This window comes from Macaca thibetana, chromosome 14 (genome assembly GCF_024542745.1).
Source record: "Macaca thibetana thibetana isolate TM-01 chromosome 14, ASM2454274v1, whole genome shotgun sequence".
Lineage (NCBI taxonomy): Eukaryota > Metazoa > Chordata > Mammalia > Primates > Cercopithecidae > Macaca > Macaca thibetana.
Window position 1 is genome coordinate 85694244 of NC_065591.1, and position 144179 is coordinate 85838422.

The following is a 144179-nucleotide window of genomic DNA, read 5'->3' on the forward strand; positions in this document are numbered from 1 at the left end:
ATGTCTAAGGTGTTTCCCTGATTTTCAAAAACAAACTATGAAAATGGAATATTATAACTTGGGGGTCCCACCCTGGGGCATCTCTAAGGCCCTTTTTAATCCCTTTCAATGTTAACTGATTTTCTTTAGTCCAATGCAGGGTGTCTGGCTTGTTTTGTTTTAAAAGAATACATATGCTAGCTGTGGTGGCGTATGCCTGTAATCTCAGAACCTTGGGAGGCCTAGATGGGAGGATCCCTTGAGGCCAGGAGTTTGAGACCAGCTGCAGTAAGTTGTAACTGTGCCACTCTACTCCAGTCTGGACAACAGAGAATGACCCTGTCTCTTAAAAAAAAAAAGTTAAAATCAGGAACCCATTGGATAGACCAGAAAACAAAGTGGGGAACATACTCTATCAAAGATGAGGTATGGCATGGGCCAAACAATTTGCCTATATTCTCTGTTGAATTACAGTAATCTTTTTTTTTTTTTTTTTGGAGACAGAGTCTCGCTCTGCCACCCAGAATGCAGCGGTGCATTCTCAGCTCACTGCAAACTCTGCCTCCTGGGCTCATGTCATCCTCCCACCTCAGCCTCCTGCATAGTTGGGACCACAGGAGCATGCCACCATGCCCAGCTAATTTTTGTATTTTTTGTAGAGATGGGGTTTCACCATGTTGCCCAGGTTGGTCTTGAACTCCTGGGCTCAAGTGATCCATCCACCTTAGCCTCCAAAAGTGCTAGGATTACAGGCAGGAGCCACCGCACCCACCCTCACAGTAATCATTTTTAACCTACGTACATGATCTAATTCATTGGAGCCCTGATAAAATAGTTGCTTGGGGAAAACAATATTTTTGGAACTCTTTCTGACTATAACTCATAAGGTATACAATTTCTGCCCTATCTGCCCAAAATGTAATCCAGGGAAACCTTTTACACAGTTCCCAAGGATATTTTCCTTTACTCAAAGACCACTTGGAAGTATAGCAATTAGATTTTGTTCAGCTGACAGAGTCACAAGGATACAAGTTTTAGTGATTTGCACATTTCTCATTGAGTAGAAGCATTTCCATGCCAAAGAGCGACCTCCTTAGCAGTAAGTAAAATTCTTTTTTTTTTTTTTTTGAGGGAGTCTCGCTGTGTCGCCCAGGCTGGGGTGCAGTGGCGCGATCTCGGCTTACTGCAAGCTCTGCTTCCTGGGTTCACGCCATTCTCCTGCCTCAGCCTCCGAGTAGCTGGGACTACAGGCGCCCGCCACCACGCCCAGCTAGTTTTTTGTATTTTTGGTAGAGACGGGGTTTCACCATGTTAGCCAGGGATGGTCTCGATCTCCTGACCTCATGATCCACCCCCCTCAGCCTCCCAAAGTGCTGGGATTACAGGCTTGAGCCACCGTGCCCAGCCAGCAGTAAGTAAAATTCTTACAGAAAAGATTATTCCAACTCAGGGAGTTCCTCTAGAACTCAATAGAGACTGAGGTACTCATTTTATTGGACAGAATTCAGTCAGTATGTAGAATTTGGTCCATCCTCCAGCACTTTAATTGTGTTTATCATTCCCAATTATCTGGATTGGTGGGGCATACATATGGAATAATTAAGACTCAGCTGGGCTGGGCGCAGCGGCTCATATCTGTAATCCCAGCACTTTGGGAGGGCGAGGGCAGGAAGATGGCTTGAGCCCAGGAGCACCAGACCTTGCGCCTGGGAGCTCCAGACCAGCCTGGGCAACATAGTGAGATCCTGTCCTTACAAAAAGAAAACACTAAATTGACAAAAAATAACACAAGTCTTTTTTTTTTTTTTTTTTTTTTTTTTTTGAGATGGAGTCTCTCTCTGTCACCAGGCTAGAATACAGTGGTGCGATCTTGGCTCACTGCAACCTCCGCCTCTCGGGTTCAAGCGATTCTCCTGCCTCAGCCTCCCGAGTAGCTGGGACTATAGGTGCCCAGTATTACACCCGGCTACTTTTTGTATTTTTAGTAGAGAAGGGGTTTCACCACATTGGCCAGGCTGGTCTCAAACTCCTGACCTTGTGATCCACCCACCTCGGCCTCCCAGAGTGCTGGGATTACAGGCTTGGGCCACTGTGCCCGGCCAATAACAAATTTTTAAGATCCCAAGGCCAGTTGGCTTTGTTTAACCCAAGATCAACCCCTTTAGAAAACATCAGTTGTACCCATTTGAAATAATAACTCACATACCTATGAATCTGTCCCAGGAAATGGTAACTCCTTAACTGTAAGGGGAGACATACTCCTTTGTCATTCTAACTTCATGAGACAATTAACTAAAATTATTACCTAGTGAAAGATTATTTCCTAGTGGGCTCCAGGGATATGAAAAATTCAAGACCCACAATTTTCATCCAGGAGATTGTATCTACTGGAAACAACATCCTTTAAAGGACTCTCTCCAACCAAGTGGAAGGGCTCTTACCAAGTGCTTCTTAGTAACCCTTTTGCTATTATATTAGAAGGAATAGACTCCTGGCTGGGTGTGGTGGCTCACGACTGTAATTCCAGCACTTTGGGAGGCCAAGGCGGATGGATTGCCTGAGCTCAGGAGTTCACCATCCTGGGCAGCATGGCATGACCCCATCTCTACTAAAAATACAAAAATTAGCCGGGTGTGGTGGTGGGCACCTGCCTGTAATCCCAGCTACTGGGGATGCTGAAGCAGGAGAATTACTTGAACTCAGGAGGCACAGGCTGCAGTGAGCTGAGATTGCATCACTGCACTCCAGCCTGGATGACAGAATGAGACTCCATCTCAAAAAAACAAAAAACAAAAACTGGAATAGACTCCTGGATCCACATTTCTCATCTGAAGAAGGCTCCATCTCCTGAGGGACTGTTTCCCCAGAAGGTGATCTCTGTTTCAAAATAAGTCAATGACAGGTCTAGAACAAGATAACATCTGATGTAGGTGGCTAAAACCCAAGTCTCCAAACCAGGGCTGTATCTAAACAAATGCTTAATATTAGCAAATGTTAATACATGGGGAAGACTTTCCTTTACAAGCTCCCATTAAACTTCTTTCTTTTTGTCCTTAGTTTTCATGTATTGGCACTACTATCATTAACTATTGCCCATAAAGCAAATCTCTTTTTGCAATGGGCTTAGGACTATGCTAATAGATTATTTTTTAAAATGCTGGTTGAATATGTGGTCTCGTGCCCCTTTCCAGTAGTTTTGGCTTTCCTGGTGGGTATCTTCTCTCCAAGGAGAGAAATATATTGCTCCAAGAAGAGAAGATATTGCATAGAATATCAGAAATATATTTGTGTTAAACAGTCATGGTGCTTGACACTAGAATGATGAAGGATAAAGTACGTCACTATCTTATTAATAATACTTCACAGGCTAGGCACAGTATCTCACGCCTATAATCCCTGCACTTTGGGAAGCCAAGGCAGGCGGATCGACTGAGCTCAGGAGTTTGAGATCAGCTTGGCCAGCAAGGTGAGACCCTGTCTCGACTAAAAATACAAAAATTAATCAGTTGTGGTGGTGTGCACCTGTAGTCCCAGCTACTCAGGAGGCTAAGGCAGGAGAATCACTTGAACCTAGGAGGTGGAGGTTTCAGTGAGCCAAGATCACACCACTGCACTCCAGCCTGGATGACAGAGCAAGACTCCGTCTCAACAAAACAAAACAAAACAAAAAAAACCTTTACAGAGTAAAAGGCATGGAAGGAGCTTCTTAGTAAAAGAAACTAGTTGTTAACTTTAATGCTGGCACTGCTCCAACTAAGTAATGAAACAATGACACTGCCCCAATTAAGAGATAAGACACCTTGATTTCAGAATGGTATAACACAAATTTGGGATGGTTTTATCTGGCTTACCCCTCCTTCTGTCAGCTCAGTCACCTTGCCCTTGCCTCCTCAACCCCCGATCTTTTTTTTTTTTTTGAGACAGAGTCTCACTCTGTTGCCCAGGCTGGAGTGCAGTGGTGAGATCTTGGCTCACTGTAATCTCTGCCTCCTGAGTTCAAGTGATTCTCCTGCCTCAGCCTTCTGAGTACCTGAGATTACAGGCATGCACCACCACGACCAGCTAGTTTTTGTATTTTTAGTAGAGACAGGGTTTCACCCTGTTGGCAACACTGGTCTCGAATTCCTGACCTCAGGTGATCCACCTACCTCATTCTCCCAAAGTGGAGGATTATAGGCATGAACCACTGTGCCCAGCCACTTTGCCCCTTTATGTTGGGAACAGAGAAATCATACCAAAGATATCTGGCCCAAAAGCATTGGAGATATGGGATGGATACCCAAAGAACTATGTATTCACACCATTATATTACAAAGTACTGACTGGCATGCCATTGAATGTATTTATTGATTAGCTCCAAATGGAACATTTTGGCTATGTGGCACTAACCTATGGCCATGGTTACTTCCAGGATAGTTAGGATGATGTTCTTCAGGTTATGCTTAACCATATGGTCGAGTAGTTCGTACTTTGCCAAAACCTGCACATTTTCCTTATTTATGATCTCATTGGGTTCATTCTGTGTTCCATTGGTATGATCATTTAGCTTCCATCTTCATACCACAACTGAGTGTTGAAGATGTTATTTGGCATATAGAGGTCCTAACCAATTATACCCAAACTATAGCTACATGGGTATTCCATTATTAAACAATAAAGTTACTCTTATGGAAAAGGCTATATTACAAAACCATATGACTTTTGACATACTCACTGAAGCCCAGGGACGAACCTGCACTATCATAAAAACTGTGTGTTATGTCTGTATCCCAGATGAATCAGATAATGTGACTATGTTAATGGATAATATGAAAACCTCAACAACTAAACTTTCAGATTCAAAACATCTTTAAACAACTGGCTAAGCAGCTAGTTTTGATCTTGAAGACTTGGTGGCAAAAGCTGTTACTTATTCTGGGAATCATGTTCATTTGTTGTTGTCTTGTTTTTGTCTGCACGGCTGTTAGACTGCCACTGTGCCTGGCTATTAATCAGATTTTAAAATAAAGTTAAAAAAAATTTTTTTTTAAATTTACACGAAAAGCAAGTACTGTTCTCAAACATGATTGTGCGACAGACAGTGCAGCTTGCCAGAAATAGGTTTCTCTCATGAAAATTCAAACCCCTCCGCACACGGCCATCTGCTTTCTTCTTCAGCAGGGACTAACACCAGGGCAACTGTATTTCCCTAAATACCTTAGGAAAGTAGTTCAAAACCTAGATATATCTTGGTCAGAACAAAACCTGGTCAACACTCACGATAAACAGTATATATAATTCCTTAAATGAAATATAGAGGTTTGTAATATAAGATAATCCATCTTTTTCTGTGGATTTCCTACTAATGAAATACATTCTTGGAGACCCAAAGACTGAAGTTATACCACTTCTTCTTAATCTTTTAAATATTATTTGTAGGCCAGGCATGGTGACACACTCCTATAGTCCCAGCTACTCAGGAGGCTAAGGCAGGAGCCCAGGAGCTCCAGCCTGTAGTGTGCTGCTAGCACTTGTGAATAACCACTGCACTCAGCCTGGGCAACACAGCGGGACCCCATCACTAATAAAAAAGTGAGATCAACATTATTTATTGTTACTCGGGCATAAAATAAATATTCGGTACTTATTACATGCCAGAGCCTATTATGTCTGCTGCAAATATTGGCTGTCATAGAGTTATAACATGAAACCAAATAATTAGTATAATTTTAAGTGGTGATAAGCACAATTGTTTCCCCCAAGCCATGCCGTTAATTTCTAACTCTTCAGATAGTCTTTAAAAAGTTTCTTACTAATGAAAAAAAACTTTCCTTTTGAGAAGAGATCCCACTCTGTTGCCTAGGCAGTGGTGAGATCTCGGCTCACTGCAGCTTCCATCTCCTGGGCTCAAGCGATCCTCCCGCCTCAGCCACCCGCGTAGCTGGGACCACAGGCGCGCGCCATCAGATCTCAGTTCTCTCAACAGGACTCTCATTGCTAAGATACAAGCATCCATTAATTTCTTTTTCCTTGACTCTTTTCGCCTCTGTAGGCTTTCTTTCCTCATCCGCTTTTTAAACAAAGGCAGGCTTAAAAACAGAGACCCAGTCTCGGCTCCTGAACCGGTCTTTGCCTCCCGCTGCCGGCCACGCCTCTTATGGGCCGGGAAGTTTACCCCACCCTGCACGGTGATTCACCGGAAGCGCTCTCGGGAGTCCAGGAGCTTCCGCGCCTGCCCAGTTTTGCTCCGAAAGTCGCCGGGAGGGGAGCTTGCAGTGCGTTCTGGGAAAGTTGCTGGGCCAGCTCTATTGTTTCCAGCCTGAGCGTTGCTTTCGGTTTCCCGAGGGTCTTCTGAGGCACCGCGGCTCTGGGGTGCTGGGTTCCCGGCTCTTCGCTGGGAGGCCTCCTCTCCGTACCTCGTTTTTTGGCTTGTGTGGGGGTCCTCCCACCGCTGGCCGACGCCGCCAGCATGTCCGGGGTGCGCGCAGTGCGCATCAGCATCGAATCGGCCTGCGAGAAGCAGGTCCATGAGGTGGGCCTCGATGGCACCGAGACGTACCTGCCGCCGCTGTCCATGTCGCAGAATCTGGCGCGTCTAGCCCAGCGGATCGACTTCAGCCAGGGTTCGGGCTCCGAGGAGGAGGAGGCGGCGGGGACCGAGGGCGACGCGCAGGACTGGCCGGGCGCCGGGTCCAGCGCAGACCAGGACGACGAGGAAGGTAAAGCCTGCATCCGCTGCCCGAGTCCTCCGGTCTGGGTCCCAGCACCCGCCCGGGTGGCTGCCCTCCTCCTCTTCCTCGGTGGGGGAGATCCTGTGCGTGCGAGAACTTTTGAGTGTCCCACGAGTGGAAGCGTAAGGATACTGGTCGTCATCTTTTTGTTGCTGCCGGACAAGTTAGGACACGACTTTACGCAGTACTCCTGCGGGTCTCCTTGAGTGGGAGCGTTTGAGACACTGTCAAACGGTGAAATGTTTAAATGAATGCTTCTCTGTAGAAGGCCTTTAATGTGGCCCACTTAGTGGCTAAGAGTCTTAGATCGGGGCTCTGCCCCTTGCCTGCTGCGTGACCTTTGGCGAGTTACTTTGCATCCTTGTTGGGTGTGGATGATGATAGTAGCACCTACAGAAAAGAAGTCAGTGTTGACTGGAATGTGTGACGAGGTCCAAGAGGTAGGCGGGTCCAGATCCTGTAGAGCCCAGTAGGCCATGATAAACGTTTGACTAATGTTGAGACCACTGCAAACTTTCGCAGGATAAGTAGAGACATGATTTTGTTAAAGGTTACTCTAGATGCTTTCCAGTAAATGAATTATAGGGAAAGCAAAACTGGAAGGAAGGGGGCTGGTTAGGAGGGAAGTGAAGAAACAATGAGTGGGTTTCAGATTCTCATTATTGTCAAGGATTTTTGAAAAAAAAAAATCACAATTCTTTAATTATGCAGCAGACTCGGTGTAAATGGGAATTTAAAGATGTTTTTTCAGGGCAGTGCTGTTAGGATTATTAGGAGTCCATTTGCAGAAAAACGTAAATACTACTTTATACCTCACACAAAAATTATTTCCACAATAATTTTTGAGGATTGAGGTGCCAAATGAAGAAAGCAAAACAAAGTGTTAAAAGAAATAATGAAAGAATAGTTGTATTATTCTGGGAGTAGGATAGATCTTCTTAATTTAGGAAATAACGAGACAGGCATGGTAGCTCACACCTGTAGTCCCAACATTTTGGGAGTCCAAGATGGAAGGATCGCTGGAGCCCAGGAGTTCAAGACCAGCCTGAGCAACATAGGGAGCTCCTGTCTCTACAAATTAAAAAACATTTGCTGGGCGTGGTGGTGCACGTCTGTGGTCCCAGCTACTGGGGAGGCTGAAGGAGGAGAATGGATTGAGCCAGTGAGATCAAGGCTGCAGTGAGCTATGATTGTGCCACCGCACTCCAGCCTGGGTAATAGAACAAGACCCTAACAGCCACACACACAACCACACACTCACCCACCTACTTTACAAACGATAGATATATTACTTACATAAAATTTAAAAACAATGGGAAAAGATGCCATAAGCAAAGTAAAAAGATAAATGACAGACTGGGAGAAGTTCTACCCATATAACACAGATTTAGTTGATATCTTCTGTATTCAAAAAGTCCCTTCAAACTGAAAAGAAAATGATGACCCTGGAAAAATGGGCCAAAGATATAAATAGCTCATAGAGGAGAGACTTCAGATACCAATAAACAAAACATAGACTCAATCTCATTAGTAGGGGCTGGGAAATTAAAACATGATGAAGATACTCTTTCCATGCACAAAATTGGCAGAAATTGAGAAGATTTTTAATATTCACGGTTAGGAATGTGAACTGATAGTGATTTTGAAAGACAATCTGGCAGTTTAGTATGTGCCAAAATTTAATTTTAACTTTTGTTTGTTTGTTTGTTTGTTTTGTTTTTTTTGAGACGGAGTCTTGCTCTGCCGCGGACTGGATTGCAGTGGTGCGATCTCCGCTCATTGCAACCCCTGCATCCTGGATTCCAAGGATTCTTCCACCTCAGCTTCCCTAGTATCTGGGACTATAGACATGCGGCACCCTGCCCGGCTAATTTTTGTATTTTTGGTAGAGATAGGGTTTCACCATGTTGGCCAGGCTGGTCTTAAAGACATGATCTCAGGTGATCCACCCTGCCTCAGCCTCCCAGAGCGCTGGGATTACAGGCCTGAGCCACTGTGCCCAGCCGAAACTTTTAAATGTGTATCTTCTTTGATTCACTATTACCACATCTAAAAATTGAACCTGCAAAAAAGGTGCACGTATACAGGGTATATATTCAAGGTGTTTACCACTGCTAGCATTGTTGGAAGCAATCTACCTGTTGGAAGCAATCTACGTGTCCATTAAATACAAATGGTTAAACATACCGTACATCCATGTTCCAGAATATCATACAGTGTTAAAAGAATTAGGTAGACTTATAAGTGCTAACATGGAAGTGTCTCTAGGAAATATTAAGTGAGGGCGGGGCAAAAAGCAAGTAATAGAAAATTGGAAATAGATGTATGTAAGTGCATAGAAAAACTTTTGAAAGAGTATACTCTGTCTGTTAATAGTGGTTACCTCTCAGGAGGGGAGAGAATCAGGGGTGGGGAATGAAGGAAAACTTTCACTTTCTACCCTCTAATTCTTTATCTTGTGAACTCTTTATGGTGAATGTTCATGTATTTAATAACAATATGTTTTTTTAATGGTTAAAAGGAAGATATGCTAATAGTGGCTGGCATTACAGGTCATTTTCGTTTTGTACCTTTCTGTATTTTGGAAAATGTATACAATTGTAAATTCAAGTTCTAAAAACTGTAAGAAGATTATTAAAAAGGCTTACATAAATTTGGAAAGATACTTGAGTCTATAATGTTGTAATGATAAATTTAACCTGTGAAAATAGATGTCATTCATTTTGCAATTGTAGGAATGCTAATGTGAATGTTAACAAAGATATAAGAAAGGGTGGAGGGGATGGGATAAGTAAGAGAAAATTTGAAATTAAATTTATTATTTCTCCTTTTAGTACTTTTTAAAACTAAGTGAGCTGTCTGCCATTCAATGTAATGAATACTTCTGTATTTCTTTTTTTCTCTCTCTCTCTTTTTAGGAGTGGTAAAATTTCAACCTTCCCTTTGGCCTTGGGACTCAGTGAGGAACAATTTGAGAAGTGCCCTGACAGAAATGTGTGTTCTCTATGACGTTCTCAGTATTGTTAGGGATAAAAAATTTATGACTCTTGATCCTGTCTCTCAGGATGCACTTCCTCCAAAACAGGTATTTGTGGACTTTAATTGAATAATAAAATTTTATTTATTAAATCCCAGGACCCTTTTTTGGCTTTGTGCATATTGTTCCATTTTCCTTCCTTGCAAAATTAAGTCCAGATGAAGATTTAAAGACTAACTGGTCTAAAACAAAACCATACAACTGCATTTCCTTTATTTTTGTGTTATATACCTATGATTCTTGGAAGAGTTAAGGTTCGTTAAGAATGTAATACTTTTAAGGCCAGGCGTGGTGACTCACGCCTGTAATCCCAGCACTTTGGGAGGCTGAGGTGGGCACATCATGAGGTCAGGAGATCGAGACCATCCTGGCTAAAACCGTGAAACCCTGTCTCTACTAAAAATAACAAAATTTAGCCAGACATGGTGGCGGGCACCTGTAGCCCCAGATACTCAGGAGGTGGAGGCAGGAGAATTGCTTGAACCCAGGAGGCGGAGGTTGCAGTGAGCCGAGATTGCGCCACGGCGCTCCAGCCTGGGTGACGGAGACTCCGTTTAAAAAAAAAAAAAAAAGAAGTAATACTTTAAAGGTTACCAAATCTTAAATTCTTATAGCCTGGATCCTTGGTCTTTTTAAAACTAAGTGAGCTGTCTGCCATTCAATGTAATAAATACTTCTGTATTTCTTTTTTTTTTCTCTCTCTCAAGGATATTGTAATATATCCTTGGTCTGTGATATATTACACAAAAATGTGATGATATAATGGCTTTGGAATCAGGTAGACCTGGATTCAAGTCCTGCCTCTGCCTTCATTAACTGTGTGACCTTGGCCGGGCGCGGTGGCTCAAGCCTGTAATCCCAGCACTTTGGGAGGCCGAGGCGGGCGGATCACAAGGTCAGGAGATCGAGACCATCCTGGCTAACACGGTGAAACCCCGTCTCTACTAAAAACACACACAAAAAAACTAGCTGGGCGAGGTGGCGGGCGCCTGTAGTCCCAGCTACTCGGGAGGCTGAGGCAGGAGAATGGCGTAAACCCAGGAGGCGGAGCTTGCAGTGAGCTGAGATCCGGCCACAGCACTACAGCCTGGGGGACAGAGCAAGACTCCGTCTCAAAAAAAAAAAAAAAAAAAAAAAAAAAAAAAACTGTGTGACCTTAAATTAAGAAGTTATTTTCTCTAAGTCCCTGTTTTTCCATCTAATCCTTCCTTCCTTTTTTTTAGGGGATGGATTAGAAAGGTTAGGCCAAATTATGGAGCATATTGAGAGCTGGGTAGAATTGCTGATATTTCATAAACAATATATTCCATTTTTGAACGTTTGAAGATGAAAGAGAAGCAGCAGAAAGAGGAGTTGGTGAATAGTCTGAAATCATTGAGGCTGCTTGGGTCCTTAAGGAAAACAAGTGTCAGGACCATAACCAAATTAGTCATGGAGAGGAAGTAATGACTGTTAGAACCCGTTTGTAAATACAATTAATTGAATAGAATTACTCACATAGTAATAGTTTCAGAATCTAGAAACATTGTGCTAAGGGACTAATAGAGTTCCCTAAATCGGCTTTCTTCATTTTACAGAGAGAAAACTAAAGCTTAAAGAGATTTGTAATATGTGCAAGTTGCTGTCAAGCCAGTAGTTAGAGAGCCAAGACTAGAACTCCAGCACCTAACTCATAGCCCCACTGCCTTTTCTACTATTCTGTGCTTTTCCCAGAAAGGAGACTCCAGGAATTTCTTAAGATCTCCAGGAACTCTTTTATTTACGTTCCTCAATATGATCAAAAGATTATTTTGATATTTTTATGAAGCTTTTTATGTGATTTTTGACTCTCATACAGCCAGAAAACTTTATTAAACTGGTTAGTAAAATACACAAATATGGTAATGGTGGGTATTTATGTATGTATATATGATATGTAGATTTTGATTTCTGATCAGTTTTCCAAAAAATTAGGATTCAGTGAAGTACATTTAATATTAACAATGGCAGGGCGCAGTGGCTAATGCCTGTAATTCCAACACTTTGGGGAGCCAAAACAGGAGGCCAAGAGTTTGAGACTATCCCAGGCAACATAGGGAGACCCTGTCTCTACCAAAACAAAAAACAAAACAAGCCAGGCTTGGTGTTGCGCATCTGGAGTCCCAGCTTCTCAGGAAGCTGAAGCGGGAGGGTCGCTTGAGCCAGTAGGTCAAGGCTATATGGTGAGCCAAGATGGGGCTACTACATTCTAGCCTGGGCGACGGAACAAGACTCCATCTCAAAAGAAAAAAAGTTAATGCCTCATGATTTTAGTCTTAATTCCAAAAGCACTTTAATAGGTTATGGTAAGATACAAACTATGGTAAGCTACAAAATACAAGATAATTTTACAGTTACACCCATTGCAGTCATTCATTCATTCATTAAATCAAATATTATGTGCCAGGCATTGTTCTAGGGTTTGTGGATATAGCGGTTTCTGCCAATGCAGGTTACATTGAAGCAGAGATTATAGATGTTAATCAGAAGTATAATGAGTGCCAAAAAGGTTATATATAACTCTATATGTGTATGTGCAGGATAGGGGGGCGGCAATATATAAGGAGAGGAATGGCAGTACATTAGGAGGGGACCTAACAGGCTGGACAAAGTTGATGCAATGGTAAATTCTCACTAGAGGCCATTGTAATGTTTTTGATTTAACATAAGTAAAGCTTTGGGTGAGTTGAACAAATAAATAGGTTAAGGTTATTTTATAAAAACCACCGTTATGTGTACTTGCCCCTCTTTTTTGCTCTTCTTTCACTTCATTTTATTATTGATGAAATATGTAATTTTAGAGGCATTTAAAAATCCTGCAGAACTGCATGTTTGTGTTGTTTTCGATAGAATCCTCAGACGTTGCAGTTGATATCTAAAAAGAAGTCACTTGCTGGAGCAGCACAAATCCTATTGAAGGGGGCAGAAAGACTGACTAAATCAGTTACCGAAAACCAAGAAAACAAGCTACAAAGAGACTTCAATTCGGAGCTTTTGCGATTACGGCAACACTGGAAACTTCGAAAAGTTGGAGATAAAATTCTTGGAGATCTGAGCTACAGAAGTGCAGGTATGAATATTATTAAAAACTATACTTTTTGGCCAGGCGCGGTGGCTCATGCCTATAATCCTAGCACTTTGGAAGGCCAAGGCGTCGGGATCACTTGAGGCCAGGAGTTCAAGACGAGCCCAGGCAATATGGCAAAACTCCGTCTCTACCAAAAATGCAAAAAATTAGCCAGGCGTGGTAACATGCACCTGTAATCCTAGCTACTTGGGAGGCTGAGGCACGAGAATTGCTTGAACCCAGGAGGTGGAGGTTGCAGTGAGCCAAGATCGCACCATTGCACTCCAGCCTGGGGGACAGAGCGAGACTCCATCTCAAAAACAAACAAACAAAAAACTATGCTTTCTGTGTAAGTATAATGTTAAACATCCTTCTATAATATTTTATTTCTCAGCTATGTGTTATGTTTCAAAATTTTAATTTCTGTTCATTTAAGCCAAAACCACTCTTATTAGAGCCTTATAATAAACAGCCTAGTTTCTATTTCAAAACCCTGGAGGTACACGTAACAAAGTTCAAAGATGGGGTTTATGTGCTGGCACACCTTGAAGCATAATTGACTTTTTTGTTAGAAATGAGGTAGAACTACACTCCTCAATCGAGGCCTTACCTGTAACCCTTAAAAACTGAACATGGCCGGGTGCAGTGGCTCACACCTGTAATCCTAGCACTTTGGGAGGCTAAAGTGGGCAGATTGCTTGAGCTCAGGAATTCAATACCAGCCTGGGCAACATGGCAAAACTTCGTCTCTACAAAAAATACAAAAATTAGCTGGGCGTGGTATTGCATGCTTGTTAGTCCCAGCTACTCAGGAGGCTGAGGCAGGATGATCCCTTGAGCCCAGGAGGTCGAGGCTGCAGTGAGCCGAGATTGCAGCACTGCATTCCAGCCTGACCGTGTCTCAAAAAACAAGCAAACAAAAAAACTGGACCTGATGCAAGTGTTCTTCTGAGAATTATACAAAAAAAAACTGGACATGAAAGGAGGAAAGAAACTTTCTATTCTTTACTGTTTCTTTTCCCATTAATCTGCTAAGCTGTTTTTATGTCCTGAGTGAAGAGAAAGGGTGGCAGAAACGTTTGCTTTCCTTTTTCCCATCAAACTAGGGCTACAACACTAACTTAGGGCATGCAACTTTTGGGGGCATACTAAAGTTTGATGATGTTGACTTCATATTTTTTGATATAAATTCTTAGTTGTTGAGCTATAACAAATAGTAGGTTTTACAGGGTAATAATGGCAATGTTTTATAAGCTGCTGAGGCAATCAGAGGGACTGGCTATATGGAAAAACTTCATAGCTCAATGGGGTAAAAGCTGTGAATATCAGGGGAGGAGGCAAGGAGTCTTGGCTTGGATAGTTGAGATAATGGTAGAGTGATACCTGAAAGATTCATTTACCAGAGTAAGCTATCATTATCCTAAAATTAAAAAAAGATAAGTTAAGGTGGTTAAGTCAAATACTGGAGGAATGACATGCTTCAACACTATTATTAATAGGGGTATTTTGAATCCTGAAGGTTAAATCTTATTATAAAGACGAATTAAAGATGACCAGACCATTTAAAAATTTTAATAGGTGGTCTGTAGAAGCAGTGCTTTCTTGTTTTGGATATTTTCTTTTCCACAAATAATTTGTGTATAGGAACTTTAATTCTTTCTTTGGGGTAGTCACTCATGATTATGAAAGGATTTGATCACATTGTTTTTAATTGCAAGAAAATCTTTAGCATCTTCCCTTGTTATAAAACCAGTTACATTGAACCATCTATTTCTTACATAATTCAGTGGCCCAGAGCAACTCACCCAAATTTTCTTTTTTTTTTTTTTTTTTTTTTTTTGAGATGGAGTCTCGCTCTCTCGCCCAGGCTGGAGTGCAGTGGCGCGATCTCGGCTCATTGCAAGCTCCGCCTCCCGGGTTCACGCCATTCTCCTGCCTCAGCCTCCCGAGTAGCTGGGACTACAGGCGCCCACAACCGCGCCCGGCTAATTTTTTGTATTTTTAGTAGAGACGGGGTTTCACCGTGGTCTCGATCTTCTGACCTTGTGATCCGCCCGCCTCGGCCTCCCAAAGTGCTGGGATTACAGGCGTGAGCCACCGCGCCCGGCCCACTCACCCAAATTTCTGAACTACACAAAAACACATCACATAAGATCTAGGAACTGGGCTGGGCACAGTGGCTCACGCCCGTAATCTCAGCACTTGGGGAGGCCAAGGTGGGAGGATTGCTTGAGCCCAGGAGTTCAAGACCAGACTAGACAACATAGACCCTATATCTAAAAAAAAAAATAAAAATAAAAATTAGCTGGGTGCGATGGGCATGTACCTGCAGTCCTAGTTACTTCGGAGGCTGAAGTGGTAGGATTGTTAAATCCTAGGAGTTTGAGGCTACAGTGAGCTGTCATTGTACCACCACACTGCAGCCTGGGAGACAGAGGGAGACCCTGTCTCTAAAAAGATAATAAAAAATAAAGTAAAAAATCTAGGAGACTGGTTGAAAAAAAGTTGCTATGTGCACTATCCTCTGTCTTTCTGTTTGTTGGATGCAGAGCACTTAGTTGAAACCTTAGTAGAGAGGCTAAGCTCCAGAAGTATTTCATCTCCAAGGTTTCAATCTGAGGGATTGTTTTCTAGGAGTACACCCTTTTTTTTTTTTTTTTTTTTTTTTTTTTTTTTTTTTTTTTGAGAGAGAGTTTCGCTGTTGTTGCCCAGGCTGGAGTGCAATGGTGCAATCTCAGCTCACCGCAACCTCCGTCTCCTGGGTTCAAGCGATTCTCCTGCCTTAGCCTCCCGAGTAGCTGGGATTACAGGCATGCGCCACCATACCTGGCTAATTTTGTATTTTTAGTAGAGACGGGGGTTTCTCCATGTTGGTCATGGCTGGTCTTGAACTCCTGACCTCAGGTGATCCGCCCACCTCGGCCTCCCAAAGTGCTGGGATTACAGGCATGAGCCACTGCACTCGCCCTGTGAGTACACCCATTTTTATCAATACTCCATTAGAATAAAACAATTTGGATTTTCTGTGGAATTCTTATTATAATGATGTCATTAGACTAAGAAGTGTTATTTTTTTAAGGTAAATAACTTACCCCCCAACACTGTTATCTTTCTTTCCTTTGCTCACCACTCCTCACCCTTTCCCCCAAAACATGTTTTTTAGTGGGAACTTTGTGATTCAGTGATGTGGATGTCAAGTATTATATAGTTAATAATGTGTGTCAGAATAATATGTTAACTGTTTTTTATTTTCCTATTTTTCATACAACATTAGGATCTCTCTTTCCTCATCACGGTACATTTGAAGTAATAAAGAATACAGATCTTGATCTGGATAAAAAGATACCTGAAGATTACTGTCCTCTTGATGTCCAAATTCCAAGTGATTTAGAGGGGTCTGCATATATCAAGGTATTTGTCAAAATATTTTTCAAGTAATTTCTTATGAATAGCCTGAAGTTAATTTGTTAACCCTTTTTGTTTTTGTTGTCATGTAGGTTTCAATACAAAAACAGGCTCCAGATATAGGCGACCTCGGCACCGTTAACCTCTTCAAACGACCTTTGCCCAAATCCAAACCAGGTATGGTTATGTTCTATCCTCTAATTTCTGGTCTTATTTGAGCTGACGTTTTAAAATAAACTGAAGATAAATATAGGTAGGAAAAACAGATATTTTGAAGTAAGAACAATTCAAAATATACTTCTAAAATTTGTCAGTAAACCATTAGTGAATAGCTGTGCAGTTTTTTTTTTTTTTTTTTGAGACTGAGTTTCTCTCCTGTTGCCCAGGCTAGAGAGCAGTAGCACGATCTCGGCTCATTGCAACCTCCACCTCCCAGGTTCAAGCGATTCTCCTGTCTCAGCCTCCCAAGTAGTTGGAATTACAGGCATGCGCCACATGCCTGGCTAATTTTGTATTTTTAGTAGAGATGGGGTTTCTCCATGTTGGTCAGGCTGGTCTTGAACACCCAGCCTCAGCTGATCCACCCACCTCAGCCTCCCAAAGTGCTAGGATTAAGGGCGTGAGCCACCGGCAACTTTTTTTTAAAGATTGGACTTATTTACTGGTTTTCTCTGTTAAAGAAGTGAGATTTTTATAATTTGGAAAGAATATAGCTTTGCACAGTGGTAGTATTATATCCAATGAGGTTTATCTGTGGCATGATTATTGCTAATTGATGCTTCCCTCTTCAGGAATTGAAACAACTTCTTCAGGAATGAAAGCTTGGGGTGGCAGGGAACTTCTCAATACCCTGCTGGGATGATTTGTAACAGTTGGCATTGGCAATTTTTGACAGTCTCTATAGAGACTGAATAGAAAAAAAAGAATATACTGTAATGTAGTGTTTTTCTAAACTTTTGTCGTCATATGTATTCAGATCACCATTTAAACTAGTTAATGCATAATATGGTTAGATAATTGATACATATATTTCTTGTCTTTCAGGTTCCCCACATTGGCAGACAAAATTAGAAGCGGCACAGAATGTTCTCTTATGTAAAGAAATTTTTGCACAGCTCTCTCGGGAAGCTGTTCAAATTAAATCACAAATCCCTCACATTGTGGTGAAAAACCAGATTATCTCTCAGCCCTTTCCGAGTAAGAGCAGCCCTTTTTCGACTTTATGAACAGGACTTTGTGTTTTGGGGAATAGGACAGAGAAGGTAGCTCTTAGGGTGTGTTGGGAGAATAAGGAGAGCAAAGAAATAGTGTGCTATCCATAGTGACAGCCAGTAAAGCATGTAACACAAACTACACTGTGGAATCTGTTCTGTCCTAAATAGTGTGACCCTTGGATTTTTAAGCTACATATTTAAAATTTGCACTTATGTAGTCATTATTGTGGTCAAGAGAAAAGAAAATTTGCGCTAGCATAGCTACAGTTATTTAGCAGCAGTTGCTTTGAAGGGAGATTTTTCAGGGATCCTGCCTTATTGTCTAAATGAGAGGCCAATTTAAAAATGTTTACTCTTACGCCTGTCATCCCAGCACTATGTGAGGCCGTGGTGGGCATATCACCTGAGGTCAGGAGTTCGAAACCAGCCTGGCCAACATGGTGAAATCCCATCTCTACTAAAACAAAAAAAAGGCCAGGCACGGTGGCTCAAGTCTGTAATCCCAGCACTTTGGGAGGCCGAGACGGGCGGATCACGAGGTCAGGAGATCGAGACCATCCTGGCTAACACGGTGAAACCCCATTTCTACTGAAAAATACAAAAAACTAGCCGGGCGAGGTGGCGGGCACCTGTAGTCCCAGCTACTCGGGAGGCTGAGGCAGGAGAATGGCGTAAACCCGGGAGGCGGAGCTTGCAGTGAGCTGAGATCCGGCCACTGCACCCCAGCCTGGGCGACAGAGCGAGACTCCGTCTCAAAAAAAAAAAAAATATATAAAAAAAAAAAGAAAGAGTTTACTTATAATAGTCTCAAATTTGTAGAAACTGGATTTTCATTGTATTATTCAAAAGCAGGTAGACTTGCCCTGGGATCAGTTTGTATTTAGCTTTGCACTTGTTTTTTACGTGAATTCTAAGGACTGTCGTCTTTAGAAGGAGGTAGGTTTTAGCAGTGAGAAATTCCATCCTACTTCTCATGGGAGCAGGGAAGACTGTCTTTTACGCAGTAAGACTGACTACCAACTCTTATTTTAAAGGAAAAAACGAATTAATATATAGCTTTTTCACCAGTCTTTAGCCACAGTTCAAGGGCAGCAGCCATATTATATGTCAACAGAATTTGAATTGTTAAAATACATGGTAGTTTATTGTATTCATGAATAGTTTTTGTTTTTTTTTTTTTAAGATAAAGTTTCCATTTTATTGTTCAGGCTGGAGTGCAATGGTGTGATCTTGGCTCACTGCATGCTGTCCACCTCCTGATTCAAGCGATTCTCCTGCCGCAGCCTCCCAAGCTGCTGGGAGTATAGGCACACGCCACCATGCCCGGCTAATTTTTTTGTATTTTTAGTAGAGACAGGATTTCACTATGTTGGCCATGATGGTCTTGATCCGCTGACCTTGTGACCCACCCGCCTTGGCCTCCCAACATGCTGGGATTACAGGCGTGAGCCACCGCACCCAGCCGAATAGTAATCTTGATATACAGATGTTAATCATTAGGTCTGATCTTCAAGTTTAGAATATACCTTTTGAAAATGAGCTATGATTATACTTTATGAAGACAGTTTGTACCTTTCCATATTTCAGGTTATTTACATCTGTCCTCCTCCTTTTTATAAATAGACTTGCAGTTATCTATTTCTTTGTGCCATTCCTCAAATGATAAGAAATCCCAAAAATCTACTACTGAGAAGCAATGTCCGGAGGACCACCTTTATGTCCTAGAGCATAATTTGCATCTACTGATTAGAGAGGTAAGGAAATAAATGTTTTTCTTTGCACTGTGGTGAGCATGTCCAGGGCAGTGAGTATGCACAAAGCATCCCGCTCCTTTGCTGAGTCTTGATTATTCACATAGCACCAACATTCATTGTCTGGTATGAAAGATCCTTGCTGTTTCCTAGGGGAATAGAGATAATCAGAATACTGTCCCTGTTCCCAAGCATACCTTCTAGTGGTAGAGATATACAGGTTTTAAAGTAGAGGTGTAAGAAACATGGTGCTAAAGTGCAGAGGGAAGGGTGATTCTGACTGGGGGAGGTAAGGGAAAATGTCTTGCCAGAGTCTGTGAACAGACTAGTTTTATTTTGGGACATGTTCTACTTGTAGATCATCTGCAACTGTTCCAGGGAGCTGGTTCACAGGACAGGGTAATTTCAAAAGAATATCCTGTGAAATTTCATGGAAGTATATATTACAACCTCTCCTGCCCAACCCCAAAACCTGGTTCAGTTGATTGTGATGGTACAAGAGTTGTTTTTAAAAAGCTCCTCAGGAGGTTCAGATAGGCAGCCGGGTTTGAGAACCTTTAATCTAGGGTATAGTGAAAGAACTATTTACTGATTGTATATGTTCTATTTATGAGACTCAATGAAGAGGATTGTTTTATATTTTAAAACTTTTAAAATAAAAAAGCTTGAGATCCTTTTGTGGTTCAAAAGCATGATTGGGCTTTCATGCTCATGCGTGAGTTGTGACTCCCTCAAACCTTATTAGGATGTCGGCGCGTTACCCATCTGACATGAGAAAAGGAAAAAAGTTACAGCTTGAGAGGGACCCTTCTCTCTACAGACTTGCATTAAGTGTGACCTAGTAGATGCTAGCATTTTTCTCCAAGGTTGGATTGTTTTCATATGTGGTTCAAATCCATTCCTTTCAGTGTTTCTAAGATGTCAGCCATGTTTTGATTAAATATTGTGTAGCATTTACTAATGTGGATATTGGTTATTTAAAATGACTGTTTTTGTTAGTTTCATAAACAGACCTTGAGTTCCATCATGATGCCTCATCCAGCAAGTGCACCTTTTGGCCACAAGAGAATGAGACTTTCAGGTCCTCAAGCTTTTGATAAAAATGAAATTAATTCATTACAGTCCAGTGAAGGGCTTCTGGAAAAAATAATTAAACAAGCAAAGCATATTTTTCTAAGGAGTAGGTAAGGTTGAACAAAGTTACTGTTTTCTGTTTTTTCTTTGAAATTGCAGTTTGTTTTCTTCTATTATTTCATACACTTTTTTGGGATGCTTTAATTTTTTAATTTTAGGCAGAGGAAGTGGTAAGAGTTTATTTATGGTCATAGACTGGGTCCTGTCAAGTCTGGGGAAGACTTAGATCCATGTCTGATCTAACAGTATTCTTTCTAACACTGTCACTTTTTTGCAGAGACAACTGACTAGGAATGTGCCTTACAACACTATACTTTCTTCAGTAACCCAGCCATGAGATACTTATTTCTGAACTGATTTAAATGTTTTTCTTGAGTGTTTCTGTATGTTTTGTTTCTTGCACATTTTAGAGTTTGGAGAGCACTTTCCTTCGTGTTAACTTATTTAATCTTTGTTCTTTGGGGCAGGAAGTATTAACCCTGTTTTTACTGATAAGATTGAGGCTTAAAGAAGTTATGCACCTTTCTCAACGTTACACAGCTAAAAAGTTGCGGAACCAGGATTTATGCCCAGGTCTATGTAATGCCAAAGCTCTTTTTTTTCCTTTATATATACTGCTTACAAAATAACGTGGCATGATTACAAATAAATGTATCTTTTTCAATGCTAAAGGGTGCTTTTCTATTTTATTATTGGTACTTAGTGAAAAGGCCTGTTTTTACTTCATTTGTAATTATGCCTTGGTAGTACTCCAGAATTTCAGGCATGGGCATTGTCATTAAATAGATGATATTTTATTTTTGATTTCCAGTCTTTTTCTTGTTAATACAGTTTTTTTTTAGTACATGAGTTTGTAGTCTTAAAGTGGAAATTTAGGTCCTTCAACTTTTAGTAAAAGGAATTAGGGAGACATATTAGAGAAGACAGCATGATGCAGTGAAAGGAGTAGGGGACTAGGGATGAAAGGTGTGTAAGCCAAGGCTCAATCGTTTGCTAAATAACTTCGAGCAAGGGATTTAGTGTCTATGGTCCACCACTTAATCCCCTGTCAATAGGAGGTATAGGAGTGGGGTCTTAGGGTCATATTACGTGATGTATGTAGAAGTTTCTTGTAAGTAATAAAGTATTATATGGTAGGTTACTGTTTCTTACCATTAATACAGTTCAACTTAAAAAGCTGATAATTTGAGTAGTCTTCCAAATTTCTGATTGACCACAAATTTATATATTCCCCAAAATAAATGATCAGCATAAAAATAGCTGTTTTTAGAACCATTATAAATTTCAGAGTAGTAAGTGTAGCCTTCGAAGCAGCAAAGCTTTAAAAATGTTACTTCTTTCTGGTGTGCAAAAAGCTTAGTAAAGAAAAAAAGACCCTGGCTGGGCATGGTGGCTCACCTTGTAGTCCCTATACTTTAGGAGGCCAAGATGGGAAGCTTGCTGGAGCCCAGGAGTTTGAGACCAGCCTGGGCAATGTAGTGAGACCTTGTCTCTACAAGAAACTTTTTTTTTTTTTTGAGACGAAGTCTCACTGTGTCACCCAGGCTGGAGTGCAGTGGCGCAGCTCACTGCAAACTCTGCCTCTTGGGTTCAAGCAATCATCCCGCCTCAACCTCCCGAGTATTTGGGATTACAAGCATGCACCACCATGCCTGGCTAATTTTTGTGTTTTTAGTAGAAATGGGGTTTCACCATGTTGGCCAGGCTGGTCCCGAACTCCTGACCTCAAGTGATCTGCCCACCTCGGCCTCCCAACATGCTGGGATTACAGGCGTGAGCCACTGTGCCTGGCCAGGAAGTCTTTTAAAAAATAGCTGGGCTTGGTGTGGTGGCTCATGCCTGTAAACTCAGCATTCAGGGAGGCCAGGCAGATCCCTTGATTCCAGGAGTTTGAGACCAGCCTGGGCAACATGGCCCATCTCTACAAAAAATAAAAAAAATTAGCCAGCTGTGGTGGTATGCACTTGTAGTCCCAGCTACTTGGGAGGCTGAGGCTGGAGCATCGCTTGAGCATGGGATGTTGAGGCTGCAGTGAGCTGTGATCACTCCAGTACGCTCCAGTTATGGTGACAGAGCGAAGCCATATGTTAAAAAAGGAAAAAAAGACTGATGTGTATGATACCATGCACTGTGAGATCTCTTGACATGCTAATATATTTTTATGTATATATGTCAGAGTGTATGTGTGTCTTTAAAAACGAAATCAGAGATTATAAAATTTTATATCCTTCTGAGTTCATACCTCAGAGGTGACACCAGAACAAATGAAAACTTTATACCTTGCATTCATTTAATATTGTATTATAAAGCTTTTCATCTTTTATTAAAGGTTTTTAAATGTATTTTAATAGCTGTATAATATCCTATTATATAAATACTTCATGATTTCCCAATTTTCCATTGCTAGATAATTTTATTTCCAGTTTAACGGTTCTTGTAATGCTCACACACATACATATCTTCTATAGGAATTTTGAAGCACTGTCAGGGAAACATACCAAGGAAAAAGGAAAATAAATTTCAGAATGTATTGTAAGAAGCCAGTACTGTAGCAGCAGACCAAACCCTAAGTCTGTTAATGTAAAAGCCCCTTGTGCCTACTGGCTCTTCTCATTTCTTCCCGTTTTCTTTTAAAATTAAATTTTTTTTTTTTTAATTTTGAGGTGGGGCATGGCATGGTGGCTCATGCCTGTAATCCTAGCACTTTGGGAGGCCAAGGAGGGCAGATCACTTGAGGTCAGGAGTTCTGCAGCAGCCTGACCAACATGGCAAAACCTCGTTTCTACTAAAAATAGAAAAATTAGCCAGGCGTGGTGACACACGCCTGTAGTCTAAGCTACACTCTGGAGGCTGAGACAGGAGAATCGCTTGAACCTGGGAGGTGGAGGTTGCAGTGAGCTAAGATTTTACCACTGCACTCCAGCCTGGGTGATAGAGTGAGACCGTCTCTTAAAAAAAAAAAAAATTTTCCAGCACTTTAGGAGGCCGAGACGGGCGGATCATGAGGTCAAGAGATCGAGACCATCCTGGCTAACATGGTGAAACCCCGTCTCTACTAAGAAAATACAAAAAACTAGCCGGGCGAGGTGGCTAGTAGTCCCAGGTAACTGTAGTCCCAGCTACTCGGGAGGCTGAGGCAGGAGAATGGCCTAAACCCGGGAGGCGGAGCTTGCAGTGAGCTGAGATCCGGCCACTGCGCTCCAGCCTGGGCGACAGAGCGAGACTCCGTCTCAAAAAAAAAAAAATTTGAGACAGCATCTTACTCTGGCCTAGACTGGAGTGCAGTGCAGTAGTGGGGTCAAAGCTCACTGTAACCTGGAACTGCTGGGCTCAAGTGATATCCTGCCTCAGTCTCCTAAGTATCAGGGACTACTCATGCACACCACTGTGCCAGCTAATTTTCTTTTTATTTATAGAGACTGGTTGTCGATACTTTGCTTGGGTTTGTTTTGAACTCCTGGTATCAAGCGATCCTCCCTCCTTGTCCCCGCAAAGTGTTTTGATTACAGGTGTGAGCCACCTCCATTTTTCTTTTTCCAGTAAAATGTTAAAAATCAGATAATTAGAAACTGAGGGTTGGTTAATTTAAATGATTTATGCTTTGGTTCTAAGTGTTGGCTGTTGATTAGTGTGTATAAGATTATTGGCTTTGGAATTACATTCCCAGGTTTTTGGCTCTGGATTTAGACTCCCAGGTTTTGTATCCCAGTTTACATCTATGTGACCTTGGGCAAATTGCTTAACATTGCTAAAGTTTTTCCTCTTATAAGAATGGAAATAATAGTGCCTACCTAATAAGGTTAAGATTAAATGATATGTTAGTAAGATTAAATGATATAATTCATGAAAGCACTTACTATAATGCTTGCTATATAATGAATACTTGATGAATCTTATTTCTCGTTTGTATTGGTATTTTTCTTTTTTTTTGGAGTATAAGGTTTTGATTGTGCAAAAAATCTCTAGCTTCTCTTGAATATGATTATAATTTCATTACAGTAATGGGTCTAAATGTGGGTATGTCCCAAGTCATTTCTACCAGGGATCAAATACTGACAGTTATGAATGATTTATATTAGGTTTATACCCTAGAATATCGAATATCCTTCTCATTCATTTCCTGATAAGCTTTTCTGAGTGGAAGAAAATGAATAATGGGAATAAATCTATCATGAATCGTGATAATCAGGGGTGTGTGATGAGAGTGTATTGTAGTGTGAAGCTGAGAACCTACACATTCAAGCAGTATGAAAGGGTTCTTAGAACTACCTCTGCCTTCGTTTAAAGTCTGCCTTACACATAGTGGTAGTTTTAAAAAGTAGTTTTAAAATTTTCATAACATTGATGAATCATTTATAGTCCTATCATTTTGTATGTTGACTTAAAAAGTTTTTTAACCTCTTGTGTTTAAAAGAGCTGCTGCAACCATTGACAGCTTAGCAAGCCGAATTGAGGATCCTCAGATACAAGCTCATTGGTCAAATATCAATGATGTTTATGAATCTAGTGTGAAAGTTTTAATCACATCACAAGGCTATGAGCAAATATGCAAGTAAGTGGCCAAAATAAAAGTTTTGTATTTAATATGTTAATGGATGTTGATGTTTGCTGAGTAATTGTATTAAGCATTTGGTTTTTATTTGCTAGGGTGGCATAACATTTCTGTAAATTATATAAACTGTAGAGCGTTTTTTTGTTTGTTTTGTTTTTTGTATTTTTATTAGAGACGGAGTTTCACTGTGTTAGCCAGGATGGTCTCGATTTCCTGACCTCGTGATCCACCCGCCTCGGCCTCCCAAAGAGAGTGTGTTTTTTTGTTTTGTTTTGTTTTGTTTTTTAGGTGGAGTCTCACTCTTTTACCCAGGTTGGAGTGCAGTGATGTTCATAACTGACTGCAGCCTCAAGCTCCTGGGTTCAAGGAATTCTGCCTCAACCTCCTGAGTAGCTGGGACTATAGGTGTGTGCCCCCATGCCCAGCCAATTAAAAAAATTTTTTTTTTTTTTTGAGAAACAGGTCTATGTTCCCCCTGCTGGTCTTGAACTCCTGGACTTCAGCAATCCTCCTGTCTTGGCCTCCCAAAGTGCTGGGATTACAGGCATGAGCCACCACTCCCGGCGACTGTTTTTTTGTTTTTGTTTTGTTTTTGATGGCAATTAGTTATTAGGAGAAAATTCATGAAGTCTGTTTTTAAACATTGTAAGAATGAGAGGTAAGAATGTCTAAAAACTAGTCTCTATTAGGTAAATGTCACATATTTGAGCTGGGGTAAACAATGAATCCCAGCACTGAGCAGAAGGCTGCCTTACCTCTTGAGACTCCAGGTCTGCTTCAGTTCTTGCCTAATGGTTATGGCAGGTCTAGTACATTTGAAGTTAATAAGGCCATTTGTATTCTAGCCTGTACTGCATGTTATGCCTAGAATAGCCTAAGTTTTATAGCTCTCATGACCTGGTGTTGATCCTGGGTCTAATCCAGTTCATGATTATGCCCTAAAAACTGGGTTGATAACTGTGTGTCTGTGAAGGAGGTGAGATGGTTTTTGTCCCCAGCCTTCATAGGAATGCAGTCTACTTGATTTACATTCACAAATCACGACTTAATACAATTGGCCAGTAGCCATTAAAGGACTTTTTAGGCTACCTTTTGAGCCTCTTTGAAATTTAACACCTGACATTTGTCAGGGTCTGTGACTACGTTTTATTTTTAAAGTGTTAGTTGGTTTAATTCCTTTTTGTCTCAGTTTATGTTTTTGAGATGGCGTCTCACAATGCTGTTGTCCAGGCTGATCTCAAACTCCTGGGCTCAAGCAGTCCTCCCGCCTCTGCGTCCTGTGTAGCTGGGACTACAGGTGTGCACTACCATACCCTTCTTAGTTGCTTTATTTCAGACAGACGTAACTAGCCACAGTAAAGCAAAACATACTGTGAAACACAGAATAATGACCCTTGGGAGTAGGGGCAGAAAATACTTTTATAATGCTATTTTTTTCTTTTTTTTTGATATTTTCCTATGTACAGTCATTCCCAATATAATGCTATTTTTAATGTAGAGGTTTTAATTCACTTAAAAAATGAAAAAATAGTAGATAAGTGTGAGAGCAGATGTAGAGTATGAAAGAATACACAATGGGAAGGAAACTAGTCCTGAAACTTCCAGAGAAAGATGGTGGAGTAAAGTGGAGTCATAGAGTTTTCTTCCCCTGTCTAAAGAAATAATAAAATAATTGGGGTGATTTGAGGGTGGGGTGGGAGAAAGTAGGTGTTGAACATAGATGAAACAAGTTTGGATTGCATTTTTAGCTGTTAAGACTGGGTGATGGAATTATAGGCTTTCATTATATTATACTTCTGTTGGTGTTTATTATTTATTTGCCGATAAGCCTTTTGCCCTCCTAATGTTTGTGTTTAAAATTTTCCATAGTAAAAAGTTAAGAGAGACTGAGTGCAATGGGAAGGAAAATAGAAAGTTATCATCATTGAATTGTTTATACTTAGAACTAAGACTAAAACTGTGGGATTATGATTGCAGGTCCCAATGTAAACGTGCTAAACTTCCATGAAGAAAAGTTAGTGATGATGTAGCCTTGACAGAATCAGGAGTGGAGGAGAAGTAGAAGGCAGTAGTAGAATGCCCTTTTCCTCATCTTCTATAGCTGGTGTATTAGGATTCTCTAGAGGGACAGAACTAATTGAAAATATATACACACACACACACACACACACACACACACACGTGGGAGTTTATTTAGTATTAACTCACACGATCACAAGGTCCCACAATAGGCCATCTGCCGGCTGAGGAGCAAGGAGAGCCAGTCCAAGTTCCAAAACTAAGGAACTTGGAGTTGATGTTCAAGGGCAGCAAGCATCCAGCAGAGAGAAAGATGTAGGCTGGGAGGCTAGGCCAGTCTCTCTTTTCACATTTTTCTGCCTATTTATATTCTAGCCATGCTGGCAGCTGATTAGATTGTACCCACCGAGATTAAGGGTGGGTCTGCCTTTCCCAGCCCAGTGACTCAAATGTTAATCTCCTTTGGATGAGGATGTTAACATCCTCACAGACATACCTAGGACTAATACTTTGTATCCTTCAGTCCAATCAAGTTGACAGTATTAACCATCACAGCTGGGCTCAACTTAGGCTGTTGAAAGTTGAAAATAATTCTCAGAATTCCTTTGGATCAGTCATTTAAAACAGTTTCTTCCACATCTTTCTAGGAATGTCTATGTACTTACAAGCATATATATCCTACCTGTTCCTGTACCCCACCTCTCTTTAAAAAGAATTTTTTTTTACATATACATGTAGAAGACATGCAACCCTACCTCTCTTACACAGTTTTGTATGCTTTCTAAAATCGTATTACACATAACAAAATTCACCATTTTAAAGTGGACACAGTTCAGTGGTCTTTAGTGTATTCCCTGTGTTGTATAACCATCATCATCTAATTATTGGACATTTCCATCACCCCCGAAAAGAAACTCTATACGTAGTAGCAGTCATTTGCAATTTACGTGCTTTTTAAACTCAGTAGTATTTTCGTGAAATAGTTCAACTTACGCAGGTAGGTTTAATGATCAGAATATAATGGAATCAATTAGGAAAAACTGTATACAGGAAATGCTTTACAGAGTAGTAAATGTGGACTATTTTATGTGGACTGTTTTAACAAGGTTTAAAATATATGGATTATTCTGCATTATTCTGAGTTAAAATTATTCATGTTGCCATAAGGTCCAGAAATACAGACAGGTACACATAATAAACAATTTATTGCTCAGTAGTAGTATATGAGTCAGTAAACATTATTTTGTTAGCACATAGGTCTACCTCATTTTTTTCTTACAGCCTTTTTGTATTCCATTATATGTCCCAAACTTTTAATCAGTCTTCTGTTGCTGAACATTTTTGTTTGAGTATCAGCCAAATAATTTGTACATATACAGGTATATCCATTTATAGGGTAAAGTCCTATGAGTATAATTGCTGGGTTAAAACAGAAGGACATTTGGCTGGGCACGGTGGCTCACGCCTCTATCCCCCGCATTTTGGGAGGTTGAGGCGGACGGATCACTTGAGGCCAGGAGTTCGAGCCCAGCCTGGCCAACATGGTGAAACCCTGTCCCTCCTAAAAACAGAAAAATTAGCTGGGTACGGTGGTACATGCCTGTAGTTCCAGCAGCTTGGGAGGCTGAAGTGGGAGAATCATTTGAACCCAGGAGACAGAGGTTGCAGTGAGCTGAGATTGCGCCACTGCACTCCTGCCTGGTTGATAGAGATCCCGTCTCAAAGAAAAGATAAGGACATTTAAATTTTTAATTAGTACTACCAAATTGTTCTTCAATTGGTTGCTACAAGTATGCATTCACCAACAGTGAGTGATAAGAATCCCTGTTCCTTCACACCTTGTTTTAAGAAAATAATTGTAAAATGTTTGTTAGATGTATGATGTATATATCTTTAAGCCTTTTGAGTTTTGTTTTTCTTTGAGAAAACAGTGTAAACTTTAGTTCATCAAAATTACAACTTAAACCAGGCATAAGGTTGCACACACCTGAAGTCCCAGCCTCTCAGGAGGCTGAGGCGGGAGGGGATTACTCAACGTCAGGATTTCAAGGATGCAGTGCGCTATGATGGCACCATGGAAAAAACGACTGCACTCCAGCCTGGGCAACATAGCAAGACCTTGTCTATTTTTTTTTTTTTTTTTTTGAGACGGAGTTTTGCTCTGTCATTGGATTGGAGTGTAGTGGTATGATCTTGGCTCACTGCAACCTCCATCTCCTGGGTTCAAGCAATTCTTCTGCCTCAGCCTCCTGAATAGCTGGGACCAAAGGTGTGTGCCACCACGCCCACCTAATTTTTGTATTTTTAGTAGAGGTGGGATTTCACCATGTTGGCCAGGATGGTCTCGATCTCTTGACCTTGTGATCACCTGCCTCGGCCTCCCGGAATGCTGGGATTACAGGCATGAGCCACTGCACCTGGCCTCTATTTTTTTTTTTATTTTAATTTCAACTTTATATAGACAATCACCAAAATGCTTTATTGTGAAATACTTACTTTAAAACAAAGTTAGAAACAAGCGCTATTTTCAAATGTGAGAGGATATAAAGCTGTTTTTTCCTGCATTTTGTTCATCTATGTTATTAGGGGATTTCAGGTTTCTTGGATGTATTACACGCTGAAATTTTAGAAGTTCTTTTGGAAGAGTGCAGTGATCTGCTTATTATTTACTGGCTATTGTATGAGTTTCTTTATTTGGCCTAAGCCAAATTAATGGAGTATATATATTCTGACTTGTTTGCCAGTTTTTTCAGTAGGAGAAGGTAAAGAGTTAACAAAACCGTTTCTCTTTCTGTATGAGAATTTGCTCTTTGTTAACACTGGCTCTAATCCCTTGGAAACCTGTTAAGGAAAGATGTCATCTGTATTACTAGGCAACATTGCTTATAGTAAAAATGATATCAAACTGGTAAAATGCATCTGAACCGGGAGAAATTTTAAATAACTGATGGGAATGCCTTTGGACTTCCCTGGATGGTGGTGACTTTTAAAACTGGGCTTAGCTTGTGGAAACCATGCCTATGGAGTAGTTACAAGACCTTATGGCTCCTGTTAGGGCAGGTCCCACATATACCCAATGTGGATCTCTTCTCCTTGCAGCAAAGGTGTTCTGCTGCTATATAGACAGTTGCATGGCCTGCTGGCAAGCCGTGGTCCCTTCACATCCTTCTGGGTAGACTGGTACTCGGTGTGGTCTATGGTATTCTGGGGTGAGTCTGTTTAGTTGAACCTAAGAAGACCCCTGCATCTCCTCTATGGATGTTGGTGTGGGTTATTAAAACGTTTTCTTTTTGGCCGGGTACGGGGGCTCAGGCCTGTAATCCCAGCACTTCGGGAGGCCAAGGCAGGTAGATCACTTCAGGTCAGGAGTTCGAGACCAGCCTGGCCAACATGGTGAAATACCGTCTCTGCTAAAAATAACAAAAATTAGCTGGGCGTGGTGGCAGGTGCCTGTCATCCCAGCTACTTGGGAGGCTGAGTCAGGAGAATCTCTTGAACTCAGGAGAGGGAGGTTGCAGTGAGCTGAGATCGTGCCACTGCACTCCAGCCTGGGCAACACACTGAGACTTTGTCTAAAAAAATAATAATTTTTAATTTGATATTGAGGTTTATTATTTATGATATTGTATAAGATAATTTTGAACATCTCTGATTTTTAGTATGTGTGTCTATAAAGGTCCATTCAACTGCAATTGAATATTGGAGTTGAGCAGATTCGAGTTGTACATAGAGATGGAAGAGTAATCACACTATCTTATCAGGAGCAGGAGCTACAGGATTTTCTTCTGTCTCAGGTAACAGTTGCAGGTTGTGTTTTAAGCCCTCCTTCTTTGCATAGCTACTTAAAGAACAAATTGGTTAAAAAGTAGTTAAAAATGTAATAAATTATGTAAGAAGAAAATTTTTTTCCAGTAGAAATTAAATTCTGTTTAATTTCTAATGCACATTTTACAACCTGTTGATTAATTGAAAGTACTGATAAGCTGTCCTAGGTTTTCACATAGTTGATCTTAAGATGAAGGACCAGTTCTGAGACTGGCAAGTTTTTTTCCCCTCATGTCATATTTGTGAAGGTTTACAAAATCTATAAGGTTTACAACATCTCCAGAGTTGTTGTAGAAACTGAAGAAAACTAGAGAAAGGGAGATCATATAAAAAATTATAATGACCATTATCCGTAATAAATAAAGTAGTTTAACCTCAAGTCCAAGGGGCAGTATAGAAAGTGATGGGTTTGAGGCTGGGTATGGTGGTTTGTGCCTATAATCCCAGCACTTTAGGAGGCTGAAGTGAGAGGATCACTTCAGGTCAGGAGTTCAATACCAGCCTGGGCAGCATAGAAAGATCCCTGTCTCTACAAAAATAGAAAATTGGGTGGGTGTGTTGGTATGTAACTATAGTCATAGCTGTTAGGGAGGCCGAGGCAGGAGGGTTGCCTGAGCCCGGGTGTTCGAGGTTACAGTGAGCTATGATTGGTCTCACTGTGCTTCAGCCCAGAGTGACAGAGCGAGATACCATCTCTTTAAAAAAAAAAAAAAAAAAAGTGATGTGTTCTAGCCCCAGCATTACGACAAACTTGCTTTGTGACATCAGACAAATTTCTAGCTCTTTCTTTTCATATCTAACAGCATTTTTCCTAATTTCTTCATGGAGTTTTTAATGACCCAGTGAAATACTGAATTATAAGATAAAGGGTAGGTTTTTCAAATGTTAATGCAAGATACTATTTTTTTTTCACATTAAAAAAAAACAGTTTCCACCTCAGAAGCAATGATCTTATATACTGATTTGCTTCTTTGCTGCCAAGTAAATAAAATTCATTTGTTAGGTGTGGCACCTCTTGGCTAATTACATCCAAATTGGTTTGGTCACCTTAAGCACACACACAAAAATATATTAGAACACTATTGAGCAGGTCCCAGCATCAACGGGAGGTCTAGAGAACAAGGCTTACCAATGGATAGGGATCAACGCTCGATATGAGACCCATGGCCAGGGGAATGGCACTAATGCTGTCCCAGCACTGCTGCCTTCAGCACTGGTGACAGAATGCATTCTAAATTGCCTCCATTGTATCAGTCAGAGTCTTAACAAGAAATAGGTGGCAGACTCAGGAGGATAATTTTAGGAGGGCCTAGTTACTAAAAATCTATTTACAAAGGTATGGGTGTAGGAGAGCCACCAGGGATAGTGTGGTAACCTGCTGCTAGTCGTAGTAACCAGGTAACCAGGCCCCAGGGGTTTAGTGGTCACCATTGCTAGGCCAAAGTTAAGAGGAAGGACAGATTACAGGAACCCTAACGGGGAGAGTCATGTAGAACAGTCCATCTTGAGAAGCCTAGCAGCCAGTCAAGAGATACAACCAGCCTAGACAACCTCACAGGGAGGATGCCAGGGGAATAAATACCCTGACCTCACTCTTCCTTGCCATCCTTCTGGCTCCCTTTGGATGGCTGCCATTACCTGAACCCAGCCCAAAGCCAGAGGACGTAAGAAAGTATTAATGTAACCACGTGTGTCAGCCTCCCAGGGCACAAAATAAGGTAGACAGTGAATTTGAAGGGGTAAATGTTGCACTCTATTCAGTGATCTAGACAGGAGCCTTCAGTTGGGCAAATTTATGTCGCATGTCTGTGCTTAAGCTGCCAGTGGGCAGGAGAAGCAAGTATCAGGCAACTTTTGCTTTTGCAGTGGAAGGTGGAGTCTTATTCCCTCCCCTTATGTTACACACAGGAGGATTCCTCAGACCTAAGATAGGGTTGCAGTACTAGTCAGTCAGCACCCCAACAAAAGTTTACTTTGTGGTCGTGATGTTAGGTCACTGCACATATCTCTGCTGGTTGTCAGTTAAGTGTCCTTTTTCGTTCACAGATGTCACAGCACCAGGTACATGCGGTTCAGCAACTCGCCAAGGTTATGGGCTGGCAAGTACTGAGCTTCAGTAATCATGTGGGACTTGGGCCCATAGAGAGCATTGGTAATGCATCTGCCATCACGGTGGCCTCCCCGAGTGGGGACTATGCTATTTCAGGTACTTTCTGCTGCTTTGAATGAGAAGGGACCACTGGGAGTTTGGCTTTAACGTTTAGTTTTAATAATTAAATATTGGTAAGAGTAATTCATCTCTGCAATAAATTAGTTAATGTTGTATTTACACTGAACGTTTATTTGATCATAGCTATTATTCAGAGCAAGAGATTATTATTTCTCTTTCTAGTAATTATAACAAATGTTTAGATTGGCAGCACATTTTCCTGAGATAGTCTGAAAAGTGTCATCAACATTGTTACTCCTGCAGTCCCAAAGTTTAATGGATAAAAACTTTAAAAAAATATACTGCTGTAAACACGGGAAGAAAAATATCTGTTCCTACAAATAGCAAAGGGATGGAAGAGAGAGGAGTATCTAATAGTATCTAATGCAAGATACTATTTTTTTCACATAAAAAAATAGTAACAGCTTTTACAATTTTTTAAATAAAAACATTTTAAATAATGTATTTTGTTTTGTTTTGTTTTATTTTATTTATTTTTGAGACGGAGTCTTGCTCTGTCGCTCAGGCTAGAGTGCAGTGGCGTGATCTCAGCTCACCCCAACCTCTGCCTCCCAATTTCAAGCGATTCTCCTGCTTCAGCCTCCCGAGTAGCTGGGACTGCAGGTGCCCATCATCACACCTGACTAATTTTTGTATTTTTAGTAGAGGCAGCGTTTTGCCATGTTGGCCAGGCTGGTCTCGAACTCCTAACCTCAGATGATCCGCCCACCTCGGCCTCCCAAAGTGCTGGGATTACAGGCATGAGCCACCGCACCTGGCCGAGAAGAAGTATTTTATTAAGCACCTTCTACGCGTAGGCACCGTAATAGGCACTTGCATGAGTATTACATAGCTTAAATTTACATTTGAAGCACTTACGATTTTAGGGTGATCTTCATTTCTAATATCTGCTCTGACTACTTTAAAAATATAGTCATGTGTTGCATAGCGACAGGGACAGGTTCTGAGAAATGTCTTGTTAGAGGATTTCATTGTGTGATAATAGAATGCACTTACACAGCCCTCGATGGTACAGCCTACTACATACACATCTAGGCTTCATGGCATAGCCTGTTGCTCCTAGTCTACAAACCTGTATAGCATGTTACTGTACTGAATACTCTAGACAGTTGTAACACAACAAAAGCAGTTGACTGAAATGTTACGCAGCTCATGACTATATTTGAAAGAGTGGGTAGTTAGAAATATTTCCCCACAGGATCACAGCTTGTGAGTCTGCAAGCTTGGTCATTGCTGGATCTTGATTGCTAGGAATTTAAAAATACCCTTTTCTTCTTTCCCAAGTAATAGTTAAAACCTCATTAAAACCTGAAATTCTTAATTCAGAATAATCTTTCCTTCATCCCTTTCGGTCCTGATTTTAAGTGGTTGAGGTTTCATTACATATTAGGCATGTATTAACAATTCATTGAATGATTACATTATCAAAGGAATGTATTGAAAAAAATAGGTGAATGTCCTACATGTGGTGGCTCACGCCTCTAATCCCAGCACTTTGGGAGGCTGAGGTGGGAGGATTGCTTGAGCCCAGGAGTTTGAGACCAGCCCTGGCAACATAGTGAGACCTTGTTTTTAACCGCCTCCCAAAAAAAGCTTTGTATGTTTTTCAGTGCTGCATGTGGAAATAAACAAAAAGATGATTTCCTGAAATTATAGAGGACATTTGACATTTCTAGGTCAAAACTCATCTTGCTTAATCTTTGTGGTACAAATAATAACTCCTGAATATTTATACTATCCTCTTATATAGAAGTTAGAATTTTTTTTTCTTGCATGTTGAAACTGAAAAAGCACTTTTTAACAAGAATGTTTAAGTTGGCAGACAAAGTTTTTGTATTCACAGTAGAATGAAGTTGTGGGATTTATCCTTGTTATTTCTAGTTTGGTAAACTAGAGTGTATTGATATTTTGGTTTTTCTCCACAGTTCGTAACGGACCTGAAAGTGGCAGCAAGATTATGGTTCAGTTTCCTCGTAACCAATGTAAAGACCTTCCAAAAAGTGATGTTTTACAAGATAACAAATGGAGTCATCTTCGTGGGCCATTCAAAGAAGTTCAGTGGAATAAAATGGAAGGTCGAAACTTTGTTTATAAAATGGAGCTGCTTATGTCTGCACTTAGCCCTTGTCTACTATGATTTTTTCCAGATGTTTCCTAAAGAAGTTTCCAGAAACTTTGACATGAAATGTTTGCAGATCAACTATAAGTACAAAGAAGAGATAACTTGCAAAGGAGTGCTGTTTTTAAAAACAATAATTAGGAAATGTTTATTTAGCACTTTGAAACTTTTCGCTTTATAAATGACAAGTGCTTTGAAATGCAGAAGTTTATGTACAGTTGTATATACAGTATGACAAGATGTAAAATAATATGTTTTTCATGCAGTTTAAAATATTACTAACTTAAGCGTTTCTATTTGCTTTTTAATATTCCTTCTTTGATGTGGACATCACATAAAGTGTGTGGTTTAAAAAATCTCCAAATACTTTTTCTTCCCCCAAATACTTCCTAAACTGTTTTTTTTTTAGATGGATTTCACTCTGTAGCCCAGTCTGGAGTGCAGTGGTGTGATCATGGCTCACTGCAGTCTTGACCTCCCGGGCTTAGGTGATCCTCCTGTCTCAGCCTTCCGAGTAGCTGGGACCACACACATGCACCACCATGCCTGGCTAATTTTTGTATTTTTTGTAGAGACAGGGTTTTTCCATGTTGCCCAGGCTGGTTTCCAACTCGGCTCAAGTGATCCACCTGCCTCTGCCTCCCAAAGTGCTAGGATTACAGGTGTGAGCCACCATGCCCAGCCTACTCTCTAAACTCTCTACTCTCTAACCTCCCGTTGTCTGCTTTAAGCTTGCCTGGGTCTAACCTACATAGGTAATTTAAGAACATCCTCAGAAAGGACAGCTGAAGGCATAGGAGGCAGATTATCTCTTTAGGGCATCAAGATTTTTTGGTCTGTTCTCCCGCTTGAATGACTTCATCACTTGAGACACCTAGTGCATGGCTCATGCCCAGTCTTCCACCTGGGATTCTCCAGCCTCCACCCAGCAGCCCTGGATTGCTTTCTCCAATTAAGGCCTTTCCATTAGCTCTCTGCTTTTTCAAAGGAAAAAAACTAATGCATTAGTGGATTATCTTTTCCAAGGAACAGGTTTGCACTTCTTGGAAATAGTGCCTAAAGTGTGCCCATTAATGTGAGATAGATTTAGGCTTATAAACCTTTTGGTACCACTGAAAGTAATATCATATAGGTGAGGTCTCCTTATAAGTAAGTCTTTCAATTTTTAAAACAGACATCCTGCTTTAACAATTTGTAAGATGACTGTGCAGTAATACAATTCCTTTGTATTTCTCCACCGTGTTTTCATTAAAGAAAAATGGAGCTTGTGGGCCATGATAGAACAACTTTGTGCTTTTTTCCCCTTCTGATCAAGATCTTGCATCTTTTTATCCATGGAAATTAAAATAATTGGTATGAATTTGCGGTTATTTAAAAATCTTGAGTGCTTCAAAAGTTATTGTTGCCCACAAAATTTGCTTTGGCCAATAGGCTAATCTGTACAATTCCGTTCACATGAGGAGTCTTTTATGTGATTTCGAAGGCTCACACTAGTAGAGTGAGTCTGAGATTTTTGCTGAATGACCAGTTTTTGTTTATGTAAACTTCTACCATTGTAGATTGATACTTTGGTAAACTAATAAAAATGAATTCCTAAAATGAAATTTTGAAATGATACAAAATAAAAGCCCCATTTATTTGATTATAACCTAATTAAATTGCATCAAATATTAAAATTTAAAGACAGAGTCTCACTCTGTCACCTAGGCTGGAGTGCAGCGGCACTGTCTTGGCTCACTGCAACCTCTGCCTCCTCAGTTCAAGTGATTCTCATGCCTCAGCCTCCCAAGTAACTGGGATTACAGGTGTGTGCCACCATGCCCGTCTAATTTTTGTATTTTTGATAGAGACAGGGTTTTGCCATGTTGGCCAGGCTGATCTTGAACTCCTGGCCTCAAGTGATCCGCCCTTGACCTCCCAAAGTGCTGGGATTACAGGCATGAGCCACAGCGCCCAGGCCCCGCAAATATAAACATTTCTGAATGCTTTATTTTTTATTTCTCTGCTTGTCATGAATCAGTAACAATTTATGGACCAGGACCACACTTTGAGTAGAATGGCTAAGAATACATGTGCAGATACTACCATCTGTTCTTTTAAACCCCATCTGAGTAGACTGGGATAACTGAAGACTTTACGGTCTTCATATCTTACTTTCCCTGTTTGGTCACATCGCTGTAGTGAATAGCCAGTACCCACCTAAAGAACTGTAGAAACTAAAGCAAATGTGTGGGAAAATGGTAGCTTAGTTGCTGTGGTAGCAATTCTTCTGCCTTATGTTTATTTACATTTTCTAGTTTAATGTTTTAACCTGAATTTCCTGGAGTTTGAAGGATGTGTTGTGGAAACTTGGGAGACAGTTTGAAGAAAACCAGTTAGCCCCTAAACAAGTATTGATAGGTTGGCAAGGAGCTGTGTTTGAATCTTGGCTCTACTACTGGCTTGCTGTATGAACTTGGCGACGTTTCTCTGTGAATCTGTTTCCTTATATATAAATGAAGATAGAGATGCCTCCTCTACTAACCTCAGTGGTGGTTGAGAAGTTTCAATAAGGTTGGTAATAAATGTTAAATTCTAAAGTGCTACGTAAATATAAAGCATTAAGCAAGTGTGCTTCTAAGAGTCAAGCCAATTAGAAAAAATGGTTGAGATACCAGCTGTATTTATTAGGAGAAAGCATTTCAGAATGTCATGTATTCACATTTGCGTGATGTTTTATATATGGTGAAGATATTGAGTGCTTTTCATCAGATTTCTTTGCTGGAATACCATCAAATCAGAGGGATAACCTGATTATCTCATGTTGATCTGGAATTGTAATTGGCCCTTAAATGCTGGGATTACAGGTATGAGACACCACGCCTGGCCTCCTTAGATATTGCTGATGAATAAAAACAGGGGCAACTAAATTATTTAGTAAGTCCACTTTGTTTAGTTGGAAAAAAATCCATTCAGAACATGAGGCACCCGAGGGAAAAATATTTTTACGGACAGAACTACCTGGACAAGCACGAGCCTGTAATATCAAAGGAATTTAACCTAGGTGTGTGTGTGTGAGATGGAGCAGGAACCCCTTCTTAAAGGCCTGTGGGCGCCCTGAGCATGAAAATTAAGGAAAATCTTGAATTCCTTCGAGGGAATTTCCGGGGTAGTCCTGAGATATAAACAAGCAACTTGATAAGCAAGAAGATAATAGTAACTTAAAACAATTGCCAAGGAAGTTAAGAGTCCAGATGCTTGGTTCCCTATAGAAACTAAAGATAACATCTTAAAATATGACCCTGAGTTGTTTTCAGAATCTCAGATCCCCACCAAGTGGATTTGCTGTCATGTGGGCCTCAGATAAGCAAGGACAACTTGCACTGCTGTTCTTTGTTCTGAATTTCTTCCTGAGGGGCCTGGAGGAGGTCAAGCCTGTGAGCTGGAGCTAACATTCTTTTCTTTGACCCAAATTTTAGACAAAGCTTCTTAGCCAATTGCAAATCAGAAAATCTTTGAATCCACCTATGACCTGTTGGGCCCTGCTTTGAGATATCCCACCTTTTAGATCAAACGAATGTACAGCCTCCTCCATGTATTGATTTATGACTTTGCCTGTAACCTCTGCCTCTCCACCTTTGTGGGTTTTTGGGGGGTTTCTTGTTTTTGTTTTTTGAGACAGGGTCTTGCTCTGTTACCCAAGCTAGAGTGCAGTAGTGCAATCAGCTGCTCATTGCATCCTCAACCTCCTGGGTTCAAGTAATCCTCCTGCCTCAGCCTCTCAAGTAGCTGGGACTACAGGTATGCACCAACACATCTGTCTAATTTTAAAAAATATTTTGGAGAGTCAGGGTCTCACTATGTTGGCCAGGCTGGTCTCAAACCAGCTCAAGGGATACTCTCACCTTGGCCTCCCAAAGTGCTAGGATTACAGGTGTGAACCATTGTACCTGGCCTTGCCTCCCCACCTTTAAAACCCTTACCTGTAAGCCATTGAGGAGTTGGAGTTCTTGCTCGGTGCCCTACAATAAATACCTCATTTCTCTTGCTGCAGTCCCAACGTCAGTGCTTGGCTTTGCTGTGCCAGGTGAGCAGACCCCAGTTTGGTTTGATAATGTTACTTTATAAAACCAAATCTAACACTAAAACTTTAGATTTATTTTACATTATCAATACCCTCTCTCCCACCAATACTCAATCTCCAAAAAATCTTCTACCAATTCTCGGTAAAACCCACCGAAATCGTGGAACATTGAATTCCCTAAAAGACCAAGAGATTCACAGGACATAGAATTGAATGCATTACTTAACAGGCAGAAGCCATCTTGGTTGAAGGAACTGGCCTGATACAATAGTAAGTTTGCCTAAGATGATTTTTGTTTATATCATTTGAAATAAAAAGTGATTTTTCAGTGAACAAACAATTACAGTGTGTTCAAAAATACCCAGCCAGGCACGGTGGCTCATGCCTGTAATCCCCACCCTTTGGGAGGCTGAGGCAGGCTGATTACCTGAGGTCAGGAGTTCGAGACCAGCCTGACCAACATAGTGAAACCCTGTCTTTACTAAAATACAAAAATTAGCCAGGCATGGTGGTGCACGCCTGTAATCCTAGCTACTTGGGAGGCTGAGGCAGGAGAATTGCTTGAACCTGGGAGGCGGAGGTTGCAGTGAGCTAAGATGGCACCACTGCACTCCAACCTCAGTGACAAGAGCAAAGCTCTGTAAAAAAAACCAATTAATAGTGTATTCATACTATGGACTGCATTGTGTAGGCAAGAAGAATGAAGTTTTAGAATAGGTAGACATGAAATAATGCCCAAGACACATTAAGGAAAGACTGGTGAGTTGTAGGGTAATATATATGATAGAATCCCATTTGACTATAAAGAAAATAGGTTAAATATGTATATTTGGCATATATATACACAGATATGTTCATATATGCATAAGCAAGTCTAGAAGGATACACACCAAGTTTGACTGTTGTTCCCTCTGGATTGAGGGAAGGAGAGAGATCTTTTACTTTATTTAGTTTTTGTTAATTAACTCTAGCCAAAGATACTTTAATATACATAGACTTTAGTGGCATTTGAATTTTAAAGAAGGATTTATCACCTCTGTAAGCCAAACCAAAAATACCCACTTAATTTTTAAAGGGCAGTGGAAATGTTCTCAAGAATTGGAAAAGCTGACAGCCAGGTTGGGTGGATTCAGAGAGATGCAAACACTGGCAACTCACACCATTAATGGGAATTGAGTTGGGGATAGATGTGCTAACAGTGATCACAAGGATTTGCTCTGCTTTTAGTAAGCTATGGATGTGTCTGATGCTTCCCTGGAAACTGGGCAGAAGAAACTTATGCTGGATATGTAAAAACTGATGCCGGTGAGACAAGTTTCCACTTCCCCCAGTATCCTCTCCAGTGTTGTCAAGGAGGCAGCATGTGAATCACGTCCCTGGGGATTCACCCTATCATATTTGGCTCCTTTGTCCTGGTTACCTCTCCAGCATTCTATTCTGCCATCTCTTCTCAATCCCTTGTTACACTTACCCAACTCTTCGGAATTAGAGGGTTTGTCTCTGCATTCTTGCCTGGGGCAAGATACCCTGATAACCTTCTCTCTCACTGCTTTTGCTTCTCACCTTTGTGAGGTATTGCTTCAAATCAGAGTAAGCACAAAGTGCTCTCAGGTATTTACCATCTTCCGTGGCCTTCAGAGGACATGAGCTCTCCTTGCATACCCGCAACACCATGAAATGAGAAAGTACAATATATACCTTTTGGGGTTCTAAGATCATAACCTCTGAAAGGACAGTCTGTTGATAAAGCATGTGTGTTCTGTAGGGTGTCTTACCCACTGCTGAACAAGTGGTACAATTGTCACTTCCTACTTTTGGCCCATTCCAGAAGCAGGAAGAACGCTATTGAATTGCAGTTAATATTCTGAAAGCATAAATTTCAAATTGGTCTTGTAGCTACAATTGGGGGAGAATGGTGGTGCTGATAAGGTGTAGTTTTTCTGAATTGCTAAATAATGTTTACTGTTAGAACCAGTGTAATTAGTTGCATTGTCACTTAAAATATGTGCCAGACCTGGCTGTGATTAAGGGTTTTGTTTATGCTCAGCTTAACAGGACACAGCACCCAGAGCCTCTGATTTTTCGGCAGGAGCAGGCACACACACAAAGGATGAGGACTTTATTTTCAGGTTTTATTTCATTCATTCTTTAAAACACTTTTTTTTTTCACAGTTTGAAACATAATTTATAGCTTAACATTTACACTAGCTAATCTCTGTGATTTTTATTTATTTAAAAAATAAACAAAAACCTCAGGCTTTGGATTTTAAAACTTTCCACAGGAATGTTCAGGATGGCAGAGCTTTAAAAATTCAAAAGAAACCCTTTCTTCAAAGAAATGGAAAGCCAAGGAAAGAAGCTTTTTTTAAAAAAAAAATTGTAACTTCCCACACTACTGATGTGAATAAACTCATGAGATTTTGTGGGGCAATTTAATTGACATCTGCCGTGGAGGCCTCTCAGTGGTGTTCTTTTCCAACTCCCCTTTGACTATGAAGATTGCCAGCCCTGACTTCGGACAAGTGGAAGAGCAGAGTTCTCAAAGGCAGGTAGTGTGGAAGAGGACATGCTGCCCCCAGCAGCCACCCAGCTCCTACTGCTTTCCTGCTGGTGGCCTCTCTGTGTGAAAGATGAGAAAGAAATCAGCAGATAATCCTTGAGCCCCTTGGATACTCCTCACCTTGTTTCTTCATAGCACTGGAAACAGTCCTGGCCCTGGGCCTGGTTCCTTTGACTGCTGCACGGGGAAAGGGCACAGTGTGTGAGTTTACACGTGTGTCTACAGGAGGCGCCTTGAGGGTATCTTCTACCTGTCAGGTGCTAGAGCTACACATCTGTTGTGTAGACCAACTGCTCTCGCCTTTTGAATCAAGCAGTGCTATGGGAGTCCTGCTCTGGATACTGACAGTTCCTGTCTGAATATTCTGAGAGATCCCTTCCCACAACTCTGGATTCAATATTGAGGGAAAGGGTTGTAACTTATCCAAGCAAATCCTTCTCTGCCACATAGGACATAGAGAAGATACGGACATTGGAGACCTGAAAGGAGGGAGAAGAGAAAGGAATGTTGTAGCACTTCTTAACCTTTGCATGGGTGACTTTGTAGCTGAGCACTAGGAACACATCATCATCGGGTGGTACTTTTGGTCTGTAGCTATGAATATTGGAGAGAGAAGAGAATGGAAGATAAATCCATGCCTCCATTTAGAGCTTGTCAAATGGAAGTTGGGATGGAGAAACAGGTGGACATGGTGACCAACAACCTGAGGGAATAATGGCCACAGCCAGCTGTGGTCCAGTCCTCAATCTCACCTGGAGCCCCAAGACCTTAGGTGATTTTATCAATTTCTAATACTCAGAATAGCATTTTCCAGTATAGCTTTCCAGATCCTTGAAGAAGCCTCATGCTTTTCATAAGTTGCTCAGAGAACTCTGTGCGTACTGTGGGCTTCTCTTGATACCCTGACTGTGAGGTAGGCAAAGGCCAAGCGTTCCTCAGGTAGGAGAGGGCAAGGGCCTGACTTGAGACGTGAAGCGTTAGTGGCTGAGGGGGACAGATCCAAAGCCCGAGATGACTGATTTTCCAGCTGCATCACCCACTGTGCAAGCTCAGCTTTCACACAGGTGGCATCCAGTGCTTCAGGAGGCCAGGTGCTGCCCATAGCAGAGATGAGCTGTTGTTTTACTTCCAATGGCCTAAATTTGAGCCATGGGAGGGAAAATCCAATTAATGTTGGAATGAGGGAGGAAGAGAAAGATAATTTTCTCTCTATTCCTTGTATGCAAAGCTGGCCTCTCAGGAGTCCACTGAGCTCCTCCCCCATAAAACTCCCAGCCACCGGGCCTCACCTCTGAGCAGCTCACTGCAGCACAACAGCACCAACCCCCACCCCCAGTCTCTTCACCTCTGCTCTGAGGCAGCAGATTGTCTGAAAGCCTCAGGTTTTCTCACCATAGCTCCCACAATCATGCTTGCTTGTGGGATACCAGATGGGGGACTGGTAGGCACAGCAGTTGCAGAGCAGATAGGAGCACAGAAAGCATGTTCTAATGCTGGCTGCACACCCATCTGGAAATCCTCTGGCCTCTGATACAGGGACTCTGACAACAGGCCATCCTGCACGCCAGAGTGAGTGTCGTGAACAAGCAGCCAACGCGTGCACTTGCCCATTGGTTATGGGTCAGCATGGCTGTGACGCTGCAGCCAAGCAAAGCTCCTGGTTCAAGGCCTCTTCTCCTTGAACTTGGCGTGAGTCCTAAAACTAGCTTTGTTCATCCACAGTCCTCAACTCCATGCAGTCAATGTTGTTAATCTCCTGCTGTCCTGTCAGGAGCGGGCTGCAACAGGACCACACACAATGGGTATAATAGCTGTGCTTGCTCTTTTTGTTGGAGAATAGTTTCCTCTTGAGGTAGGAATGCAGTTAGGCCCAGCCTTGGCTAACACTCAACATCTTCCAGCTCAATCTCCTCAGTTGTGCTTTCTGTAAAGCAAAGACAAGTCAATGAGTTGGAAATCAAGCCACATAGCGCTTTCTTGGTGAGAACAAGGTAACACATGCCACCTCTGGCCTCAAAACCACTCATGGATTATCACAAGGCCCAGGGAGTTACCTTTGAGTTTGTGTCTTCTCTTCCTCTGAAATTTATATGCACACTTATTACAAACCCACATGAGGCTGATTAACACTGCGGCCACAGCAGCGAGAAAAGCAAGGATGACAGCGACAAAGTGCAGGTCTTCATAGAGGATCTCTATGGAGTGAGGGTGAGGGAAGGGGGAATACAACATTTCTTTTAATATGGTGAAATCGACCTCCCACACACTCACCGTCCAGAGGGGTGCCCGGGGCCCGGGGATGTCTTACCAGAGACGTGCAGCACGATGGTGCCAAACTGGCTGTTCCCCAGGCGTTCCGTCACGGTGATGACATAGTAGCCAGAATCCCTCACTCCCACACTGAAGAGCTGGATGGAGCCGTTGTCGAAGGTGCAGACTCTGTCCTTGTGGCTTTGGGAGATGTTGGCCTGAGTCCCTGGTTTCCACTCCACGATCTTCTGCGTTCCCCAGTTGGACGAATATGTCCATTCGATGGTGGGCACTCCGTGACAGGAGTACTCAACTGAGAGCAGGATGTCTTCTTTGACGGTGGCATTGATGGTGGCCTGAGGAATGTACAGGGACACGCCCTGACCTGCAGGATGATATGCTGGATGTTGGGCACATATATATGGCTTTATACTGAAGTGAACTTACATAATTCGTTAATCTATTTCACAAATATTTATTGTGTGCCTATTATATACCAGGAACTGTTCTAGGTTTTGGTGCTTAAGTGATAATGCTAAATAAGACACAAGGCTCCCTGGAGATAGAGAGCTCTACACACAGAGCAACCTTTTTCTATTTTGAAGAAACTCTGTTTAGAATGCTCCCTTTTATTTCAACCAGGAATCTGACACCTTTGTAGCAAGGTGGACTACAGAGGTTCTCTCCTAGTATATGGGAGCCCTTCTGATGCCCAAGGACTGTTCTCATGACTCTCTGGACCACTCCCTCTCACTCAAGCCCTCAATGTGTGACATAGTTATTCTTTAACACAGAACAAAGTGCAGAGTTTAAGACGACTGGAATAAAGAAGAAAACAGAGGTCAAATTCCAGGCCAGACCTCAGAGGGCAGGAATCGTTTCTTTATCCCTATGGTCCCTGAAACCAGTACAATGCCTGACACATGGTGGTTGGTCAATAAATGTTTGCTGAGTAAATGAATAAGTGAATGACCAAATATTTACAGCAACAAGAAACATGAGCCTTTTCCTAATAGGAATGTCAACGCTTAGGTGTTTTGAAAAATTAAGTACATCTAAAAGCTAACATAGGGAAGAGAACTATATTTAAGACTTTCTGTGCCAGTTACTATGTTATCTACTTTACAATCCTTATCTATTTTATTGTATTTATTTTTTGAGATGGGGTCTTGCTCTTTCGCCTGGGCAGGAGTACAATGGCTTGATCTCAGCTCACTGCAACCTCCACCTCCTGGGTTCAAGCGATTCTCCTGCCTCAGCCTCTCAAGTGGCTGGGACTACAGGCGCCTGCCATCACACCTGGCTAATTTTTTGTATTTTTAGTAGAGACGGGGTTTCACTATGTTGGCCAGGCTGGTCTCAAACTCCTGACCTCATGATCTGCCTGCCTCAGCCTCCCAAAGTTTTGGGATTACAGGCGTGAGCCACTGCACCCAGCCATCTCTTTTATTTTTTACATAGGCACACCAACATGCCCACATAACCAGTAAATGGAAGAGGAGGGATTTCAGCACAGTTTTGATTCCAATCCTGGATCTCTACTTTGTTTTTTGTTTTGTTTTGTTTTTGAGACAGTCTTGCTCTGTTGCCCAGGCTGGGGTGCAGAGTCACGATCTCAGCTCACTCAACTTCCACCTACTGGGTTCAAGTGATTCTTTTTTTTTTTTTTTTTTTTGAGACAGAGTCTCGCTCTGTCGCCCAGGCTGGAGTGCAGTGGCTGGATCTCAGCTCACTGTAAGCTCTGCCTCCCGGGTTCACGCCATTCTCCTGCCTCAGCCTCTGAGTAGCTGGGACTACAGGCGCCCGCCACCTCACCGGGCTAATTTTTTGTATTTTTAGTAGAGATGGGGTTTCACCGTGTTAGCGAGGATGGTCTCGATCTCCTGACCTCATGATCCGCCCGCCTCGGCCTCCCAAAGTGCTGGGATTACAGGCATGAGCCACCGCGCCCGGCCAAGTGATTCTTATGTCTCAGCTACCTGAGTAGCTGGGATTACAGGCGTGTGCCACCACGCCAGGCCAAATTTTTTTTGCATTAATATTTTTAGTAGAAATGGGGTTTTGTCATGTTGGCCAGACTGGCCTCAAGTGATCTGCCTTCTCGGCCTCCCAAAATGTTGGGATTACAGGCGTGAGCCACCATGCCCAGCCCATCTCTCTACTTTGTGACTATCTATCTATCAATCATGTATCTATGTTTCCTGATTTCTCTGACCTCAAATATGAGCAGTTGCAGTAGTGATTACTGCTGTAAGATTTCGAGAACTATATTTAGAACTAGTGAAAAATCTATATTATAACCTCTGTGCATTTCGTGTACATTCTGTTAACCACGTTGGTCAAGGTTACTAACAGGTTGATATCCTGGGAGACTACCAGCCCTTTTCACACCCTCATGGAACTTCACTTTGAGCATTTCGGTTACTTTGGCCCAGGAAACTGCAAAACTAAAAAATAAAATAACAACTCCAATTTTCTGAGATGCTGATACAACTGGAAACTGGCTGATTGGTTCTTGCTGGTTTTTATATTTTCTCTGGACCAGAGAAACCTCTTGCCTTTTTTTTTTTTTTTTTTTTTGGTAGCGATGAGGTCTTTCTGTGTTGCTAGGCACTGGTCTTGGACTTCTGGCCTCAACCTCCCAGTGTTGGGATTACAAGTGTGAGCCACTGTGTCCAGCCTAGAAAAGCTTCTTTAAAATTTTTTTCAAATTTAATTGACAAATAAAGATTGTATACATTCAAGGTATACAGCCTGATGATTTATCTCTGTTGTGTAATGATGATCACAATTAAATTAATGAATATATCCATCACCACTCATGCTGAACATTCAGTCCCCAGAATTTGTTCATCTTATAACTCAAAGTTTGGACCTTTTGATCTACATCTCCCTCTTCCCCACTGGCCCCAGCCTCTGGCAACAATTCTACTGTATTTCTATGAGTTCAATTTTTTTAGATTCCACATATAAGTGAGATCATACAGTATTTGTCTTCCTATGTCTGGCTTATTTCATTTAGCAACTTAGCATAATGGCTTTCAGGTTCATCCATGTTGTCACAAATGGCATGATTTTCTTCTTCATATGGCTGAATAATATTCATATATATCTTTATTTATGTATTCATCTGTCGATGGACACTTAGGTAGTTTCCATGTCTTGGCTATTGTGAATATGGTGCAGTGAACAAGAGCATGCAGATATCTCTTTGTTACACTGATTTCAGTTGTTTTTGATATATAGCCAGTAGGATTGGTGGATTGTATGGCACTTTTCTTTTCTTTTTTCAGACAGGCTCTCACTGTGTTGCCCAGGCTGGAGTGCAGTGGCGCAATCTTGGCTCACTGCAACCTCCGCCTCCCAGGTTCAAGCGATTCTCCTGCCTCAGCCTCCTGAGTAGCTGGGATTACAGGTGCCCGCCACTTTGCCCAGCTAATTTTTGTCTTTTTAGTAGAGATGGGGTTTCACCATGTTGGTCAGGCTGACCTCGAACTCCTGGCATCAGGTGATCCACCCGCCTTGGTCTCCCAAAGTGCTGGGATTACAGGCATGAGCCACCATGCCTGGCTGGTACCTCTATTTTTAATTTTTTTGAGGAATCTCCATACTTTTTTTCATAATAGCTATATCAATTTACATTCCCACTGACATTGTGAAAGGGCTCCCTTTCTCCATATCTTGACCAACATTTGTCATCTTGTCTTTTTGACAATAGCCAGCCTAAGAGGAGTGAGGTGATATCTCATTGTGGTTTTGATTTGCACTTCCCTGATCAGTTCAGCACCGATTTATGTACCTGTTGGCTATTTGTATTGTTTTCTTTGGAGAAATGACTATTGAGGTCCTTGTGCCCATTTTAAAATCATTTGTTTCTTTTTTGTTGTTGTTTGGTTTATGCTATTGAGTTGTATGAGTTCCATTTACATTTTGGATATTAACCCCTTTCCAGGTTTGCAATTATTTTTCTGAATTCTGTAGATTTCCTTTCCATTTTGTTGATTGTTTCCTTTGCTGTACAGAAGGTTTTTAGTTTGATGTTGTCCCACTTACTCATTTTTGGTTTTGTTGCTTGTGTTTTGGGTATCATCCAAAAAGTTATTGCCAAGACCAATGTCAAGAAGTTTTTCCCTATTTTCCCTTCTAGGAGTTTTATGGTTTCACGTCTGACGCTTAAGTGTTTAATCCATTTCAAGTTAATTTTTGTGAATGATGTAAGATAAGGGTTCAATTTCACTCTTTTACATGTGAATATTCAGTTTTGCCAACACCCTTTATGAGGAGAGTCCTTTCTTCATTGTGCATTCTTGGCACTTTAGTCAAATATTAGTTGACCATATATAAATGCCTTTGTTTCTGGGCTATTTTGTTTCATTGATCTGTGTGCCTGTTTTTATGCCAGTGCCATACCATTTCAGTTTACTATAGCTTTGCAATTTGCTTTGAAATCAGGAGGCATGATGCCTTCCGCTTTGTTCTTCTTTCTCAAGATTGCTTTGGCTATTCAGGATCTTTTGTGCTTCTATATGAATTTGATTTTTTGTTGTTGTTTTTTTTTTTTGAGACAGGGTCTCCCTCTGCCACCTAGGCTGGAGTGCAGTGGTACAATCATGGCTCCCTGTAGCCTCGACCTCCCTGGGGTTAAGATGATCCTCCCACCTCAGCCTCCCAAGTAGCTGGTAATATAGGTGTGCACCACCACATCCAGGTAACTTTTGTATTTTTTGTAGACACAGGTTTTCACCATGTTGTGCAGGCTGGTCTCAAATTCCTGGGCTTAAGCGATCCACCTGCTTCAGCCTCCCAAAGTGCTAGGATTACAGGCGTGAGCCACTGCGTCTGGCCTGCTTTTTTGATTTCTGTGAAGAATGCCATTGAAATTTTGATACGGATTGCATTGACTCTGCAGATCGCGTTGGGTAATATGGACATTTTAACAATATTAATTCTTCCCATCCATGAACATAGGGTATCTTTCAATTTATTTGTGTCTTCAGTTTCCTTCGTCACTGTCTTATAGTCTTCAGCATATAGACTTCTCGCCTTCTTTGTTAAATTTATTCCTAAATATTTTATTGTTTTTGATTTATTGTAAATGGGACAGCTTTTTTTTTTCTTTTCTTTTCTTTCTTTTTTTTTTTTTTTTTTGTTGTTGTTGTTGTTGAGATACGGTCTCACTTTGTCACCCAGGCTGGAGTACAGTGGTGCAATCTTGGCTCACTGCAGCCTTGACCACCCGGTCAAGGTCCAAAATAAATGAAATAGAGACTAGAAAAATAATAGAAAAGATGTACAAAACTAAGAGTTGATTTAAAAAAAAAAAAAAGAAAAAGAAATAAGGGCCAGGCTCAGTGACTTATGTCTGTAATCCCAGTGCTTCAAGAGGTCAGTGTGGGAGAGGATCATCTGAGGCCGGGAGTTCAAGAGCAGCCTGGGTATAATTTAGTGAAACCCTATATCTACAGAAAGCAAAAAATTAGCCAGGTGTGGTGGTGCACACCTGTAGTTCTAGCTACTTGGAAGGCCGAAGCAGTTGGATCACCTGAGCCCAGGAGTTCCAGGCTGCAGCGAGCTATGATCATGCCATTGCACTCCAGCCTGGGCAACAGAGCCAGATCCTGTCTCTAAAAAAATTAAAAATAAATAAAAATTCAGAAATAAAATCGACAAACCTTTAGTTTTCTGACCTGATCTTTATTATTTCTTTTCTTCTGCTCTTCTTTTTCTATTGGTTTTCTAATAATTCGTTGAAGTGTCAAGTTAAGTTGATTACTTGACTTTTTTTTTTTTTTTTTTTTTTTTTTTGAGATGGAGTCTTGCTCTGTTGCCTAGGCTGGAGTGCAGTAGCCCGATCTCAGCTTACTGCAAGCTCCACCTCCCGGGTTCATGCCATTCTTCTGCCTCGGCTTCCCAAGTAGCTGGGACTACAGGCGCCTGCCACAACGCCCGGCTAATTTTTTTTTTGTATTTTTAGAAGAGACGGAGTTTCACCATGTTAGCCAGGATGGTCTCAATCTCCTGACCTCGTGATCCACCTGCCTCAGCCTCCCAAAGTGCTGGTATTACAGGCGTGAGCCACTGCGCCTGGGCCGACATATTTTTTCTTAATGTAAGCGTTTATAGTTATAAACTTTCCCCTTAAAACTGCTTTTGGGGCCGGGCGCGGTGGCTCAAGCCTGTAATCCCAGCACTTTGGGAGGCCGAGACGGGCGGATCACGAGGTCAGGAGATCGAGACCATCCTGGCTAACACAGTGAAACCCCGTCTGTACTAAAAAATACAAAAAAACTGGCCGGGCGAGGTGGCGGGCGCCTGTAGTCCCAGCTACTCGGGAGGCTGAGGCAGGAGAATGGCATAAACTCAGGAGGCGGAGCTTGCAGTGAGCTGAGATCGGGCCACTGAACTCCAGCCTGGGCGACAGAGCGAGACTACGTCTCAAAAAAAAAAAACTGCTTTTGCTGCACCCTGTAAATTATGGTATGCTCTATTTCCATTTTTGTTTCAAGATTTTTTTCATTTTTTTCTTTGACACATTGGTTATTTAGGAGTGTGTTGTTTAATTTCTAGGTATGTGAGAATTTTCCAATTTTACTCCTACTGTTGATTTCTAGTTTCATATTACCATGGTCAGGAAAGACACTTGATATAACTTAAATCTTGAATTTGTTAAGACTTGAGAAAAACTTCCTCTTAATTAGACAGACTAAGCAGGCATTTAACTAGGTGTTAGGAAAAAAGTGGTTTCTCCTTCCATCAAAGATTGTCACATATAATTAGGAATAAATAATCTATAACAGGCCAGGTGCGGTGGCTCATGCCTGTAATTCCAGCACTTTGGGAGGCCAAGGCGGGCGGATCACCTGAGGTCAGCAGTTTAAGACCAGCCTGACCAACATGGAGTAATCCCATCTCTACTAAAAATACAAAATTAGCTGGGCGTGGTGGCGCACGCCTGTAATCCCAGCTACTTGGGAGGCTGAGGCAGCAGAATCACTTGAACCCAGGAGACGGAGGTTGCTGTGAGCCGAGATCGCACCACTGCATTCCAGCCTGGCAACAAGAGCGAAACTCCATCTCAAAATAATAATAATAATAATAATCTATAACAAAGATGAAAAATTAACATTCATGGTTTTAAAGCAAACTGCTTGTCAGTTATTTAAAAAGTTGAATTAACGAGTAACCACCTCTGCATCTCATGCTAAAATTAATCCAGAATGAGTCCAGAGAAACTTAGTGACTGGGCGAATATTCAGGCCTGGCTCAAGTGTTCTATTCAAGAAGGTTGGTTCAGTACATCAGATTTCACTTATAAAATGGATGGGCTGGTCTGAAGGTAGTGAGTTATCTCAACTGATTGTTCACAGTCAGTTACAGATGAAACCCCTTATTCTGCTCTTTCTCCCCTTCTCACTACTGCTCTTGAGTAGTCTTAAAAAAAAAAAAAAAAAAAAAGGACAGCAGGCAGCCATTCACAAGAATGAGCTTTATATGGGCAAGGAAAGACATCTGTGATGTTACTAAATTTAAAAAAGTAAATGTACGGCCGGGCGCAGTGGCTCACGCCTGTAATCCCAGCACTTCGGGAGGCCGAGGTGGGGGAATCATGAGGTCAGGAGATCCAGACCATCTTGGCTAACACGGTGAAACTCCGTCTCTACTAAAAATGCAAAAAATTAGCCGGGTGAGGTGGTGGGCGCCTGTAGTCCCAGCTACTCAGGAGGCTGAGGCAGGAGAATGGTGTGAACCCGGGAGGCAGAGCTTGCAGTGAGCCCACATGGCGCCACTGCACTCCAGCCTGGGTGACAGAGCGAGACTCCATCTCAAAAAAAAAAAAAAAGAATAAAAAAAAAAAAGTACAAAACAGCATACCTAATGTGATCTCATTTATAGTTGTGTAAATATGTGCTAGTATATACATATTATGTATGGAAAAATGGAAACGTGTTGGAGTAATATATGCTAAACTGTTAACAGGGATTGCCCCTCAGAGATCAAATGGCAGAATAATTTTATTTTCCATGTAAGCTATTTATATAATTTTGAATTTTTCAGTTATTTAATGAGTTGATAATTTTAAAAAATTGTACTTTAAAAAGTCTTTTTAAGTTCTCCTGATTAGACTACGCAGTCTTGGCCAGCAAAATTTAGTTTATTTTACTTTTTTATTTTTTAGATGGCGTCTCACTCTGTCACCCCCAGGTTGGAATGCAATGGCATGGTCTTGGCTCACTGCCACCTCTACCTCCCGGGTTCAAGCGATTCGCCCACCTCAGCCTCCCAAGTAGCTGGGACTATAGGCACATGCCACTACACCTGGCTAGTTTTTGTATTTTTAGTAGAGACCGGGTTTCACTATGTTGGCCAGGCTGGTCTCGAACTCCTGACCTCGTGATCCACCCGCCTCAGCCTCCCAAAGTGCTGGGATTACAGGCAGAGCCACTGCGCCCAGCCCAAAATTTAAAGTTTAAAAGTTTACCTTTGCATCTTCACTTGGATTATTTGTGAAAAGCAGAGAGGAACTAAATTTCTAGGCATTTCCAAGATAGATGTGGAAGCCTCTCTTAAAGAACAAGTCACAGAGTAGAAGATTTTAGCAGGGCAGAAGTCACTGGAACCTGAACCAAAGGGCTTCCCGAATTCCTGGAGATGGTGAGACCCTCTGGTAACTAATCAGAAAGCTGTCAAGAGGAAATAGTAAAAGTACTAGGAAGCTGAAACCACCTACCGAGCAATGGGCTGGAATATAACACTCAGAAAGGTTACGTACTCCTTTTCTTACAAATAAATTACAAAGGTTGTACTTTTCAGTTTTTAAAAAATTGATTATTCAGAAGGGGGATATATTTCTTGAAATCACAACAAAGGTCAATACTGTTGAGATGACAATTACATCTGTTGAGATGACAAGAATATCAACTAATGATAGGACAAATATCTTGCCAATATAGTCTCTGCATTTAAGGAGTTATAGAAATACATCTTAATTAGGATAACTCATTTTCACCTCATTTATCTGGAAAACAACTTATTCAGCAAATGTGATCATCAGATGCAGCTGAGAACTACAAACTAAGCATCATTGTCATCCTTATCAAGCCTTTAATTAAGCAGCTAGCATATACTGGTTTCAGAACCTAAGGTTCAGGAGTCCTAATTCAGAAAACTGTTACAGTGGGGTAGGTGAGTGACGAGTGACATTACAAAAGGATCATTTCAATTGGCAGGGAGGTGTAGGGGAGACACCTGATGTGGGCAGGACACACCCAGGCTTTACCCTGGGACCTCCTTGCTGGGAGATCTGGAGAAAGTTCTTAACTATGAGAGCCTCAGCTCTCCTGTGAGGATGAGGGTCAATGACACATGTAAGGCTCAGAAACAGGCTGGGCACTGAGCAATGACACAGAGCTTTGTGTTCATCCAGGAGCTGCAGCCCCCACCACTTACCCTTCTCTGATCAGGTCTCTGTCACCTGCCTCAGGGTAACTGACCAACTGCCCCAACTGCCCCAGTTTGTCCCAGGACTGAGGGATTTCCCAGGATGTGGCAGTTCCAGGGCTAAAATCAGGACAGTCACGGGCAAACCAACAGAATTGATCACTTGCGGTGGCTCACACCTGTAATCCCAGCACTTCGGGAGGCCAAGGCAGGCAGATCACCTGAGGTCAGGAGTTTGAGAACAGCCTGACCAACATGGTGAAACCCTGTCTCTACTGAAAAAAACACAAAATTAGCCAGGCATGGTGGCTGGTGCCTATAATCCCAGCTACTCGGGAGGCTGAGGCACGAGAATCGCTTGAACCTGGGAGGCACAGGGTGGCAGTGAGCTGAGATAGCACCACTGCATTCCAGCCTGGGCAACAGAATGAGACTCAGCCTCAGTAAAAAAGAAAAAAAAGAAATATTGAAGAGCAGAGAGAAAACTCCAAGATACACCACTGTGTATTTCTGAGGTGCTCAAAGGGGCTCAATAGGAGAGTTGTGAAGGCAGCCAGCCCTGAGAGGCTGGAGAAGGAAAGCCAGTCTTCCCTAATGCTCCAGCTCCCTAATGCATCTCCGGGGGTCAGCATCCCATGCACCCCCATTTCAGTTGGGATCTCACTCTTGTTCCTGAGCTCAGCACTGCACTTGCCACAGCTTCCTCAACAGCTGGAGACAGGCTCATCGGGTGCTGGCCTGCAGTTCCCTGACGTTAGGTAATTCGCCCAATGTCACAGTAAGTGACTGAGCAGAGATTCAAACCCTGAGTACTTTTTACTGCCCTGGTAATGAGCCAGGGAAGTTTGCAGGAGCCAGGGAAGGGAAAAGACACTCATTTAAGGTGGGGCATAAATAACAAGGTTTTTCAAGTGTGGGAAAGGGAGGAAGCCCAGTCTCAGCTAAGAGAAAAGTAGGACAACCCAGGAAGGCAGGAGGGATCCAAGGCTCCTCAGATTTGGGACTTGGTGATTAAGAAGTGGAGGGTGGCCATGAGATAAGGAAGCTGACAGAGTGTGGGGCAGGGTGGGGTAGAGCAGGGCAGAGGCAGAACAGGACTCAGGAGGATGTTCAAATAGGGCCATGACATGATCTGAACAGGGCTTCTGGAAGGACAGTCTGGCAGAATTCATAATCTTACCATTTACATACATCATATGTACTGCCTGGGCCCCCAACAGGTGCTTGTTCTTTGGGAGAACCTAAGGCTGGAGCCTAAACAGCCGTGAACAGCTAGTGGTACCCTGCTTCCCCTGGCCGCCCTGTGCCAGCCTCTGAGAGAAGGGGTAGTAAGAAGTGGGCAAGCGTAGGCAGGTCTGTCCAAGACTGCAAGATCTTTGTAGACAGAATTCTTGTCCTATTCATTTCCGAACCCCCAGTGCCCAGGACAGGGCCTGACACTTTGTAGATGCTCAAAATATACTTGCATGAATGAACGATTGGTGACGTGTGCCCTGCCTGTCAAACTGTTGCCAACCGGGAGAGAGCAGGAAGGGAGTATCTCCGCTGAGCTCAGGGTTACTGGATCTAGCTGGGGAAGGCATTGGAGGGACCCTTTTCCCAGCTTCAAGTCCGCTGAGAGTCAAACAGTTAGCAGGAGAAACAGCACAGGTTGTTGTTTGGTTGGTTTTTGTTTGTTTGTTTGTTTCTTTGAGATAAGGTCTCACTGCTGAGGCTGAAGTGCAGTGGGTGGGATCTTGGCTCACTGCAACCTCTGCTTCCTGGGCTTAAGCTATACTCTAGCCTCAGCTCCCGAGTAGCTGAGACCACAGGCATATTGGCCATGCCTGCCTATTTATTTATTTATTTATTTATTTATTTAGTAGAGATGGGGTTTTGCCATGTTGCCCAAGCTGGTCTTGAACTCCTGAGCTCAAAGCAATCTGCCCACCCCAGCCTCCCAAAGTGCTGAGATTACAGGTGTGCGCCACCGCACCTGGCAGTTTTTTGTTTTTTGTTTTGAGACACAGTCTTGCTCTGTTGCCCAGGCTACATATAGTATAGTGGCACGATCACGGCTCACAGCAGCCTCCACCTCCCGGGCTCAAGCAGTCCTCCACCTCAGCCTCCCTAGTAGCCAGGACAAAAGGTGTGCACCAGAGACAGGGTTTCACCATGTTGTTCAGGCTGGTCTCGAACTCCTGAGCTGAAGCAAACCTCCCACCTCAACCTCCCCAAGTGCTGGGATTACAGGCGGCACAGTTTTAAGCCACAATTAAAATATCCATGTTGCTGCCCAGCTCATGCCATTCTTGAAATACCTGCCTGCCAGTAATTTGGGAAACACAGCTTTGTGTAGGAGGTCAATACAGCACCCCCAAGTAATAGCTTCCCTGTTTAGTGGTGAAGAACAGCGCTGATGGCTGGCCTGGGCACACAGTTCACAGGTACCCATACCTCCGGTGAGCCCAGGTGGTAATTCCCCCTCTCAGTGCCTGATTGCTCAGAAACCAAAGCTCAGCTTATCTTGGAGGGGGCTCCCCATGATCTTGCTGTTTAATGGTCTTGGGAAGTCACCCAGATGTCAGCCAACCCAAACAATGTAAACAGATGCAGGTTTAGGTGCAGGCTACCAGGCTGTTTCCTTCAGCAGGTTTCAGAATTTGTACCCAAACCAGGAAAATCACTCGAAAATAGCAACAGTCACCATTTCTGTCGGTTAACACCTGTTAGATATCAGATGTTATACACCATTATCACAGCCCAGTGAAACCAAGGCTGGGAAAGTTGACTGACCTGGCCGTTATCAGACTGGCAAAGATGAAGAAGTCTGATAACATTATGTTGTCAGGAGTGCATGGAGGTTACTCTCAAACATTACTGTGGTGATTGTAAATAGGTGGAACCTGCTTGGAGGGCATATGATGCAATCTGTAAAAATATTTAAATAGCACATACCTTTTGACCCAGAAATTCCACTTCTAATAATTTATCCTACAGATAAGATGGGCACATAGATGCAGAGATATATCTGTCAGTGTTGTCATGAAGCACAGCACTGTCAATTGTAGCAGCAAAAGACTGGAGATGCACCTGTGTGTTCACTTGTAAGGAACCAGTAAATAAAATATCAGTATTCATGTTTTGGGATATTACAAAAATGTTCAAAAGAATGAGGCAAATCTATATGTGTTGACATTAGATGATCTCAAAAATAAAAAAAGTACAGGGCAGAACAGTGTATAGAGAATGATTCCGCTTGAATAAAGTAATTATATGTGTATACACACACACTCACACATACACAGATAGACACACAGTTATCCATATAAATACATAGAATATCTCTAAGTTATTCTAAAAACCAGGAGCTGTGGTTGTCTTTGGGGAGGAGAAGGGGTGTCTGGAATGGGAGAAGACTTCACATTTCACTCTATATCCTTTTGAACAATAGTAATATTTTAGCAAGTTTTTTAATTACTTAAAAAATAAATATACTGTGACCGTAAAAATACAAATACTGCATGCCAAGATTGAGTCTGAGCCTTAGATTTTTCACATTTGAAAAGGTTTTTTACATATACACAATGGACAACTCCATGAGCATTACCTTAGTCTGTGAAGGCAGGCAGGAGACTCGGACTAAGGCACTATGCTTTTCCCTTCCAAGGCACTTGCTTATTTGATCACTACTTTACAGATGAGAAAACTGAGGCTCAGAGACGTAAGTGTCCAAGTCTTTGCTAAGTAAAAATTCAGAGCTGAGACTGGAACCCAAGTCTCTCTTCACGGTCCCACAGCTGCCCCTAATAAGGTAAGGCACTTAAGTATAGAGGTGGAGTTTTACATTTCTTTAATGTTTCCCAAAATAGCCCATGGCTCAGTGCTGGTGAAGACTTGGGAGAAAGATATGACAAAAAGCAAAAGTCTAGACCTGGACTGTCTGATATGGTAGCTGCTAGCCATATGTAGCTGTTGAGCACTTGAAACTGACTGGTCCACACTGAGATGTACTCTAAGTATACAACGCACACCAGAATTTGAAGACTTAGTACTTAGTATGTTATACAGAATATAAAACATCTAATTAATAACTTATTTTCCATTGATTACATGTTGAGATGATAATGTTTTTGGATATATCAGGTTAAACCAAATATATATTCAAAGTTAATTTTACCCATTTCTTTTTATATTTTTAATATGGCCACTAGAACATTTAAAATTACATATGTGGCTGGGCGTGGTGGCTCATGCCTGTAATCCCAGCACTTTGGGAGGCCAAAGCAGGCAGATCGCCTGAGCCTAGGAGTTCAAGACCAGCCTAGACAACATGGCAAAACCCATCTCTGCAAAAAATACAAAAATTAGCTGGGCATGGTGGCATGCACCGTGGTCCCAGTTACTTGGGTGGCTGAGGGTGGGAGGATAGCTTCAGCCCAGGAGGCAGAGGTCGCAGTAAGCCGCATTCCAGTCTGGGTGACACAGTGAGACCCTGTCTCAAAAATAAAATAATTTTACACATGTGGCTTGCATGTGAGCCTTGCATATTTCTTTCAGAAAATGTTGGTATAAACTATCACTTCTCCAACCTCTTGCCAAAAAAACAAAACTTGTTCCCTTGAGATTGTTCCACGCTCTCCCCCGTCAACAATGTGAGCTCTCTGTCCCCAGTCCTTTCTCTTCATTCTTTAAACATGTTGACTCCTTTTACTGCAAGTTACAGCATCACCCTGTGTCCCACCAGCATACCCGTGGACAGCCCATCCAGTGATCTCATCTATGGGAACATCCTCCCTCTAGTCAACCTCAGCCTCCAGTAAAGCAGCCTGCTTTAACTACACCTTCTTCTCCTTGTTTACTGTTCAATTCCTCCCCTTGGCCTCGTCAGTCCTTCTACTCTGACTCCCTCTACTTTTCCCAATCCATTCTCCTCACTTCCCTCCCTACCCAGCCTCAGTTCCATCGCCCATCACGATCTAAGCACTTTTTAACACCAGTACTTTCTGCCTTTTCATCATATCTACCTGGAAAGGCCTTAGTCCTGGGACTAACAATGTTCTGCTCTCTCTCTGCCTGTACATGAGTAGCCAACATTGCAGGAGAATGTCCCTTGGCAGACACTCTTCAGCACAACAAAGCACACTGTTTCCAGGGTAGACTCAAGATCACCAAACTCAACACGGCCCCATCCTGCCAGACAATCTTACTACATAAATTGACACTTCCTTTTCCCACAGTTACTATACAGGCTCCCTCCTCTTCCTGGGATGCTGCTGACACTTCCTTCTGCTTTGGTGGTAGCTCTGGCCCCACCACACTCACCAGCCGTTCTTCCCATCTCTCTGGTTGCTGCTTCTCAGTATCTTTTGAGGGCTCATCCTCTTTGCTATGGTTTAAATGTCTGTCCCCCAGAACTCATGTTGAAACTTAAGCCCCTGGACATGTGTGGTGGCTCATGCCTGTAATCCCAGTACTTTGGGAGGCTGGGGCGGACGGATTGCTTGAGGCCAGGAATTCGAGACCAACTTGGCCAACATGGCAAAACCCCAGGTCTACAAAAAAATACAAAAATTAGCCGGATGTGATGATGTACACCTGTAGTCCCGGCTACTCAGGAGGCTGAGGCAGGAGAATTGCTTGAAGCCAGGAGGCGGAGGTTGCAGTAAGCCAAGATCACGCTACTGGGTGACAGAGCAAGACTCTGTCTGAAAAAAAATTAAAAAATAAAAATAAAATAAGAAATTTAATCCCTAGTGTAATAGTATAAAGAGGTGGGGTTTTTAAGAGGTGATTGGGTCATGAAGGCTTTGCCCTCGTGAATGAATTAACCCATTCACAGATTAATAGATTAGTGAGTTAATAGATTAGTGGGTTCTCATGAGAGTGGGTCTGTTATAAAAGGCAGTTTGGCTCTCAGCGAGCCTCCTCACTGCATGATACCCTCTGCTGACTCAGGACTCTATAGAGAGGTCTCACCAGCAAAAAGGTCCTCACCAGATGTGGCCTTCAATCTTGGACTTCCCAGCCTCCAGAACTGTAAGAAATAAATTCTTATGGCCAGGTGCAGTGGCTCATGCTTGTAATCCCAGCACTTTTGAAGGCTAAGGCAGGAGGCTTGCTTGAGGCCAGGAGTTCAAGACCAGCCTGGGCAGCAAAACAACACCATGTATCTAAAAAAAAAAAAAAAAAAAAAAAAGCCAGGTGTGGTGGTGTACACCTGTAGTCACAGGAGACTGAGGGGGAAAATCACTTGAGTCCAAGAGTTTCAGGCTTCAGTGAGCTATGATTGCATCACTACTCTGAAGTCTGGGCAACAGAACAAGACTGTTTCTTAAAAAATTAGAAAAAAATTTTAAAAGAAATTCCTTATAAACTATGCAGTCTTTGGTATTTAGTTACAGCAACCAAAAATAGGCTAAGATACTCTGATCTGCCATTATATCACAGAATTCCTTGAGCTTGGTCCTAGGCCCTCTCCTTTATTCTTTATTCTCTCCCTAGGTAATCCCATCTATGCATGCAGCTCTGAGTCCAGTTACTTCCAAATTCACATCACCAACACAACTGCACCTCTGAGTACCAGACTCATTAATCCAACTATCTGCTTTACATCTGTACCTGACAGTTGACAGGCACTTCAAAATCTACATCTTCAAAGATAAATTAAATGCACACAGAATTGAGTTTACAGCCATGACTATCTGGAAAGATACGGAAGAACTTGGTAATACCTATTGGCTCCAGGGGGTAAGGAGGAGGAACTCGGTGGCTGGAGGATAAGACGGGGAGGCTTTTACAGATACACATTTTGAATTTTGGACTGTGTGCAAATACTACCTATTCAAACATAAGCAAAAACTAAAGAAGCAAATTAATTTTAAAATAAAACAATAAATATATAATCCTGTCTCCCAAATTTGGTTGTCTGGGGTCCCCAACCTCAGTGAAAGGCTCTCCCAGCCAGTTAGCTCCACAGGACACCATCCTGACACCTCCTCCTTCCTCACCCACTACATCACATCTGTCACAGGGTCCTGTCAATTTCGCCTCCAACATGTAACTTGAATCTGATTTGGGTGCTCTTTCTTCCACCATCACCGTAGTTCAAGCCACCAACTCACAAATGGTGACAATGGTCTCTCAATGTGCCTCACTATGCCTGCTTAATCCCCACTAACTTACTGTCTACACAGCATCCTGAGTGATATTTTCAAAACTTCATTGTATTTCGTCACCCTCCTGTTTAAAACCCTTATCTGGCTCTCCGTTGCTCTAGGAATGAAGTCAAACCTCTTCAAAGGCTTGACTGGCCAGGTGTTATTTGGCTCCTGCCCATCACTTAGGCCTCAGCATCCTCAGCACGCCCTCATACCCTGAGCTCTAGGCACACTGCCCTTTCTTCAGCCCCTTGGGTTCATCTTGTTCTCACTCACTGCAGGGACTTAGCATAGGCTACTCCCCCTGCCTGCTCCCTCCCTTGTTTGCCTGTTAACCTTTATTCATCCTTCAGATCTCAGTCATCACCTCTTTTGGGAAGCCTGTCTCAACTCCAGGCTAGGTCAGGTCTCTTCTTGTGTGTTTTCATAGCACTTTTCCATCATAGTAACTATCACAGTTTGTAAGTATACACTTGTGTGGGTATTTGACATCTGTTCTCCCTTTAGACTGTAAGTTTCGTGAGGGCAGGAGTTGCCTATTTGGTTCCCTGTTGCAGCCCCGGAACTCTACAGGGTGCCTGGAACATGGATGGGAATTTCTGTGCAGTGACTCCCCTTATAGGGTTGTACATGTGATCTGGGGGTGTGGGGTACAGAATCCAGTACTATGCCAAGCTGAGCACAGGATCAGAACTTTGGACTCCACAGCTAGTTCTTGTGTGACCCTTGGGACCCAATTTGCCTCCTTCTTTTTGTCTGAAAAAATAAAAATAAAAATAAAATACACACACACACAGACACAGACACAGACACACACACACACATATTTTGAGATGGAGTCTTGCTCTGTCACCCAGGCTGGAGTGCAGTGGCATGATCTCAGCTCACTGCAACCTCTGCCTCCCGGGTTCAAGCGATTCTCCTGCCTCAGCCTCCTGAGTAGCTGGGATTACAGGTGTGTGCCACCATGCCTGGCTAATTTTTGTATTTTTAGTGGAGATGGGGTTTCACCATGTTGGCCAGGCTGGTCTTGAACTCCTGACCTTGAGTGATCTGCCCACCTTGGCCTCCCAAAGTGCTGTGATTACAGGTGTGAGCCACCTTTCCTGGCCTGAAATATATTTTTGATCCTTCTATCTAAACTTCCCTGTATCACACACATGCATGTGCGTGCACCGATGCTTCTACATATGCCCTCAAGCACGCAGAGTCCAGTTTCTGAATTCCTGGCAAATGGGGCCACATAGGGAAGGAATCCCTGGAGATGCACCAGGGAAGCAAGGGCTTCAGAGGAAATCAGTCAAGCAGAAGTGGGTTCCAATATCAATCTGCTCTTTGTTAATATCATGACGTTGGCCAAATTAGCTCAAAGTCACTGACTCTGTTCCTCATGTGTAAAATGAGGATGGACATAGACATCTCACAGATCAGATATGTTAGAAAGAATGAAAGTGAATGCAATATGCTGAATGCCTAGCACAGTGCACTCACCCCACAAATAAACAATAAACGGTAGTCATGGGTATACTGGGGCTATATGCCAGCCACACCAAGAAGAATCTCAGGACTAATCAGAAGATCATTCATAGTGTGCCTCAGGCTGTTGCAAACACACCCATCAAAAAAAGGAATTTTTAAAATAAAACAGGCAATCTGCTTCTCTGACTCTTAAGAGGGAAACTCAGCCGACTGCGTGACACAACTGATTCAGAGCAACGGGGGCCGAGGGATCCGCCGGCGGGTGCAGAGGGTGGCAGAGAAGGGCAAGATGCAGGGGGGTGGGGGGGTGGGTGTGCAGGGAAAGCCAGAAAAGACCCCTCCCAATCCCTACCAGGGAGAGTACATACTGTGGAGCCGAAAGACCCAGGTTCTGTCTGGGCTGCACACGCTATAGCTGGGCGACTCTGCACAAACTCCTTCCCCTTTCTGAGCCACTTGGTGGCTTTTCTGTCAATGATTCAATTTAAAAAACAAAGCTGGGCGTGGTGGCTCACACCTGTGATCCCAGCACTTTGGGAGGCCAAGGCAGGTGGATCACTTGAGACCAGAAGTTCAAGACCAGCCTGGCCAATGTGGTGAAACTCCGTCTCTACTAAAAATACAAAAATCAGGCTGGTGTGGTGGGGGCGCCTGAAGACCTAGCCACTCGGGAGGCTGAGGCAGGAGAATCGCTTCAACCCGGGAGTCGGAGGTTGCAGTGAGCCAAGGTCGGGCCACTGCACTCCAGCCTGGGCGACAGAGCCAGACTCCATCGTAGAGAGAGAGAAAAAAAAAACCAACCAAACAAGGCAGAGCGCAGTGGCTCACACCTGTAATCTCAGCACTTTGGGAGGCCAAGGTGGACAGATCACTTGAGCCCAGGAGTTCAAGACCAGTCTTGCCAATATGGTGAATCCCCATCTCTTAAAAAAAAAAAGTCGGGTGTGGTGGCACGGGCCCCTGTGTTCCCAGCTACTGGGGAGGCTGAGATGGGGAGGATAACTTGAGCCTGGGAGGTCAAGGCTACAGTGAGCTGAGATCGCACCACTGCACTCCAGCCTGGGTGACAGAGCGAGACCCTGTCTCAAAAAAATAAAACAAACAAACGAACAAAACTATACAGGTAAGAAAGACAGCCAGGAGCAATTCCAGGGGCACAAGCTCTGATTCCAGACCAAGAGAATTCAGTCCCTTTCCATTCAAGAAGCATTTGGGGAAGGATGGGGTCGGGAACCAACCTGCTCTTGGGCCCATGCTCCAGCTCCACTCCGGAGTCCCTAATGAGTGAATTCGGCTGCCCAACCAGGGGCGCCAGGCCTTCTTACATCCCAGACCCTGCAGAAAGGGCCTTGCGAACCCACTTGCAGTGATTGGCCCGAGGCTGATACCTGATCTGAACTGGGCCAATCAGATTCTCTGTCTCAAGGGCGTGAACTTAGGATGAGGGGCCTTTTAGGCCCTATGGTGGCCCCAAGAGCAGGGCTGCTTCCCCAAGGCCACAGTAAGTGGAGCAGAGAAAGCTGGTCCTGGCAAGAGGCTGCCGGGCAGCAGGAGAGACTGGGCTCCCGTGGCCCAGGGACTGCTGCGGACAGGAGCTGCTGCCGTGGACCGTTATGGCTTCTGAGGTCCTGGTTCCAGGTCTAGGGAGAGGCCTGGCACCTCTGTCCCTGGCAGATACCCCTACTTCCTTCTGAATACACTTTCCCTCGGCTGTCTCCTGTTCCTTACAAGTTACTTGGCCTACCTGAATCTGTTTCTTCCCGCATCAAGTGGGAACAGCAACGCCTGCTTTGCATGGTTGTGAAAACTCAGAGTATGACACACAGTAAGCACTCTCTATGAGGTGCATTAAAAAGAATATTGTCATAGTCCACCAGTGCCAGCTTGAGGAAGTGGGGCAGTGGTGTGAAAAGGCTGGTAGGGCATGGGTGGGAGCCTCAGGTTACAGATAAGGATGGAATCTAGGTAGTGCTTGGTTCCATCCAGACCTGCGCTCTACCCAAAGCTCCTGCCCCTTTTGCCTGTTATGGTTTGAATTGTGTATCCTCAAAAAGATATGTTGGCGTCCTAACCAGAACTCAGAATGTGGCCTTATTTGGAGATAGGGTTGTTACAGAGGTAATCAAGTTAAAATGAGGTCATTATGGTGAGCCCTAATTGAATATGACCCTTCTAAAAAGGAGACATTTGGATATAGACATATATGCACATGGAGAGAATGCTGTATGAAGATGAAGGCAGAGATCAGAGGATGCATCTACAAGCCAGGGAATGCCAGATTGCCAGCAAACCACCGGAAACCAGGGAGCGACATGGAACAGTCACTCTTACAGGCCTCAGAACTAACCAGCCCTGCTGACACTTTGATCCCAGACCTCCAGCCTTTAGAACTTGGAGACAATGAATTTCTGTTGTTTAAGCCACCCCAGCTGTGGTCATTTGTTATGGTAGCCCTAGCAAATGCCCTTCTGTGGCTTTTATTTCCAGAAATAATTGGCCCCAGTTTTCTGATTGGAAAGGACTGAATCAGCTAATCTGTTGTTATCAAACTTGATTGTGCATTAGATCATCTAGGGAAGGTTTTACAACACTCTCCTGGATCAATGAACTCAGCATCCGAGGGTGCAACCAAGGTTTCGGTGATTTTTTAAAACTTCCCACGTGTTTCCAGCATGCATCAAGATTGATAACCACTGGGCCGGGTGCAGTGGCTCAAGCCTGTAATCCCAGCACTTTGGGAGGCCGAGACGGGCGGATCACGAGGTCAGGAGATCGAGACCATCCTGGCTAACACGGTGAAACCCCGTCTCTACTAAAAAATACAAAAAATTAGCCGGGCGAGGTGGTGGGCGCCTGTAGTCCCAGCTACTCAGGAGGCTGAGACAGGAGAATGGCGTAAAGCCGGGAGGCGGAGCTTGCAGTGAGCTGAGATCCGGCCACTGCACTCCAGCCTGGGCGACAGAGCAAGACTCCGTCTCAAAAAAAAAAAAAATAATAAAAATAAATAAATAAATAAATAAGATTAATAACCACTGAGCTAATCCACACTGAGGTGTTAGCAGCTGAAGACCATTTATTAGAATTCCTTTACAGTGGGCACAAAGCCTGAAGCCAAAGAACTATGTGAAAGAGAGAGCAATGTTGGAGACACTAGGGACAGCTCTTTCAGGAAGATAGTTGGGGGAAGTGGACTATTTCTGGCATCACTGAAATTTTACTGTATCTGGCTAGTCCTATTTCTAGTGATGCTTTGGGGGCTTAGGAGGAAGAACAGGCAGGCAAAGTCATTCCATTGGCTCCCTCCACTCTCTTCAAAACTCTAACACAGTGGTTCTCAGCATTTGGCTCCATTAGAACCACCTGGAGGTGATCACTGAACCGGATTGCAGGGCCCGGTCCCCAGTTTCTCATTCAGTAGGGTGAGGTGAGTCCTAAAAGTGCACTTCTAACAAGTGCCTCTCCGTAGAAGAATAGGTTCTGCAGTCAGGGAACTTAGGGCCCATTCGTGCTGACTTCCTAAAGCTGAATCAAGAGAAAACACCAAGGTCTGGGGCAGGGAATCTGAGGCCAATTCATGATAATTTCCTAAATTAAATAAAAGGGAAAACACCTGGGTGGCGGGGGCAGGCAACCTAAGGCCAAAACTTCCTAAAGCTAAACCAAAAGGAAAAACCTCACCTTCGCAGGCCCAAAGGCTACTCTCTCTACACCCTTCCCCCTCCCTCAGGTCTCAGAGGGAAAGGGAGAGTGCCTTAGATTGGCCTCGGGCCAAGCATGGGCCATCTCTTTAATCTGCATAGGCCACCATTCACTTCAGCCTTTAATTAGCCAAGGACCTAATCCTTCATCCAGATAAGGGGTAACCGATAAGGACTTCAAAAGGAATATTTAAAACCCAGAAAACACTGTAAACTCTGGCTCAGGCTGCCCCCACCCTGCGGAGTGCTTTCTTGCTGTAACAAATCCCTGCTTTTGCTGCTGCATTCCTGTGTTTCATTCCTTTGTTACTTTGTGTGTTTTGTTCAGTTCTTAGTTCAAAACGTCAAGGGCCTGGACAACTCACTCAAGGCTTTCCTTCTGGTAACACCTAGGTGATGCTGCCTCCACCCTCCTCAAAACTCTAACCCAGTGGTTCTAGCATTCAGCTCCATTAGAACCACCTGGAGGTGATCACAGACCCAGATTGCAGGGCGCAGCCCCCAGTTTCTCATTCAGTAGGGTGACGCTGCTGGTGGTCCCGGAACCGTACTTTTAGAACTTTGGCTGAAAGGATTCTGTAAGACCTTAGAGTGAAAAGGACACCAAGGATACCCTCAGGGTCCCAGCAGGCCAGGCCCTCCTCCCCTCTCACACTGCTCTGCTAACACCGTTCCTGCCAGGCAGGGGCTAGTCTGTGATGCAGCACTTCTTATCTTGGGGAAGGGAAGTTTTGGGACATGCAGTCATTACCGGAACCAGGGTCAATGGATCAAGAGTGAAAGGACACAGGTTCTGGTGAACAGAATTGAGGCAGAGTATGTAGAACAGATACATTCATGGACTCTAGAGTCAGACTAACTGGTGTTCAAAATTTAGCTGTGCCAGTAACAACTGTGTGAACTGCGGTAAATGAATTACCTTCTTTCAGCCTGTTATGGTACCTAGGAAATAAGGATGATATAATAGTGCCGTGTCTACCTCCTGCAGCAGAATAAAGTTCAAATGACACAGTATATGTAAAGAGCTTATCACTCTCTAACACTTGGTGGTAGCTCAATAAATAGTAGCTATTATTAATGAGAATTCTTTGAAGATGCACAGGCTTTCTTGGTGAGGTAATGAGCTCCCCATCCTTGGGAGTATATAAGCAGAAGCTGGAGTTAGATCAGGGATTAAAGCAGAAGATCTGAGACCGGGAGTGTTGGAGGAGGAGGCTGGTTCTTCTGCTCCAGATCACATAATATAACTGGAATAAGCATTTGTAAATCCACAATTCACTTCTGAAGTGTGGCAAGAATGGGCAACCTGAAATTCTTCCCTGTGGAATTCCTTCTAGAATCTTCCTACCACACCTTTTCCAGGCACCAACAAGAGCCACCCTTGCTGGAAAGCTGGACTCTTTTCTGAAAGACCACAGGGTATGTAAAAGTCACTGCTGTGATTCTAATCAGATGCCAAGGAAGCAGGGTATGACAGCAGCGACTGCCTCACCCTGCACCAGTGTGCAAGGGGTTGGGGACCTGGCTGGGTTTGCCCTCTGCAAAGCTGGGTGTCAAGACTGAGTCAGGCCTGGGCCAGCGGCCAGCCTGGGGAACTAGAAGGTGCGGTCAGTAAATGTGTGTTGAACAGGAAGATAAAGGAAGAAATGAGGTGTTGTTATCTCCCAACAATTCTTTTGGGGGGACTTTACAGGATGCCTGACAGCACTTGAAGGAGGGGTATAGAGTGATCAAAAGATCATTCAGGGCTGGAGACAGTGGCTTAGGCTTGTAATCCCAGCACTTTGGGAGGCCGAGGCAGGTGTATCACTTGAGGTCAGGAGTTCGAGACCAGCCTGGCCAACATGGCGAAACAAAAAATACAAAAATTAGCCGGGTGTGGTGGTGCACACCTGTAATCTCAGTTACTCAGGAGGCTGAGGCAGGAGAATCACTTGATCCTGGGAGGCGGAGGTTGCAGTGAGCCGAAATCACACCACTGCACTCCAGCCTGGGTGACAGAGTGACACTCTGTCTCAAAAACAAACAAACAAAAAAATTCAGGCACATGCATAACTGGATACCACAGGTTACAGTAAATTCTCCTCCAGAAAAACTAATAGGCCAATTCCTCTTCATCCTTTAAATTTCTGTTTAAACATCATTTCCTCCAGGAAGCCTTCACCAATCCTTAGCACCAAGTTAACGGCCCCATTTCTGTGTTCCCATTGTTCCCTGTTTCTCTCCAGCAACACACTTATCCCCCTCTGTTGTAATTCCTCCTGATGAATGGCTCATCCTCCTCGATCTGCCGTCAGCTATGTGAACATAGGGGTTGGTCCGTCTTGGTGACCATTGAATCCCCAGGGCCTAGCACAGTGCCTGGCACTGTGGGCTTCTCATATGTACCAGAATGAATGAATGTCTTTAGGCAAGTCCCTCAACTTCTCTGAGCCTCAGTTTCTGCACCTATAAAATAAGGACTAATGACATCTCGTTGCAGGCTAACTCTGAAGATGAATCAAAAGCAGCTGTTACAGTGCCTGTCATGAAGTGCTCGGTAAGCAGTCACAGTTATTATTATCTTGTAATTGTTAATTTATTAAGTTATACAAAACTGAGGAGATACTGGCTTTTCATCTCTTCAGTTGGTTGGAGGCTATTATCAGTGATCTTTCTAAACCACACATCTAGCTGTCTTCCCTGGCTCTGACAGACCTCAGTAATCTGGTCCCAACTTTCTTTTCCATTTCCATCTCCCACGACTCCTCACCCCCCAATTCCAGTTGTACCAAACTACGGACCATCCCCCACTGGGCCTTTATTCACTCAACCTCAGCTCAGCTCACCGCTTTCCCATTCTCAGGCTCCTGCTCACTCTTCAAACCCATCTTTAATGTCATCTCCTCTGCCAGGCCCCACTAGGCTCCCATAGCACAGCTCACACCAGCCTTCCACTCATGTTAGATGACTGACTGCCCGTCTCCCCTGCTAGAAGGTGTGGCAGGTATCACATTGTGTTTATGTCTGAATCACCAGCACACAGCAGTATGTGATGTGACTCATGCAAGCACGGGCTGTCGAATTGAATTGACCTGACATAAAGGTTCAAGAACCCCTGAAATCCCATCCCGAAGTGCATGGAAGGCTTGGTGGATGGGGAGAGGAGAGAGGAGCTCTGATGTTCTGCTTTGAGGCATTGGCTTTTAAAAAAGACTGTGATCCAGTCCCAGAGTGAGCCTGAGGCGGGAATCTCTTATTAGTACACAAGGGCAAACTGTCAGAGGAGCTTGACGTTAAGTCCCCTTACCTGTGCCTAGTGCCGCCAAGGACCCACATCTCCCTCCTCCTCTGGCACTAGTGTAGGGGTCTACTGGAGGAATTATTCCAGCACCTTCCACCCAAGATGCAAAGCCTTCCCAAGCTCCAAGACCTTCCCAAGCTCCATTCCCTTAACCATCAGACAACTAGTTAGACTGAATACAAGGAAATTAACACGAGTCGAAAAGCCTGATTAAAGTAAAGAATGATCACCCCTTCTACTGGTGCACAAAGAGAAGGTAGTTGTCCTCACAATTCGCCAGTGCTAAGAACTTTCTCTCTCTCCCTCCTCACCTGACTACCTCCTACTTTGTCATCAAGGCCTCCTCTTCAAGAAGCTCCTCCCATTCCAAACCGAGCTAACTGCCTTTCTCCGTACCCCCAGGGCAACTGACTGCGAATCAGCTGCTTAGGATTTGACTTACAATCCCTCAGTGCAAGGCCCCGCTGCTACCCCAGCTCTTGGCAAGCTGTTCCAAGCACAGTGGGTGTTCAGGAACCATTTATTGAGCCAAACCAAACTTCCCAGCAAGGCAGCCTTGTCTCCTGCCCTCAGCCTGGTGGGAAAGTATTTTTAGGTTTGCCAGGATAAAACCACGAAGACACAGGTGAGACTCTATGACACAATGTTGGGTGTTCTGAGAACAGCAGGCGGGAGATGTGCTGAACCAGCTGTTTCCATAGGATCAGACTAATGGAGGGGAATGGTCTAGTCTAGTGCAGTACTTCTCTGGCCACACATTGGAACCACTGAGGAGCTTAAAAGCAAAACAAAACAGTGTCTGGGTCCTGCCCTCAGAGATACTGATCTAATTGGTCTATAGCAGGATGTGGGCATCTTACAAGGTCTGTATATACTCAGAGAAAGGTGACCCCACATACGGGGCTTACACACAGCACTGGGATTGGCATGGGCACTGTCAGCTGAGGATTCTCTGCAGCAGGGCTCCTCTGGGGTCAGCATGGCACGCGCCTGAGCTGCCCGAGGGTGTGCCTCAGCAGACAGAAAGGCTAGTATGCTCCCTTGACCAGTTGGACGCATGCACAAAGAGTGTCCTGTGCTCCTTTTACTGTCCAGTGTGTCATTTTTCCTTTTCCTATAGGGATGACGGGTGCCTTCCCAGCACAGCAAACCAGTTACAGGAGTGGCGAGTTATTTCCAACTTGAAACTTATCAATCCCTGTCCCTCCCACTCTCATTCCTGCTGGATAAGTAATTACTTTCCAACCCAAAGCCCATTTTGCAGGGAAAATCCAGGTGCAGAGAAGCCAGCACCTTGAGTACACAAGCAATGGGGCTCCAGCGTCAGTGGGGTCTCTGAGTGGGGCAGTGGCTAAGTTCCCATGGGTGCATCTTAGGGCAGCTTCCACTCCCTCTTCCCTTGCCAGGTCCCAGAGGTATTGTGCACCTATTTTTTGAGCACCTGCTGTATGCCTGCAATTCTCTTCTCCACCCTGTCCTGCTGTACACACTCATCTTTCAAGATTCAACCTCACCTTCTCCATGAAGCGTTTTCTGACTCTCCGGGCAGGAGGCCTCCCATGACTGGCAGAAGCAACACACATTCTCTTTGGAAGAACTCAACTTCAATCCAGGCTGACAAAAATTGGAGTAAAGCCTTTTTGTGAGTTTTAGACACACGGTCTCACTATATTGCCCAGGCTGGTCTCAAACTCCTGAGCTCAAGTGATCCTCCCACCTCAGCCTCCCACATAGCTGGGACTGCAGGTGTGTGCCACTGTGCCCAGCTCCAAAGCTATTGATTTATAACATGAATCCTGACTTTAGATATAGTAAAAGTTTTTTGTTTTTTTCCCCCCCCCAAAAAAAGTCTTACATCAGATAAGGGATATAGCTGTCCTTAGGTCCTAGGGATAATGGAGAGGAGAGTCTCCTGGCCCTTGCCCTGCTCCAGACCAGTAGGGAGTATACTCAGGAAGGCTCTTGGAGATCAGGAAGTAAGACATTTGTGTGACTTTCCGGTTGACTCTATCCCCCCAACAGCTTCAATTTTGTCTTTCAGGCATTTTCTGAGGTGGGGAGGAGGTGTGTGTGCAGGGGTGCCCGTCAGCCAGGGAACTGGCACCTCTTCCATACGATGTGCGCCATCACTAGCACTGCACACATCACCCTGTATGAGGAGTCTCTCTCCCCTGAGTGAGGGCTAAAAGCTGAAAGCTTAATTGTCCATCAGTGGGGCCTGGCTAAGTAAAAAGCAGCATATTTATATGATGACATATGTAGAGAAGTTGAAAGGAATGCACTTCCTTTATCAGCATGGATAGAGCTAAAAAAATTGGTGTAGAAACTAAGTTGCTGAGTAAACAGTACAGAATGATTGCATTTTTTTTTTTTTGAGATGGAGTCTCACTATGTTGCCAGGCTGGAGTGCAGTGGCATGATCTCGGCTCACTGCAATCTCTGCTTCCTCGTTCAAGTGATTCTCCTGCCTCAGCCTCCCGAGTAGCTGAGTCTACAGGCGCCTGCCACCACGCCTGGCTAATTTTTGTATTTTTAGTAGAGATGGGGTTGCACCGTGTTGGCCAGGATGGTCTCGATCTCTTGACCTTGTGATCTGCCCGGCTCGGCCTCCCAAATTGCTGGGATTATAGGCATGACCACAGCGCCCGGCCCCATGATTGCATTTTTTTTTAAAGTACATTGGAAACTCACTTTTTTTTCCAGTCGGTACATTTGTATGTATGCAAAAATATTTTTTATAAATCTGAAAGGACAGTGCAGAGTGAGACCATTTGTCTGTTTGATCAGGGATCAGCACACGGCCTACAGCAGCATAGTAGGTGCTTCTAAGATATTTGCCACATGGATGACAGCACTGAGCAGCTGCTGAGGACTTATGGAGTGATGGACCCAGAATCTCATGAAGGGCCTCGAGGGGATTCCTCCTATACTGGCTCCCTCCTCATCCCACACACCTCAACCTTCCACTAAACCCAGAACCCACGGCTCCATTCTGGCTGTGGCATCCCTGGGTCTGTCCACTCCCTCCTCAGCTTTGGATTCAGCCCTAGCCCTGTTCCTCTATTTTCCTGAGGACTGGCCCCACTATGTGTATGTGTGTGTGTTGGGGGAGCTGACTGTTACTTCGAAATTGGGATTGGAACAAAGCAAGCTGATTCTGGCCCAGGCCATTAACTAAACTATCCTACTGTGGTCTCAGATCCAGTGCCTCCAAATGAGAGGGAGCACTGGGTGGGTACTCGTGAGCCTGATGGCTAATGTACTGGGAAAGGACATGAACAAATGTTCTAGAAAGATGCTTGCCTGGTGGGGAGGCCTGCCAGCTTTCCAAGCCCATAAGTGCTTGTCCTAGTCGGCTTGGGCTGCTGTAACAGATGACCATAGACTGATGTGGCTTAAATCACAGTTATTTCTCACAGCTCTGGAGAGGCTGGGAAACTCAAGATCAAGGTGCCAGTTTTTGGTGAGGGCCTTCTTCCTGGCTTGCTGATATCCATTTTCTCTGTGTCCTCACACAGCTGGGAGGGAGAGCTCTGGTCTCTCTTCCTCTTCTTATAAAGACACTAATCCCATTATGGGGTCCCACTTCATGACCTCATCTAAACCAAATCACCTCCCTAAATCCCCTCCTCCAAATACCATCACATTGGAGGTTAGGGCTTGAATATATGAATCTCGGGAGGACCCATACATTTGTAGGGGAAATGTTTCAAAAGCAGGGTGTTTGGCATGCTTTAACTCAGACTTCAGGGTAAATGGTGAATATCAGGGGTTCTGGATGAAGCTTTTGACACAGGCAGAAGAGGTAGAGAATGCAGGGAACTGGTAGGAAGGAGGAGGCCTACTCTTCATCATTATGGCTGGCTCCAAAGCACACGCTTCATTCAGGCAGGCACACATTCATTTAACATCTTTTAAAGGGGCAGGCCCTGGCTAGCACTGGGCAAGTGCTAGGGACCCCGAGTTGAAACAGAGGGCTTGCCCTCCTGGAGCTTACTGCTGTGCATGAGACAGGTCTCAATGGAAAACTGCAAACTTTTACCTGGCCTCCAGGTTTTGCATGTGCTGTTTTGTCTGGGACGCCCTGCATTCCCTTTGTCCTGTCTCCCCAACTGCTCCTACCCATCTGGCAGGTATGAGTAGGTGGGGCTGTTCTGGGGAAGTTTGCTCAAGTCTGGATTTTGAGACACTAGGGATCACAGAACATGGCACCTCTTGCCTCTCAAGGCTTGCCATTGCAAGGCTGCCCCTCTTGTTCACTTGTCTGTCTTCCCCATGACACCTGAGCTTCCTGAGAACAAAACTGTGAACCACCATATCCTAGGTACCTACTGTGGCCTGCTTCTTGCAGGGAGAGGGTGCAGTCAATGAGTGAGTGAATGAATGAATTATACACTATTACGAATGGCTGGTCCCTGAGCATGATGGGTATCTGAACAGATGTGTAAGTATGGTGATTGGAAACAAGTGCTAAAAGGTTTGAGAAATAATAGAAAAAGCCACTGCAATGACGAACACACCCATCCACCTGCTCGAGACTAACAACTAACTATTTCTTGATCCACAGCTGCCAGAGGAACACGCCTCTGTCTTACTGGGTTTCTGAGATTTGCAACCTCCAAAGCTGGGCTCTAGCCAGAGGGGTGTAAAGGTCAAAAGTGTTAGATCGTTCAGTCACCTTGTATAAGTGACATAACATTTCTTTCTTTCTCTCTCTTCTTTTCTTTTTCTTTAGTTTTAGAGAAGGTCTCATTCTGTTACCCAGGCTAGAGTGCAGCGGCACAATCAGGGCTCACCGAAGCCTCAATCTTCTGGGCTCACGTGATCCTCCCACCTCAGCTCCCCTGTCCCCCAACCCCAGTAGCTGGTCCTACAGGCAGAGGCCACCACACCCAGCTAATATTTTCATATTTTTACTACAGACAGTTTTGCCATGTTGCCCAGGCTGGTCTTGAACTCCTGGACTCAAGGAATCCGCCGGCCTCGGCCTCCCAAAATGCTGGGAATACAGGCGTGAGCCACCACGATCGGCTGATAACATTTTTGTGCCTCAGTTTCCTCACTTGTGAAACAGGAATAAGAGTAGTTTATTAGGGTTGCCCTAAGGACTAAATGAGACGGGTCTTGTAAAGTCTGAGGGATGGTAAATGCATAAATGCTTAATAAATGCTGGCTCTTACTAGGAGGCTTCTCACCTCCAGCGGCCCTGCTCTGTCATTCTCTAAACTTCAGTTGGTCCATCTGTAAGATGGGCATGCGAATGGTAATGATTAAATGAGAAAGTAAAACTGTGCTAGGATCTGTTATTTGTGTCCAAGAGAGCCTGTGGGACTATGCTTCACATCCAGGCTCACCAGGCTGGGGATTCCAGGTCCCGGCCATCCAAAGCGAATCTGCTCAGTGCGCTGGTGGAGAGGACCACCTCCAGCCTGGGGACTTCAGGCCACAACGCCCAACCCAAGCCCCAGAACCTTTTTTCTCACGGGAGCAGGCTGCTGTGGGTTCGTCTGACTGATCAGGGAGGCCTGATTATTCTCCCGGGAGATGACCTGGGAAGGCCATGGTGGGTCCCCACAGTAGGGGGCGGCACACGGACTGCAATCTGGTTATTCCAGGAAAAAGAAAAAAATGTTGCAGAGGCGGCGGCCATAGGGTTGGGAGCCGGTTATCTCTGGGCCACCTTCCAGCTCTGATAACTGCAGGCCGGGCTCACCGGGTGGGGCTGGCGCCCCGAAGTGGGCCGGGGCGCCGCGGTCTGTAGCCTCTGCTTTGCCCGGCCCCTCCCGCCACGGTCGGGCGCCGGGTCTCCAGGCCGCGCCCAGCCCCATGAGGAAGCAGCGCGGTGCCTGCCAGCCCGAGCTTACCGCGTGCCCTCAGGCGGACAAGGTGGGCAAGGGCCAGGGGGGTCGCTGCTAGACCCCGGGACCCGCACGCACTCCCCTACCCATCACCGCTCCCCCAGCACCCGGGGCATCCCCCAGAGCTTACTCTGCAGACAGCAGGCTGCGGCCAGGCAGAGGGCGAAGAGTCCTAGGGAGATGCCTCGGGTCTTCCTCCTCCCGCTCGGCAGAGGCCTCATGGGCGAGCCCGGGGCGGCGCGGGCCGGGGTGTGTGCTCGCTGCACCGCGCTGCAGCTCCTATGCAGCCTTCTCTCTTCCTCTGCCTCTGGCTCCCGCAGGTTCTTTAGGGCCAGATGCAGATGAGCTGGTTGTACTCTGGTTGAACCAGTTCCCAAGGATAGAGAAGGGGAGGGGGAGCTGCGGGGGGAGAGAATTAATATGGGAAGGAATGGGAATGCACAGACTCAGAGGTAAATAATGGCAAATAATGAGCAGCCTCCTTCCGTTCACACCCATTTTACTGGTATTGATTCAAGGTTCGGCTGGATGCTAGGTGGCAGGAAGGGAAAGTACTAGCTATTGCTTCAAGACAGCTAGTCATTGGCATCATGGGCAAAGGGAAGGCTTTTAGGAAAGTGAAATGACAGCCTGGAGTGAGAGGGATGAGGGGAGGGGGCGGGGAGACTCAGGCTACCCTGATGGGAACCACTGCACAATGATGATATCCATCCATCTATCCACCCATCTGTCCATCCATCCATCCAGGAAATGTTCACCAATCGCCTGCTTATTTGCACAGGGCCTCGCGCGTGGCAGTCACTCAAAGAAACTGGTGGAACGAAGCTAGGCACTGCTAAGTGCTGGGGATACAAGGATGTGGGCACCTCTTTAGAAATCCTAGCAAGAGCCAGGTGCGGTGGCTCACGCCTGTAATCCCAGCACTTTGGGAGGCCGAGGTGGGCAGATCACAAGGTCAGGAGATCGAGCCCACGGTGAAACCCCGTCTCTATTAAAAAATACAAAAAAAAAAAAAAAAAAAAAAAGCCGGGCGCGGTGGCGGGCGCCTGTAGTCCCAGCTACTCAGGAGGCTGAGGCAGGAGAATGGCGTGAACCCGGGAGGCAGAGCTTGCAGTGAGCCGAGATCGGGCCACTGCACTCCAGCTTGGGGGACAGAGCGAGACCCCGTCTCAAAAAAAAAAAAAAAAAAAAGAAATCCTAGCAAGGGGTGGGGGCTGCAAAAAATGAGCAACTGCTGTACAATTCATACGCCGTTAGGATCAGAGAGGCCCAGCGTGCTCTGGGGGCTCAGAGCAAGTGTAATTAGCCCCCAGGAGAGGTCGATGGAGGGGTGGGACAATCAGTTTTGGTCCAAACTAGTCACGAAATTCTATTTCACTTTGTCAAAACTAGAATTTCTAGCTTTACTTGCCACAAGGGGTAGCAGTGTGACCCGGTGCTGGCCAGTGATATTTAAGGGGAAGTCTTTTTGAGGTGTTTCTGGAAACGTTTTTGCTTTCTTCATAAAAAGGACAGCTAAGGCTGGGACTACCCCCCCCCCTTTCTTTCTGCCTTGAAAACATTTATTCTGTCCAGATCTGTGGCATATGTCTTGCATCTATTAAGTTACATAAATGAATGAAGAAACCATCATGCTAAGTAAGGATGGTGGAGCAGGAAGATAGAAAGACCTAGAAGGGCCGGGCGTGATGGTTCACACCTGTGATCCCAGCACTTTGGGAGGTTGAGGCAGGTGGATTGCATGAGCCCAGGAGTTTGAGGCCAGCCTGGACCAATATACTGAGACCCCATCTCTACAAAAAATACAAAAATTAGCCTGGGCATGGTGGCCCATGTCTGTAGTACTAGCTACTCGGGAGGCTGAGGCAAGAAGATCACTTGAGTCCAGGAGGCAGAGGTTGTAGTGAGCCGTGATTGTGCCACTGTACTCCAGACTGGGTGACAGAATGAGACTCTGTTTTAAAAAAAGAAAGAAACAAAGGAAGACATAGAAGATTATTGTAATCCACTGTACTTTCCAATCTTCTTCTGGTTTCTAAAGGAGATTTCTTACCGATTCCAATGTATTCCTGGTGAGGCTGGTAATAGTGGTACCCTGCTGACTGGCTTGGGGTGGGTTTGTCAACCATGCTGTCCATTTGAAGTACCCTGTCTGCCAACCAAAGTATTTGGTTCAAGGATGGGCAGACAGGGCCATCAGAGTCTTCTCTGGAAATGTATGGCCACTGCTGGGTTGCTAAAAATGGGATATGAACCTGGGGGTACTGGTGGACCATCTTGTCTGTCATGTGGAGAGGTCCTGGGTTGAGAATGAAACCAAGATGAGACAAACTGAGCTGGGAACTAAGGAAAGAGATAAAGGCCTAACTACATGGGTTGAGTTCTGGGATTCTGCACGGTTGGGTTTGCCATTTATCAGCAAATGAATGCCCTCTTTTGCCTCAGCAAATTTAAGTTGCATTTTTATGATATAAAATTGAGAATGTCCTGCTAAAACAAGTGGTCTTCTTGACATTTTTCTGTTTTCTTTATTAGACATAAAGGGCTTCAGGAATCACTTGCATTCATTTGTTTATCCATCAAACATTTATCAAATCTGCCCCCATATCAGGCAATGTGCTAGGCACTGCAGCTCCAAAGATGAATAATAACTCGTAACTCCTAGTCTCAAAATACTCACAAACTAGTGGAGACAAAATGATTCAAGTTGAGAAAGCCTTCCAGACACAGAGGTTTCTCCTGCTAAGGCTAAGTTGAGAGGAAACTGGCTGTTCTGCTTACTGCTATGAACCCTCGAAATCTGAGATAGGTCTTAATTTAGAAAGTTTACTTTGCCGAGGTTGAGGATGCATGTCTGTGATATAGCCTCAGTAGGTCCTGAACACACGTGCTCAAGGTAGTCAGAGCACAGCTTGGTTTTAAACATTTTAGGGAGACATGAGACATCAATCAACATATATAAGATGAACATTGGTTCTGTCTGGAGAGGCAGGTCAACTTGAAGCAAGGTGAGAAGACTCAATGCAGGAAGGGGTGTTCCAGGTCACAGATGGCTAAGAGACAAATGGTGGCTTTTTCTTGAGTTTCTGATTAGCCTCTCCAAAGGAGATAATCAGATATGCATTTATCTCAGTGAGCAGAGAGATGAATTTGAATATAACGGTAGGCAGGTTTGCCCTAAGCAGTTCCCAGTCTGACTTTTTCCTTTAATTTAGTGATTTGGGGGCCCCAAGAATTTTTTTCCTTTCACATTTCCCCCCTTTTCTTTTTAAAATTTTTTTTGAGGCCGGGCGCAGTGGCTCAAGCCTGTAATCCCAGCACTTTGGGAGGCCGAGATGGGCAGATCACGAGGTCAGGAGATCGAGACCATCCTGGCTAACACGGTGAAACCCTCTCTCTACTAAAAAGTACAAAAAACTAGCTGGGCGAGGTGGCGGGCACCTGTAGTCCCAGCTACTCGGGAGGCTGAGGCAGGAGAATGGTGTAAACCCGGGAGGCAGAGCTTGCAGTGAGCTGAGATCCGGCCACTGCACTCCAGCCTGGGTGACAGGGTGAGAGTCCGTCTCAAAAAAAAAAAAATTCTTTTTGAGAAGGCACTTTAGAAGAAAATGAGTCTCTGGGTTCTGGTTTCATTGGATCTCTCATGGCTTAGAATGGTTTATTCCTAGACAGGTAGGTGCTGAGTTATTAGGAAAGCTCATTATTAGCAGGTTGTGAAGTCTCATGTCCTATGACAATAGGGGGAGGAAGGGAGAAAAACAGTAAACTAAAGAATAATCCTGAAAAATTGATATAGGCCACATTATACTGTGTAGACAAGGATGAGGACAGTTTTCCCAAGGGCTTTCATTGGCTCCATAAGTCAAGTTTGATTCCTTAAAGGAAAGTACACCATTCCAGTCAAAGCCTTGGTAAAATAACCAGTTTCTCCAGTTTTGTCCTGTTACAAATGAAAACAGATTCTTGTTGCACTTATGCAAATAAGTGTATTGTCATGAGTTAATAATGCTCACAAATAGTTTCCAAATTCTGTAGAAATCAAGTAGAGAGAAAACAAATGTACTCTACCTTTTGTTCATAGGTACTCAATTGTTAAACGTTGTAAATAACTTAAAAGTTTTCTTGACTCTGAAAAACAAAACAAAGGATCAGCAATGTTTTAGTTAGAAAGATTACTTTAGACTTCTATTAGCTTAGTCCATGTAGATAATTTTTGTTATGTTTGGTATTCATGAACATTTCAGCTCTCCATGAGTTCCGAAAGTTTTCCTCTATTCGGATGTCACAGTCTTCAAAGTTATCCGAAACCTATATTCAAGAGCATCTGTTAGAGTTGTATAGCCAATAATAAAAACACCTTCTAAGAGGACCAACGGAAGACAACAATTGTCTGTGGATGACAAAATGTTTTAGGGCAGCCATAGTCAAAGACACAATTGACAAGTAAATTTGTTACCTCTGTGGCACACAATAATTTAACATAACAATTATAATTATTACTGATAATGTACACTAAGTCATATCAGAATTATAGGAGTTTTCTGTAATTTTGTAATACACACCAATAATATATTTAAACAAATACAACCCAGAGAAAACCAAACACCATGACATATTTGACAATGCTTCCTGTAGCATTTATATGCCAAATAAATAAGCCAAATATGTCATTTTTTGGACTTTAGGGAACCTATTAGTAATATCTTAAAGATTAATTAGGTCAGAAAAAGACAGTTTATAATTTGATTTTGGAAAGTTAGTCAAATATTGAAGGTTTAAAACACTTGATAACACAAAATAGGATTACAGGTCTTGTAAAATAAGTCATTCATTTAACCAAAGTGATAACTCAAGGATTTGTTTAAAAAGGCAAAAACCTTCCTTCTTTGAGAGATAAGACTTAATTTTCCAAATGATAAGCCCTAATGAAAACAGCATGAGGCCAATTCACTTTTTCAAAATTTTATAAACAATTATAAAATTTTAGCCTTGATCATAAGATGTAGCTTCCATAAGCCTTTATAACCTTTGTTAAGGAGTTGGTTAATGCTTCAAGAAAACCTTGTTTATCTGATACAGGGGCCCATATGCTAGTCTTGCATCAGTGTATCTTTGACATTAATGGTTAATTTATAGAGAAACTGAATTGATTTTATCCCTTAAAATTGGTCCTTATAATTTCACACTCTCACCTCTTCTGCAATAGACCCTGGGCCTTGAGGAGTTGAATGGCTTTAATTTCTGGTCCTGTGTGTCTCAGGAATGCAGTTTATTTTGATTGGGATCTTTAGTGTTTTTTTTAGATGGAATCCCCCTCTTTTGCCCAGGCTGGAGTGCAGTGGTGAATCTTGGCTCACTGTAACCTCTGCCTCCCAGGTTCAAGCAATTCTCCTGCCTCAGCCTCCTAAGTAGCTGAGATTACAGGTGCCTGCCACCACACCCAGCTAATTTTTGTATTTTTAGTAGAGACAGGGTTTCGCCATGTTGGCCAGACTGGTCTTGAACTCCTGACCTCAGGTGATCAGCCTTCCTCAGCCTCCCAGAGTGCTGGGATTATGGGCATGAACCACCATGCCAGCCTTAATTGACATCTTCTATGGGGCCTGAAAATGAGGCTTTAATTGCGGTCAGTGTTTAACATTTAGAAGGACTTTGTGTCCTTTTTAGACCCAGAAGTCAAAGTCCTGTAACTTAATGTCACAAGTACTTAAAAGCACATACAGAAAGGTACACAGATGTAATAACCTTAATTAAAATTTTTTTTAAATCTCAGTTTTTCCCTAAGCAAACCAAAACTCAATAATAATGGCATAGGAATTATTTTGATAAAAAAACATAAAGTCTGTTAGGCCAGTTACCAAAAGGCAAAAGAAAAGACCTTCTGTAGTGTACAGAATATTTTGTTAGAAAGAAACATTTCCTTTAGATGTTTAAGAAAATATTGTTAGCATCAACCCACAACAAACAGAACTTGAGGAAAAAAACTTACATGAGTTGAAAATGAGTTGAAGGAGAGCATTATTATTTTGAGCCTTTTAAAAGAAGAAAGAAAACTGAAAATGGAGTGATCCAATAAAAGTTAAGCTTTGGATTAAAAACATTAAAATCGCTTATAATCAAGAGTAAAACAATCCCTTAAGGAAATTTTATTGTTCTAATCAATTCCTTAGTGTATAAGTATTTTTTCACATCAAATCCAATCTCTAGAAAGTCCATTATAATTTCCCTTTAATTATAGATAACTTGATCACATAAAAGTTTTTGATTTTTAAAAATAAATCCTCTTATTGTGACTTACACAGACCATTCATGACATGCTTGGACTTTCCGGTTTGTCCTGAATATCCCTCTTTCTTAAACTACTGTCATCTTGTTCTAGGTCTAAATTTACCATACAGTATTCTTTCTCATATAAAATTATTTCCCTTTAAGCTTTCTTGCAAAAAACAAACAAACAAACAAACAATAAAAACTCTTTATTTCTGTAACTTTCTTTACATCTCTCTTATTTCCTTGTTCCTTTTACCTTGTTTTATACATAACTTTTAAATAAGCTTTGAATTACACAAAAATCATTCACCTTTTTAAAAACGACACTTTTTTTTTTGGAAAGACTGTTTTCCTACAATATATTCTTATTGGAAAATACCCAGATATTGACATATCTATTATTTAATTTAATATAACTTTAGATTCTAAATTATGACAAGTTTGTCTACAAGTATTTATCCCATTACATTTGTCTACTTATTTTATTCATTTACCTAGATTATTTATGAAAACTGTGATAGTCATCACTTAAAGTTATGTGCCATTGCAAAATTTTAACTGAGACAGTGAGAAAGATCTGCCCTAACTGACTCCATCTTGCTTCTAATCTCTAAGCTGTCCTTGTTCATTCCTGGGCTTTGGGAGGAACTTAATTTATAGTTTAGCTTTGAAACAAATGTGATAACAGTACTTTCCCCAAACAAACCTCCTTACTGCCTGTAGGCTAGACTGTCTAAACCCAGAAGATTGGAAGTTATGATAATTTTACTAAATAATTCAAGATTAGCTATTTTCATTAAACCAATATCAATGTCTTATTTATTAAAGAGTACAGAAGCAAAGAGCATTCTGTCTTGGGCTGGGTTTATAGTTTTGTTACCCCTACACCAAATTTTGACACCTTATAGTGTATGGCAGGGATAAATATGAAATTGCCTGATTAATAATTGCAAAGAGAAATATATGCTGGCAATTCTTAAGATATTTCTAATATTACTTTACCAATAAATTTAAAGCTAGCTTATTTATTAAAGATTTTACTTAAGTAAAATCATAAATCAAATGCATTTTTGAAAAGCATTTTGACTAGTCTTTCCTTTTTCTGATAAAGTATTTGATTTAAGCACTTTTATTTTCTTTAAGTCGATTAATTAGAACTCTTTTATATATTTTCAGTAGTGACACATTGTGTACACAACACATAAATACATAGACAGAGGTATGCCAATAGAAGTACACCTTATAAATTCATAAAAACCTTTTCAGATTCTTGATAACCTGTTTCACAACCTGAGGCAGTTGTCAGGTAAATAGCCTTAAATTTTCATGTTAAAAGAAACAATTCAGGTGAAAATCAAATGGCAAAATTTGCAGTATAAGGAACAGAGAGAAAAAGTCTGGTACTGCTAGAGAAAGATTAAAGATGGATGCCAAACCAAACATAAAATTACAAACATTTATCAGAGGATTGTATAAGGAGATAAATTTTATTTAGATAGGGACTACCTATCTTTTAACTGGATCTCTGAGCTCTGGGCAGAGCCCACACTGAACCTGGGTTTCCAAAAAGGGAGAATTATTTTGAGGTTAGACCATGTGATGCTTTTACTGTGCATTAAAAAAATTTGTTTTTAAACAAAGACATTTCTAAGTGTCTAAACTACACTTCTTCTTAACCCCACAGTAGCCTGAGTTGCAATAGCTATTAATGAAGAAAACAAAGTTCAGTCAACTGAGAAAAGAAAAAAAACTTTTGCTCAAAAAAAAGACAAGGGCCTAGGAAAGAAAAAAAACAAAAACAAAAACTTGAAAGCCTTTTAAATACAAATATGCACACATGCACACATACACACACATCTTGGATTTTAGCTTTTAATTAAGCTGACTTAACTATCGAGTACCTTTTTAAAAAAATTTTTAAATCTCATTACTATATTTCAGCTAAGACAAATTGCTGCTATTTCAGAAGTACCAAGTATCAAACCAGAAAGGGCTTGATTTAGGAACCAAACCCAGATGGTCATGACGGAAAAAAAATGCAGAACCATAGCTATCAAACTGCAGTGTGGGGTGATAGCCATTGCTTTCAGTTTGGTCTGGCTAGAAAAAGGTGGCCTTGTTATGTAAACAAAGTCCCTTTAGTAGTCAATGTAAAAAATATTTGCTTTTTCTTTTTTCCTTTTTGCTGGCCAAATACGGCCACCACCACACCAACTTTTTGTGTGTGGGTGGGGGCAGAATTTAGCCACTTTAGAGGCCTTGTTCCCCATAATTTGAATTTTTCCTTCAGATTTGATCAAGTCAGATAGAGTTAATCAAAACCAGTGGGAAAAAGACCAAAACAACAACAAAACAGAAACGAACAACAACAACAACAACAAAACAATTAAGCCAAACAAATGATGGCACAATGTATATGATCACTGAGCACTCTTATGGTAAGGAGAAATTACGACAAACTTGTTAATCTTAACTTTAGCCAAGACAAACCCTAATTCAGTTACTTACCTAGGGATTGGCCTCAGGCTCAAGACTGCTCTCTACCATTCTAGGAGCAGGAAAAAATACTAATCTTTTGTGTTGGAAGCAAGCTAAAGTCTATAAAGGAGTTACCTGCCTTCCATAATCATGGAAATAGGAAATCTTGCTTTCCTTATTGGAAGCAAATAAAACTCCAAGAAAGAGGAGTCATACAGTAAAATAAACTTTAGATCTCTATCAAATTCTGGGAGATCAGTGATTCTCTGAATGTGCTCTCAGACCTCAAGAAATTGTCCTCTTGGTTTGAGCCATAAAGTTAGCTCGTGCTGGTACCAAGCACCGATAGGAGATTTGTCAAAGGTCAGGGGCATCTTCATGCAGAATCCCTTCATGGTTACCAAAACGTGAACCCTGGAAATCTGAGACAGGTTTCAGTTAATTTAGGAAGTTTCTTTTGCCAAAGTTGAGGATGCATGCCTATGACACAGCCTCAGGAGGTCCTGATGACATGTGCACAAGGTGGTCAGAGCACAGTCTGGTTTTATACATTCTAGGGAGACATGAGACATCAATCAACATATGCAAGATGTACATTGATTTGGTCTGGAAAGGTGGAACAACTTGAAGCAAAGGCAGGAAGACTCAAAGTGGGGAGGGAGCTTCCAGGTCATAGGTAGATAAGAGATAAGTAGTTGCATTCTTTTAAGTTTCTGACTAGCCCCTCCAAATGAGGCAATCAGATGTGCGTTTATCTCAGTGAGCAGAGGGGTGACTTTAAATAGAGTGGGAGGCAGGTTTGCCCTAAGCAGTTCCCAGCTTGACTCTTCCCTTTAACTTAGTGATTTAAGGGCCCCAAGATTTATTTTTCTTTCACACTGCCATGTACCTGGCACCTGGCATCTGGCATGTGGTAGATGCGTAATAACAATTTGTTAAGTGGATATAAGAATGATAAAAATGGAAGTCAGAAATGTAAGTTAGTGAGAAGGAAGAAGCTCATGAGATAAAGAGCTGACAAATGGAGTGACTCAGTGATGCTGTGAATTTTGTCACCTGCCTCTGCCTTCTCCGAGCTCTCTAGCTATGGAGAAGTGACATCAAGTCTCTGCACCTTTGAAGTGATGGGACTGTACCAGAAATTGTCTGTCCTGGCTGCACATTAGAAAAAAAAAACAAAAAACAAAAAACACCATGGCATGGGCCTCACTCCAGTTCAATTGAATCAGATTTTCGGAGGGTAGGACTGAGGCATAAGTGTTTTTAGAAAGCTCTCTGAATGATTTTGATGTGCAGCCAGGGTAGAAAACCACTGCTCTAGATTGGAGGCTTCTCACAGTCATGTGTGATGCCTTTTTAGGTCCAAGTTGATTATATCTTTTCTGTAGTACAGGATTTCATAGAGGGGAGGAAGGAGATCGCATGGGTCCATTTAAGACATGATTGTATTTACCATTTTATTCATTCAACAAATATTAATTAAGTGCATACAAGATCTCAGGCACGGCATTAGCTGGTGGAGTCAGTGGTGGGGAAGGCAGGGAAGAGAGTGTGAAAAGCAGATTGGGTCTGTATGCTGACTCCTCACGATGCTTGTTTTTTGCTGAAAGGATATAACTCAAGATGTACAACTAGTATGAAATGTTGGCTCTTCCTTTGCAATCTTTGGCACACACTGTAGCCCTCAGGTATTTTTAACTCTTCTCAATAGTCAGCCACTCTGGAAAAAAACAACACCCACCAGTGTTTGTTTTCTCAAAATCCTAGGATATATTTCTCACTTCTAAGAGAAGTAAATGGTGTCTGTTTATAGTGACCTAGCTTTATGACAGCCACACATCCCCATGCATTTCTCCTTTTTGAGAACAGTCCTAATTAAAATATACTATTCTGTTGTTCCTGTAAGTACATTTGAATTTGTGAAAATATGCAAATAGATCACCATATTCAGATGGCTCATAAGTTCTTAGTGCTTTCATCTTTCTTGAAAATATGTTTGTTGTTTATTATGCGATGTGTGTTATGGTGCCAAGCAGGTGGCTGAACTGCAAGGGGAACTTGTGTTGCATGCTACTGTATAGAAGACATACATGCAGTAAGGAAGCTTATACAAACCTTTGTGAAAGTTGTTCCTTTGGGCTTTTATCGTGCCATATGGCGTGCTAAGTCTCCAGACTGAGCTGATTTGTATTCCTGACATCACCCTGGAACCACATGGAGGCCAAGCCTAGTAAAAGGGAAATGCGTACTAGGTGGTCACTAGTTCCTTCTTTGAACTCTGATGGTACAAAGTGCCTGAGCCAAGCAGCAGCCTGTGTTTAGCGTCTATAACCAGAAATGGTGGTGATTGATGCATGCAAACCTTAGTTCCCCTATAAGGCTGTGAAAGCAAAATATCTTGGTGCCCCCAAATCACTAAGCTAAAGGGAAAAGTCATGCTGGAAACTACTTAGGGTAAACCTGCCTCCTATTCTATTCAAAGTCACCCCTCTGCTCACTGAGATAAATGCATATCTGATTGCCTCCTTTGGAGAGGCTAAACAAGCAAACACATAACATATGTGATTACTGAGCACTCTAATGGCAAGAAGAAATTAAGACCAGCTGGTTGTTAATTTTCATTTTAGCCAAGACAAACCCCAATTCAGTTACTTACCTCGGGATGGGTCTCAGGCTGAAGACTGCTCTCTACATCCTAGGAACAGGAAAAAAAAAATCATCTTCTCTGTTGAAAGTGAAGTTTACCTACCTTTCATTATCATGAAAGTAGGAAAAACTGTGTTCCCTATGTTGGAAGCAAGTAAAACTCCCCCCAAAAAGGGAATTGTACCACAAAATTAACCAAAATTAACTTTAGATCTTGACCAAATTTTGGGAGATCAGGGACTCTCTGGAGGTGGTGCTTCCAGGCCTCAGCAAATTGTCCTATTGGTTTGAACCATACAGATAGCTCAAACTAGTACCAAGCACCGATATATTTGTCAAAGGTCAGAGGCACCTCCACTCAGAATCCCTTTGTGGTTACCAAACTGTGAACCCCCAAAATCTGAGACAGGTTTTGGTAAATTTAGAAAGTTTATTTTGCCAAGGATAAGGATGTGTGCCCATGACACAGCCTCAGGAGGTACTGAGGACATGTGCTAAAAGCTAACATCCAAGATGCGTGTGTGTGTGCATGTGCATTTGTATTTAAAATAACTTTGTGTTTTTATTCTTTCTTTTCTCTCCTAGGACCTTGATTTTTTTTTTTTTTTTTTTAAAGCAAAAGTTTGTTTTTTCTCAGTTGGCTGCATTCTGTTTTCTTTATTTACTTCTGCTGTCTCTCCTTTCTCTTGCACCCTCTGCTGCATGACGGACCTAAACTAGTTTATAAAAGACTGGGGTTTCTTAAAGGAAATGGAGAAGGTGCCAAACTTCGTTTGGGAAAGAAACCTGTTTTTCCTTATGGAATCCAAAGAGTGTGAACAGACAAGTGTGTCTCAGCTTTTAAACTGTTTCCTTTCGTACTGTGTTACCTGATCTACTGACTAAAATAGTTATTGCAACAGAGGCTACTCTTGGGTTCTTAAAGAAGAGTGCAATTTAGACACTTAGAAATGTCTTTGTAATAAGAAAGATTTTTTTTCTAAGTCCACTGTAAAACATCACATATTATTATTATCATAATAATTCTTCCTTTTTGGAGACCCAGGATTCAGTGTGGGCTCTCCCCACAGCTCAGAGATCCAGTTAAAAGATAGATAGTCCCTATCTAAATAAAATTGGTCTCCTTATACAATCCTCTGATAGGTATTTATAATTTTATGTTTGATTTGGCATTCATCTTTAATCTCCCTCTAGCACACTGTTGGAACCGAACTGTCGATTCCCTCCTGGGCAGGGGTTGCCGCGAAGGATCACCGACACGAGATTCACAGCAGAGAGTTATATATTACTAGCGCGCTAGGGTCCCAAGCTCTAAGTTGGCCCTGGGACCCCGAGTGCTTGTCACAGGCAGTTTATATAGGCAATTACAAGTTCAAACACAGCTTAGGGCGCGAAATTCAAACAAGGCTTTAGGCGCGTGATGATTGGGTCTAGCTATGGCCTGAGCAAGGTATCTTGTTCTGATTGGTTGGGGCGGGACCTTAGGAGGTTCTTTCCTGGAATTGCTGATTCCGGGAACATCGGGGACATTGAGTCAGGGTGGGACCCCATGAGGTTATCAGGGTGGGACCTCATGAGGCTATCAGGGTGGGGCCCCATGAGGTTATCAGGGTGGGACCCCATGAGGCTATTTCCCAGAATTGTCTTTCTGTTTGGGTTCTGGGAACATCGGGGGGCTATCCGTGGCCATCTGGGGTTTAAGTTTCATGATGGCCAAGCTTTCTAAATTTTATGAGGCTTAGGAATTATGAGGCCTAGTTTCACACACCAGACTTTTTCTCTCCATACTATTTGATTTTCACCAGAGTTGTTTTCTTTAATATGCAAATTTAAAGCTATTTAGCTGACACTTGCCTAGGGTTATGAAATAGGTTATCAAGAATCTGAAAGTCTAAGATAGGAGAAAAAAGGTTTTTATAAATCTTTAAGATGTACTTCTATCAGCATATCAAATATGTCTATGTATTTATGTGTGGTGCACACAATGCTTCACTACTGAAAATATATAAAAGAGCTCTAATTAATTGACTTAAAGAAAAATAAAAGCACTTAATTCAAATACTTTATCAGAAAAATGAAAGACTGGCCAAATGCTTTGTCAAGTTTACATGACTTAAGTAAAATCTTTAATAAATAAGCTGGCTTTAAAATTATTGGTAAAGTAATATTAGAAATGCCTTAAGAATTACCAGCATACATTTCTATTTGCATTTATTGATCAAGCAATTTCATACTTATCCCTGCCAAAGGTGTCAAGATTCAGCATAGAGGTTACAAAATCCAAAAGACTTTAAACAGAAAAGGGGGGAAATGTGAAATGAAAACATCTTGGGGTCCCCAAATCACTAAGCTAAAGGGAAAAATGAAGCCAGGAACTGCTTAGGGCAGACCTGCCTCCCATTCTATTCAAAGTCACCCCTCTGCTCACTGAGATAAATACATCTGTTTGCCTCCTTTGGAGAGGCTAATCTGAAACTCAAAAGAACGCAGCCATTTGACTCTGAACTACCTATGACCTGGAAGTCCCCTCCCCACTTCAAGTTATCCTGCCTTTTCCAGACTGAACCAATATTAATTTTACATATGTTGATTGATGTTTTATGTCTTTCTAAAATGTATGAAACCAAACTGCTCTCTGACCACCCCAGGCACATGTCATCAGGACCTCCTGAGGCTGTGTCACAGGTGCGAGTCCTCAGCCTTCGCAAAATAAACTTGCAAAATTAACTGAGACCTGTCACCTTTCTGTATTTTGATATTGGGGGTAGTTTAATGGGCATACATTATGAAAATAAGTAATTCAAAATCTAAGCTGTTGGAATTCTAAACTATTTTGAGCCTTCAAGGAATGTGAATTTCAGGTCCTGAGTCACATGACAGGCAGCTATAACCTAGAAAGTTGTAAACCTTAATATCTCTGACTATACAGATTCTTTTTCCTTATCTGCGTTGTTTTGTAAAATGCTGCAAATGGCTAAAGGGCACCAGGGAAGACCCCTTCCCTCTCCACTGTTGACTTTTATTATAGATTAACCTCTCTTTTACCTTTCACACAAAGATTTCATGATTGCCACATTGCCTTAAAATGGAATGTTATTCAACTCCTGGGTGATGGGTTCAGTCAATTATACTTCAAATCTAGGCATCATGCAATGTACTTTTGTAACAAACCTGCACATGTAATTCCTTAATCTAAAATAAAAAAAAAAAAAGAGGCACACCTGCAAAATCATTCATTAAAACTTGGGGGAAAAGATGGAATGTGAAATGCAATTTTTTTCACTGGAAAGTGCAAGGCTCTTGTATTGGTTCAAACCTTGAGAAGGCACCAACAAACAACTCAAGGAGGTGTGGAGCAACATGCTGTTTTAATGAGCACCTGGGTGCAGACAGGCTGAGGCCTAAAATGGCATCAGCCCCAAAAGTGAGGACGGGACAGGGGTTTTATAGTCTACTGTAAACAGGAAGTGTTCCGGTCTGACATAACTGCTACGTGGTACCCAGACAGCGCCTCTCTCTCGATCTCCAGGGGGTACATGTCTTCCAGCCAGCTATCTTCCTGCTTCTGCTATCTTGCTGACTCACGCTGCTGACACAAAGCCACTTGGGACTGGGCCTGAGGAGGGAGGAGTTATTCATCCCCCCAAGCTTTCAGGCCCCAGGGAGAATCTTTCATTCTTGTCTATTTGGTTATAGAAAAGGGAAAAGCGATGACTTTCTCAATGACACCTCGGAAAAAAGAAACACTTAATTTTGGGGATATTCTTGAAAGATGAGTTGGTATCCATCGTGTCATTGTAGCAGGAGCATCGTCTGTATTGTCTGGTGGTTAACTGTAACAAGAGTTTTAATGGCTTTTATTATCAGTGGGATAATACGGGGAGAAATAGGAGAAACCCAATGATGAAGATTATTGTCCCTACCAGAGTTCTAAATCCTCCTCGGTTAGAGAGCCACCCTCCTAGAAGGTTCGTCGGGTCTCATCCCTTCCAGATTTGGACTGGTACATGGGTTACTTTTCTGATGTTTGAGGTGATCTCTAGAACTGCTTTTCTGTTATTGTCTATGTTAAGACAACAATTGGAAATATTAAACTTACCACAGACCCCACCCTCTTCTGCTAATAAGTAGTCTAGTGCTAGCCTGTTTTGATACATTGCCGCACACATTTGGTTTGGTTGTTGTGTGAGCATTTCCAGGGCTGAGGCAATTTGGTTAGTGATTGTCTATAGAACAGCCTATAATCTAATTATTCTATTTAGCATATATATGGGAGTGCAATAACCCCATGAACCATCCCCAGCCCAAGTGGCAGGGCTGTAGTATTTGATGATCCATCGTGGAAGCCATTTGTCCTCTTGCCATCTTTGGCTTCCTCCTACCTTTAAGGATCGTTTTCTCTGTTTAGGTTATCATATACAGGGACTTGAAGGGTGTTGCCCACCTGCTTTGGAAGTAAAAAGAATCCAGGTTTAATTGTGCCTAGGAATCAAGTATTTTGCCAGTGATAAGGTAGTCACGAGTAAGCCTGGGTTCTGTTATGCCCAGACTGTTTGTTCCCCAAAGAAGACCACCAGAGTCCAGAGTCAAAGCCAAGCGGCAAGGATCTTTACTACAAGTTCGAACTTGGTCCCTCCTTTACACAGTATACAAGAGGGCCCTGAACAATGCGAGCATTTGCTTTTTATAGCCCAAAAGTTGCAGGGGAACAAAGAAATTCTTTTGGCTCCTGCGCTTTCAGTAACCTTGAACGGCTGTCCCCTTATCGGAGACTTTCCAGGTGGTGTTTATACTGGGCTCAGGGAGTTTGAGAGATATATGGTGGTGGGATGGGAGGATGGGATGTGTTTGTGCTAGGCTCAGGGAGTTTTGAGCCCGGGACTGAGGAATGTGCCCAGCTCCTTTCATTCCCCCCTTCTTTTCAGGTATCTTTAGAGCCAATCTTGGGTCTTATAAGTCTGATTCTGTTTCAGCGTTTGCAGGTTGGTATTGGGCTCTGAGGACCATGAGTTGTACAGTGTCAAATCTTTCCTTAACAAATTGTAAAATTCTGTTAACAACACAAGGTCCTATGGTAAGCAGAAATAGTAGACTTAGCAGGGGTCCAAGCAAGGAAGGGGGCTAACAGAGAAAACATAGAGGAATTCCACCATTGGTCTGCAGCTGAAGCAAACTGCCGTGTTTTTACTTCAGTGCTTAACTTGCGTAACTGTTGGACCCGGTCCTCTACAAGTCCTGATTCATTTATGTAGAAACAACAGTCTTCTTTTAGAAATATACATGTACCACCTTTTTCTGCAGTGAGTAGGTCTAGGGCTCTCCGGTTCTGCAAGGTTACCTGAGCTAGGGACGTGAGCTGCCGCTGAAGGGAGGCAAGGGACTCAGCCGACTCCTCCATAGCAACGGCAAATTGTTGGTATAACTTGTTACTTTCTATGAGGGTGTGACCTAGGGCTCCCCCCGCCAGTCCGGCCGCAATGAAGGATGCGGTGAGGGAGATCCCTGCAATGAGGGGGAGAAATATGGCTCGTGCAGGTCTTGGTCTAGGGTCTGGGTGAATAACAGCATTAGTCCAGTTACTGGTATATCCTAGGAACTCGCCAGCAGTTAGTAGAGTCAACCGGGGAACTAATGTGACAGGGAGACACAGTAGGTTATTAACAGAAGGACTAGGTAGGTTCTTAGATAAGGTTCCATTACACCAGAAGAATATGCCTGATGGAGCCCTTAAGGTGATATTAGGGGGCGTTGCAGTGATGCTGCAGAGGCTGGAATTGGTTCCTGAGAAACAGTAGGGAAACTTTTCCTGACTGGGGTTTAGGTATAGGGGCACGTTCAGGATAGGAGCATACGAGAGGTTTCAGAGGTTGTTAGCTTGGGCAAAGGTAGAGGATCCCCATGGCAGAGGGACAGCAGTTAGCGGTGGACGCCCTAGAGTGGCGCACAGAAAGCAGCCAGACAGGCTATGAAGTCCTGTAAGGTTAGCAAGTTCTAGTCCTTCTTGTAATAACTTTAACCAGGAGAAAGGACGTAAGTCTTGTGTTAGTCTGTTTTCCTGTCGTTGGATATTCCCGTGGACCAGGGGCAGTACTTGCACTAGGCCTCGCCACAGATAGAGGTGACTGCTAGGCCATGTGGAGGAGGGGGAGTAGTATACAGCCCTATGTTGAGGTGTGGTCCAGCGGGAGTTCCAGGGGTCTCTAACTATCTATGTATATGAAAAATCTCTATCCCGTCTACGATGGAAGGGCCACTTAGGGTTTAACTGTTTTCTCTCTCTCTAATAACGGGGTCTATGGATGTTACAATAGTTATAAGGATAGCCGGCATTTTGGTGCCACCAATAGTGTTTACAATTGTATTTAGTCTGATCAAACTTAAAGCATATTATTGGTGTTATAGGTTTGGCTATTTGAAAACCAGTAAAATTTAGTAGAATTGGGCTGTTGCACCCTGAGGAAGGGCAATCAGCACTGGCCAATAATTTTCCGGGCTTATGAGGTTGCCCAGGGTGGGTTCGGTTTTCATAAAGCCAGAATCTCCAGACAAAGGGATTATGAGCTGGTTTTGTGATTTCTCCAGCGGCCACTAGGGCGACTAACGTTAGGGTTAGACTACCTAACTGCATATTTGCAGTGAGCTATGCTGCCGGCGCAGGGTGAGTTTTAAGGGGTTGTTTCTAGCTCTGTCCACAGTCCACGCGTCCGGTGCTTCAGCCGCCGCCGTGATTGGTCCCAGAAGATCGGAGGTTGGGTCCACTGGCTTGACGTGGGTGTAGTGGATCTACGATGCGATGCCTTCTACCTTCAGGGCGGTGGGTGTGGTTAGGAGTACCTGGAGTGGTCCTTTCCACCTGGGTTCTAGGGTCTCTTGTCGGTGTCGCTTGACCAGGACCCAGTCTCCTGGCTGGTACGGATGGGGTGTCGGCAGGGGACCCGTCTCATATAGTTCCTTCAGCTTGGGCCAGATTTCTTGATGAATTTTCTGCAAGGCTTGTAGGGAAAATAAGAGTTCAGAGACATTTTCTGTTTCGGACTTGAGCAGATCATCTTTTAGGCCGGGAACTAAGGGTGGGGGTCTGCCATACATAATTTCATAAGGAGTAAGGCCCAGTCTGTAAGGGGTATTACGGGCCCGGAACAGAGCGTAGGGGAGAAGGACCACCCAATTAGCGCCAGTCTCCATAGTCAATATAGTTAAGGTCTCTTTTAAGGTCCGATTCATTCTCTCTACCTGTCCTGAACTCTGGGGCCTGTAAGCGCAATGTAGTTTCCAATTTGCCCCAAGGATGGAAGCCAAATCCTGACTTACCTTAGCGACGAAGGCCAGCCCATTATCTGACCCTATCTGGACGGGGAAGCCATACCTGGGGAGGATATCTTCCAGGATTTTCTTTGCTACAACCTGAGCAGTTTCTTTCTTGGTGGGGAATGCTTCAGTCCACCCTGAAAAAGTATCTACAAAGACAAGTAAGTACCGATACCCGTATTTTCCTGGCTTTATCTCAGTAAAATCTACTTCCCAGTAGATACCGGGCCTGGTTCCCCTGAGCCTTGTTCCCGTTGCAGCCTGGGATTGGGGGTAGGCGTTGTTAAGCTGGCAGACTTTGCAACTTGTCACGATGTTGCTGGCCATCTCGGCTGTATGTCTGAATTTGAGCTTAGAGCGTCTGATCAGGTCTATCATCCGCCGAGCACCCAGGTGGGTGGTTCGGTGGATGTGTTCTAACACTTGTTGTCCTAATTTTTCTGGTAGGATGGTTTGGTCATTAGTATCAGTCCACCACCTATTCTGGATCTGTTTCAGGGGAAGCTTGTCAATCCACTGGAGATCTTGTTCTGAATAATCAGGGAAATATGGCAAGTCCCGGGGGCCCGGGTCAGGGAGCTGGAGTGCAAGGAGTTGGCTGGGAGCCTTCGCCACCTTTCTTGCAGTTTGGTCCGCCAGAAAGTTGCCTTGAGCAGTTGGAGTAGTTAGTTTCTGATGCCCTGGGCAATGCACAATGGCTAACTTTTCTGGCCTCCATAGGGCTGTTAGCAGGGCTAGGATTTCTTGCTTGTTTTTTATCTCTTTTCCTTCAGCTGTCAGTAACCCCCGCTCCCTGTAAATGGCCCCATGTATATGCGCTATTGCAAAAGCATATCGGCTGTCTGTATATACCGTCAGCTTTTTCCCCACCCCTAAGGTAAGAGCTTGGGTGAGCGCTATCAATTCGGCCTTCTGGGCTGATGTCCCTGGGGGCAGGGGTTCCGCCCAGATTACCTCAGTCTCTGAAGTCACTGCCGCTCCAGCGTACCTCTGGCCCTGATGCATGAAGCTGCTCCCATCAGTGAACCAGACGAGGTCGGCGTCAGGAAGTGGGCGATCCTGCAGGTCTTCTCGAACTCCGTGCACCTGAGCTAGTATCTCGGTGCAGTCGTGGAGTGGGGCGTCCAGGTCCGGGTTGGGCAGCAGCGAGGCAGGGTTTAAGGTCGTTGGGGGCAGGAAAGTTATCCCAGGTCTTCATGGAGGGCCTCATCGAACAGGGTAGGAGAGTTTTTGAATCTCTGCGGCAGTCTGGTCCATGTTAGTTGGCCACTTATGCCCTTATCAGGGTCATTCTACTCGAAGGCGAAGAGCTTTTGGCTCTGAGGGGCTAAAGGCAAACTGAAGAAAGCATCTTTTAAATCTAAAACAGTGTACCATTGATGTTTAGGGTTTAGGGTACTCAGGAGGGTATATGGGTTAGGCACAGTTGGATGTATGTCTACAATCTTCTTATTGATTTCTCTTAAGTTTTGTACAGGTCTGTATTCTTTACTATTAGGTTTTTGTATCGGCAACAATGGAGTATTCCAGGGTGAGTGACATAAGCGAAGGACCCCTTGGTCAAGGAGCCGGCGGATATGCGGGGCAATTTCTTTCTTGGCCTCTAGGGGCATCGGGTATTGGCGTACCAGCACGGGGTCTGCCCCAGGTTTAAGTTCAACAAATAAAGCAGGACGGTGTTTTGCTAGTCCTAAGCCCCCCGTTTCCGCCCAAGCTTCTGGATATTGCTGGAGCCAGGTTGCTATGTCCTGGTCAGGGGCCGTTTGCTCTTGGTGGAGCCGGTATTCATTTTCTAGGGTTATAGTCAGGACGGACACGGGTTGATTGTGGGAGTTTGTCACGACGGGCCCCTCAGGGAGGAAATGGATCTGTGCTCCCATTTTAGTTAGCAGGTCTCTCCCTAATAGGGGACAGGGGCTCTCAGGGATGACCAAGAAAGAATGGGTTACATTCTTGGCTCCGAGGTTTACTGTTCTTTGTGTGGTCTATGGGTATTTTTTAACTCCTGTGGCCCCTTGTACCCACGAGGACCTGGAGGATAATTTTCCATTAGTTTTAATTAAGACTGAGTGCTGTGCTCCCGTATTGACCAAGAACTAGACCGGGGACCCCTCCACTTGCAAAGTTACCCTAGGTTCGGGGAGGGGATCTGAACCCCGTCTTCCCTAGTCTTCATCTTGAGTGACTAGTACGGGTGTAGACCTAGGGGGTCCCTGTCCTCGTTGTTTCTTTTTGGGGCAGTCTCTTACCCAGTGGCCAGCCTCCTTGCAGTAGGCACATTGGTCTTTTTTCAGATTATCATGCCTTGGGGGGCCGCCTGGGTTGGGTGTACTCTGGCTGTAGATGCTCTTTCTGTACTACTGCTGCCAGGACCTTGGTCATTTTCTCAGTGGCCTTAAATTGCCTTTCTTCTGGAGTATCTCTGTTATTGTAAACCCGCTGGGCTATCTGAAGGAGGTCCTGAATCTGCTTTCCTTCCAAGTCTTCTAATTTCTGGAGTTTTCTTTTAATATCTGGGGCTGCCTGATTTACGAATGACATTACAACAGCTGCCTGACTTCCTGGAGCCTCTGGATCTATGGGGGTGTACTGACTAAAAGCTTCCATTAATCTTTCTAAGTAGGTGGCTGGGCTCTCTGTCTTTTCTTGCAGAATAGAATATACTTTAGCCAAATTAGTGGGCTTGCGAGCAGCTGCCCGGAGACCTGCCATTAGAGTCTGGCGATAAAGGCGTAGCCGTCCCCTACCTTCTGCCGTGTTGTAGTCCCATGCCGGCCTGGTCAGAGGAAAGGTCGCGTTTATGAGGTCGGGGTTGGCAGTCGGTTGACCGTCGTCCCCCGGGACCAGCTTTCTAGCTTCTACCTGTATTTTCTCTCGCTCTTCCGTGGTAAACAAGATTCGGAGGAGCTGCTGACAATCGTCCCAAGTGGGCTGGTGGGTGAACATGACACTATCCAGTAAAGCCAGTAGATCTTTGGGGTTGTCTGAAAACCGAGCACTCTGAGTTTTCCAGTTATACAGATTACTGGTGGAGAATGGCCAGTACTGGAGCCTGGGGATTCCTGTGTCATCTGGGGGTCCTATTTCCTGGAGGGGTAAAGCCACCGTGGAGTCAGGCGGCTGGGGGGGGCTAGTCCGCGAAGTACGCCTTTGCGTCCGCCCCACCGGCCCCTCAAAGTTACTTTCCCTTTCAGCAGGCCCGTGAGTGCCGGCTGCCTCCCCTCCGCCTGCTCTCTCCTGCTCTTTCATTCGCACGCGCTCTCTTTCTCTCTGTCATCCCGTGTCCTTTCTCCTTCACACTCAGTCTCTTTTTCTTTCTGTCTCTCTCTCTGACTCTCCACGTCTGCCGTTTCCTCCCCTTTCTCTTTCCGATTTCCCTTCTCACTTTCTCCCTCTCCCGTCTCTTATGGTCTCTCTCTCACTCATTCTCTCCCTCTCCCCAGTCTCACTTTCTGTGTCTCTTTTTGTAAAGGAATGTGGGTTAGAATCCCTGTAAAGGAAATCCGCGCCGGAAGCCGGGAGCCCAGGGACTGGGCCGGAAGCGCGCGCCAGAAGCCGGGAGCCCGGGGACCGGGCCGGGAGCGCAGCGCCGGAAGCCAGGAGCCCGGGGACCGGGCCGGGAGCGCGGCGCCCGAAGCCGGGAGCCCGGGGACTGGGCCGGGAGCGCGGCGCCGGAAGCCGGGAGCCCGGGGACCGGGGCCACGAGCGCGGCGCCGGAAGCGCGCGCCGGAAGCCGGGAGCCCGGGGACCGGGCCGGGAGCCCGGGGACTTGGGCAATTCAGACCGCGAGCGCGCACCCGGGGACCGGGGCAATTCAGACTGCGAGCACGCACCCGGGGACCGGGGCAATTCAGACCGCACGCGCGCACCCGGGGACCGGGGCAATTCAGACTGCGAGCGCGCACCCGGGAACCGGGGCAATTCAGACCGCGAGCGCGCACCCGGGGACCGGGGTCAGAGTCAGCTGTTGCCCGGATCGTGAACGCGCTCCGGCAACTCAGATCACAATTTAAATCAGAAGAGAGCCAGGGGACGTCTCCCACCGGTCTCCACTGGCTGTCCTACAGCGCGTCCGCCAGGACTGTGCCAGCTTCAGTTTCAGACCTCGTGAGTCACAGATTCAGATTCAGAACAGACACTCAGACACAGACAGACAAACGGAGACGAGCCAGCTCACCTATCAGTAGATCGATCTTAGCAGATCCGTTGACCAGGGGTCTGGTGGGCTTGGGGAATCCCGGACGGGCCCCCAGATGTTATGCCCAGACTGTTTGTTCCCCAAAGAAGACCACCAGAGTCCAGAGTCAAAGCCAAGCGGCAAGGATCTTTACTACAAGTTCGAACTTGGTCCCTCCTTTACACAGTATACAAGAGGGCCCTGAACAATGCGAGCGTTTGCTTTTTATAGCCCGAAAGTTGCAGGGGAACAAAGAAATTCTTTTGGCTCCTGCGCTTTCAGTAACCTTGAACGGCTGTCCCCTTATCGGAGACTTTCCAGGTGGTGTTTATACTGGGCTCAGGGAGTTTGAGAGATATATGGTGGTGGGATGGGAGGATGGGATGTGTTTGTGCTAGGCTCAGGGAGTTTTGAGCCCGGGGCTGAGGAATGTGCCCAGCTCCTTTCAGTTCCACATATCCAAAAGAATCCATCAGGGGCAATCCATTGTAGGCTAGTGTTCATAGGATTGTCCCATAGTGCACTTAGGTGGGGATATGTGGCATAAGGGTTAGTGGTGTCTGTACAGTAGCAGGCCTTTTTGGACAAGACAAAATTGAGGTAGCTAAAGTTAGAAGGAGACCAAGCTCCATGGGGTAACCTTGGCCACCACTCTGCTGTGGAGGCATTGACTGTTAGGGTTTGGTGACAGGGGCTTTTACCTATGGTGCAATGGGTTTCATCAGTCAACTTGTGGGATATGCACACTGTCCCTCTTACTGGGTTGCTAAATGTCCAGGACTGTGGGTGTTCCTGAGGAGTGAAAGTGAGGCTGGGGTTTTGGGATGTTAAGCTCCCCCACATACCTAGCAATTGAGCACACTCATGGTAAGCGCAATGCGTTCTCCTAGATCTACAAGCAGTTTTTTTTCCTGGCTTGGGAAGGGAGATACCACGGGTGATTTTTGGGGAGGGAGTTGTTGGTTTTGGCTTTTGCTTTGGCTATAATCTGTTCTCTCTTTATATCCTCTAGCACTTGAGTGTTTACTCCCCTTTGTCCAATTTTGGTGCAGCAAAGCCACTGCTTACCTTTTGGACATATAGCCCCATCATGACTGCCAGATACTTCTAAATTTTTTACTTTATAATAACTTTTCCCTGATTCAACACATTCCTCGATTAAGGTTCCATAACAGGATTTTTCTATATGAGTATGGTAAATAAAGGATTGTTGCATTTTTTCTCCGTAGTGGAAAGACTGATAACACTCATGGCAGCTCAGAGGGGCTGCTGTGGACAGCAGGGCAGCTACTGACAATATTAGGATTGTGGTGAGGGATATTCCTGTATTAAGACTTTTGGTTGGAAGTGAGGTACAGCAGGCGGTTGGGTAGATACAGGCCATTTCTGAAAGCAGTGATTAGTCTTCCTTGTGTTCTGGTTCTAAGAAAAAAATTTTTTTTGGGTTAATTCAAGCTTTGTAGGAGAAATTGGGCTAGACAAACACTTAGCTGTTAATGTTCTGGAGGAAGAAGTAGCCTTGGGGGTGAGTTTGACCCTGGTGCGATGGATCCAGTGGGAGAGTTCTTGGACTCTCACTGCAGTTGGCATGCTGAGTATCACAGTGTAGGGGCCTGTCTACTTCGGTTGTAGTTTTTTGTGAGGGTCGGGTTGGCAGATAAACATGTCTGTGCCTGCAAGACAGTTGAGAAGACAAGGAGGTGTCAACAGGGAGAGGCATCGCCTCATTTGCTGCTTGGAAGTTATGGTAATCTTCCTAAATTCAAGATGTAGATATTTTCATTAAACCAATATCAATGTCTTATTTACTAAAAATTACACAAGTGAAGAACATTGTGTTTTGGGCTTGGTTTATAGTTTTGTAACCCCTATGCCAAATTTTGACACCTTATAGTATTTGGCCAGGATAAATATAAAATTGCTTGATCAATAAATGCAAACCAAAATGTATGCTGGAAATTCTTAAGACATTTCTGTTATTATTTCATTAATTTTTTTTTTTTTTTTTTTTTTTTTTTTTTTTTGTGACGGAGTCTCGCTCTGTCGCCCAGGCTGGAGTGCAGTGGCCGGATCTCAGCTCACTGCAGGTTCCGCCTCCCGGGTTCACGCCATTCTCCTGCCTCAGCCTCCTGAGTAGCTGGGACTACAGGCGCCCGCCACCTCGCCCAGCTAGTTTTTTTGTATTTTTTAGTAGAGACGGGGTTTCACCGTGTTAGCCAGGATGGTCTCGATCTCCTGACCTCGTGATCCACCCGTCTCGGCCTCCCAAAGTGCTGGGATTACAGGCTTGAGCCACCGCGCCCGGCCATTTCATGAATAATTTTAAAGCTAGCTTATCTATTAAATATTTTACTTAAGTCATGTAAACTTGAAAAAGCATTTGAATAGTCTTTTTTTTTCTGATAAAGTATTTGATTTAAGCACTTTTATTTTTCTTTAAGCCAACTAATTAGACCTCTTTTATATATTTTCAGTAGTGGAACATTGTGTGCACCACACATAAATATATAGACATATTAGGCATGCTGATAGAAGTAGATCTTATAGATTCATAAAACCCTTCCTTTTTTCCCCTATCTTAGACTTTCAGATTCTTGATAAACTGTTTTATAACCCTAAACAGGTGTCAGCTAAATAGCCTTATATTTGCATATTAAAGGAAACAACTGTGGTGAAAATCAAGTAGCAAAATTTAAATCATAAGGTATGGAGAGGAAAAGTATGGTATGCTGGTGGGAGATTAAAGATGGATGCCAAATCAAACATAAAATTATGAAAATCTATCAGAGAATTGTATAAGGAGACCAGTTTTATTTAGATAGAGACTTCTTATCTTTTAACTGGATCTCTGAGCTCTGGGGCGAGCTCATACTGAATCCTGGGTTTCCAAAAAGGAAGAATTATCATAAGGCTAGACCACATGATGTTTATATAGTGCACTTAAATAAATTTTTTTTAAAAAGCAAAGACATTTCTAAGTGTCTAAACTATACTCTTCTTTAAAAGCCCAAGAATATTGGCCAGGCATGGTGGCTCATGCCTGTAACCCCAGCACTTTGGGAGGTCAAGGCAGGCAGACCACTTGAGGTCAAGAGTTCAAGACCACCTTGGCCAACATGGTGAAACCCCATCTCTACTAAAAATACAAAAATTAGCCAGGCATGGTGGTGAGTGCCTGTAATCACAGCTACTCAGGAGACTGAGGCAGGAGAATCACTTGAACCCAGGAGACGGAGGTTGCAGTAAGCCAAGATCAAGCCACTGCACTCCAGCCTGGGTGACAGATTGAGACTCTGTCAAAAAACAAAAAACAAACAAAAAAACCCAAGAATAACCTCTGTTGCAATAATGATTTTAGCCAATAGATCAGGTCACTGCACTTCAGCCTGGGTGACAGATTGAGAGTCTGTCAAAAAACAACAACAACAAAAAACAAGAATAGCTTGTGTTGCAATAATGAGTTTAGTCAATAAATCAGGTCAAAAGGAAGCAGTTTAAAAGCTGAGATGAACTTGTCTGTTTATAGTCTTGAGGTTCCATAAAGAAAAACAGGTTTCTCCCCTAAAGGGAGTCTGGCACCTTCTCCATTTTCTTTAAGAAACCCCAGGTTATTATAAATGAGTTTAGGTCCCTCATGCAGCAAAAGTTGCAAGGGAAAAAGGAGAGACAGCAGAAGCAAATGAAGAAAACAGAATTCAGTCAACTGAGAAGAAAATAACTTTTGCTCAAAAAAAACGAGTGACAAGGTCCTAAGAGAGAAAAAAAAAAAAAAAAAAAAACATGATCTTTTAAATACAAACACACACAGACACACATATCTTGGATGTTAGCTTTTTATTAAGCTGACTTTAACCACTGAACTCCTTAAAAAAATCTTTCAAAATCTCATTACTGTATTTCAGCTAGGACAAACAGGTACCAAGTACCTGTTTGAGAAGTACCAAGTGTCAAACCGGAAAGGTCTTGATTTAGGAACCAAACCCAACCTGTTGTGGTGGAAAAAATAATGCAGAACCTTAGCTATTGAACTGACCTGCAGTGTGGGGCAACAGCCATTGCTTTCAGTTTAACCTGGCTCACAAAATGTTATATAAATGTTATATAAATAAAATCCCTTTAGTAGTCAAAATCAAAATAATAAATCTTTCCTCTTTTTTATTTTTCTTTTTCTGACCATTTTGCTCCACCTTACCACACTATGTTTTTTGGTATGTGTTGGGGGAAATTTAACCATTTCAGAGGACTTGTTCCCCATAATTTGAAACTCTCCTCTGGATTTGAGTGAGTCAGATAATATTGGTAAAACCCAATGGGAAAAAGATTAAAAGGACAACAAAATCAGAAACGTACAACAACAACAAAACTGTTAAGGAAAACAATCACAAAACTTATATGATTACTGAGCGCTCTTATGGTAAGGAGAAATTAAAACCCGCTGGTTGTTAGCTTTAGCCAAGACAAAACCCCAATTCAGCTATTTACTTAGGGATGGGTCTCAGGCAGAAGACTGCTCTCCACCATCCTAGAAGCAGGGAAAAAACCCCCATCTTCCCTGTTGGAAGCCAGCTCAAACTGCGTAAAGGAGTTACCAGCCTTCCATCATCATGGAAACAGGAAAACTTGCCTTTCTTGTTGGAAACAAATAAAACTCCCAAAAAAGGGAGTTGTATAGCAAAACAATCTTTAGATCTTGACCAAATTTGGGGAGATCAGGTCCTTTCTGGAGGGGGTGCTCCCAGACCTCAGCAAATTGTGCTATTAGTTTGACCATAAAGTTAGCTCATGCTGGTACTAAGCACTGATAAGAGATTTGTCAAAGGTCAGGGCATCTCCACTCAGAATCCCTCCGTGGTTATCGGAATGTGAGCCCTGAAAATCTGAGGCAGGTCTCACCTTATTTTTCCAAGGTTGAAGATGCACACCTGTGACACAGCCTCAGGAGGTCCTGATGACATGTGCCCAAGGTGGTCAGAGCACAGCTTGGTTTTGTACATTTTAGGGAGACATGAAACATCAATCAACATATGTGAAATGAACATAGGTTCAGTCCAGAAAAGACGGAACAACTTGAAGCAAAAGCGGGACAACTCAAAGTGGGAGGGGCTTCCAGGTCGTCGGCATTACAGGTGTGATACAAATGACACAAATGGTTACATTCTTTTGAGTTTCTGATTAGCCTCTCCAAAGGAGGCAATCAGATATACATTTATCCCAGTGAGCAGAGGGGTGACTTTGAATAGAATGGGAGGCAGGTTTGCCCTAAGCAGTTCTCAGCTTGACTTTTCCATTTAGCTTAGAGATTTGGGTGCCTGAAGATTTATTTTTCTTTCACAGAATATTTCCATCACCCCCAAAAGTTTCCTCTGTGCAGTCTATTCTTTCCCCTGCCCTCAGCCCTAGGCAACCATTGAATTGTTTTATGTTAATATAGATTCATTTGCATTTTCTGGAATGTTATTGTCAGGCCTCTGAGCCCAAGCTAAGCCATCATATCCCCTGTGACTTGCACGTATACATCCAAATGGCCTGAAGCAACTGAAGATCTACAAAAGAAGTGAAAATAGCCTTAACTGATGACATTCCACCATTGTGATTTGTTCCTACCCCACCCTAACTGATATGATATATTATCTCCCACCCTTAAGAAGGTACTTTGTAATATTCTCCCTGCCCTTGAGAATGTACTTTGTATGCCTATCCCAAACCTATAAGAACTAAGGATAATCCTACCACCCTTTGCTGACTCCTTTTTCCGACTTAGCCCGCCTGCACCCAGGTGAAATAAACAGCCTTGTTGCTCACACAAAGCCGGTGGGTGATCTCTGCACACGGACGCGCATGACAGTTATATACATAGAATCATACAGCATTTAGTTTTTGTGTCTGGGTTTCTCCTGCCATCATGATTTTGAGATTCATCCACTTTGTTGTGTGTATCAATACTTTATTCCTTGCTATTTCATTTTATGGATATATTAGAGTCAGTGTATTCATTCATCTTTACTGAACATTTGTGTTAATTTTAGTTTTTGCTTATTGACGTCAGTCTGTTTTATCATCTTCACTGCATTATTACTATCTGAAATTATTTTATTCATCTATTTGTTTATATTTGACTTTCTTCTTTTCCCCAACTAAGCCAACAGCATCTTATTTTCTTGTTCTTCACTTTATCTGCAGTGCCTGTGTGTGATAGGAGCTCACGTGTGAACTAATTCCAGGAATTCCATTCCTGGGTTATACTTGAAGCATTCCTGAATTCATATACTAGCTATGGCATTATTGGCTTTGTGACCCTGAGCAAATTGCTTCACCTCTCTGAACTATGGTTCCTTAATCTTTAAATTGAGTATTATCATACTATCTCACCAGGTTGTTGTGAAGATAAAGGAGAATTTCTGACGCTAGAAAGCCAGTGCTGTCCTAAGTGCCTTACCTGTAATGACTCATTTAGTCCTTTAATCAGTTAATCAACCCCATGAATAAAGTACTATTGTTTCTTTTTCTTTTTTATTTTTTTTGAGACTGAATTGCGCTGTGTCGCCCAGGCTGGAGCGCAGTGGCATGATCTTGGCTCACTGCAACCTCTGTCTCCTGGGCCATGCAATTCTCCTGCCTCAGCCTCCTGAGTAACTGGAATTATAGACATGGGCCACTGTACCCAGCTAATTTTTGCATTTTTTTTCTTTTTTTTTTTTTTTTGAGATGGAGTCTCACTCTGTCGCCCAGGCTGGAGTGCAGTGGCCAGATCTCAGCTCACTGCAAGCTCCGCCTCCCGGGTTTACGCCATTCTCCTGCCTCAGCCTCCCAAGTAGCTGGGACTACAGGCGCCCGCCACCACGCCTGGCTAGTTTTTTGTATTTTTTAGTAGAGGCGGGGTTTCACCAAATTAGCCAGGATGGTCTCGATCTCCTGACCTTGTGATCCGCCCGTCTCGGCCTCCCAAAGTGCTGGGATTACAGGATTGAGCCACCGCACCCGGCAATTTTTGCATTTTTAATAGAGATGGGGTTTCACCATATTTCGCCAGACTGGTCTTGAACTCCTGACCGCAAGTGATCCACCTGCCTCTGCCTCCCAAAGTGCTGGGATTACAGGCATGAGCCACCATACCTGGCCTTTTAATTTTTTAAGACAGGATTTCACTGTGTTGCCCTAGCTGGAGTGCAGTGGTGTGACCTCGGCCCGCTGCAATCTCTGCCTCCTGGGCTCAAAAGATTCTTGTGCCTCAGCCTCCCAGGTAGCTGGGATTACAGGCACGTCCCACGACACCTGGCTAATTTTTGTATTTTCAGTTGAGATAGGGTTTTGCCATGTTGGCCAGGCTGGTCTTGAACTCCTAGTCTTAAGTGATCTGCCCACCTCAGCCTCCCAAAATGCTGGGATTATAGGCATGAGCCACTGTACCTGGCCAAAAAGGTACTATTATTTTCATTCTATCTATTTTATAAATTGCAAAGCTGAGGCACAGAGTTAGTGAGTGGCAGAGCTTTACTTGAGCCCAGGCTGTTTAGCTTATAAAACTCTTCTCCCCATCATTCTGTTATTCTGCTTTTCTATGCTATTTAATGAGATAATATATGAAGTGCCTAGCACAGTATCCAACACATACTACCTTCACAATAAATACTGTTTTTTTTTTCTTAGGTACAAAGTTACAGAGTGAGATGCCAAACATCTCACCATTTACCTACACTTTTGGGATCATATATGAAAGATAGTAGTGTTGGAACCGAACTGTCGATTCCCTCCTGGGCAGGGGTCGCCGTGAAGGATCACCGACACGAGATTCACAGCAGAGAGTTATTTATTACTAGCGCGCTAGGGTCCCAAGCTCTAAGTTGGCCCTGGGACCTCGACTGCTTGTTACAGGCTGTTTATATAGGCAAACACAAGTTCAAACACAGCTTAGGGCGCGAAATTCAAACAAAGCTTTAGGCGCGTGGTAATTGGGTCTGTCTATGGCCTGAGCAAGGTGTCTTGTTCTAATTGGTTAGAGCAGGACCTTATGAGGTTTTTTCCTGGAGTTGTTGATTCCGGGAACTTCGAGGCAGGGTGGGACCCCCGGAATTGGCAGGGTGGGACCCCATGAGGTTGTTTCCCGGAATTGGCAGGGTGGGACCCTATCAGGGTGGGACCCTATCGAGGCAGGGTGGGACCCTATCCAGAGCCACCTGGTGTTAATTTTTTTAAGTTCTTTTTTTATGAGGCCTAGTTTCTAAGTTTTATGTGGCCTAGTTTCAGTAGCAAGTAAAATTCAGTATAATTTTGAAGATTGTGTTATACAGTATTATTTTCATCATCTTGACATTTTAATTTCTTGGGTTTGGGACATGATTATAAGTACCGGGAAGTGTGATATGTTTGTCAAATAAATCAGTTTGACTTTATATATTTTTAGTAAATTGGTTGTGAACAGTTGCTCATACTCACGTCCCAGAAAGGGTCTCCCAAGCCCATTCTTGGGTCTGGCCTGAGAGTGAGGTCTAATCCTGAGAGTGGTCAGCCTGGCTTTGCAAATCACCAAGAACCACAGGGGACCAGTAAATGTAAAAGGTATCAGTATGGGACAGGTACCAGCCCAAAGGGATGGATCAGCTATTTTTGAAATCCCCATTGCAAAATTATAACTGAGACACTGAAAGAGATCTGACCTACCCAACTCCATCCTGCTTCTAACCTCCAAGTTGTCTTTGTTTATTCCTGGGAGTAGACTAAACTAACTTTGGGAGGAATTTAGTTTGTAATTTAAAAAAAGACAATAACAGCACTTTCCCAAAACAAACCTCCTTCTTACCTGGGGACTAAACTGCCTTTGTAGGATTAATAAACTAGCCACAAGATTATAAATTATGGTTTAGGATTTATGCAGCTGGAGGCTACAAGATTCTGACCCTCCCTAAACTGCTCCTAAGATCAGTGCTTGAGATATTTTGCAGACCCTGCACTTGATGGATCAGCTGGCACCACCCAGATCCATAAACTGGCTCATCTGATTTTGTGGCCTCCACCCAGGAACTAACTCAGCACAAGAAGATAGCTTCAACGTCCTATGATTTAATCTCCGACCCAATCAATCAGCACTCTTGACTCACTGGCCTTTCCCCACCTCCCAAATTATCCTTAAAAACTCTAATCCCCAAATGCTTGGGGAAACTGATTTGAGTAATAATAAAACTCCTGCCTCCGACACAGCTGGCTCTGGGTGAACTACTCTTTCTCTGTTGCAGTTCCCCTGTTTTGATAAATCAGCTCTTTCTAGGCAGTGGACAACGTGAACTCTTTGGGGAGTTACATTTTCCAATTTGAACCACACAGCACTCTGCTAAAAATAACTATTTGCAAATATTCTTAGAGCTACAGGCTGTGAACTCCGTTTATAGCCTGTTACCTGGTGGCCAATTGGGGAGAGGCCTGTGGATCCAGGGTGGGGCTAGAATGAAGGAAAAATGGGCTGACTTTGCTCCTAGCAGTCTGACCTTGGGGGAACTAGTGTAAGCCACACCCTATCTTCTCTGAGATGGTAGGGGGAAAAAGCAAAAGAATCACTCCTTTGGCCCTCTGGCAGCTTCCAGTCTCACTGGCAAGGTACAGCAGCCAACCAGGCCAGACCTCAGTTATAGAATACTATGTGAGAGAGTCCGAGGCACACAACATGGCATCTCCATGGCAGAGGGTAGGGAGAGGGCATGACAGGCACCAAAAATATTTTCCTGGAGTAGGTAAGTCTTGATTTTGACTGATCTGTCCCAGGGCTCACTACATGGCAGTATGGCCTGAGCAATAGCACAAGTTTCATGCTCAGAGGGTCTCACATGCTTGAACTAATGCTCTGTTGTTGCCATCTTGAAATTCTCAATAATTTTTTAGCAAGGGGCCCTGCATTTTTATTTTGTATTGGGCACCACAATTTATGTCCTGATCATCCTTAATAGGTTACTTCCAGCATGTATTACTTTTCCTCTGAGCATTTATTATTTTTCTTCCCAAACTTCTCTTTTAGTCCTCATCTCAGCTACAAATACTTACTTCCTCCCTGTTCCTTGGACTTAAAACCTCAAGGCAGCTGTCACGCATGCCTCATCCTAGCCCTTGACGTCTAAATGATTCAAGACCTGAGGCTTATTCCTTTAAATAGCTCACCTACTCCTGATTCTCACCATTTCCAGAGTCATACACCTAGCTCAGGCCTACTTTGTCTTTTGTCTGGTCTCTAGATCCTTGCTTCCTGGTGTACTCTAGGGACCTTGAGCATCAGCATAACTTGAGAGCTCGTTAGAATTACAAAACTTTGGGTACCACCCTAGATCTGCATTTTGACAAAATCCTTAGGTGATTCTCATTCACTGGAAGTTTGAGAAGTCCAGTCAGTGACTCTGGACTTTGGATTTATATTAAGATCACCTGGGGAGATTTTAAAAATACACATGATTAGTTCCCATCCTTAGAGATTCTGATTTAATTAGTCTGCATCAGTTTTTTTTTTTTTTATTTTTAAGCCCTTCCTTTTTACTTGTTTTAATCATCTATTGCCGTGTAACAAATTACCCCAACACATGTTTAGAATCTCACATTTTCTGTGGTTTAGAAATCCAGATGCAACTTACTGGGTCCCTTGCTTCAGGATTTCTCACAAAGTTGTAGTTAAGGTGTTGGCTCAGGGGCTCTCACATGGCTGCAGTCCAGGTTCCACAGGGCAGGATCTGCATCCAAGCTCACTCAGTGGCTGTTGGCAGGACACAGGTCCCCACAGCCTGTTCGCTTGAGGATATCTGTTCCTTGTTGACTGTTGACTGTTGGCTGAGAAATCACCTTCCGTCCTTTGCACCAGGGGCCTCTCCAACCAGGAAGCTTGCCTCATAAGTCAGCAAGAGAGTCTGCTAGCAAGATGGAAGCCATGATCCTTTATAACTCATTTATGAAAATATTTATTACTTTTGCCATATTCTATTCATTAGAAGCAAGCCACTAGGTCCAGCCCATATTCTAAATGAAGGGGCTGGCTGGGCATGGAGGCTTATGCCTGTAATTGTAGCACTTTAGGAGGTGGAGGCAGGAGGATCTTTTGAGCCCAGGAGTTAAGAGACCAGCCTGTGCAACACAGTGAGACCTTGTCTCTATTAAAAAAAAAAAAAAAAAAAGGCCGGGCGCGGTGGCTCAAGCCTGTAATCCCAGCACTTTGGGAGGCCGAGACGGGCGGATCACGACGTCAGGAGATCGAGACCATCCTGGCTAACACAGTGAAACCCCGTCTCTACTAAAAAATAGAAAAAACTAGCCGGGCGAGGTGGCGGGCGCCTGTAGTCCCAGCTACTCAGGAGGCTGAGGCAGGAGAATGGCGGGAACCCGGGAGGCGGAGCTTGCAGTGAGCCGAGATCGCGCCACTGCACTCCAGCCTGGGTGACAGAGCCAGACTCCATCTCAAAGAAAAAAAAAAAAAAAAAAGGAAGAAAAATAAATGGAGAGGCTCACACAAGAGTGTCACTGCTAAGAGGTAGGGATCGCCAGGGAACATTGTGGGTGTTTGCCTATCCCACGACCCAGGTGGTTCTGTTACCAGTTGAAAGTGTCCGGGTTCTTGATTTCTTGAACAAAGAATTGGACAAAATGCACAAACAAAACAAGAAAAGAATGAAGCCACAAAAGCTGAGATTTATTGAAAATCAAAGTATACCCCATAGGTGTACAGGCCTGAGCACTGGGGCTCAAGGTCTCCATTACTGAATTTTCTGGGATTTAAATACCTTCTAGAGGTTTCCATTGGTCTCTTGGTGTATGCCCTATGTAAATGAAGAGGATGTGGTAAAGTTAGAAAGTCATTTAGTCAGTATATGCCCTATGTAAATGAAGAGGATATTTTCTGTAATAACTGAAGTGTTTCCATTTGATTTAGTTCTAGGAAGTCAGTGTGAATTGGCCTTATGCACCCCAAGTCTGGATTCTGCTAACCCAAATGTAGGCTTTCAGAGTAGTCTAATAACTCTCTCCAGTCTCTCTTCGTCCTTCAATAATAATACTTAAAAAAAAAGTGCTTGCAACATTGTTCTAAGCCTCATTTTATGTCCTTCCTCAAATAATATTACAAATAATAGCTAATACCTTTTAAGGGCTTACTAAATGCTAGGCACTGTTCTGAGTGCTTTACATTTATTATACCATGTAACCTGACAAACATTTTATTAGGTAAGTTACTATTAATATCTCCATTTCCATAAGCCAAGAACAGAAAGATGAATGCTGCACATTCTCACTCATATGTGGATTCTAAAAAAGTGGATCTCAGAAGTAGAGTAGAATCGTGGTTACAAGAGGTGGGGAAGGGTAGGGGGATGGGTGCAATACCCAGAGGTTGGTTAATGGATAGAAATTTACTACTAGATATGAGGAATAAGTTCTAGCTTTCCCTCCCTCCCTCCCTCCCTCCCCCTCTCTCTCTCTCTCTCTCTTTCTGTCTGTCTGTCTGTCTGTCTTCTCTTTCTTCTTTCTTTCTCTCTCTCTCTTTCTTTTGAGACGGAGTCTCACTCTGTTGCCCAGGCTGGAGTGCAGTGGCGCGATCTTGGCTCACTGCAACCTTCGCCTCCTGGGTTCAAGCGTTTCTCCTGCCTCAGCCTCCTGAGTAGCTGGGATTACAGGCATGTGCCACCATGCCTGGCTAATTTTTGTATTTTTAGTAGAGATGGGATTTCACCATGTTGGTCAGGCTGGTCTCAAACTCCCGACCTTGTGATCTCCCCACCTCAGCCTGCCAAGGTGCTGGGATTACAGACGTGAACCACTGCGCCCGGCCAGTTCTAGCTTTCTATAGCACTGTAGGGTGACTATAATTAAGAACAATTTGTTGTATGTTTTCAAATAGCAAGAAGAGCAGATTTTAAATGTTACCAGCACAAAGAAATAATAAATGTTTGAGATGATGGATATGCTAATTATCCTGATTTGATCATTATATCTTGTATACATGTATAAAAATATCACACTGTATCTCATAAATACGTACAATTGTTAAATGTCAATTAACATTTATTAATAATAATAAAAGCAACCTCCCCCATTTCTAATGAGGAAATTGAAGCCATGACAGTTTAATCATTTACCTAGATTACACAACTAGTCAGTGGCAGAACTGAGATTCAAACCCACCTGGTCTTGCTCCAGAGCCCATACTCTGAAATCACTAATTCAATGTAAAAAACCTTCCATTTCTACACATTTCCATTTATGTCTGTTATGGCATCACCATCTCTAATAGGGTAAAATTAGAAAACACCCTACTTTCCAACAATAGGGAGATGGTTAGGTAAATTATGATACAGCTTTATGATGATATATAATACCCACTAAAAGGGATACTTTTCAAAGAAATTTAAAGACAGGGAAAATGCACAAAATGACGTTGAGAAAAAGAAGTGGAATTAGACAAAGATTAAAAAAATAGAGAGTGAGGGAAAGGAGGTGGGTACAGGATAAAGGAGTAGAGGGACAATGAGGAAGAAAGAAAAAGGGGAAAAGATGCAGAAATAGGGTTAAGAAGAGGTGTGTGTGGGGGGACACAAAAAAGATAGTGAAGTAGGGATAGAGAAGGGGAAGGATAGAGATGGAAAATGAAGACAGAAAGGAGACAAAAGAGAGGGAGAGACACCAAATCCTTCCCATGCCGCCATCCAATAGGCAGCCTTTGAATGGCTCAGGACTGGAGCAAAATGCATTTGCCAGCGGGATCCGTCGGTGCTCCTGATGGGCTGATGCCCAGGAAGTACAGCCAAGTTGTGCTGAGACTGTTCCTCATTAATATCAGAGGCTCCAGCCAGCCCTAATGGTCCCTCAGCAGTGTGGGCTACAAAGGGACTGGAGACAGTGGGTTGGGCAGACACCAGGCTGTGCTCACAGAGATGGTGCCTCCTGGGGCCAACCTGAGGTTTGATGCCTGGCCAGGGCCTGGAGGCTGCTGAGTGGTCTGGAGGGCCTGGAGGAGTTTTTTTGAGGTGATTGATCAAAACATGGTCAGGCCAGATCCTCCTGGCCTGACCAGGGTGATAAGCATCCCCTGTGGGTATGGTTAATGGTCAGAGAAAAGTGGCTGATGGCAGCTGTGTTATTTAAGAATTGACTGGGTGCAGTGGCTCATGCCTGTAATCTCAGCACCTTCAGAGGTCAAGGTGGCTGGATCACTTGAGCCCGGAGCTCAAGACCAGTGTGGGTAACATGGTGAAACCTTGTCTCTAGAAAAAATACAAAAATTAGCTGGGCGTGGTGGCTCATGCCTGTAGTCCCAGCTACTCGGGAGGCATGGTAGGGAGGATTGCTTGAGCCCATGAGGTCAGGGCTGCAGTGAGCTGTGTTTGCGCCACTGCACTCCAACCTGAGCAATAGAGCAAGACCTTGTCTCAAACAAAACAAAACAAAAAAGAATTGGTCAGTTTTTCATGTTCTTTTGGTCAGTAACAGACACTGACCCTTGCCTGGATCCCACCTGTCCTCAAAAAGCTTGCAATCCAGTTAGTGGGAGGTGACAACCAAGTAAATTACTAATAAGACTAAAATATGTCCTTAAAGAGATAAATGCTGCAGCTTCTTCCAAATGTCAGAGATTCAATAAATATTATTGATTAAAATGCATGAATGAATGAATACATGTTCATCTTATGTATCCAATAGGATTATTTATGAACAAATTCTTTGCATAGATTGGTAGCTGCCCAATACGGTTTTTCTTTTTTTTTCCGAGATGGAGTCTCACTCTGTTGCCAGGCTGGAGTGCAGTGGTGCAATCTCAGCTCACTGCGAGTTCTGCCTCCCGCGTTCATGCCATTCTCCTGCCTCAGCATCCTAAGTAGCTGGGACTACAGGCACCCACCACCATGCCCGGCTAATTTTGTTTTTGTATTTTTAGTAGAGATGGGGTTTCGCTGTGTTAGCCAAGATGGTCTCGATCTCCTGACCTCGTGATCTGCCTGCCTCGGCCTCCCAAAGTGCTGGGATTATACGCATGAGCCACTGCGCCCAGCCCCAATACAGTTTTTCTAAGTGAATGGCTGATGACACTTCACTGCAGAGAAAAATGCAAATACTCCCCAGGGAAGGAGCACTCCAGGCTGCTGTCATATACTGGTACTTTAGTATGAACTTAATTGTGTAGTCCATTTTTGCTGATATTTACAAATCATATTAGCTAGTGTACTTCAATCTCCTATCCGTTCCATGAGATGAGCAGGGCTGGAATAATCATCAGTCATCATCTGCATTTTCAGATGAAGAAATTGAGGGCCAGACAGGCTGGGTGTTGGCACCCGCCCAATTGAAGTACTAAAGCCGTGTCTCGAATGTAGGGCTCCTGACACCAAATCCAGTTCCTGTTCCCCCACGCCATGAGACTACCCTCAGGCTAGGTAATGGACAGTAGAGGGAGGTTCTGGGGCAGCTGAGGGTTTTGTGGGAAAGGAGTGATGCTGGTGGAGGTGGGAACCATGTACCAGGACCAATGTAGTAGCTTTATAAAATTATTTCACCTAACTAACTATCACAACCACCTCATGAGATGAAAATTATTATCCCATTTTAAAGTCAAAGAAATATAGGATCGAAAAAAGTCAGAGCCAGGATTCAAGCCAGATCTGTTGCACTTCAAAGCTTACCCTTTTTCCATTGCATCATGGTAATTTGCAATAATTTTGGAGAGAGAAAAGCAAAGTTATAACATCAACGTTTCGGAGACCCTTCCAGCAAGTCACGATTGCTCTGGGGTGGGGTGGTAGTGCGAGGGTAGAGATTGTGCATCTTCGGGACTCAGGGACACTGAGATTTCTTCCCTGTGGGACAAACACACTGGATTTTATCTGACTTTTTTTTGTTTTCTCCCAGAGATAGGAAGAGTGAAAGGTCCTCATTAGTTTGGGTAGCTGGGCTTCCAGGCAAATTCAGGGACAACCTAACTAATTAAGTTTAAGTTGGACAGGAAAGGGAGAGGCTCTAAGGGAAAAGAAAATCTTTGCCCATAATTATCAAGGTAGATTTCTACTTCATGCCTGCAATAAATCTCTCTCTGTATATATATACCAATACCTACTCTACATATATTTAATTTGTTCTATTTTTCTGGAGAACCCTGGCTGACAAACCTAGGTCCCATTCCATCTTTACTAATTAATAATCTGTGAACTTGGACACATGTCTTAACTTCCCTGATTCTTAATTTCTTGATCTGTAATAGAGATATAAACAATATCCTTTTTTAAACAATAGAGATGGGGTCTTGCTATGTTGCCCAGGCTGGTCTTCAACTCCTGGGCTCAAATGATCCTCCCTCCTTATTCTCTCAAAATGCTAGGATTATAGGCATGAGCCTAATTTTTGTATTTTTAGTTGAGACAAGGTTTCACCATTTTGGTCAGGTTGGTCTTGAATTCCTGACCACAGGGGATCCACCCGCCTTGGCCTCCCAAAGTGCTGGGATTACAGGTGTGAGCCACCATACCTGGCCAAGTGTTTGCTTTTTATATACTGTTATATCATCGTGGTTCTAATTTAGCATTTCCCTGCAATGAAGAAAAGTTATAGGACATTTATATTTCTTTTTTCCTTTTTTTTTTTTTGTAAAGTACTGGTTCAGTTCTAATATCTTTCCTATTCTTCTATTGGTATGTCTGTTTTTCTTACTGATTTGAAGAAGTTCCTTATATATTTTGGGTATGAATTTTTAATCAGTTATAAGTATTGTGAATGTAAGTTTGCCTTTTTACTCTTTTAATGGTGAAGACTTGATGAGCAGAACTTCTTAATTTTAATGTAGTAAAAACTTATTGGTATTTTCTTGAACAGTTAGTTCATTTGGTAATTGTTTTTTTTTTTGAGATGGAGTCTCGCTCTGTCACCCAGGGTGGAGTGCAGTGGCACGATATCAGCTCACTGCAACCTCCGCCTCCTGGGTTGAAACAATTCTCTGTCTCAGCCTCCCAAGTAGCTGGCATTACAGGTGCCATCCCCACGCCTGGCTAATTTTTTTTGTGTTTTTAGTAGAGATGGGGTTTCAACATCTTGGCCAGGCTGGTCTTGAACTCGTGATCCATCCGCCACAGCCTCCCAAAGTGCTGGGATTACGGGCATGAGCCACCGCGCCTGGCCATTTGGTAATTGTTTAAGAAAACTATCTTCTCCAAGGTCATGAAAATATTCTCCCATTTTATCTTCTGACAGCTTTATAGTTTTTTCTTTCTTTTCTTTTCACTTCTTTCATTTGTGTTTTTTTTTTTTTTTTTTTTTTTTTTTTTAACAAAGTCTTGCTTTGTTGCCCAGGCTGGAGTGCAATGGTGCTATCTTGGCTCACTGCAGCCTCCGCCTCCTGGGTTCAAACAATTCTCCTGCCTCAGCCTCCCAAGTAGCTGAAACTACAAGTGTATGCCACCATGCCCAGCTAATTTTTGTATTTTTAGTAGGGACAGGCTTTCACCATGTTGGCCAGGCTGGTCTTGAACTCCTGACCTCAAATGATCCATCTGCCTTGGCCTCCCAAAGTGCTGGGATGACAGGCGTGAGCCACTGCGCCTGGCCTAGTTTTGCCTTTTCTGTTAAGGACTAGAATACACCTGGAATTGATTTCTGTTTAACCCATATGGGTAGCAAATTGTCCCAGTAGCACGTATTTAAAAACCATTCTTTCCCATTGTCCTGCAGTGTTGCCTGTATTATGTATCAAGTGTTCATATAATGCAAAGTTCTTTTTCTGGACTCTGTTGTATTGGTCTGTTTGTTGATCCATGTACCAATCCATTCTGTTTAAAATACTATAGCTTTATAGAAAGTCTTGACATTTGACAGTGCCAGTCCTACATTTCTTCTTTTTCTTTCTCCTTCTCCTTCTCCTTCTCCTTCTCCTTCTCCTTCTTCTTCTTCTTCTTCCATATCTTGGCTATTCTTTGTCCTTTGCATCTTCACATAAATTTGGGGATCAGTTTTTTCGAATACCACTAAAACCTCGTTACCATTTTGACTGGAAATTCATTGATTTTATAAATGATTTGGGAGACTTGACATGTTTGCAGTACCGAGTCTTCCAATTTATGAACATGGCATATCTCTTAATTTAATTAAGCTATCTTTAATATCTCTCAATATGTTTTACAACGTTTCCCATTAAGATGCACAATTTTGTCATACTTATTTGTAGGCACTTCATATTTTTTTTGAAGCTGCTAAAAAGGTAGAGTCTGTTTGCCACAGATACATAAAATTTTTCTGTGAAACTTTGACTATTTGTGAAATGAAAAAGACTCTTTGATAAGACCTCTGCATTTACCTCACCTTCCCCTCATTTACCTGGGTCAGTGATGGCTCACCAGCAAAGACAGAAGCATGTTTTTCCCTGATGGAGGGTGCCCTTCTGTGGACTAATAACTGCAATAACCAAAACTTGATCAACACTTTATCTTTTTGATTTCTTTTCCATATTTCATTTCAATAGCGTGATCAGCAGTTTAAAAAGTGTTTCCCTTTCCTGTATATTATATGGGCAGAAAAAAAGCAAAGTTTCCTACATTTTAATCTTATTTAATCCTTATAACTATCTTGAAAATAGACATTTTAATTTCCATCTTACTAGTGAGGAAACAGAATTTCAGGAAGCTAAAAGGGCTTGCTCATTCCATGAATGGATGAACAGATAAAGAAAATTTGGTATATACATACAATGAAATACTATTCTGCCTGCCTTGAAAAAGAAGAAAATTCTGCTATTTGAGACAACATGAATGGACCCAGAGGACATTATGCTAAGTGCACTAAGGCACAGAAAGACAAATACTGCGGATTTTATTATATGTGGAATCTAAAACAAACAATAGAAGCAGAGAGTAGAATGGGGATTACCAGCAACTTGGGGGTAGGGAATAGGGAGATGTTGGTCAAAGGGGATAAAAGTTTAGTTAGACAGAAGGACTAAGTGTTTAGATATCTGTTGCACAGCATGGTGACTATCGTTAGTAATAATGTATTCCATATTTCAAAATTGTTATGAGAGTGAATTTCAAGTGTTGTCACCACAAAACATGGTAAGTGAGGTCATAGATATGTTAATTAGCTTGATTTAATTATTCCACACTGTATATGTATATCAAAACATCACTTTGTACTCCATGAATATAAACAACTGTAGTTTGTTGATTTACAGTAAAAAAAAAAAAAAAAAAAAAAAAAGACTTGCTCAAGTTTGCATGGTTTTATTTAGCTCCAGTTCAGAACTATTGACTTCAGTCTCTCCGCTTTCCCTGACCCACATTTGCCTCCCCGCCTGGCACCTGTGAAGGTGTGGGTTTTTGAGCGCTTCTTGCAGTGTTTTCTGGTGCCTGATCAGATTAATATTTGGGGAGCTAGAAAAGATGAGAATAGACCTAGAAGAAAAACGGTTTACAGGTACTAGATTTTTTTCTATTTTCTACTTAACAGGATACTATACTCTCTTGTCTTTTTGGGGTAACCATAATTCAGTCAACAGATCTGAGTTCCCATTAAATTTGCTTTCAATACAGCCTTTCCGTTTAGAAATAAGTGCCAGTCCTAATGAACAATGCCATTTTTTTTCTTATTAGACTGGAAGAAACTTGAGGGCATATATTTATAGTCACAGTGCCTGTTAAAAATAAGTATTTGCTGAATGAGTGCGTTTTTCTCCTATGTTTACAATCTAGAAGCTTATCCTCAGTTAACTATTTAATACCTTGAAGACCCAACAGAGGGTGCTCCGAGACTGCCTAGTATAGCTCCCACTTGCTGAAAAAGAATGCTGTTCACCCGCCAAGGAGCTGCAATCTGTGCATTTTGGTTTAAAACAGGAACAAGAAGGAGAAGGGGGAGGGAGAAAAGAAGAACCTTTGGTCTTGGCATTCTTTTCATTCACAGTTGAGCCATAGTACGAGATCCTCTGTGATTTTACTTAGGCATTTATGATTCCCTCAGATTTGAGGAGTATTTTCTAGCTCCTCTAGGGCAGAGCTCTCCTATTTTTCTTTGTACTGCATACAAGGTCCAGCACATAGTAGGAGCTTGATACATTCTGGTTAATCTGAGACAGTTAGCTCTGTCTGGAAGCCTGACCCCATACACTCTTCCCTGAATTACATTTCCTCCTCCTCCATTCCCTTTCTTGGTTGATGGTGTCTGCCAGCCCCGGCATTAGAGTTAAAACTTCAGAGCCACCCTGCTGCTCGGCAGTTTCTCCATGAGTCCAGTTGGCATCCAGTCCCATTCCTGCAGTAGCTGTTTTAAACCTTCACTTCTCAGTCCTCCCTCCTCCCTCTTTGCTCATCCCATCCCGCTGTTTCAGGAGGCGACTCTCTACTCTCCAAGCCTCAATTCACAGCTCAAGTGGAAAGCACCGTGTGGGGTCTCCCTCAGCTTCCTAAGTGCACCTTTGGACCACTCTATACTCCCATTTGTCCTCTGTTTCCCCCCGTGATCCTGGAAGAGGTATCTTAGAGTGTAGTCAACATGAATCCTATCCCTTCCTAGTCTTCCATTTATTTGTTCATTTATTCACCCATTCTTCAAACATTTATTAATCACTGCTATGTGATAGGTTCTGGGAATACAATGGTGAGCACAACTAACAAGGTCTACTAGGAGATAGAGCTGTTAATTGAATAACCAACCTACTGGATGAAGTGGGGCAATGTTCTCATGCTGTGCTAAGGTGTACTGAGATAACACAGCTTGTTGTTGTTGTTGTTGTTTTGAGATGGAGTCCCTCTCTGTCGCCCAGGCTGGAGTGCAGTGGTGCAAGCTCGGCTCACTGCAACTTTTGCCTCCCGAGTTAAGTGATTCTCTTGCCTCAGTCTCCTGAGTAGCTGGGATTATAGGCGCACACCACCATGCCTGACTCATTTTTTTTTTTGTATTTTTAGTAGAGACAGGGTTTCGCCATGTTGGCCAGGCTGGTCTCGAACTGCTGACCTCAGGTGATCCGCCTGCCTTGGCCTCCCAATTGCTGGGATTATAGGCATGAGCCACCGCTCCCGGCCAACACAGCTTTTTAGTTCCTGTAACTGGTATCTCTTCCTCACAAGCCAGTTAATAGTATCTCAGGCTCAGAGTAAGGATTCAGACTAAATACACCTGGGGAGACAATCCCTCTGATAGAACCACCTATACCTGCTGAGAAGGGGCCCTGCTTGACCCCTAAAGAAGGGCTTTGCAGGGCACAGTGGCAGGAGGGCTTACCAACAGGCTGGCAGCTCTGATTTCTCATGTTATGCCATCCCTGTGTCTGTGTATCAGAGCCCCCCGTGGCCTGTGTTGGGGGAGCAGAGCGGACCTGGGTGGGTCAGGATTGTGGACCTGCAGTACCCATAGCAGGACATGGACAAGATTCTGGGAACAAGAGAAGGCAGGACCTGGTGGGTTTCTGGTACAGGTCCATGCCCAGGGTTATTAAGTCCCAGATTCTATGATATGAAAATTAGGTTAAGATGAAAGCTAAGTGGGTCAGGACTGAGGGAACTTGAGGTGTCAGGAGTTTCTGAGCAGACGCTGGGAAGGTGGGGCCTGGGTGAAGGGCCTGAGCTGGAAGAATAAGAATCTGCTGGCTGGACGTGGTAGCTCACGCCTATAATCCCAGCACTTTGGGAGGCTGAGGCAGGTGAATCACTTGAGGTCAGGAGTTTGAGACCAGCCTGGCCAACATGGTGATAACCCCATCTCGACTAAAATAGCAAAATTAGCCGGATGTAGTGGCAGGTGCCTGTAATCCCAGCTACCCGGGAGGCCGAGGCAGGAGAATCGCTTGAGTCCGGGAAGCCGAACTTGCAGTGAGCGGAGATCACGCCACTGCACTCCAGTCTGGGTGACAAGAGTGAAAGTTCGTCTGGAAAAAAAAAAAAAAAAAAAAAATCCGTTTCATAGCTCTTCAGTTACCTGTCACTCACTCATATCTGAAATTCCACCATTAGCTCCTTACTCTTCTGATTCAAGGTTTCAGCCTATATCAAAAGGGAAATAGTGTCTGAGAGAAGGGACAAGGAGCTCCTTTCACCTCTTCTATCCCTACCATCAGATTCAAATAGCAGCTGCTAGTAGTTTGTATTTCTGTGGGATCAGTGGTGATATTCCCTTTATAGTTTTTTATTGTGTCCATTTGATTCTTCTCTTCTTCTTTATTAGTGTGACTAGCTGTCTATTTTGTTAATCTTTACAAAAAACCAGCTCCTGGATTCATTAATTTTTTGAAGAGGTTTTCATGCCTTTATCTCCTTCATTTCTGCTCTGATCTTAGTTATTTCTTGTCTTCTGCTAGCTTTTGAATTTGTTTGCTCTTGCTTCTCTAGTTCTTTTAATTGTGATGTTAGGGTGTCAATTTTAGATCTTTCACACTTTCTCCTGTGGGCATTTAGTGCTATAAATTTCCCTCTATACACTGCTTTAGCTGTGTCCCAGAGATTCTGGTATGTTGTATCTTTGTTCTCATTGGTTTCAAATAACTTATTTATTTGTGCCTTAATTTCATTATTTACCCAGTAGTCATTCAGGAGCAGGTTGTTCAGTTCCCATGTAGTTGTGCAATTTTGAGTGAGTTTCTTAATCCTGAGTTCTAATTTGATTGCACTGTGGTATGAGAGACTGTTTGTCATGATTTCTGTTCTTTTACATTTGCTGAGGAGTGTTTTATTTCCAATTATGTGGTCAATTTTAGAATAAATGCAATGTGGTGCTGAGAAGAATGTATATTGATTTGGAGTGGAGACTTCTGTATATGTCTATTAGGTCTGCTTGGTTCAGAGCTGAGTTCAAGTCCTGAATATCCTTGTTAAATTTCTGTCTCATTGATCTGTCTAATATGGACAGTGGAAAGTCTCTCACTATTATTATGTGGGAGTCAGTCTCTTTGTAGTCTCTAAGAACTTGCTTTATGAATCTGGGTGCTCCTGTATTGGGTGCATATATATTTAGGATAGTTAGCTCTTCTTGTTACATCGATCGTTTTATCATTATGTAATACCCTCTTTGTCTTTTTTGATCTTTGTTGGTTTAAAGTCTGTTTTATCGGAGAATACTATAAACAGCTCTCTGCAAATCAACTACAAAATCTAGAAGAAATGGATAAATTTCTGGACACATATACCCTCCCAAGACTAAACCAGGAAGAACAGGAAGAGGTCGAGTCCCTGAATAGACCAATAACAAGTTCTGAAATTGAGGCAGTAATTAATAGCCTACCAACAACAACAACAACAACAAAAGCCCAGGACTGGACAGATTCACAGCCAAATTCTACCAGAGGTACAAAAAGGAGCTGGCACCATTCCTTCTGAAACTATTCCAAAGAATAGAAAAAGAGAGACTCCTTCCTAACTCATTTTATGAGGCCAGCATCATCCTGATACCAAAACCTGGCAGAGACACAACAAAAAAAGAAAACTTCAAGCCAATATCCCCGATGAACATCAGTGTGAAAATCCTCAATAAAATATTGGCAAACTGAATCCAGCAGCACATCAAAAATCTTATCCCCCACGATCAAGTCGGCTTCATCCCTGGGATGCAAGGCTGGCTCAGCATGCACAAATCAATAAACGTAATCCATCACATAAAAAGAACAAATGACAAAAACCACGTGATTATCTCAATAGATGCAGAAAAGGCCTTAGATAAAATTCAACACCCCATCATGCTAAAAACTCTCAATAAACTAGGTATTGATGGAACGTATCTGAAAATCATAAGAGCTATTTATGACAAACCCATAGCCAATATCATACTGAATGGGCAAAAGCTGGAAGCATTCCCTTTGAAAACTGGCACAAGACAAGGATGCCCTCTCTCACCACTCCTATTCAACATAGTATTGGAAGTTCTGGCCAGGGCAATCAGGCAAGAGAAAGAAATAAAGGGTGTTCAAATAGGAAAAGAGAAAGTCAAATTGTCTCTGTTTGCAGATGACATGATTGTATATTTAGAAAACCCCATTGTCTCAGTCCAAAATCTCCTTAAGCTCATAAGCAACTTCAGCAAAGTCTCAGGGTAAAAAATCAATGTGCAAAAATCACAAGCATTCCTATACACTAATAATAGACAAACAGAGAACCAAATCATGAGTGAACTCTCATTCACAATTGCTACAAAGAGAATAAAATACCTAGGAATCCAATTTACAAGGGATGTGAAGGACCTCTTCAAGGAGAATTACAAACCACTGCTCAAGGAAATAAGAGAGGGCACAAACAACTGGAAAAACATTCCTTGCTCATGGATAGGAAGAATCCTATCCATGGCCTGAAAATGGCCATACAGATTCATACCTGTATGAATCTGCCTCAAATTCATAGAGGCAGAAAGTAGAATGGCAGCTGCCAGGGGCTGCCCAAAGTAATTTATAGATTCAATGCTATCCTCATCAAGCTACCATTGACTTTCTTCACAGAATTAGAAAAAAACTACTTTAAATTTCATACAGAACCAAAAAAGAACACGTATAGCCAATGCAATTCTAAGCAAAAAGAACAAAGTTGGAGGCGTCATGCTACCTGACTTCAAACTATACTACAAGGCTACAGTAACCAAAACAGCATGATACTGGTACCAAAACAGATATATAGACCAATGGAACAGAACAGAGTCCTCAGAAATAACACCACACATCTACAACCATCTGATCTTCAACAGACCTGACAAAAACAAGCAACAGGGAAAGGATCCTCTATTTAATAAATAGTGTTGGGAAAACTGGCTAGCCATATGCAGAAAACTGAAACTGGACCCCTTCCTTACACCTTATACAAAATTAACTCAAGATGGATTAAAGACTTAAACATAAGACCAAAACCATAAAAACCCTAGAGGAAAACCTAGGCAGTACCACTCAGGACATAGGTGTGGGCAAAGACTTCATGACTAAAACACCAAAAGCAATGGCAACAAAAGCCAAAATAGACAAATGGGATCTAATTAAACTAATGAGCTTCTGCACAGCAAAAGAAACTAGCATTAGAGTGAACAGGCAACCTACAAAATGGGAGAAAATTTTTGCAATCTATCCATCTGACAAAGGGCTAATATTCAGACTCTATAAAGAACTTAAACAAATTTACAAGAAAAAACCAAACAACCCCATCAAAAAGTGGGCAAAGGATATGAACAGACACTTTTCAAAAGAAGATGTTTATGCGGCCAACAAACATATGGAAAAAGCTCATCATCACTGGTCATCAGAGAAATGCAAATCAAAACCACAATGAGATACCATCTCATGCCAGTTAGAATGGCGATCATTAAAAAGTCAGGAAACAACAGATGCTGGAGAGGGTGTGGAGAAATAGGAATGCTTTTACACTGTTGGTGGGAGTGTAAATTAACTCAACCTTTACGAAAGATAGTGTGGTGATTTCTCAAGGATCTAGAACCAGAAATACCATTTGACCCAGCAATCCCATTGCTGGGTATATACCCAAAGGATTATAAATCATTCTACTGTAAAGACACATGCACCTGTATGTTTATTGCAGCACTGTTCAGAATAGCAAAGACTTGGAACCCAAATGCCCATCAATGATAGACTGGATAAAGAAAATGTGGCACAAGCCATAAAAAAGGAGGAGTTCATGTCCTTTGCAGGAACATGGATGAAGCTGGAAACTATCATTCTCAGCAAACGAACACAGGAACAGAAAACCAAACACCACATGTTCTCACTTATAAGTGGAAGTTGAACAATGAGAACACATGGACACAGGGAGGGGAACATCACACACTGGGGCCTGTTGGGGGATGGGGGGCTAGGGGATGGATAGCATTAGGAGAAATATCTAATGTTGATGACAGGTTGATGGGTGCAGCAAACCAACATGGCACTTGTGTACCTATGTAACAAACCTGTATGTTCTGCACATGTATTCCAGAACTTAAAGTATAATAAAAAAAAGCAAAAACGTTAAAAATAGAACCACTGTATAATCCAACAATTCCACACTGGACATATACCACCCCCCAAAAATTGAAAGCAGAGTCTTGAAGATATATTCGTATATCTTTGTTCATTGCAGTATTATTCACAATAGCCAAAAGGTGGAAGCCACCCAAGTGTTCATCAATGATTGAATGGATAAAATAAGTGTGGTATGTAGATATAAATATATGTAAATACACACAGAAGCACACACACATTTGCACACACATGCACACACAATGGAATTAATAAGCATTGAAAGACAATAAGGTATTATTCATCCTTAAAAAGGAAGGAAATGTGACACATGCTACATGGATAAAACTTGAGGGCATTTTGCTAAGTGAACTAGGCTAGTCACAGAAAGACAAATACTGTATGATTCCACTCATATGAAGTGCCCAGAGTAGTCAAATTCATAGAGGCAGAAAGTAGAATGGCGGCTGCCAGGGGCTGTGGAGATGAAGGAATGAGTTGTTGTTTAATGCGTACAGAGTTTCAGTTTTGCCAGATGAAAAGAGTTCTGGAGATGACACAGCAGGGTGAATGTACTTAACACTACTGAACTGTAATGCCTTTACACTTAAAACTGGCTGAGAAGCATAGTTTTATGTTATGTGTGTTTTACCACAATTGAAGAAAATAATTTCAAATTAAAGATCATTTGAAAAAATAGTATAATGGACATTTATATGCCCTTCACCTAGATTCATCAGTTATTTTGCTTTATCCACTCCCAAATATTTGTATATGTTGCTAAAACATTGGAATGCAAGTTGTAAATATCATAGCACTGTCCCCCTAAATACTACAGCTGGTATCTCCCTCAAACAGGGATATTCTGCATAACCTATATCACGTTCAAGACATTTAATACTGGTGTGTGTGTAATAACAGTAATATTATCTAATCTATAATCCATGTTTAGAATTTCCCAGTTTTTATCGCAAGAACAGAAAACCAAACACCGCATGTTCTCACTCATAGGTGGGAATTGAACAATGAGATCACTTGGACACAGGAAGGTGAACATCACACACTGGGGTCTGGTGGGGGGAGGGGGGAGGGGGGAGGGATAGCATTAGGAGATATACCTAATGTAAATGATGAGTTAATGGGTACAGCACACCAACATGGTACATGTATACGTATGTAACAGATCTGCACGTTGTTCATATGTACCCTAGAACATAAAGTATAATAAAAAAATTAAAATTTCCCAGTTTTTCCAATAATACTCTTTATACTTCTTTTTGTTGTATCAATTTTAGTTAAGTGATTTTTTTGACAAGTATTTATTGAGTACCTTGTGTGTACTAGGCACTGTTCTATTTTTCACTGTTTACCAGTGAATAAGATTGGTAAAAATCCCTGCCTTCATGTCTAGCTTATATTCTAGAGCTGTAGAGAAAGACATAGAGTGGTTCAGGAGACAGTAGAGAGTAGAGGAAGACAGCAAACAAAATAAATGAGGAAATGGTATGTGGGACTAAATACATGAAGTACCGTGGTGAGAGGGAAGAACACGGCTGGCAAAGGGAGTGGGGTACGTGAGGAGGCAGGAGGAAGCTACAGTTTTAAATAGGTGGTCATGTGCCAGGCAAGATGCTTGAGCATAGGCATGGAGAGGCCAGGGAGCAACCAGTGGCTCTAAGGGCAAGAACTTGCAGGCAGAAGAAACAGAAGGACGAATGCCCTGAGGCGGGAGCAGGGCTTGCTTGAGTAAGACTGGCAAAAAGGCTGATACAGGGAAGAGTGGGAGGGAAGGTCAGAATGCAGGGGCCAGGCTTGGAGCCGAGTGGGGCTCTGTTTTTCACTCCTAGGGAAATGGAAGCCTCTGGAGGGTTCCCAGCAGAAGAGGAAAATGGTCCAACATACATACTAAAAATAAATAAATATATTTATCGTATATATTTATATGTCATATATTTTTAAATTTTATACATTTATTATATATACATACAAAATATTATATATTTTTATAATACATATTATAATTCTCTACTTTGGGCTAATATATATTTATATATTTATATATTGTATTTATATATAATATAAATATATATTTATATTTTTTATATGTATATATATATTAGAGAGAGAGAGAGAGAGAGGGAGAGTCTTGTTCTGTTGCCCAGGCTGGAGTGCAGGGGTCCAATGTCGGCTGACTGCAACCTCCATCTCTCTGGTTCAAGTGATTCTCCTGTCCAGCAGCGTAGCTGGGACTACAGGAGCACGCCACCACACCCGGCTGTAAATCTCCATCTGTATTCCAGATTTTGACTTTTGGGCCCCAGTACCCAAAGTCCACTGGACATCTTCACTTGGGTGCTGTGCAGGCACCTCAAATTAACAGTGCCAACTGAATCAGCATTTCTGCTGCACCCTGCACTGCACCTCCTCCTGGGCTTCCTATTCTGAAAATACAGACTTGATTGCGTATTTCCACAGCTCACCACTGTCCACCGATGCCCCTGTATAAAATTCCTTATCTTGGCTTTTACCACTTACTCCTCCTCATGCATGCTGGTGTCATCTGTAAAGAACGGGGTGGAGTTCCTCCCGCCAGGCTCTCTCTCACCTCTGGAACGCTGGACCTTTGCCCGCTGTTACCTCAGATACAGTGTTTTCTTTTCCCACCAAGAGTCTGACCTACTCATGCTCTTCTCTGGAAGCCTCCAAGACAAGGTTAGTGTCCCTGCTAGGTGCTCCTGTGGTGTGGGTGATGGGAATGGAAAGTAAGAGCAAAGGGGGGGCCACAGAGAGGTGTGCACGCTCGTCACAGGGAGGAGCTGCTGTGCAGGGAATTTGTTTGCTCAGACTGACTTTGAGAACCATCTCAGTGACTTTCCTGAAATACACACCTTGGAGAGAGACCCAGGCAGCTGGGTCATACCCTAAGACGGGTCCGAAACATCCTGTTGATCACTGGCCACATGTATCCTAAGGGGCAATGCCCAAATAATGAGAATATCCTGCCTTCATGCTCTCTATCAACAGGCCACTTTCTGTTTTTAAGAGCCTAGGCTAAGAATGATCAATTCCATTAGCCCTTAGAGGTGGCATCACAGAAGCATCTTTGGTTCTCTCTCAGAGCCCAATCCTTCAGAGAGGAGGGCACCCAAGAATAGGGTAGCCTCAGTCCTGACCTGGAGGGCAGGAGCTACTTCCTTTGCCACTGGTTTATGTGTGGCCCCAAATAATTCACTCCTACTCACCCTGTAGGCCTTTATTCACTTGTAAAATGGGTATATTAACTTTTACCTACCTCAGAGGTGCACTGGGAGCTATAATTAATGGTGGTTAAAGCACTTTGAGAGGCACAGATGAAAGACCTTATATAAGTACACATCATTATTATGATTAATGGTATTTTTCTTCCTCGAACACACTGGGAGGCGGCCCTTTTGGCTGAGGTCCTTTAATTGCCTCTCAGCTCTTCAATCAAACAAGAGACATTACAGCCTCCAGGCTGGCCACACAGTAAACCTTTAAAGCCTTGAAAATGTACAGTCATCCTGAAAGTGATTTTAATCTCTGTCTCACCCCTCTCTTTTGACATTCTCCCAAAATGATCTGACTTGAAAAATAGCAATTTTTATATATTATGAATAATCTGTTTAATTCAAAGCATTTCACCAGATTTGAAGGGAGGGGAGAAAAGTGCTCATTATCATTAATTAATATGTACTGATTATCCCCAGCACCGGCTCTTGCTTTTCCCAGACCACAGAGAAAACCCAGACATCTGTGTACCAGTGCGGGACTGATTTCCCAAGGTGGAACCAAAGTGACTCATTATGCTGGAATGCTAAGACCCGACTGGGTCCTGGGGTTCCTGAGAGCCCAGATCCCTGCGCCTGAGAAGGGACCTGATTTGTGGTTCCCATTCAGACCCCTCCAGCTCATCTCACAGAGTGCAGTGTTTAGTGCAGCCTTTGATTATGAGTGATGACCCACATGGCTTCCTGGGTGGAGCCTGCCAGAGGGATGCGTCAGCCTGGGCTGCCCTCCTAGAGGCTTATTCCCACCTGCTTCTTATCTATGTGGCTTTGAGCAGTTTACACAACCGCTCTGTGCTCCCTGAGGACAACGCATGTCCCTTATAAAATGGCAAAGGAGTAAAAAGAGAGACTGTGTATAATTCCATCGTGCCCGGCACATAATAGGTCTTCTACACATTTTCCCTCCCTTTCCCTGCAGAGGGCCTGAAGAAAGCTGTATCTGCTTTTATAAAGCTGCTGGAAAATGTCCAGGTTGCCTGACCACAAGACAGGTTTCCCAGGGAGGCTGCGTCCTGTTGCTGCCTCATCCATCCAAGGGCATGACTATATATTGTGAAGTGGGGCAGGTGTACCTCCCAACCCAGTAATCCAGTACTCAAGTTGGGAGGACCTGGGGCAGCTCCTGCGGTGGCCCTCCAACCCTCTGATTTTGGAATTTACCAACCACTGTTGCAGTGTTCATGACACTAATAGAAATCGAAGGCATAAAAATTAGCCAGGAGCAGGTGGTGCATGCTCATAGACCCAGCTACTCGGGAGGCTGAGTGGGGAGGATCACTTGAGTCCAGCAGTTTGAGGCTGCAGTGAGCTATGATCATGTTACTGCACTCCAGTCTGGGCTAGAGCAAAACCCCATCTCCAAAAAAAAAAAAAAAGAAAAGAAAGAAAAAAGAAGAAAGCATAAAAGAGCTCAGGAATGGTGCGAATGAGTAATGTGTTGTGTAGGTATCTGGAGTTTATTTATATGCGTGCACTTAGAAATGGACTTCACATCTGTGTCCACAAAGACATATCAGGTGGCATCAGATACATCTGTATCCCAATTCATTATTGGGAGGGGATTGCTTTGTTCTTCTTTTTCTTGATCAGAACATCCCTTGGAGTACGGAGGTCCATTCTGGATACCACACTTAGAGGGGGATACAGATAAAACTGGAGAGAGTTGGAGCTGATGCTCAACTGGTGAAAGGAATCACAGAGCTGAGAGCTCATGGGAAGACTTGGAGAAGACAGAAACACTGTCTTCAAGTATTTGAAGGTAACTGAAAGATGGATTAGACCCAGGGGTCAAACTAGGAGGCTGCAGAGAGAAAGATCTTGGCTCATTGGAAAGAAGACACTTTAAACTCTCTGGCTGCCCGATGTGGAACGGACAGCCTTGGGGATGGATTCCCATCAAGTAATGTCAGATAAACAAGACAGGGATGGTGACTGGGGGATGTAGACACTGAGAAGGTATGTTGACTTAAATCCTAACACCTCTTTCAACTCTCCAAGATGTATGATTTATGATTCTGGAATCTGTCTAAATTAACAAGGCATGTACAGAACATATGGCAGCTTTCTATTAATCAGAATGTTTGCTTAATGAAACAGTCCTTGATGCTGCTTGTAATGAACAGTTTTTTGTACTTTTTAAAGTTCTGAGTACATAAACTTCTGCTTGTACTAAATACTGCTAAACATGTGAGCTTGAGCTTTCATATTGAGCTATTCTCCCAGGTCCTACAGAGTTGGTAAGTGGACCATGTTGCAAACTCTTTTTAGCAATCCCACACTCCCCTTGACACCTTGGTCACTGTAGGCAGGAGCTGCTGAAAGAGTTTGAACAAATTACATGATTTACTGATGCAGGCAACACACCTTGGAGGGAATTCACAGACCCTTGGGGAAATGCTCTAGAAGCAGGTACACCCAGCAAGCCACAAGCTAGCGGAGGCCCGAGGTTAGATGTGGGCGACATTGGATGGAGGTTATCTTGTCCACTGTAAGGTCTAACCAGCCTTCAAGGCTAAGGTACACACATCTCAGAAGTGAAGAGCGGAGTCCCATGCAAGACAGTATGGTGGTTAGAGATGTTATTCTGGAACCAGAATCCTTGGCAAATGACTTAACTTCTTTGCATGTCAGTTTCCTGATCTGTGAAATAAAGACAATAATATTAGTACTTGGTTTATGGGATCTTTGTGAGGATTAAAGGAACTGATAGGGGATATTCCAATGTCTTAGTGTAGTTTTAAGCCGTATGCCCTTCAGAAGGATAAACACCCGAACTTAGAAAATACATGATTTTAAATGAAATCAATTGAATGTAATTAAAGCACTTTAGAAAAGAGCCTAGTCCATAGTGTGATTCACGCTTTAGGAAACTCTCGTGTGCTGAGAAACCAGTCCTGAAATCTCGCAAAGGGAAGGTGTTTACTAGATAGTGTCAAGATAGTAGAAAGGAGAAAGATAGAGAAAGGATACAGAAAGGAGAAAGGAAAGAGAGAGAAAGGAGAAAAGAAAACTAGGTTCCTGCTGGGCGCGGTGGCTCATGCATGTAATCCCAGCACTTTGGGAGGCCAAGGCAAGCAAATCACCTGAGGTGAAGAGTTTGAGACCACCCTGGCCAACATGGTGAAACCTTATCTCTACTAAAAAATACAAAAATTAGTTGGATGTGCTTGCTGGCACCCAGGAGGCGGAGGTTAGTGAGCCATGATTGTGCCACTGCACTTCAGCCAGGGTGACAGAATGAGACTCTGAAAAAAAGAAAGAAAGAAAGAAAAGAGAAAACTAGGTTCCCAGGAGTTACTTTCCTGCAGCATTTGTTGTACTTCTCTTAAGCCAATGACCCCCAAACTCGATTGTATATCAGAGTCTCTTGGAGGGTTTACTAAAACCAGACTGCGGAGTCCGACTCTAGCGTGTCTGACTCAGTAGGACTGGGGAGAGGCCCCTGAATCTGCCTTTCTAACAAGTTCCCAGGTGAAGTGGTTGCTGATGGACTGGGGACTACATTTTGAGACCAACTGTTTTTGGGGAACAAATGGAGGAAGCTGGTCTGGTCTTCCACTCACCCTATCTTCTCTGGGGAGGGAGAAGATCAGGAGGCTGGGCCAGAGCAGGCTCTTCTCCACACACAGGCAGGCTGTGGGTAGGCGACAACATAGGGCAAGAAACTCCCGAAGGCATGAGGCATCAATATGGGTGGCTAGTGGGAGCAAGCAACCCAGGGCCCCAGAGGTGGACCTAGCAGCAAAGATGGTGACCCTCTAAGGCAGGTTCTGGCAACACATCTGAGAACATGCAGTTGTGATGGTTGATTTTATGGTCTAGCGAGGCCATGATACCTAGATCTTTGGTCAAACATTATTTTAGATGTTTCAGTGAAGGTCTTTTTTGTGGTGGTTGTTATTGAGATGAGACTAACATTTGAATCAGTAGATTGCATAATGCAGATTACCTTGCATGATGTGGGTAGGCCTCATGCAATCAGTGGAAGGCCTTCAGAGAAAAAGTCATGTCCCCAGAAGAAGAGGGAATTCTGCCAGTGAACTGCCTTTGGACTTGAACCACAACTCTTCTCAGAGTCTCCAGCCTGCTGGCTTATATCATCAGATTGTGGACTCGCCGTACCTCCACAATTGCATGAGCCAGTTAGTTTCTTAAAACAAATCTTTCTGGCCGGGCACAGTGGCTCACGCCTGTAATCCCAGCACTTTGGGAGGCCGCGGTGGGCGGATCACAAGGTCAGGAGATCGAGACCATCCTGGCTAACATGGTGAAACCCTGTCTTTACTAAAAATACAAAAAACTAGCCGGGCGAGGTGGCGGGCGCCTGTAGTCCCAGCTACTGGGGAGGCTGAGGCAGGAGAATGGCGTGAACCCGGGAGGTGGAGCTTGCAGTGAGCCGAGATCGTGCCACTGCGCTCCAGCCTGGGTGATAGAGCAAGACTCCGTCTCAAAAAAACAAACAAAACAAAACCACCACAACAAAAAACCACAAATCTTTCTATCCATATATAGCATCCTGTTCATTCTGTTTCTCTGGAGAACCCTGACTGATGCTGTACTCCTTGGGATGTGGCCACTGGCATCTTAGGAATGCACATGCAATCTCTAATTATTGTCAAAATCCTGAAAGCACATTTTATCAACACAGTGGTTGGAAATGTCCGTTTCCTCCCTGTGTTGGAGGTGGGTGGTAGGTGGAGGTGTGCCATTTATCGTGGTGTTATTTAAACTGATCTCACTTAGCGTGGGTCAAAGAAAAGAAGCTGGTGCTGTGGGGGCCACATCTCTAGTGACAAAGGGACAGGCACCAGTTTGGTGTTTTTCTAATAAATGATGCACTTTTTTGTTTTCTAATTTGTGATACTTACTCAGCACTTTCAGCTTCAAAGTGTCCTGCAAGAAGTAATTAAAATATCCTTACAACAGAGCAAGGAGGCAGTGGGTGTTATTACCATTTTATGTCTGGTAAGACTGAGGTGGTAAATTCGTGACACCTTTGAAGATGTGGATGGAGACTAAACCCTGGACTCCCTGACACCTGAATCTGTGTCTCCTATCAGGCCTTGCTTCTTCTGAAGAAAGTTGCAGGATCAAAATTCTCCTTCCCCTCCCCCTCCCCCTCCCCCTCTTCCTCTCCCTCTCCTCCTCCTTCTCTCTCTTTTTTTTTTTAAGACAGGGTCTCACTCTGCTGCCCAGGCTGGAGTGCAGTGGCACAGTCACAGCTCACTGCAACCTCAGCCTCCCCAGGTTCAGATGATTCTTCCACTTCAGCCTCCTAAGTAGCTGGGGCTACAAGGATGAGTCACCACACCCAACTAATTTTTGTATTTTTGGTAGAGATGCCATTTTGCCATATTGCCCAGGCTGGTCTCGAATTCCTGGGCTCAAGCGACCTCCCAAAGTGCTGGGATTACAGGAGTGAGCCACCACACCTGGCCAGGTGTCATTGGAAATACTCTGCATATATTACCTCATTCAGTTCTTCCAACAACCCTACATAGCAGAAGAGATTATCAGTCACACTTCACAGACAACAAACTAAGACTCAAGAGGTTAAAACATTTTTTCAAGGTAGCACAGCTGGGAAGAGAGTGCTGGGGTTTGAACTCAGGTCTTATTTGATCTAAATCCCATACCTGCACCACCACACTCTAATGCCTTAGATGAATACTGAGAATCCACTGGAGAGCTTCAAGGCCAGTGATTTGGAGGATTAGAGATTTTGAGCGCTCTTGGATTGTAATCAACACAAGAGCAAGGACCTTAGCTGGCTTGCTCACTACTGCAGCACCAGTGCTTAGCACAGAGTCCAATGCCCACAGGCACTCAGTAGAATGAATGGAAGACTGCTTTGGGACCTTCCTGGAGAAATGCATTGAAAATAAATAAGGCAGCTTTTTCTAATTTTTTAAAAAGTTACAAATATTTTGGTGCTCCAAGAAAGTGGGAAGCCCCAAAGACATCCATGCAGGTCTACTGTGAAGATTCACACAGCCCATTTCAATCCTCCTCTGGCCCATCTGCAAGCTTTAACCCAAATGATCGCTTCCTAAACTGAATACCAGTTTTAAAAGGATAAAAAGGTCATTTATTGGGTTATTGACAAAGGAGAAATTGGCCAGCTTCTGTTTGAGCACCCTGGTTCTTGGGTAGAAGATTGCGATGGGTTTTTTCATGCTTCCCTTTGCATTGGATGTGGTTTATGGGGGACTCGGTGTTAGTGGATTTTCCTGTAGAGTATTTTGGTTGGATAGGTTAGCATATTTTATCTCCCAGGAGAACTGGAGAAAGAGTATTGAGATTCAATTTGTCATGCTAACAGGATGGAATGATATGTCCTATGATAGCACAGTCTATGACAAGGTCCTGAACTCTTTTTATAGTGTTTCTCCCCAGTTTCTGTTCATCAAAGCAGAATCACCTCTGCCCTCACCCACTTCCCCAGCTTGTAACCTTCGAATCCAGAGGCTTCTCTCTCCTTGCCTTATTCCTTCCTAAGAGCCAGGTAGCCTACCTGTTACTCATTCAGCTACATTCTCTCAGTAGGTGGGGCTGATTGAATAAAATTATTTGTGATTAATAATGTATTTTAATTAAAGATACATTTTACTTTAATTTTAATTTTGTTTTAACTTTTTAATTTTTTAAAGTTTTTGAGACGGAGTGCAGTGGCATGATCTTGGCTCACTGCAACCTCCGCCTACTGGGTTCAAGCAATTCTCCTGCCTCAGCCTCCTGTGTAGCTGGGATTACAGGTGCGTGCCACAACGCCTGGCTAATTTTTGAATTTTTAGTAGAAACGGGGTTTCACCATGTTGGCCAGGCTGGTCTGCAACCTCTGACCTCAAGTGATCCTCCTGCCTCGGCCTCCCAAAATGCTGGGATTACAGACGTGAGTCACCGTGCCTGGCCTAAAGACACATTGTAAATTAATGAATATTTATTGTGGTAAAATATACATAAAATTTACCATTTTAACTATTTTAAGTATACAATTCAGTAACATTAATTACATTCACATTGTTGTGCAAACATTACCACCATCTATCTCCCAAAACTTTTCATCAACCCAAACTGAAACTCTGTACCCATTAAACAGTAACTCCCCATTGCCTTCCTTCCCCAGGCCTTGGTAGTCACTATTCTACTTTATGTCTCTATGAATTTGTCTTTTAGTTAATTTTTTCTCTCTCTTATCTTTTAGTTTTGAATGGCTACCAGTAAGTGCCAAGCCTGGGTGAATGGTTATGAAGATCATCCATGCTCTGGGGAGATGGGACGCCTTTTTCTATTATCCAGGAGGGAAGACTGAGTTGGGGGGACAGAAGATGGAAGAGAGAAAATAAGATGCACTGAGCAAGCTCTCTGAGTTAGGCCTGGGTACATGCTCTCCTACAAAGGAACTAGTGTCATATATAAGGGGCTGAGGAGGAACTTAGAATGGCGATGTGACTTGCCCAAGGTTGAAAGTACAGAGCTGGGATTTGAACTTGGGTCGGACTCCCAGTCGAATACTTTTCCTTTCCTCCCCCCACCCCCCACAATAACAGTTTTATTGCATAGCAGAAAATGTATTCTTTAAAATATACAGTGCAGAGCTGAGCTTTGTGGTTCATGCCTGTGATCCCAGCTATTCAGGAGGCTGAGGCAGGAGGATCACTTGAGCCTTAGAATTCAAGGCTACAGTGAGCTATGATTGAGCTACTGCACTCCAACAACAGAGCAAGACCCTGTCTCTAAAAAAAGTGAAAACAAAAAAGGATACAATTCAGTACTTTTTAGTATATTAATAATGTTATGCAACTATTACCACTAATTTTAGAATATTTTCATCACCCTGAAAAAAAAAACCCATACTTGTTAGCAATCAATCTCCATCCCCTGAGCATCTGGCAACCTTCCCTCCTTCCTTCCCTCCCTCCCTCCCTCCCTCCCTCCCTCCCTCCCTTCCTTCCTTCCTTCCTTCCTTCCTTCCTTCCTTCCTTCCTTCCTTCCTTCCTTCCTTCCTTCCTTCCTTCCTTCCTTCCTTCCTTTACTTTCTTTTTTGGAGTGCTTTACTCCCTTTTATTGCTGAGTAATATTTTATTGTATGAATATATCACATTTAAAAAATGTATTCATCAATTGATGAACATTTGAGTTTCTGCTTTTTGGCTATTAAGAATAATGCTTCTATGAATATTTGTGTACAAGTTCCTGTGTAAACATATGTTTTTATTTATCTTGCATATATACCTAGGAGTGGAATTGCCTCTTTTATTTTGAGAAACTTCCAAACTGTTTTTCAGAGTTTTCCACCAGCAGTATGTGAGAGTCCCGATTTCTCTGAATTCTTGCTAACATTTGTCATTGTCTGTCATTTTGATTTTAGCCATCCTGGAGGATATGAAGTCTTATTTCATTGCAGTTGTGATTTGCATTTCCCTAATGGTTGATGATATTGAGCATCTTTTAATATGCTAATTGACCACCTGTATATCTTTTTTTTTTTTTATTTTTTTTTTTTAGAGAAATGTCTATTCAAATCCTTTGCACATTTAAAAATGGGATTATTTGTCTTTTTACTGTTATAAGAGTTGAAGAACTGTATTTGGTTTCTGGTTACAAATTCTTTATCAGATATATGATTTGCAAATATTTTCTCCCATTCTGTGGGTTGTCCTTTCACTTTCTTGACAGTATCCTTGGAAGCACAAAAGTGTTTAATTTTGATGAAGTATAATTTATTTACTTTTTCTTTGTTACTTGTGCTTTTGGTTCCTTATGTAGGAGACCATTGGCTAATCCAAGGTTACAAATATTTGCTTCTATACTTTTGTCTAAAACTTCCTAGTTTTAGCTCTTACATTTAGGTCTATAATTCCTTTTGAATTAATTTTGGTATATTGTGTGAGATAGGGTTCCAGCTTCATTTTTTCTCTTGGAGTCATCTAGTTGTTCCAGCACCTTTCATTGAAAAATGTATTTTTTTTCTCATTGAATTGTCTTGGCTCCCTTGTCAAAATTAATTGACTATACAGTAAATATGAGTTTATTTCCGAATTGTCAATTGTATTCCATTAAGCTGTGTGTGTATCCTTATGCCAAATTATTATAATTTTGTAGTAAGTTTTGAAATTAGAAAGTGTGAGTCATCCAAGATTATTTTTCTTTTTCAAGATTGTTTGAGGTATTCTGGGTTCCTTGTATTTTCATGTTAATTTTAGGACCAGCCTGCTAATTTCTGCAAAAAAGACAGCTGAGATTTTGATAGGGATTGTGTGGGATCTGTTAATTGATTTGGGTAGCATTATCATTTTAACATTATTAAGTCTTCCAATCCATGAGCATGGGATGTCTTTCCATTTATTTAGGGCTTTAATTATTATTTTTTGCTCAGGATGTTTTGGCTACTCTGGGTCTTTTGTGGTTCATATACATTTTAGGATTATTTTTTCTATTTCTTTGAAGTATGTCATTAGTATTTTTATAGGCATTGTATTGAATCTATTGATTGCTTTGGGTAGTGTGAACATTTTAACAATATTGATTTTTCAAACCCCTGAACACAGAATATCTATTTGTTTGTATCTTCTTCAATTTGTTGCATCAATGCTTTCTAGTTTTCTTTGTGGAAATCTTTCACTTTTTGATCTCATTTGTTGCTATTGCAAATGGGATTATTTTCTTTTTCAGATTGTTTGCTAGTGGCATATAGGAATTCTACCGGTTTTTGTATGTTGATTTTGTATCCTGCAAATTTACTGAATTTGTTTATCAGTTCTAATGTTTTTTTGGTGGAATCTTTAGGTTTTTCCAGATATAAGATAATATTGTCTGCAAACAAGGATAATTTACTTCTTCCTATCCGATTTGGGTGCTCTTTATTTCTTTCTCTTGCCTGATTGCTCTAGCTAGGACTTCCAGTAGTATGTTGAATAACTGTGTTGAAAGTGGACATGCTTGTCTTGTTCCATATCTTAGAGGACAAGCTTTCAGTTTTTCCCCATTTAGTATACTAGTTGTGGGTCTGTTGTGTATGGCTTTTATTATGTTGAAGTATGTTTCTTCTATATATGGTTTTTTTTTAGGGTTTTTATCATGAAACAATGTTGAATTTTATCAAATGCTTTTCCAGCATCAATTGAAGTGATCACATGTTTTTTTGTCCTTCATTCTGTTGATACAATGTACCAAATTAATTGATTTACCTGTGTTGAACCACTCTTGCATTCCTGGAATAAATCCCACTTGGTCATGATGAATGATCTTTTTAATGTGTTGCTGAATTTGGTTTGCTAGTATTGTGTTGAGAATTTTTGCATCAGTATTCATCAGGAATATTGGCCCATAGGGTTTTTTTTTTTTTTTTTTTAAATGTGTCTTTGTCTGGTTTTGGTATCAGGGTAATATTGGCCTCGTAGAATGAGCTTGGACATGTTCTCTATTTTTCAGGACAATTTGAGTAGAATTCCTATTAGTTCTTCTTTAAATGTTTGGTAAAATTCAGCATTGAAGTGATTAGGTCCTGGGCTTTTCTTTGTTGGGAGACTTTTTATTATGGCTTTGATTTCATTACTTGTTATTAGTCTATTCAGGTTTTAGATTTCTTCATGGTTCAATCTTTGTAGGATATGTTCATCTAGAAATTTATTTATTCTACATTTTCCAATTTATTGGCACATAGTTGCTCACATTTTTTCTGATTATGTCTTTAATGATTCTTTAAATTTTGCAGTATTTGTTGTAATGTCTTCTTTTTCATCTTTACTTTTATTTATTTGGGACTTCTCTCTTTTTTCTTGGTCTGGCTAAAATTTGTTGATTTTATTTATCTTTTCAAAAAAATAACTTCTTGTTCTGTTGACCTTTTGTGTTTTTTTTTTTTATTTCACTTTTATTTATTTCAGCTCTGATTTTTATTATCTCTTTTCTTCTACTAATTTTGGGTTTAGTTTGTTCTTGCTTTTCTAGTTCTTTAAGATGCATCATTAGGTTTTTTTTTTTTTTGAGGTTTTTCTATTTTTTTTTTTTTAAAGTAGATGCTTATTGCTATAAACTTTCATCTTAGGACTACTTTCGTAGTAACCCATAGGTTTTGGTATGTTGTGTTTCTATTTTCATTTGTTTCAAGAAATTTTTTGATTTTCTTCTTAACTTCTTCATTGACCCACTGGTCATTCAGGAGCATATTGTTTAATTACTATGTATTTGTATAGTTTCCAACGTTCCTCTTGTTATTGATTTCTAGTATTATTCCACTGTGGTCAGAGAAGATACATGATATGATTTCAATTTTTAAAAAATTTCTTAAGACTTGTTTTGTGACCTAACATCTGGTCTATCCTTGAGAATGATCCATATGCTGAAGAGAAGAATGTGTATTCTGTAGCTGTTGGATGAAATGTTCTGTAAATATCTATTAGGTCTGTTTGGTTTATAGTGCAGATTAAGCCCAAAGTGTCTTTGTTATTTTCTGTCTGGAAGATCTGTACAATGCTGAAAGTGGGGTGTTGGGGTCTCCAGGTATTATGTATTGGGGTCTATCTCTCTCTTTAGCTGTAATAATATTTGTTTTATAGATCTGGCTGCTCCAGTGCTGTGTGCATATATATTTATAATTGTTATATCCTCTTGATGAATTGACCACTTTGTCATTATATAATAATCAACTTTTTTTCTTTTTTTTTTTTTTTTGAGACGGAGTCTCGCTCTGTCGCCCAGACTGGAGTGCAGTGGCGCGATCTCAGCTCACTGCAAGCTCCGCCTCCCGGGTTCACGCCATTCTCCTGCCTCAGCCTCCCGAGTAGCTAGGACTACAGGCGCCCGCCACCACGCCCGGCTAATTTCTTTTTTGTATTTTTAGTAGAGACGGGGTTTCACCGTGTTAGCCAGGATGGTCTCGATCTCCTGACCTCGTGATCCGCCCGCCTCGGCCTCCCAAAGTGCTGGGATTACAGGCTTGAGCCACCGTGCCCGGCCTAATAATCAACTTTTTTTAGTTTTTGTCTTGAAGTCTAATTTTTCTGATATAAGTATAGCTACTCCTGCTATATTTTGGTTTTCATTTGCCTGGAAAATCTTTTTTCTATCCCTTTATTTTCAGCTTATGTGCTTCTTTGTAGGTGAAGTGTATAGTGCTTCTTTATAGGTGAAGTGTATTTCTTAGGCAACATATCATTAGGTCTTTTTTTTTTTTTTAAATCTGTTTAACCTCTCTGTCTTTTGATTGAAAAGTTTTGTCTATTTGCATTCAGTATTATTATTGATAAATAAAGACTACTCCTGCCATTTTGTTTTTTGTTTTCTGGTTGTTTTGTGGTCTTCTCTTTCTTCTGTGGGCCTATAATTTTTTAAACAATATTTTGTAGTTTTCGGGTGTATGATTCTTGTACTTCTTTTGTTAAATTTATCCCTAAGTGTTTCGTCCTTTTGAATACTGTTATAAATGAAATTGCTTTCTTAATTTTATTTTTGATTGCCCATTGCTGGAGTATAGAAATACAATTTTAAAATGTATTATCTTGTATCCTACAATCTTGCTGAATTCACTTAATATTTCTCCATCTCCTGACCTCGTGATCTGCCCGCCTCGGCAGTGCTGGGATTACAGGCATGAGCCACCGCGCCTGGCCAATTCACTTAATATTTCTAACAGTTTATTAAGGGATTACTTGGAATTTTCTATCAATAAGATAATGTCAACTACAAATAAAGATAATTTTACTTCTTCCTTTCTAATCTGGATGACTTTATTTCTTTTGCTTACTTTTTTTTTTTTTTTTGAGACGGAGTCTCGCTCTGTCACCCAGGCTGGAGTGCAGTGGCCGGATCTCAGCTCACTGCAAGCTCTGCCTCCCGGGTTCATGCCATTCTCCTGCCTCAGCCTCCCGAGTAGCTGGGACTACAGGCGCCTGCCACCTCGCCCGGCTAAGTTTTTGTATTTTTAGTAGAGACGGGGTTTCACTGTGTTAGCCAGGATGGTCTCGATCTCCCGACCTCGTGATCCGCCCGTCTCGGCCTCCCAAAGTGCTGGGATTACAGGCTTGAGCCACCGCGCCCGGCCTCTTTTGCTTACTTAATTGCCTTGGTTAGAACCACTTGTACAATGTTGAATAGAGGTGGTGAAAGTGGCTATCCTGGTCCTCTTCCTGACCTTAGGGGAATAGCATTCAGTCTTTCACCATTAAGCAAGTTGTTAACCATGGGTTTTTTTGTAGATGCCCTTTATCAAGTTGAGGAAGTTCCCTTTTATTTCTAGTTTGTTGAATATTTTTTTACAATAGAAGGATATTGGATTTTGTCAGATGCCTTTTCTCTAACCATTGAGAGGATCATGTGTTTCTTCTTTTATTCCATTAATATGGTATACTACAGTGATTGATTTTTGTATGTTAAACCAACCCTGCATTCCTGGATAAGTTCCATTTGGTTATGGTATATAATCCTTTTTATATAGTTCTACACTTGGCCAGTGTTTTTTCACCAGCCACAGCTACATCTCATAGACTCTTTCCCAAAGCAAATCTCCTGTCATGGTACTAGATCATATCTCTGATCTTAAAAACTGCTAAGTGGCAAATAATAACCAAAAAGCTGAACACTATTCAGCTGGATTACTCAGGAGGCCCTCAGAAACTTGATGAGACCAGCCACAAAGGTGGTTCAGGGGAAGCACTGAGATGGTGCTGCTATTTCTCTTCCAGTGTGTAAGAGAGCCATGTTCATGCATTGCATTTGAGTTTAGTGAGCTGGTGTTCCAAATCTCCAACATCAATCCTACTTTCAAATTTCTGTAGTCTGACATCAGACTACATGCCCCAATTTTCAGCCTGTTTGTCATTATAGCCAGGCCATCTAGATCTCCAGCTCAGATCACAGCAACATTCTATAATGTGGATCACTATCCATGCTATGACTTGGGGAAGGGTCTAGCTTAAAGCAGATTCCCCCACTTCAGACTCTCAATTTTTCTACCTGGTTCTGCTTATTTGTTTTGTTTGCTTTTTAAACAATACAAATAATTCAAAAGAAAAGACTCAGAAACCCAAGGGATAAAAATTTATTATAGCCAATTTCTGCTGGCATATTAATGACTCCAATTATAGCACACAGCCAAAAATACATCTGCAGTAAAGGGGAAAAAGTCAGGAAATCATCTTGGAGCAAAATAATAGATAAAATCACAACTGAAATGTGGTCTTAAGTTTGGAATTAAGTCAGTCGACTTCTCTGAGTTTATGGCTTTCCGCAGTAAACACCATTATTATGTATTAGTCTTATTTGCTAGATAAAGGAAGGAGGATAAAAATCCTGAGTTCTCTGTAAAAATTTACAGGTTTGTGGGCTATCTTATCAGTCCTGACACCTTATCTCTCCTCTTCGAGTATCCAAGAGGCTGGTGTTACGTGGCAGGTTTTATCTATCTTTCTGATGAGTTTGATGACAGCTTCACATCTGGGCACAAAATGGTGGTTTGAGTCTACTTTTCCCAACAGTGTGAGATGCTCCTGCACCAGTTCTAGAGGAAAACCTCCAAATGGCTAAGGATGTCCAGAACCTGTTATGCTCAGGAATAAAAGGTGCTCTCCCCAAGGCTTCCCCAGAGGCAGTGCAATGTGGGAGGGAGGGTAGGCAAAGGTGGAGTTTCAAGTTCCCAGTCTCTTAGGAGGTGGTCACCTGGGGAGATTTACTTTAATTGGAGACTGGACCTCTGTTTCCTTCTCTCTAAAATTGAATTTAACTCCTGGGTTGTTGTCATGATTAAGTTAATGTCTGTGAGGCATTTATCAAGCATGTGAGCACACAGGAGGTGTTCAATACATGCTGATTTTATTCCTTTTTTCTTTCAGTTGAGTCAAAAACACACTCTGCAGCCACTGATCCAGAAAAGACTCAAGAGTGAGTGGTGGCTGTGGGGTTGTAGCCGTGAAACCAATTAGGGCCATGTGAAGAGGTTCAGAGCGTGGATTCTGGCACCAGAAAGCCTGAGTTTTAATCCTGGCTCTACTACTTACTAGCTATGTAGCTTAGTGAAGGTCAGCTTACCTCTCTGAGCCTCAATTTTCTTATTTTAATGAAAGGAATGACAATAGTATTTCAGAGTCAGATGTGTATTTGCTTGCTGTTTCTCTGGTACTTACATATGAAGGTTCCAGCTTCCTGCCCATGATAACTGAGGCTTCCAATCTTTTGCCTTCCCCATCTCTGTGTTGCCTGGAGTGCTCTTTGCCCTCCTCTCCTGGGATGACTGGACTGTGGCCAGGTTGAGATGGTGACCACGAGCTCCCTTTGCTATGGCACAGTTACCCATTCTGTACGTTCTGTGGTGGTTGTCAGCATGGGATCTGGGTCAGTCACACCTCCATGAAGTCTAGGCTATCATTTACAGCTGGTGACCTTGGTAAATGATATTATCTCTGAATCCTCATTTTCTCATCTATAAAAAGGGAATAATAATATCTAATACTTGCTTCATGGGCTTGTGGTGAGCTTTAATATTGGAAAATATTTATTGAGCATTTAATCTGTGCTTGGCATTATGTTATGTGCTTTACAGGATTCATTGGATTCTCACACCAACTCTATCAGATTGATACTAATATTATGATTTTCATTATACAGATGAGGAAACTGATGCTCCCAGGTCACATAGTTATTATATGACACCTACATCTTTCTGACTCCAGGGGTAGCCTCTCAGCCCTGTAATGAGAAGACATGTGCAAGCACTAAGAACAAAGTACACAGTCAAGATAAGCTATTACCTATGATAAATATAACACATGGAGTGTGGTAGGATTGATACTTCTTCAGCTTTGGGGGATAACCAAATGCCCTGAGGATGGAAGCCAGAGACTGCCTCAGTCCCTCCCACTCTGTCTTGCTGAATATGCTCTCCTAGTGATCATCCTACACTCCTCGGATAGTTACTAGGCAGAAGGCCACCCTGCAGCCATATAGCTGCTTTTTCTTAAGGAACATACCTGGCTAGCTCCCTGAGGGCTGAATAAAAGAAGCAAATGAGTAAAGCAAAATGGTCAGTTAATTGGGCTGTATTCAAGAGAGGTAATTGTGTGAGAATGAACTGGAAGAGATAGAGGCAGAGACCAGTTTATGGCCAATGTTGGATTTTCTACCCACTGACTATGGAATGGGTTGGGCCTAATGAGTGTTTGCAAAGGTTCTTCGAAATTCCTGAGATAAAAGGCTATGCTCTATTTCTTAAGGAGTTTTACTAGTTCTCATTGATATGTTTGTCTGCTATTGGAGATGGAGGGGAATGAAATAATTTGTGCACATCAGACATGCAATATACCTCTTTGTATCCTCACTGCCTGATTCAGTGTTCCTTCTGTATAATGGAGCTCTATAAATGTCTGTTTTCATTAATGAAGGTGAGGAGGGCTCTGATCTGGTTTTCCTTATTGGCTCTGATGTTCTTCATTCAGACAATCCCTTCTTGTAACTACTGGATATGTAATTATGAGGTGCCGTGCATGTTTACATGGGGAGTGGTGGGGGATGGAGGTGGTGAAATGGAGAGGAATGAAACACTCTTCTTTTACTTCTTTTGCATGTCAGTCACAGTGTATAAGGGTCAATGCATAGGAGCTCCTAGCCTTAAGGATATGAGTGTATGTGTTGGTGAAAGTGTAATGAATACCAAATGTAGAGCAACAACAAAATGTCCAACTGTAAGAAAATCAGAATGTATTGCTATAGTGGGAGGGCCAGTGAATTTTAGCTAGGCATTTGGGCCAGAGTTTTATTCTCAAGAATCCAGGTCCTGGAATGGTTACTGCACCTCTGAGGTAATGCCTAGAGGCTTGTATGCATCTCTCAGAAGTCGTGGTGCTTGCTCACCCAAGATGTGCCTCAGGTTAGACCAATTATAATTTTTGTTTTTCTGTTTCCACTGACCGAGAAATGTCATTGTTGATAGAAAAACCCCTGTGTGTTCCAGGCCATCATTTCTGGCAGTTCTCGGGTTTTCTTGGTGAAAGAGTCATGAACGTGGTGAATCTCTCCATTGTCCTTAGTTTGCCCACTGAGTTGCCAGACTGCTCCAGCATTTCCTCCTTGGAGCATTTCAGAAAAGGGGCTATCTGTGTTCCCTCGGGCAAGGTGGCTAAGATGGTTTGATGTAATGATGTGGAGCTACAGGTGATCTGTCTGCCTGCGTGGGGAGAGTATGAAATAGTTTCTGAATTTTTCCCAGAAGGTCTATAGCACTAGCCATTCTGATAAGCTAATTCTTACAAAGGTCAGCCCAGTGTGATGGGTAG

General features: G+C 42.8%; 2 protein-coding genes, 1 non-coding gene and 1 pseudogene across 4 annotated transcripts; 3 read left to right on the plus strand and 1 right to left on the minus strand.

Annotated features, from left to right (window-relative positions):
* The first annotated feature begins 6146 nt into the window (after positions 1 to 6146).
* Positions 6147 to 36343, plus strand: MED17 (mediator complex subunit 17). Of its 2 annotated transcripts, none has more exons than XM_050758908.1 (12): positions 6147 to 6677; positions 9608 to 9774; positions 12595 to 12814; positions 16086 to 16222; positions 16309 to 16393; positions 17261 to 17413; positions 19054 to 19184; positions 20181 to 20365; positions 24730 to 24867; positions 30563 to 30680; positions 32758 to 32917; positions 34867 to 36343. In XM_050758908.1, exons 1-12 carry the CDS (start codon positions 6428 to 6430, stop codon positions 35076 to 35078), a joined length of 1956 nt encoding a protein of 651 aa, XP_050614865.1. In that variant the 5' UTR covers positions 6147 to 6427; the 3' UTR covers positions 35079 to 36343. The 2 variants fall into 2 exon arrangements, with proteins under 2 accessions (XP_050614865.1, XP_050614866.1); XM_050758909.1 differs by lacking the exon at positions 6147 to 6677 and adding an exon at positions 6723 to 7129.
* LOC126936773 (uncharacterized) lies at positions 16928 to 17123 on the plus strand (annotated as a pseudogene).
* On the plus strand, positions 19852 to 19952 carry LOC126936739 (small nucleolar RNA U13). Its single transcript, XR_007719555.1, has one exon. It is a non-coding gene; the product is annotated as a small nucleolar RNA U13 (small nucleolar RNA).
* A 4898-nt stretch (positions 36344 to 41241) lies between the features above and the next one.
* On the minus strand, positions 41242 to 75274 carry VSTM5 (V-set and transmembrane domain containing 5). Its single transcript, XM_050758934.1, has 4 exons — positions 74959 to 75274; positions 43992 to 44318; positions 43738 to 43878; positions 41242 to 43607 (listed from the first exon to the last, which is right to left on the minus strand). Exons 1-4 carry the CDS (start codon positions 75047 to 75049, stop codon positions 43564 to 43566), a joined length of 603 nt encoding a protein of 200 aa, XP_050614891.1. The 5' UTR covers positions 75050 to 75274; the 3' UTR covers positions 41242 to 43563.
* Between the last annotated feature and the right edge of the window lie 68905 nt (positions 75275 to 144179).

What these genes read in the sequence shown, in the direction of transcription:
- MED17 (XM_050758908.1), top strand. Translation starts at nt 6,428, where the DNA reads ATGTCCGGGGTGCGCGCAGTGCGCATCAGCATCGAATCGGCCTGCGAG. An exon ending in AGGGGTCTGCATATATCAAG is followed by an intron (nt 16,223 to 16,308) that starts GTATTTGTCAAA and finishes GTTGTCATGTAG; the next exon opens with GTTTCAATACAAAAACAGGC. An exon ending in CATATTTTTCTAAGGAGTAG is followed by an intron (nt 20,366 to 24,729) that starts GTAAGGTTGAAC and finishes TGTGTTTAAAAG; the next exon opens with AGCTGCTGCAACCATTGACA.
- VSTM5 (XM_050758934.1), bottom strand. Translation starts at nt 75,049, where the DNA reads ATGAGGCCTCTGCCGAGCGGGAGGAGGAAGACCCGAGGCATCTCCCTA. An exon ending in CGCAGCCTGCTGTCTGCAGA is followed by an intron (nt 44,319 to 74,958) that starts GTAAGCTCTGGG and finishes ATCATCCTGCAG; the next exon opens with GTCAGGGCGTGTCCCTGTAC. An exon ending in CATCGTGCTGCACGTCTCTG is followed by an intron (nt 43,879 to 43,991) that starts GTAAGACATCCC and finishes CTCACTCCATAG; the next exon opens with AGATCCTCTATGAAGACCTG.